This window comes from Crinia signifera, chromosome 4 (assembly GCF_055691185.1).
Source record: "Crinia signifera chromosome 4, ASM5569118v1, whole genome shotgun sequence".
Taxonomy (NCBI): domain Eukaryota; kingdom Metazoa; phylum Chordata; class Amphibia; order Anura; family Myobatrachidae; genus Crinia; species Crinia signifera.
Genome location: NC_139220.1, coordinates 286,050,295 through 286,154,812, shown reverse-complemented (window position 1 = coordinate 286,154,812; position 104,518 = coordinate 286,050,295). Strand labels below are relative to the sequence as shown.

General features: G+C 46.8%; 11 protein-coding genes and 5 pseudogenes across 11 annotated transcripts; 9 read left to right on the top strand and 7 right to left on the bottom strand.

The window, feature by feature from the left end:
• The first annotated feature begins 1,439 nt into the window (after positions 1–1,439).
• On the top strand, positions 1,440–72,668 carry LOC146075549 (DNA polymerase beta-like). Its single transcript, XM_083184889.1, has 11 exons — positions 1,440–1,828; positions 3,142–3,199; positions 3,342–3,408; positions 5,623–5,697; positions 6,813–6,871; positions 8,557–8,606; positions 11,346–11,397; positions 14,143–14,197; positions 15,240–15,312; positions 17,281–17,351; positions 72,539–72,668. The coding sequence occupies exons 1-11, from the start codon at positions 1,768–1,770 to the stop codon at positions 72,599–72,601; spliced, it is 684 nt and encodes a 227-aa protein (XP_083041015.1). The 5' UTR covers positions 1,440–1,767; the 3' UTR covers positions 72,602–72,668.
• On the top strand, positions 18,737–20,464 carry LOC146072641 (histone H1C pseudogene; annotated as a pseudogene).
• LOC146072640 (histone H2B 1.1) lies at positions 23,028–23,482 on the bottom strand. The gene has a single exon (XM_083179846.1). It carries the CDS (start codon positions 23,467–23,469, stop codon positions 23,089–23,091), a length of 381 nt encoding a protein of 126 aa, XP_083035972.1. The 5' UTR covers positions 23,470–23,482; the 3' UTR covers positions 23,028–23,088.
• LOC146072639 (histone H2A type 2-like) lies at positions 23,525–24,221 on the top strand. Its single transcript, XM_083179845.1, is given in 3 exon segments — positions 23,525–24,034; positions 24,036–24,093; positions 24,096–24,221. Coding segments are annotated over 3 exon segments (390 nt in total). The 5' UTR covers positions 23,525–23,828.
• Positions 24,835–25,513, bottom strand: LOC146072638 (histone H3). The gene has a single exon (XM_083179844.1). The coding sequence runs from the start codon at positions 25,421–25,423 to the stop codon at positions 25,013–25,015; it is 411 nt and encodes a 136-aa protein (XP_083035970.1). The 5' UTR covers positions 25,424–25,513; the 3' UTR covers positions 24,835–25,012.
• LOC146072637 (histone H1C pseudogene) lies at positions 29,657–32,065 on the top strand (annotated as a pseudogene).
• LOC146072636 (histone H2B 1.1) lies at positions 34,630–35,088 on the bottom strand. Its single transcript, XM_083179843.1, has one exon. It carries the CDS (start codon positions 35,073–35,075, stop codon positions 34,695–34,697), a length of 381 nt encoding a protein of 126 aa, XP_083035969.1. The 5' UTR covers positions 35,076–35,088; the 3' UTR covers positions 34,630–34,694.
• LOC146072635 (histone H2A type 2-like) lies at positions 35,131–37,740 on the top strand (annotated as a pseudogene).
• LOC146072633 (histone H3) lies at positions 36,441–37,119 on the bottom strand. Its single transcript, XM_083179842.1, has one exon. The coding sequence runs from the start codon at positions 37,027–37,029 to the stop codon at positions 36,619–36,621; it is 411 nt and encodes a 136-aa protein (XP_083035968.1). The 5' UTR covers positions 37,030–37,119; the 3' UTR covers positions 36,441–36,618.
• Positions 40,237–42,645, top strand: LOC146072632 (histone H1C-like). The gene has a single exon (XM_083179841.1). The coding sequence runs from the start codon at positions 41,615–41,617 to the stop codon at positions 42,281–42,283; it is 669 nt and encodes a 222-aa protein (XP_083035967.1). The 5' UTR covers positions 40,237–41,614; the 3' UTR covers positions 42,284–42,645.
• LOC146072631 (histone H2B 1.1) lies at positions 45,206–45,664 on the bottom strand. The gene has a single exon (XM_083179840.1). It carries the CDS (start codon positions 45,649–45,651, stop codon positions 45,271–45,273), a length of 381 nt encoding a protein of 126 aa, XP_083035966.1. The 5' UTR covers positions 45,652–45,664; the 3' UTR covers positions 45,206–45,270.
• On the bottom strand, positions 47,017–47,695 carry LOC146072630 (histone H3). The gene has a single exon (XM_083179839.1). It carries the CDS (start codon positions 47,603–47,605, stop codon positions 47,195–47,197), a length of 411 nt encoding a protein of 136 aa, XP_083035965.1. The 5' UTR covers positions 47,606–47,695; the 3' UTR covers positions 47,017–47,194.
• Positions 53,196–54,973, top strand: LOC146072629 (histone H1C pseudogene; annotated as a pseudogene).
• On the bottom strand, positions 57,533–57,991 carry LOC146072628 (histone H2B 1.1). The gene has a single exon (XM_083179838.1). It carries the CDS (start codon positions 57,976–57,978, stop codon positions 57,598–57,600), a length of 381 nt encoding a protein of 126 aa, XP_083035964.1. The 5' UTR covers positions 57,979–57,991; the 3' UTR covers positions 57,533–57,597.
• Positions 63,131–65,312, top strand: LOC146072627 (histone H1C pseudogene; annotated as a pseudogene).
• Positions 72,660–95,309, top strand: POLB (DNA polymerase beta). Its single transcript, XM_083184888.1, has 14 exons — positions 72,660–72,799; positions 73,783–73,840; positions 73,983–74,049; positions 76,255–76,329; positions 77,445–77,503; positions 79,195–79,244; positions 81,981–82,032; positions 83,820–83,874; positions 84,917–84,989; positions 86,958–87,028; positions 88,327–88,413; positions 89,436–89,497; positions 91,403–91,542; positions 94,000–95,309. Exons 1-14 carry the CDS (start codon positions 72,739–72,741, stop codon positions 94,092–94,094), a joined length of 1,005 nt encoding a protein of 334 aa, XP_083041014.1. The 5' UTR covers positions 72,660–72,738; the 3' UTR covers positions 94,095–95,309.
• Positions 95,310–104,518: the final 9,209 nt, after the last annotated feature.

The following is a 104,518-nucleotide window of genomic DNA, read 5'->3' as shown; positions in this document are numbered from 1 at the left end:
GGTATCACCGGCTTCATCAGGAGCAAGTATGTTTGTGATGGATTCAGAGCATGGTTTTATACCTGATAGCTAATCAACTATGAGATTCACCTGCGTGCATAATCACATACTAAAAGCATTTCTATTATGAGAACCGTGTCTTTCAACAATAAACATAGCAATCATATTTATAATGGAGGCAGTCATATAACCACAACACTATTTTACATGTCAGAAAATGTTTTTTATATTCAGAAAAGGAAAACAGGGAGGGCCTTTTGTTGGGTCATGTGACCCGCAGTAATTAATTCGTTTTTCGGATAGAAGGATTAGTCAAAGTATTTACTTACATATTTTGGGAAGATGCTTCCCTGGTTGTGCCATAGTAGTCCCCGCGGCGCATCGCCACCACGAGCCGATTGCCGGTATCAGCAGAGTTGGCGGCGACCCACACACGGGGCTCCAGGCACAACAAAAGCGTTGCCGAGCAACAGACGCGGTCACGTGATGCATTACGTGACTCGCGTCGCGCTCGGCAACAGGATATGCGTCCTTAGCCGCACTCGTCTGCCGGGGAAGACAACGTCATTACATCACACAACGTGTGATGTTCCACGGCAGGGAGGCGGGGTCCGGACGCAATATTGCGTTGTCATAGCAACGCCCAAGTGTCTGATCTCAAAGATCTGACCAGGGAGCATATTGGACTTAGATAAGGATCCTATTGTGCGGATCTACGTTTAAACAGTATAACGGATGATGATATTGTTATGGGACATCTTTTGTTTATGATAATCATTTCGAATAAAACAGGTAAACAGCAGAAGTTAATAATAAAGTACATAGGAATAGAAGGTTGTTGATAACATATAAAGCATATATAACATAGTATACAGGAGTCATATAATCACTGGATAATCAATCGAAAAGAGGCGGGTCCATATAAAGTATCAAAAATGAAGAAATTTCTTTATAAATAATAATTCATAATAAATAAAGGGTATAATATGCGCATGTGCCGCTCCCCTTTGCAAACGGCTTCGGGTACTTGCATAGTCGCCGAGCCGTTCGCAAGGATCGCCTTAGAGGAGATGCCGGTGTCGGGGTGCACCTGCTTCAGCACCTTGTACACGTAAATGGCGTAACTCTCCTTCCTTGTCTTCCTGCGCTTCTTGCCATCTTTTTTCTGAGTTTTAGTCACGGCCTTCTTGGAGCCTTTCTTGGGGGCCGGCGCAGACTTGGCTGGATCAGGCATTTTGGAGCAAATCGTTTTAGTCAAGGCAATTTACGCATCTTCCTTATTTATAGTCTGCCCATGCTAATGAGGCATCAGCTGTGCGGGTTTTTCTATTGGTTGGCGTGTTACGTGTCTTCTTCTCTGTAGTGCGCATGACGAGTTTATAAAGAAACTCCGCCTTCTATTGATCAATTTGAGCATGTGCACAATTGTAAGTTTAACTTGGCTTTTCCCTACTTGTTGTTACTACTAGATTAGATCTCCTTATAAGCAGCAGCCACCTAATGACCGGCCACACATTAGCGCCCGGTGTATACGGTCTGTCACTGTGTGTTCTCTCCTCTCGAACAGGGCACTCAACAGGGGTCGCTGTTTCAGATCTGTGTGTTGCCTGGTGGTGACGGAAATAGATGACGCTTTTGTCACGTCACCGCGTACATACGCATATTCCGCTATGCGCCGGCACGTTGCGGCCTGTATGGGGAGTTGGAGCCGCGGTCTCGAGTGAGAATCAGTTCCTGGAGAGAAGTGTGAAGTGATCTGGGCGAAACATGAGCAAGAGGAAAGCGCCGCAGGAGAGCCCGAATGAGGGGATAACGGACTTCCTCGTAGGTGAGATAAACGGAAAGGCCCTGGTGTGGTGGGTGTGCTATACACTGTGCCAGGCATTGTGCAGCCACATATGCAGGCCGGCCCATACCACTTGGAAACATGATATTTTGTCTAATTATCTGTCTCGCTACCATCAATGTATATTGTCATTCATAATCTGCTTTACATGATCAATACATATGTATATGTAGATGATTATGATGCATTTAATTTACATTTTCATGTATATCATCGTTGGACATGACACTGACTACACTACATATTCATTATCAGGGGAAATTTGTATAGGTTTGGTACTTATGTATTATCTGGGCTCCTTATGTTAAATGCACCCCATTTTTTCATACCCCCACTATCCAAATACGCATGGAGTTGATTTTATATAGTGTGGCGAGCGCAGCGAGCCACCGTGCCCAAAGCGTGGCGAGCGGACACGGTCCCATAAGAAAAATGGGAGCCCAGATATTACATAAGTACCAGGTTTAGCTGCATCATATTTTTCAGTAAATATAATATTGGGGGGGGGGGGGTAAACTTTTTACACACACACACCTGGTTCAGTCCGGCACTCCGAATTACTATGTTCAGTAGACGTGGGTGCCTCCAGGCACAATTTGTAGTATACAGTGTAGATTCAATAAACTGCGGCACTCCACGTTTTAGCAAAAAAAGTTATATTTAGTGACCAACGTTTCGGGGCATCATACCCCCCCCTTTTTTTTTTTATTATACCTTGAAAAAGGGGACTATGTTGCCCCGAAACGTTGGTCACTAAATATCTTTTTTGGCTAAAACGTGGTGTGCCACAGTTTATTGAATCTAATTATATATATATATATATATATATATATATATATATATATATATATATATATAGGTGTAGGCCTGGCACTCCTCCAGCAGTACAAGTAACCCAGGTGCCTTCAGGAACAGAAGTACAGGATAGTGAAGAGACAACAGCGGCACTCTGGGGATTTTTTGAAAAAATATATTTTCAGCAAAAAAGCTTCCAACGTTTCGGGGTATATGACACCCCTTTGTCAAGGTTATACGTGCACGTATAACCTTGACAAAGGGGTGTCATATACCCCGAAACGTTGGAAGCTTTTTTGCTGAAAATATATTTTTTCAAAAAATCCCCAGAGTGCCGCTGTTGTCTCTTCACTATCCTATATATATATATATATATCTCATCATTTAAAAACTAAACCTATAACTTGCAATCAATTCCCAAATACTTTTTGCATGGATATGGCTGTAATGTAAGGTTGTTTTTAAATTTTGAGTTATGATGTTTGTGATTTTATTTTCAGAGCTCGCCAACTATGAGCGGAACGTGAATAGAGCCATCCATAAGTACAATGCCTACAGGTCAGAACAAGTCCCTCATTGTAGCTCATTTTATGCCAAGAAGCAGCAATTCTTTGTTACACAATAGCAAAATGTCCAGAGGATTTGATCAGAGCTGCGCTAATTTCAGTGCGACTTCTTTCTTTCTTCTCTCCTGAAACAGGAAAGCAGCCTCTGTGATCTCAAAGTACCCCACAAAAATCAAGAGTGGAACAGAAGCCAAGAAACTGGTGAGCACTCCTGACTTATGTTCCCCCATCTGCATTGTATTGGGGCGGTCACATCGGAGGATTGGGGATATACCCTTCCTGGTTGCTTGGATTGAAAATTGGGCATTTTTAACATGCTTAATGTCCCTTATTGCCGTTCATTGCTGGGCACCAGTGCAGTGGTGCCGGCATATTTGGGGATCACACCTGCAGATGATGATGGGGGGGGACTCTTTACATTTAACATGCATCCTGGAAACATATTTAGTTTTCTAAATAGATTATCTGATAGGATATGGCTTTCTAGTTTTATTCTTGGGAATACATCTTTTTGCAAATCTATTAGCCCGCGATATGTGGGGTGCAGTGCCATTCACTACTGTACAGTTAAATCTGCAATAAGTTTAAAGGTAACAGCAACCAGTTTTTGCCTTTTAAACTGATTGGATTTGTAAAATTAGTGACTAGCTCATGTCAGCGGCTCCTTCAAATCACAGGCACAAGCACATCACATTTGGCCCTACGTCTTGGATTACATCCTGTTGTCAACAAAGGAATGTTTTAAAACAAAAGGTTTATTCAAACATGGAAGAGGTTAGGTGATAAAAAGCAGAAATAAACTCTTCTCCAGTCTAGAACAATAAGTCCCGGATCCCTGTGTCTATAAGATTTAAAATCCACGTGAAAGCTAGCTATCCCACATAGATTTGTCCTTATTTGAGTCTAGCCACTAACACTAGACTAGTTTTGTATTAATTTAATATATAAATGTGGGTGGGAAGCGACTGTTTCATCCCTAATACTCAATAATAGTGCAGTGGTTCCCAAACTGTGGGCCTTATTCTGGTTCACTCGCAAATTCCTTCTTAAATGGACAAAACCACATGCACTGCAGGTGGGGCAGATGTAAAATGTGCAGAGAGAATTACATTTGTGTGGGGTTTTACATCTGCCCCACCTGCAGTGCACATGGTTTTGTCCATTTAAGAAGGAATTTGCCTCTGGTGCCTTGGTACCCTTCCAGGGGGTGCCTCAGGTTGGTGGTCCCAGACCAACTCAAACTATGATCAATGTAACAGACAAAACGGTACTTGTTTCCTAGCAGGACGCCCAGATTTCTTACGTACGCAAACGTAGTGAAATCGCATCGCTTGGTACGTTTTTACCATGCGATGTGTGTGATGCGATATTTGATTGTACAAGCACCCATGCCATAAGATGTGATGAGTACTTGCAATGAGATGTAATGGGTGCTTACAATGAGATGTGATGCTATGTGATGTGTGCATAGTATGTGATGCGATGGGTGCTTACAATTGTAAGCATCCGCACCTACACCATTGTTTAGCGTCAACCCCAGTATCCACGCCACCCCAAAGCCTGGCGAACGGTGGCGGAACGCGTTCTCCGACCTTTTAATACCCCCACGATCCACGTCGGCATGGAGTTGTTTTTAGATAGTGTGGCGAGCCACCGAGCCTGAAGCGTGGCGAGCGCAGCAAGCACCGCAAGGGGACACGGAATACATGTAAAGTTATCTGCGTCCCCTCGCGGGCCTCGCTACTCTTCGGGCTCGCCGCACTATCTAAAGTCAACTCTACGCCGACGTGGATAGTGGGGGTATGAAAAGGTCGGAGGACGCGTTCCACCGGCCCTTGCGGGGCTCTCTGCACTCTCCAAACTTCGTTGGTGGAGTGGATACTGGGGTTGACGCTAAACAATGGCGTAGGGGCAGTTGCTTACAATTGTAAGCACCCATCACATACTATGCACACATCACATAGCATCACATCTCATTGTAAGCACTCATCACATCTCATGGCATGTAGAATCAAATATCGCATCGCATTTGGTGCCATGCGATCCTATGCAATATTTCATTGTATAAGCACTCCTGTGCAGTTAACATGGACATCGTATCGCACAGCACTATAGATGCGATGCGATTTTCCTACGCAGAATAGCACACTAAGCTATTTGCTTAGTGGGCGCCCTGCTAGGAAATAAGTACCGACAAAACCAGTGCTTGTGACTGACGGTCATAAAATATGTGGACAAACTGAAGCAAATCCAGTCCCTCACCACATTTTAAACCACAAAAGCCCCATTTGGTGGTAGGATAGTTTTGACCCAGGAGATGTTGGGTAGTTTGTCCATGATGTGGAAATATAGTGCGCAGGGTGAGTACGATACATCGGTCCTTAGTTCTAACAAGCTTTATCTTTCATTCTTCAGGATGGCGTGGGAGCCAAAATAGCAGAGAAGATTGATGAGTTTTTGGCCACTGGAAAATTACGCAAAATTGAAAAGGTAACAAATATGCACCTCTGTATTACCAATCCATATCACGGTGTTTAGGCCATGTGTTCCTCTGATGCCCCTGGTCCGGCATGCTGGCAATTCTGCTGACTACTTAAGAGTCCATGGGGGAAATTTACTAACAAAAAATCCTATAAAATAGACGTATTCGTATCCAAAAATATGCCTATTTTATACGTATTCCGACAACGGCGTATTCATTCATATTCCTAAATACAAATACGGGTGTGCCATGAATACGAATTGACGTATTTTCGGGATAGTAAATCCTGAAAATACGTCAATTCGTATTCATGGCACACCCATATTTTTATTTAGGAATACGAATGTATGCGCCATCGTCAGAATACAAATCACCATTCAAAAGAACATTGAAAGTTGCAGATGACTGCGAGTAGCTAGCTGCCTCCCAGACAAAAAGACAATCCACCCCTGTTACCCCGAATGAATTGCTAAAATATCGCTATTTGCGATCACGTCGCACATCCATACACAATTCACAAACCATTGAATGCCTTTTACTCTCCATTACATCCATTCACAGCCTTGCGTGAGTGCCTGAAATTAATCGATGGTCGCCGAGCATCGAATGATTTTTAAAGCGCTCAGTAGTCCAAGTCACTGTCTGGTGCCCTGCTCTGTGAACAGAGTGGGCAGCCGACATCCAGTGATTTTGAATAAAGCGAGATGCTGGCAGGAGAGAAATCTATTCAGTTACTGTGACATCACATATATTCTATGTTTTCCCAGAAGTCATCTGTCCAGTCCTTTCTTGCCAAATACAAGGTTATATTTTATTAATCGCCAAATAGCAGTTATGACATGACTGATTGCCGACATAAGGGTGCACATTTGTGTCAATTTATTTGTATGGCTTGAAGGAAATACAGGAAATCTTTGATTGCCATTTTAGTCCTCACATAAAACAGATATACAGTCGCCATGTGAATGTTACTATTTTCAAAATAACTTTGATGTGATGCAGACACACACATTACTGATGGTCATCTGTTTGGGATAAGTAAATGACTGCAAAGGCTGCACAGACACAGGATGAGCACAGTCAGAATTTTATTGTGCAGTCACCACATTTCCCCTGTTTACAGATTCGACAAGACGACACAAGCTCTTCTATCAATTTCCTAACGCGGGTCAGTGGAATCGGGTGAGTTACATTCTGCCCTACATTGTCGTAAGAGAGCAGATACGTGGTCTACATAATAACAACTGTGTCTGTTTTCGGATGCCTACATAAGGAGTTCTTCATAATCCAGGGTATACTGTAGATTAAACATACTGTACACTTCAGCTTTTTTTAGGCATAATGTCTGAGGGAGGTATTAGAGCTTGGTGTTGTAGTAAATTGGCTCAAAATAACACTGAGCTTCACCTGTGGCCATCTGTATGGTAGGAGCAGGGTATGCCATTAACCACCTAATCACTGGGGAGGGCATTGTAATTTTTAAGGGCAGCATTTAATACTTGATGTATCACTACAGCAGCTGTAGCAATAATTTTGGCCTTCAAAATAAAGATCTAAAATCCGATATCTGTATCCATATAGGGCAGTGTGTCTTGAGCTGTTCTCAAGTGTGCCCCCAGATCTAGAGATGCACAAACTAGTTTACAGCCAACATCAGTTCAACTCTTATTTAGGTACTTATATGTTAGTTGGGCGCCCACTATAGTTAGTACGCTCATACCCCCACTATCCATGTCTGCATGGAGTTGAATTTATATAGTGTAGCGAGCCACCGAGCCCGAAGCTTGGCGAGCGGATGTGGAAAACTAAGCAAATAGCTTAGTGGGCGCCCAACTAACATATAAGTACCGTTATTTACTGGTCTCTTCAATGCATTTTTTTTTTCCTGTGGGGACCAATGTGTTTTGTCTTGTGGGGATCTTATGGTGTACTCTGGCAATTTTAAAATCCTATTTAGTGTGCCGCAAGGTAAAAGGTTGAAAATCACTGATATCTGTCCTATGTACATTTCTGAATTAGGCCCATAGAACCTTCTAAGGGGAATCTATCCATAACCACATTTAGGGGGTCATTGTAATTAATTTGGATGGGGCTGATTTCGGCACCAATCCGATGTTTGGGGGCCTGCACATGCGCAGGGTCTTTTGTACGTATGTGCAGCTCAGCAACTTGCATAGTCGCCGAGCCTCCGCAAGATTCAGGATGGAAACCGGGTCATTTATTTATTTATTAACAGTTTCTTATATAGCGCACACATATTCCGCAGCGCTTTACAGAGAATATTTGAACATTCACATCAGTCCCTGCCCCAGTGGAGCTTACAATATATATTCCCTACCACATGTACATACACACAGACATTCTAGGGTTAAATTTGTTGGGAACCAAATAACCTACCAGTATATTTTTGGAATGTGGGAGGAAACCGGAGTACCCGGAGGAAACCCACATGCAAATAAAAGTCTGTTCCCACTGCCTTTTATTTGTGAAGCCAAGGGGAATCGGAAGCAGGGGGAAGTTGGTGGGGTGGCAGGGGTGGCAGGACTGGCACTATCGCAGATTCCTGAATCAACCACAATCAGGCCCTTAATGTCATCAGGCCCTTAATGTGGGTATTGGGTAGTGGTATTTAATGGTGTGGTTAGCATTACTGCCCCACAGCACTGAGGTCATAGGTTCAATAGCCACCATGTCCCTAGTTGTGTGGAGTTTGTATATTCTCCCCATGCTGGTGTGGGTTTCCTCCGGGTGCTCTGGCTTCCTCTCACAGTCTAAACATTTACAAGTAGGTTAAAAATTGTTTCTGAAGTGCATGTAATGTGCAGCCCGCAGTGGTCTCTGAATTTACTTTATTCCTTGTTTAATAGGCCAGCAGCTGCTCGGAAACTAGTAGAAGAGGGAATCAAGACCTTGGATGGTAAGTCTCATCACATGCCATGCATGTTAGGCAAAAGAGATATATGAGAACTGTAACTGAGCCCAGGCATTAACCTTGATGCTGCTTGCATCCGCCAAAACACCAAGGGTGGGGGAAGAAATAGGATGTGGAATCTTACTCCTTTCACACCACACAAAAATTACCCAGGTCCAGGAGGTGGCATCAGCTCCAAGTGCTTCTTTCGCGCCACATGATGCTCCGCCCCGTCCCCTTTCTGACGTCAGCGACCCGGCTTATTGCCGCTGTGGGGGCTCACCTTGAATATGCCGGGTGCGACCCGGCATTTGCAATGTGAGAGTTGGGCTTTTGGCCTGGCTAGTGCATGACCTTGGCAATGTTTCTTTCTCATTGTAAACATAGTTATAGTTTTCTTCTATTCCCAAACATCACAATTTCAATTCACAAAAATGTTTCATGTTCAGTAAGTCCTGGGAGGAATCTCATTCGGAGTTTGCCTATCAGGAGGAAGGCAGTCTTCAAGAGAATGCTGGTGATAGACACTTGTTAAGACCTGGGCCCTTATTCTAGTTGAATCAGACTGATGCGTATTTTTGGACGGCCACCGAGTGTTCTTAGCCCCGCCTACTGTACGGATCGCGCACACAGTCCAAATGCGGTAAGATAGCGAGAGGATGTTTCATGCGAACACCTCCCCTATGCTCCGATGGTCGCCGACCATCGAATATTGGACCGAGTGGTCAGGCAGCACCGAGTGCTCCAGACCACACGGACATTTTTCCAAATGAAAGCAGGGATATGAGCGGGCAGCTGAAATCCGGCTATGTCAGTTGTCCGCCCCCCAAACGTGCGTCACGGCCGCATTACCATGCGTACGCTCAGCGTTTTCAAGGGAACACCCTTGAAACGCGGGGCGTACGCATATGGTAATAATGAGCCCAAACAGCCCTTCACGCCCCTCTCCACCCCCTGATCGGATGGTTCTGTATGATAATTTTCTGTACGAAACTCACGACGTGTTCATACGTGTGAGGCGTTCGCAAATATGCGCAGATACGCCTCCGCACATGCGCAAACACCAACAATCGGCCATCCGTCCGCATTCGGAGCCATCCGACTCAACCAGAATAAGGCCTATGGTGCTTTGGGAACAGAAATGCTAATTGCAAAGAGAGCATATTCTTAGACTTCAAAAACAGAGTCAGTTGAGCCACATATTCTGTATGATAACGTAGCCCTTTGATATCTGGGCTGCATAATGTGTAACCACTCCAGTTCCAGTTATGGAATATTTGGTGTAGTTTCACGGCGCCACCGCGCGCACAGTCTGTGTTTGAAACTTGGCAGCTTGTGTTCACTGTGCACGTGCCGCTCTAGCTGTTCTCAGCACAGCGCGTGCCTGCTTTACATATGTAATCTACGTTATCATCGTAGCGCTGGCACTAACAGGTCACTGTGGTACTTGTAGTTCCACAGTGAAATAGACAGTCCTGCACACCGCTGACAATGGGGGCATGTAAACTGGATACCCCGGCACACCGCTAACGTACGGGGCTTCTAAACTAGACACCCCGGCACAAGCGTCTAAGGCTAAAGCGTCTAAATCCAGACTCCCTAGAAACCGCTAAAAAGGGGGCATCTACATAGGGGTGCACTGTGCAAAACACTCTTAAACCTGTTCACAATGGCACTAGTTGACGTAACAGCTGTTGACTTTGTTAATTCCACTATCCACGCCACCCCGAAGCGTGGCGAGCGCAGCGGTATGCGTCTGACCTTTTCATACCCCCACTATCCACGTCGGCGTGGAGTTGATTTTATAAAGTGTGGCGAGTGCAGCGAGCCACCGAGCCCGAAGCGTGGCGAGCGCACGCGTATACCTTTGAAGTAATCCGCAGGGCTCGCCACGCTGCGGGCACTTTATAAAATCAACTCCACGCCGACATGGATAATGGGGGTATGAAAAGGTCGGTCGGACACGTACCACGTCCACGCTTCTGGGTGGCGTGGATAGTGGAATTAACAAGGTCGGCAGCTGTTACGTCGATCCAACTAAATTCAGACGCTTTAGCGTCTAAATTTAGATGCTCCTTCTTAGCGGTTTCCATGGAGTCTGGATTTAGCGTCTAAATTTTAGCGTGTGCCGGGGTGTCTAGTTTAGAAGCCCCGTACGTTAGCGGTGTGCCGGGGTATCCAGTTTACATGCCCCCGTTGTCAGCGGTGTGCAGGACTGTCTATTTCACTGTGGAACTACAAGTACCACAGTGACCTGTCAGTGCCAGCGCTACGCTGATAACGTAGATTACATATGTAAAGCAGGCACGCGCTGCGCTGAGAACAGCTAGAGCGGCACGCGCACAGTTAAACACAGAGGGTGAGATTTAATAGGATGAGAGATTTGGTGAGAAATCTCCAGTTTTTTTTAAAGCGGCAATCATTTACACTGCTAAACCAGTTTGATTTTGAAGTGTAAATGATTGCCACTTTAAAAAAACTGGAGATTTCTCACCAAATCTCTCACTTTATGAATCTCTCATCCTATTAAATCTCAGTCTGGCAAGCTGCCGAGTCTGGCAAGCTGCCAAGTTTCAAACACAGACTGTGCGCACGGTGGCGCCGTGAAACTACACAAGTACCGAATAATTCTTTTTTTTTTTTTCAGTTTCAAAATGTATATTGGTTGATGCATATGTATAAAAGTAGATATTGATATGTACATATAATATCACATAAATGATATTCTCCTTTTTTTCTTTCTAGATCTAAGGAATAATGAGCACAAATTAAATCATCATCAAAAGATTGGGTTAAAGTGAGTATAATATGTAATTGGTATTACAGCATGTGGTATAATATGTAATGGGTGTGTGACATGTGTAATAGGCATTAAAGTGTATATTGTTGGCGCTGTCTCTATTTTTAGGGGGGTATTCAATGTCAGGGTCACGGCAGTCGAGCTTGCTCGACCGTCGTGACCCAGTCCCGTTCTCGGTCAGCTCGACCGAGAACACGCAGGCGGGATTCAATGTCCCGTCTGCCGGGGAGCTAAAAGGGGGCGTGGCCGTGAGTTGCGGCCAGGAAGAGGCGAGCTGCAGCCGGCAGCTCGTCACTTCTCGGCAGAAGGAGCCCGACAGCTAGTGATGTCGAACTCGTTCTGCCGAGATACCCTGCTCAATGCTGTCGGGGAAGACCGCATTGAATAGGGCCCGGCGGGCATCTCCCCGATGGGAGGTGCTCGCCGGAGATTGAATATCCCCCTTAGTTTGTCTGGCTCCTACACTTTCCCCCTGCTTAATAGATTTTTTGGTACTTGTTTCCTAGAACGGCCACAATCGTGAGTGATCGTGGCTCTTAATTAAGGGACACGATCCTCACGATGTGGCCGATTTTTTTACAATTTTTTCACTTTGAATGACAGAAATCGGGTCAATCGGTCGGTCGCGACCAATTAAAATCGGCCGCGATGCGACCGACCGATTGACCCGATTTTTCCATAGACTTCAATGTTAAAAAATCTTTTAACATTGAAATCGGGAGGATCGCGTCGGTCTTGTGCCATTATAATGGCACAAGATGAGATGGACTTGATTAAGTCCATCTCACATAGGGTAAAATGATAAAAAAGGTGAAATGGCCCAATATGACCCATTTCACATTTTTTATGTGCCCGCCATGACCCCACGATAGACGTGAACCCGAAGCGTGGCGAGCGCAGCGAGCCCGCGAGGGGCGGCGGTGCGCGTCCTCCGACCTTTTCATTCCCCTACTATCCACTAGGGCGTGGAGTGAGAATAGAATAGTGTGGCGAGCGCAGCGAGCCACCGAGCCCGAAGCGTGGCGAGCGCACGCGTATACCTGTGAAGTTAGACGCGTCCCCTCGCGGGGCTCGCTGCGCTCGCCACGCTTCGGGCTCGCTGCGCTCGCCACACTATTCTATTCTCGCTCCACGCCCTAGTGGATAGTAGGGGAATGAAAAGGTCGGAGGACGCGCACCGCCGCCCCTCGCGGGCTCGCTGCGCTCGCCACGCTTCGGGTTGACGTCTATCGTGGGGTCTAGCCCACTTAGTAACATTTGGGGGGGGCAATTGAAACAAATCTGGTGAAAAAAAAAAAAAATCGGGTGAAAAATCGGTCGGTCGGATCGGTCGCATCGTATGCGACCAAATCGCATGCGATGCGATCGATCCGATTTTTTATCTTACGACCACAACAATCTAAATCGTTGTGGCCGTGCTAGGAAACAAGTACCGATTTTTTTTTTTTTTAAATTGTCGAGCCCTGCTGTTCTACAATAAATGTTTGTACTTTTTGGAGAATAGGCTGATTTTCCCCACACTAACAAAAGTAAAAATTACCACTAGACTACAGAGATAAACCTTATCCTTATTGAATTGCACATTCTACAGTAGCACACATAGACATGATGGGGGAAATTTACTAAGATGGGAGTTCTGGTTCACATGTTATGTTGCTATGGGCAACCAATCGGAATCTACTTATTTATTTATTTAGCACCTTCTAGAACAGTGGTTCTCAACTCTGTCCTCAAGGACCCCCAACAGTGCGCGTTTTCCAGGTCTCCTCACATAATCACGGGTGAAATAATTAGCTCCACCTGTGGATCTTTTCAAATGTGCCTGAAAAATGGGTGCACCTGCCGGGTGACCTGGAAAACGTGCACTGTTGGGGGTCCTTGAGGACTGAGTTGTGTGGCATAAAACGAATATAAAATAACAGGCTAGTAATGTGGCTATGATCACTTTACCTGTGTCATGTATAGAGAAGACCGGAGAATGTATTTAATAACGAAGAGCTTATATGGTACTTTGGGAACAGCTCACACTGATACACAATAATATTTACAGTACGGGGAGAGTAGCTAGCTCTCCAGTACACAGTATAGAGTGATGCACAGTGCGGGGAGAGTCACTGGCGCTGTAGTGCACAGTGCGGGGAGAGTCACTGGCGCTGTAGTGCACAGTGCGGGGAGAGTCACTGGCGCTGTAGTGCACAGTGCGGGGAGAGTCACTGGCGCTGTAGTGCACAGTGCGGGGAGAGTCACTGGCGCTGTAGTGCACAGTGCGGGGAGAGTCACTGGCGCTGTAGTGCACAGTGCGGGGAGAGTCACTGGCGCTGTAGTGCACAGTGCGGGGAGAGTCACTGGCGCTGTAGTGCACAGTGCGGGGAGAGAAGGATATGCTAAATTATTCAGTATGAAACAGAACTTGACAGCAGTTAAGAGCCTTGTGGCCCATCTAGTCTGCCCCTTTCTTAACCAGATTGTTACCCTTGAATCCTATTTGATCCTTATTTATGTGTAAGGATGTCAGTATGTCTATCCCAAGCATGTTTAAATTGCTCTACTGTCTTAGCTGCTACCACCTCTGATGGAAGGTTATTCCACTTATACACTAGCCTTTTGTGAAGTAATTTTTCCTCCGATTTCCCTGAACTTCCCCCCAGTGTCCGTGCAAGTCCTAATACTTCTCCATTTAAAGCATGGAGAGAGGTGCTGATGAGGTATTCGATTTAAAGTGTATTTACTTATTCAATCTAGATATTTTGAAGATTTTGAGATGCGGATCCCACGGGAGGAGATGTATACCATGCAGGTAAATCTGTGCTATGAATTTGTCCAGAACCCCCGGTCCATTTAGTTGTGTGTATGCGTGTGTTATTCATTGCACCTAAAACATTCCCTGAATGTTCTCTCTAAGGGAGAAATGTATCTAGCCTTTTTCAAAGATAAAGTGGAGAAGTTGCCATTAACAACCAATAGGCTTCTAAATGTCATTTATAGACGGCGTTAGATAACTGATTGCTTGAAGCTGTTTGCTATGGAAACTACTTCACTTTATCTCTCTCAAAAGATCTTTGCATTTCCCCTTGTTCAGTTTTCACTTGGTCTGCATGCTGTCAAAATAGTCAGCTGTAATTCACAAGTCAGGGAGTGGAGGATAGAGGCAGGATGGTGGGAATCGTTTTCTCTTCCACTCTTATGCTGCCCATACACTTGTGAGATATAGCGTACAATCATTCCATTTCTTCCACATCTGTTTGATCAATCAAATGATTGTATGCACATTTTGTGTACCATGCGACGCAATGCTCGGGCACACCAGTCGAATCTTGATTGTATGCACAATTGTATGCCAAAAAAATAATTTTCGATGCAATTTATCAAAAGTCAGCTTCACGGGAAATTGAACCCAATATTGCGTCGAACGCAACCGCACAAGTGTATGGGTAGCATTATTCAAACTGCCTATTGACCGTTCCATCGGGACCCTAGTATGTTATCAAAAGCAGTCAGTGGTGGCTCCAGGGGTAGGGCTGTCGTACAGTTCAAAATTCAAATAGGGGAGAGACACCCACTGCTGGGGAGTCCGTTTGAAGGTTTGTGGCAGTGGGTGTGGCTAATCTATTTTAATTTTGAACTGTGCTGCAGCCCCACCCCTGGAACCGCCATTGGAAGCTGTGTATTTTACAAAACACTTATCCGTGCTCTGATCTCATTCCTACCTGCTCATGGTGCCAGGTATAATCTCTTATATATCCATTGCTCTCCCATTCACAAAAGCATCTATACAAGTTCTTAGTAAATCCTAACGTAGGAACTATCTTACTTGTTTTGTTTATTGCTTTTACCCCCAGGACATTGTACTTGAAAAGGTGAAGTGTCTGGATCCAGATTACATCGCCACAGTATGTGGGAGCTTCAGAAGAGGTATTCTCCTCTGTATTTTGTACCTAGAGTGGGGTTATGGAGGAAAGTGTAAGATTGGATAGAATGCTTGCTCTACTGCAAGCCGTAGTTGATTATAAAGGGCTGGTCATGGTGCAGAAGTCTTTGAGTCCAATTGAAAAGCCTTTTTATCCACCGCAGTAATATAATTGTCTTTGTCCAATTGAGAACTTTATTGCATTGTTCTATGGTGAATAAAACCTTTTTTTTTTTTTTTTTTATTGCACTTTGTCACAGAGCCCAAGACACTTCCTGGAGCATTCTCTGGGTATTTGGGCCATGTGTTTTAGTAAGGGTTATCCTACCTAGTTAGGACAGGAGAAGGTGGACCATAGAATATTACTTCTTGGTATCCATTCATATCTTGAGAAATCAGTTTAAATATATATTTGATATTCTATTTATACAAGTGTTTTTCTTTCGTCCATGGGGGACTCTGAGGAAAATGGATACAGGGGTGCTTAGAAACTTATATATAACCTCTATATTTCCATAGGGTACTGGCTCATCCGTATTTCTGAAGTGCAGCACTCCCTCTTTCCTCCATCCTTCATAATAAGAGCCATTCATCCCCTGTGACTATTGACTAGGGCCTGCAGACCTACTTCTCTGTAGCACCTAATAATCTCCATACTTTACAGAATCCATCACTACACCTAGACATGATGTTACTACATAACCCCCCCCCCCAAAAAAAAAAATGCTGGGATCTAACAAAAATCGTTTTTCCTATAATGAAGGTGCTTCCATGTGTGAGAGATTGCAAGTTCCACTGTAAGAGACTGAATTGCCCAGTTCCCCATAGCCTAGAGCGAGCAGGCATGTCAAACTGTGGCCCTCCAGCTGTGGTGAAACTACACATCCCAGCATCCCTTGACCATAGTTTTAGCATTCCCTAATAGCAAAACTGTGGCAAGGCATGATGGGACTTGTAGTTTCACAACAGCTGGTGGGCCATAGTTTGGACATGCCTGGCCTAGAGCCTATGGGAATGGGGCTGGAGTCAAAAGGTTGAAGAAAAAATTGTTGACATTGCTAATGTTGACATCACAATATCAACAGTCATGTCTACAGGCAATATGTTGGCCTGAAGATGTCAGAATTTTTAGAATACCAATGTTGAGGTTATGCTGAAGTCAAGGCTGCAGGGAAATGTTAGGGTGCAGTCTGCGGCGTTAGGCACTAGAGGGATGGTTAGGTAAAGCCAGGGCTGGGCAACACCGGCCCTCCAGATGTTAATGAACTACACATCCCAGGATGCTTTGCATTAGTTTTGCTATGTGGCCATACTGAAACTGATGCAAGGCATGCTGGGATGTGTAGTTCATCAACATCTGGAGGGCCGGTGTTGCCCAGCCCTTTGTAAAGCGGATAACATCAAAATTCCAGATGATCAGATCTCTGACGCAGAAGGGTCGATGACATGTTCACTGGAACCCAGAAAATGCTGCTGAAGCTACTGCAGCCTCCAGAATAGGACAAGTCACTGCTGGGCCACAAGGACAAAATGTTGACATTCTAACATGTAAACATTTCATCACTGTCTGAGTGATAAATATCAACATTATGACTGTCAACATTTCATACCCAACCAGTGGGAGAGGGTCTGATCATAAGGCTGCGTCTACACATTGCCTTTTTTAACAGGTCCGTTTAAAAGGGACCTGTTTGGCAGGAAGGAGACTACACGTTGCCTTTTAGCAGGATGCAGTTGAAAAGGAGCTGTTTAGCAGGATGCTTACTCAAGGCTTACATACAAAAAGCCTGCTGCATCCTGCTTAACAGGATGTGTGTAGACACAAGAAGTTTCATCCCTCTAAACAGAATCCTGTTCAACTGCATCCAGTCAAAAGGCAATGTGTAGACGCAGCCTATATAAGGCCATAATACGAGCATGTGTTTTATAAAGCCTTACTGCTTTGTCCTCCTTATTCATAATCTTTCTTGCAGGTGCTGAGTCCAGTGGGGATATGGATATTCTTCTAACGCACCCAGACTTCACCTCCGAGTCTACAAAACAGGTCAGGATTAGTAAGATGTCAGCTCTTGTATTCAGGCTAGCAGTCTGGTTTGCATAGACATTCACTTACAATACCTGCGGCTGCTAATTTCCATCATATGCTAAATATTAGTTCATAACACCTCTTATATCTAGCATTTATCATTTATTCTAATGCTGGGTACACACTCGGCAACTCCCGGCTCCGCCAATATTAACTATAACGGCGGCGCTGCTGCTGCTGGAGTCACGGTATAGTGCCGGTCACTCGCCCCCTGCTCTCTACATGCAGCCATTGACTAGATAGCCAAGATTGAGCTGCATGTACAGACAACAGGGGGGTCGTTATCGATGGCTTGGATCTCTCGTGGGGAATTGTACACCATGACATGCTGCGACCCATAGGCTTAAGTATTGTGTTATGATGATAGATCTAAGAGGACACATCTGTTTCACCGCATTCAATGCACTGTATATAGAAGGCCTGTAGCCATGTGCTTTCATAGATCACTAGAACCTTAGTGTAGATAGTGTTGTCGGGCCTGAAATCCACAAGTGGGGCTTAGCAGCAGCGTGCTGATTCGAATAGCCCCAGGAAAGTGGGGATGAGGAGAGACTGAGAATTTCAGGGAGAGAAAGGGGGATAGACAAAGTGGCCATGGGAAAGCTACAGATTGAGAGAGGGTGCCAGGGAGAGACAGGGAGGGTGGAAGAGGAGGAGAGATGTTGTGGGAGATGAGGTCAAGAGGGGGTAGTAGAGGAGAGAGGGGTAGGATAGTAGGAGGGTGAAGGGGAGGGTTTGAAAGGGTTGCGACTACCATCATTTTAACCCTCCTAACCGTCCCCTTGTTACTCTGACCCTGATCCTGTCTACATTTATTCCTAGCACTTCTTCTGTTCCGGACCCATACCTGTCTGTCCCTTTCTTGCCCCTGACTTCCCCTATTATTCCCCCTATTTCTATGCTCTGACTTTTTATTCATAACACTAGTATTCCCATTGCCTTCCTGCTACTTTACCATTCTCTCCTACGGTTCCTTACATCTTTCTAATGGTCCTTCCACCATGGTGGTCTCCACCTTACACTTTTTACTCCTTTTGCTAGAGGTTTGATGCACAGCAGTCTCAAATGGGACAGGGTCACCATAGCCCTCTTGCTGGTACATCTATGTGCTTACATACAGTATTCAGAAATGCCTGGCCGCATGGATCATAGAAAGGACGAACAATATTGGCACCAGCATTCTCCACAATAAGGAGTATGCCGGGGATGATTACCATGTAGCATAGCTCCCAACATGACCCTCTTCAGGAGGGACACAATGCTCTCCTGAACTTCCCTCTTAATGATTGCATTCCCATGTGTTTGAAACACCTTGCTTATTAATTCACCTGTTTAAAGCAGGTGATGGCAATCATACATTAAGAGGAAAGTCCAGCAACAGAGCACGGTGTCCCTCCTGGAAAGGGTCATGTTGGGAGGTATGTTGTAGGTGTCTCTGCCAAATAGTCCTCCTTGACAAGAATGCCAATCCCTTGGTAAGGCAACCTGCCTGTGCTATTCTCCCGGTTATGCAGGAGCCCGCAAATCACTTTCATGTGTTTTATCATACACCCTCTTCTGCCCAGAATATGCCCTAGATTACCGACATTATCTCTGGTGCCAGTAGGAGAGAAAGGTGCCCCGATGGGACCTTGTAGCCTGGCAGAAAAGAAGAGATGTGTTACATGGCTGGCAGATCTAATCCGGTGCGGGTGAGCTACCAGTGGCTATTCCTGCCTCCCTTCGCCGCACCTAAGCCTGCAATGGTCATACAGGGCAAGGGGAGATTTGGGAGTACGGCTGTGGCGCAGAGATCCGGGTCACTGGTCCTCTGCTGCCCTGTAAAATAGTCTTTTTCTGCGCTAGGGAAACACAAGGTGAGGGCAGATCCTTCCTAACTCTCAGATAGGGAAGCATTTACACCGCTGCTCATTCCGCCAATGGGAGCACAGAACGCACCCCTCTCAGCAGCCAATCACATCACAGCCGGCGTGGTATATAAGAAACATTGGTAATGTGTTTAGCGTAATAGTCAGTACTTTGTTAGTGTATTACGGTAAGATGGCAGAAACTGCACCCGTCGCCGCTGCCCCTGCCCCGCCATCAGAGGGCGCAGCCAAGAAGAAAAGGCAGCCAAAGAAAGCTGCGGGAGGAGCCAAGAAAACCGCCAAGTCTTCAGGACCCAGCGTCTCCGAGCTGATCGTGAAAACCGTGACGGCCTCCAAAGAGCGTAGCGGGGTTTCTCTTGCCGCACTGAAGAAAGCTCTGGCTGCCGGAGGTTACGATGTAGAGAGGAACAACACCCGCATCAAGCTGGGTGTGAAAGGTCTAGTGACCAAAGGAACTCTCACCCAGGTGAAAGGCACCGGCGCTTCCGGCTCCTTCAAGCTCAATAAGAAGCAGGCGGAGAGCAAGAAGGTCGCCCAGAAATCGCTGAAGCCCAAGAAACCTGCGGCAAAGAAAGTGGCCAAATCCCCGAAGAAGCCCAAGAAAGCTCCGAGCGCAGCCAAGAGCCCAAAGAAGGTGAAGAAACCCACAAAAGCGGCTGTTGCCAAAAGCCCAAAGAAGCCTAAAGCCGTCAAGCCGAAGAAGGCGGCTAAGAGTCCGGCCAAGAAGGCGGCGAAGCCCAAAGCGGTCAAGAGTCCGGCCAAGAAGGCAGCGAAGCCCAAAGTGGCAAAAAGCCCGGCCAAGAAGGCGGCGAAGCCCAAGAAAGCTGCGGCAAAGAAGTGATGGACGAGACGCCGCTGCCGCCCCACTGCCTTGCTATCTCCCCCAAAGGCTCTTTTCAGAGCCACCCACATTCTCTCTCAGCAGAGCTGTAAGCGCGCGGTGTAGTGTGTTGATGTGTATGTTCCCTTTCGGAAGTAATCAGCAGCTATGGCAGAACTGTCTAACTTGCCACTCACACTAGTCGGTCACTGCACAAGTCTTGGGATATATCTAGGGAGCGGGATTAATGCGCAGTTTTGTGTCAACTGTGCAGTAGCAAAACAGATCGGAAATGTGCTGGTTCCTACCTGCAGCCGCCCACACGTATTGTTTTCTGTGTACACGGACCCGGGGATTGGGATCAGCACGCTATTCCTACCCATGTGCAGCCTGCGAGGTGGCTTAAAAAGTTTCATTTGCTACCGAAATACTTCCCTTAGGAAGGAGTGCAGGCTTTTTTTTTTTTTTTTTTTTTATTATTAAGTATCTAATTTGTGTGGAGATCATTTGCTTTGGCTGCACGCTGATGCATAGAGGGGAGTATGCCCCTTTCAACGAATGTGGAACCGCTGGGATTCAAAAATCCCGGCGATGTAATAAAATTTTGCCCTATTCCTGGGGGGCACTAAACATCCCAGCCGGCTCTGCCACACGTCTCTTGTAAACGCCAGCTAAATCTGTGACAGAGCTGGTGGGGGACAGATGTGTGATTCACCAGTATAGAGCTACGTAAGCTCACAGCAGGAGTCCTTGTTCCATAACTCTGCGGTAAAATGGTACAGATTAGTGAATGGTTTAGAAGATGATGGACCAAGTCAATATCCGCTAGCATTGTGTCTAGTTATATAAGGGGACGAATAGATAATACGGTTACCGGCCAAATAGTCACATTACAGTAAACACAGAAACATTGTAACAGCGCTCTCGTAGAAGATATGGGCGGCCCTGAAAAGGGCCTTTGTGTGGGTGAGCGGTTGTGCTAGATGCGCCTCAGTGTTTAGCCTCCGAATCCGTACAGAGTGCGGCCCTGGCGCTTGAGCGCATAGACCACATCCATAGCGGTCACGGTCTTTCTCTTGGCGTGCTCGGTGTAGGTGACGGCGTCACGGATCACATTCTCCAGAAATACCTTCAGCACACCGCGGGTCTCCTCATAGATGAGGCCAGAAATGCGCTTCACGCCTCCTCTACGGGCTAGACGACGGATAGCAGGCTTGGTGATGCCCTGGATGTTATCCCGAAGAACCTTCCTGTGCCGTTTAGCACCTCCCTTCCCGAGTCCCTTACCACCTTTGCCTCTACCAGACATCTTGCAAAATCTGAGCAACCCGCAACAAGAATGAGCTGCACCTCTTTCAGCAGCCCTTTATTTAGAGGAAGAGCGGACCTGATGGGAGACACACATACACACGCCTTTTAATGGGAGGACATTTATTCAAAAGAGACCAACGAGAGCCAAGCATGTATCGGCGGGGAATAAGAAACCACTGCCATTCAAATTCAAGCATGAAAACACAGTCCCCTCTTGACCCGTCCCTGTTTTTCTTAGCCAATATATAACAGCTTAAAGTATACCTGGCTCCTGGGTTCAGTTATTCTAAAGTCCCCCTCTAAGAATTGCGCCGGCATCGCTTTATCCTTTTTATACATATCAATCTTGAGCTTAAATAATTCGGCTCCGTGTTTTCTATGAACACATCTACTGAGAACAATGCAGTCCTGAGCGCTACTGCTATTACACACACGTGTAGCAAAAAAAAAGAGAAAAAGCTTGAGATATTTAGGGTGCACTCTTGGGATTGTTATGTACGGACCGTTCAATTAGTTTGAGAGAAGGTGGTGTTATTAAAAATGAACCTTTATGTATGCTCTTGTTAAAAGGAGGGGAGATATATATGATTTCTCCTCTCCATAAAAAAAGAAAGTAAAGAATTGCGTTGAAGTAAGAAATGGTGCTTTAAAAAACAAAATGATCGTTAAGTCCTGATTTGTTAGTGCCTTTAATTGTACGTTTATATTAACGTGTCATGTACACCTTGTTGTTTTTCAAATTTATGTTCCCTTAATGAGGATATACTTTATTTTTGTTTAGTTTCCTCTTAATTGGGTGATTCGCTCTGTTTTGTTATCTAGAGAGAGATAGGCATGATTCCCTGTTAATATGTATCTCATTTAACACTTCTCTGTACTTTGTATCATTCTCAGTTCTATTCATGTACTCTTGGTCTTAGATCTTTCTTCCTGGGCTCACTGCCAGTTCTCAACTGTAACTGTTTTGTGACACTTAGTTTTTAGCCTTATTGTGGTGCATAGGCTTTTTGGGAGATATATATAGTCCTTATATATTTTTTTCTTTTTATTTCTCAGACGCTCTTAACCAATGCCCGCGCTATTATACACAGCCTAATATTGATTCAGATCAGTGCTACTTAAATAACCATTGCAGCCCTCGACCGACGCGATGCCCACGATTTCCCCATAGGCTTCAATGTTAAAATATTTTAACATTGAAGCCTATGCGCGCCCGACGCGATGCCCCCGATTTCTCCATGGCTTCAATGTTAAAATATTTAACATTGAAGCCTATGGAGAAATCGGGTACATCGCGCCGGTCGCGTCGTGTGCGTTTTGGTATGCACCCGACGCGACCGACACGATTTTTTTCCGACACGACCACCACGATTTTAGAAATCGTGGTGGCCGTGCTAGGAAACAAGTACCGATTTATTTGACGTGTGTGTGTAGTAGCAGCTCACAAATTAAAGGTTCGCTTCCCCAGGCAGTAATTATCACCCCGCTGTTCATTTTCTAACCTCTACGATATTGGGACGACGGTCTTGTTTTAGACCGTTTGTTTTTAGGTGTTGCTACAGAGTATTAAAGGCAAATCAGTCTGGGACACGGATCAAACAAGAAGAAGAAGCTATCAGTTCCAGCCCGATTAAAGAGGAGTTGGGTGGCTCTTAAAAGAGCCTTTGGGTCTGTGTGGGGGGCGGAGAAGGGGAGATTACTTGGCGCTGGTGTACTTGGTGACGGCCTTTGTGCCCTCGGACACGGCGTGCTTGGCCAGCTCTCCGGGAAGCAGTAGGCGTACTGCGGTCTGGATCTCCCTGGAGGTGATGGTGGAGCGCTTGTTGTAGTGAGCCAGGCGGGAAGCTTCCCCAGCAATGCGCTCAAAGATATCGTTGACGAAGGAATTCATGATGCCCATCGCCTTAGAGGAGATGCCGGTGTCGGGGTGCACCTGCTTCAGCACCTTGTACACGTAAATGGCGTAACTCTCCTTCCTTGTCTTCCTGCGCTTCTTGCCATCTTTTTTCTGAGTTTTAGTCACGGCCTTCTTGGAGCCTTTCTTGGGGGCCGGCGCAGACTTGGCGGGATCAGGCATTCTGGAGGATCAACGTTTCTACTACACACACAAAGCAGACAATCTGTTTCGAACAGCGCCCACATCTGCTCCATTTATAGGGAGCTTATGCAAATGGCGCTTCACCACTGCCGGCAACACTATTGGGTATCAGGGTTGTGTGACGATGAGCAGCGTCGCAACCCCACCCTTCATTTGCTGATTGGTCTGTGCATGAACTTGAGCCGCATTGGTTGCGGTGTACGCAGACCAATCACAGAGCAAGCAGCGGGATTCCTTCTGAGTGTATATATAAGAGGAGGGCGGTGGAACGGGATGATCATCATCTCTGAGGAGTTTTATTCGATATCTAGAGTTAAATCTACGGTTGCGCTACTAGCATGTCTGGAAGAGGGAAACAAGGCGGCAAGACCCGGGCCAAGGCTAAGACTCGCTCATCCCGGGCTGGTCTTCAGTTCCCAGTCGGTCGAGTTCACCGCCTGTTGAGGAAAGGAAACTATGCAGAACGTGTGGGAGCTGGTGCCCCGGTCTATCTGGCCGCTGTGCTGGAATATCTGACGGCTGAGATTCTGGAGCTCGCCGGGAACGCTGCCCGTGATAACAAGAAGACCCGCATCATCCCCCGTCACTTGCAGCTGGCTGTGCGCAACGATGAAGAGCTCAACAAGTTGCTGGGTGGGGTGACCATCGCCCAGGGAGGTGTTCTTCCCAACATCCAGGCCGTGCTGCTGCCCAAGAAGACCGAGAGCCACAAGCCGGCCAAGAGCAAGTAATTGTCAGGCTGCCCACTTCCATCAGAGAACCGATGTCCCTACAACTCAACAAAGGCTCTTTTCAGAGCCACCCACGTTTTCCCAAGAGAGCTGCGGCTACTACCATTGCTTGTATTTATTTACATGTAGAGCTGCAGATTCCGTTGCGCTTTATAAATGTTAACACTGAAAGCACAAACTGGGTAAAACAGACCTACATGGGAGGCAGGAGGGCCCTGCTGCAAGCTTACAATCTATATATATAGCATGTAACGTTATATGGCAGTTTAGCCATGTTCTAATTACTAGGGAACAGGCGCCTACCAGGCATTCTACACCCCACTTTCCATACAATCCCGCACATAAAAGCATCGGCGAAGTCTGCATCTGTATGATGCAAGGGAGGCTACTTTGGTTTTATAAATGGAATGCCGACACCTACATGACGGCTTCGCTCAGAACTAGGGCAATGATCGAGAGGTGCATAGCGCAGCTAATTCTGACTACTAAGCCGCTACGTTTTACCGAAGCTCGGCTGTGTGTGTGCAAGTACTGATCACAAGGCACCATGAAAGTAAGTGTATTTGTATAGATTCACTGCAGTTCGCATGCTTTATAGATGACAGAGCAATGTATGAGAAACACTAACTAGGTTCCGTTGCTGATCGAGACCTGGAACTATGTAGTGAGCATTCAGCAGCATCCTGTTACTCCGACATTCATCTGTCGTTTTAGTCACAGCTAGTTTAGAAACATGTAGTGGCTCTGAAAAGAGCCTTTTGTGTCATTGCGTGGAAAGAAGTGCCGAGTATTTAAGCCCTCTCCCCTCGGATTCTACGGGCCAGCTGGATGTCTTTGGGCATTATGGTCACCCTCTTGGCGTGGATGGCGCACAGATTGGTGTCCTCGAAGAGCCCCACCAGGTAAGCCTCGCTGGCCTCTTGCAGAGCCATGACGGCAGAGCTCTGGAAGCGCAGGTCGGTCTTGAAGTCCTGGGCGATTTCCCGCACCAGGCGCTGGAAGGGCAACTTGCGGATCAGCAGCTCGGTGGATTTCTGGTAGCGACGGATCTCTCGGAGGGCAACAGTCCCCGGACGGTAGCGGTGAGGCTTCTTCACGCCGCCGGTGGCAGGGGCGCTTTTCCTGGCGGCTTTGGTTGCCAACTGTTTGCGGGGAGCTTTCCCCCCAGTAGATTTACGGGCGGTCTGCTTTGTCCTGGCCATAGTGCTGCCGGTTGGTTCTCGCTTTGCAGTGCTGCCAAGTAAAAAGAAAGACGTCGTCTGAAATATACGGATTCCGACAGCCAGTAACAACTCTATTTATGCACAGTGCTTCAATGTGATTTGACGAGTCCAACACGCCCTTCATCCTGATTGGCTCAGGGGAATCCGTTGTAATATTCAAAAAGCCCGCCAAGAGCGTCTGTTCCCTCCTATTATTTATAGAAAAAGTCGTCAACGGCCCTCCAGCGCCTGGGTTAAAGAAAATACATTTTTACGTTTTGTCCTGAATAAATAGATTGTGCGTCAAGAATATAAACTCTTCAAGCTATACTCCCATATTCCAGAAAGATGATGGTCGTAGCACAAACGCTTAGATCAAAACAAGAAAACGATCAATCGATTATTAAAACATTATTGTTAATGCTAAAGCTATTCACTGTATTGTAGCTAAATCATCAGTATAGTCAGAATTCCCGAGTGTGTTGGAAACACTATTTATTGTATCCGTTTATCATTCAATTGTAACAATTCCACTGAAACACTGCTGGATACATTCTGTGCAAAAGTATCAACTTCCATCTGGCTACAACCTAAGGCCTCATGAATCTGGGAAACCACATGAAGAGAAAATAATGGCTATACCTGAGCTACAAAGGGTGCATTATTATTATTATTATTATTAGTATTAGTATTATTAGTATTATTACTTTATTATATTGTGCAACAGGGGATCTACAGCACCCACTTAAAAAGTACATAAATAAGCAACACAGGGAACAGTGACTACCAGTTGAATACACTAAAGCAGGGGTAGAAAACTCCAGTCCTCAAGAGCTACCAACTAGGGTTGGCCATTGACCATCGATGATTAGAAATCATTGATGGTTCATGGCCGATGTCGAATACTTTTGCCATCGATGGGGGAGAACCAGATGGTCCCCCCCAATGCCCGCTCCTCGTGTTTTGATTTGGTCCACAGGCCAATCAATCAAGCACAATGGATGCCCATCGATATGTAAAAATATTGATGGTCATCCATTGCACAGTTATGAACTATCGGTGGCCAGTTGCAGAATAGCCATCAATGGCAATGGCAACGATGGCCATCCCTACTACCAACAGTTCAAGTTTTCCAGCTCACCTCCATACCTCCCAACATGACCCTCTCCAGGAGGGACACATTCTTCTGTTACTGGACTTCCTTCTCAATTTATGATTGCCATCACCTGTGGTGACACACCTTTCTTATCAATTAACCTGTTGAAAGCAGGTAATGGCAATCATACATTAACAGGGAAGTCCAGGAACAGAGCGATGTGTCCCTCCTGGAGAGGGTCATGTTGGGAGGTATGCACCTCGTAGGTATAAAGGTGCACTCATTACTGACTAAGACATTTTAAAAGATACACAGGTGGAGCTAATTACTTCACTTGTGATTCTGTGAGGAGACTTGGAAAACATTAACTGTTGGTAGCTCTCGAGGACTGGAGTTGGCTACCCCTGCACTAGAGGGCAAGTACAGTGTCACACCTCCCAACATGACCTACCTCTACAGGAGGGATGCAATGCTCTGTTTCTGGACTTCCCTCTTAATGCATACTTGCCTACCGGACCTTCTCCATGAGGGAGAAAATGCTCTGCTCCTGGACTTTCCTGGTAATGTTTGATTGCCATCACCTTTGGTGAGCTAGGTAATTGATAGGAAAGGCGTTTCACCACAGGTGATGGCAATCATACATTACCAGGGAAATCGAGGAACAGAGCATTTTCTCCCTCATGGAGAGGGTCAGGTAGGCAAGTATGCATTAAGAGGGAAGGGTACTTCTTTACTTTCACGGCGCCACTAGATAGGACAGATAGGAAGATAGGACAGATAGGACAGATCGGACAGATCGGACAGATCGGACAGATCGGACAGATCGGACAGATCGGACAGATCGGACAGATCGGACAGATCGGACAGATCGGACAGATCGGACAGATCGGACAGATCGGACAGATAGGACAGATAGGACAGATAGGACAGATAGGACAGATAGGATACTAGATAGGATCCGATCTGTATGCGATTTGACATAAGATATCGCATAAGATATAGGATAAGATTTACTATCCATTTCATTACCCCACTATCCACTAGGGCGTGGAGTTGATTTTATATAGCGTGGCGAGCGCAGCGAGCCACCGAGCCCGAAGCGTGGCGAGCGCAGCGAGCCCGCGAGGGGCGGCGGTACGCGTCCTCCGACCTTTTCATGCCCTACTATCCACGTCGGCGTGGAGTTGAGAATAGAATAGTGTGGCGAGCGCAGCGAGCCACCGAGGCCCGAAGCGTGGCGAGGGGACGCGGATACCTTCACAGTTATACGCGTCCCCTCGCGGGGCTCGCTGCGCTCGCCACGCTTCGGGCCTCGGTGGCTCGCTGCGCTCGCCACACTATTCTATTCTCAACTCCACGCCGACGTGGATAGTAGGGCATGAAAAGGTCGGAGGACGCGTACCGCCGCCCCTCGCGGGCTCGCTGCGCTCGCCACGCTTCGGGCTCGGTGGCTCGCTGCGCTCGCCACGCTATATAAAATCAACTCCACGCCCTAGTGGATAGTGGGGTAATGAAATGGATAGTAAATCCTATCCTATATCTTATGCGATATCTTATGTCAAATCGCATACAGATCGTATCCTATCTAGTATCCTATCTATCCTATCTGTCCTATCTGTCCTATCTGACCTATCCTATATCTTATGCGATATCTTATGTCAAATCGCATACAAATCGTATCCTATCTAGTATCCTATCTGTCCTATCTAGAGTGGCGCCGTGAAAGTCAAGAAGTACCGAGGGAAGTCCAGAAACAGAGCATTGCGTCCCTCCTGTAGAGGTAGGTCATGTTGGGAGGTGTGACCCTGTACCCTGTAAGAGAAGGAATGGCACATAAGGGAAGAGGCCTCTGCTTGAGAGAGCTTGCATTCAAACGAGGAGGGCCAGCCAGACTGGGATGACCAAATATAGGGACTGATTAAGACCTGCTCGCTAGGCTGCGAGCGTTTTCGGAGACCAGCGAGCAGGTAGCCACCACAGCGTAGGGATGGCCATCAGTGACGTTGCCATAGATGGCAATAGTGCAACTGGCCATTGATAGTGTTAAAGCAGGGGTAGCCAAATACAGTTCTCAAGAGCTACCAACAGTTAACGTTTTCCATGTCTCTTCACAGAATCACAAAATAAGTATTTAGCTCCAGCTTTGGATCTTTTAGTCAGTAATGAGTGCAACTGTGTACCTGCAAGGCGACATGGAAAATGTGAACTGTTGGTAGCTCTCGAGGACTGGAGTTGGCTACCCCTGTGTTAAAGTAAACTATGCAAGGGAGGACCATTAATTTTTTTTTTTACCTATTCATGGTCATTTTTTTTTTTTTGCCGATTGGCCTGTGGGCAAATCAAAACATGGGATGGGGCTTCGCAGATGTCGGGGGGTAGGAGCCATGCTCCCTGTCCTGGCACATTGGTTTTGATGTGCCATCGATGGAGGAAAACCATTAATGAAGGTTTCTAAAATTGTGTGGGCTGTGGGCAGCAGGGCCTGCGCCACCACTAGGCAGGATTAGGCATTTGCCTAGGGTGCCGGCCACTGGAGGGGGGGTGGTGAGCAGCCAGGAAGCAGCAGCCAGGAAGCAGCAGCAGCAGCAGCGCTCCCTCTGAGGAGAGCAAAAAGAAAGGACCTGGGAGCAGTTGAGTTACACATAGACAGGGGCATAACTTGAAATGGCTCCTATCCTCACCATTGTCACTACAATGTCCCTAAGGGGGCAGAAGAGAGAGAGAGAGAGAGAGAGGGGGGGAATGACAGACACATGGGTCGATTTCATTAAGCATGCTTAGAAAAGCAACAGGAGGGAGCTCCCAGGGCTATTCAAGTCAATGCTGTTGTTATGTCATGGAATGCGGATGTTTAGTCTTAAAACACCAGTACTTGCAGTAAAGTGCCCTGCCACATTGTTGATTGTGCCATGTTAGGGCACAAAACAGAAGTGCCAAGATAGTGTTGTCGGGCCTGAAATCCACAAGTGGGGCTTAGCAGCAGCGTGCTGATTCGAATAGCCCCAGGAAAGTGGGGATGAGGAGAGACTGAGAATTTCAGGGAGAGAAAGGGGGATAGACAAAGTGGCCATGGGAAAGCTACAGATTGAGAGAGGGTGCCAGGGAGAGACAGGGAGGGTGGAAGAGGAGGAGAGATGTTGTGGGAGATGAGGTCAAGAGGGGGTAGTAGAGGAGAGAGGGGTAGGATAGTAGGAGGGTGAAGGGGAGGGTTTGAAAGGGTTGCGACTACCATCATTTTAACCCTCCTAACCGTCCCCTTGTTACTCTGACCCTGATCCTGTCTACATTTATTCCTAGCACTTCTTCTGTTCCGGACCCATACCTGTCTGTCCCTTTCTTGCCCCTGACTTCCCCTATTATTCCCCCTATTTCTATGCTCTGACTTTTTATTCATAACACTAGTATTCCCATTGCCTTCCTGCTACTTTACCATTCTCTCCTACGGTTCCTTACATCTTTCTAATGGTCCTTCCACCATGGTGGTCTCCACCTTACACTTTTTACTCCTTTTGCTAGAGGTTTGATGCACAGCAGTCTCAAATGGGACAGGGTCACCATAGCCCTCTTGCTGGTACATCTATGTGCTTACATACAGTATTCAGAAATGCCTGGCCGCATGGATCATAGAAAGGACGAACAATATTGGCACCAGCATTCTCCACAATAAGGAGTATGCCGGGGATGATTACCATGTAGCTTAGCTCCCAACATGACCCTCTCCAGGAGGGACACAATGCTCTACTGAACTTCCCTCTTAATGATTGCATTCCCATGTGTTTGAAACACCTTGCTTATTAATTCACCTGTTTAAAGCAGGTGATGGCAATCATACATTAAGAGGAAAGTCCAGCAACAGAGCACGGTGTCCCTCCTGGAAAGGGTCATGTTGGGAGGTATGTTGTAGGTGTCTCTGCCAAATAGTCCTCCTTGACAAGAATGCCAATCCCTTGGTAAGGCAACCTGCCTGTGCTATTCTCCCGGTTATGCAGGAGCCCGCAAATCACTTTCATGTGTTTTATCATACACCCTCTTCTGCCCAGAATATGCCCTAGATTACCGACATTATCTCTGGTGCCAGTAGGAGAGAAAGGTGCCCCGATGGGACCTTGTAGCCTGGCAGAAAAGAAGAGATGTGTTACATGGCTGGCAGATCTAATCCGGTGCGGGTGAGCTACCAGTGGCTATTCCTGCCTCCCTTCGCCGCACCTAAGCCTGCAATGGTCATACAGGGCAAGGGGAGATTTGGGAGTACGGCTGTGGCGCAGAGATCCGGGTCACTGGTCCTCTGCTGCCCTGTAAAATAGTCTTTTTCTGCGCTAGGGAAACACAAGGTGAGGGCAGATCCTTCCTAACTCTCAGATAGGGAAGCATTTACACCGCTGCTCATTCCGCCAATGGGAGCACAGAACGCACCCCTCTCAGCAGCCAATCACATCACAGCCGGCGTGGTATATAAGAAACATTGGTAATGTGTTTAGCGTAATAGTCAGTACTTTGTTAGTGTATTACGGTAAGATGGCAGAAACTGCACCCGTCGCCGCTGCCCCTGCCCCGCCATCAGAGGGCGCAGCCAAGAAGAAAAGGCAGCCAAAGAAAGCTGCGGGAGGAGCCAAGAAAACCGCCAAGTCTTCAGGACCCAGCGTCTCCGAGCTGATCGTGAAAACCGTGACGGCCTCCAAAGAGCGTAGCGGGGTTTCTCTTGCCGCACTGAAGAAAGCTCTGGCTGCCGGAGGTTACGATGTAGAGAGGAACAACACCCGCATCAAGCTGGGTGTGAAAGGTCTAGTGACCAAAGGAACTCTCACCCAGGTGAAAGGCACCGGCGCTTCCGGCTCCTTCAAGCTCAATAAGAAGCAGGCGGAGAGCAAGAAGGTCGCCCAGAAATCGCTGAAGCCCAAGAAACCTGCGGCAAAGAAAGTGGCCAAATCCCCGAAGAAGCCCAAGAAAGCTCCGAGCGCAGCCAAGAGCCCAAAGAAGGTGAAGAAACCCACAAAAGCGGCTGTTGCCAAAAGCCCAAAGAAGCCTAAAGCCGTCAAGCCGAAGAAGGCGGCTAAGAGTCCGGCCAAGAAGGCGGCGAAGCCCAAAGCGGTCAAGAGTCCGGCCAAGAAGGCAGCGAAGCCCAAAGTGGCAAAAAGCCCGGCCAAGAAGGCGGCGAAGCCCAAGAAAGCTGCGGCAAAGAAGTGATGGACGAGACGCCGCTGCCGCCCCACTGCCTTGCTATCTCCCCCAAAGGCTCTTTTCAGAGCCACCCACATTCTCTCTCAGCAGAGCTGTAAGCGCGCGGTGTAGTGTGTTGATGTGTATGTTCCCTTTCGGAAGTAATCAGCAGCTATGGCAGAACTGTCTAACTTGCCACTCACACTAGTCGGTCACTGCACAAGTCTTGGGATATATCTAGGGAGCGGGATTAATGCGCAGTTTTGTGTCAACTGTGCAGTAGCAAAACAGATCGGAAATGTGCTGGTTCCTACCTGCAGCCGCCCACACGTATTGTTTTCTGTGTACACGGACCCGGGGATTGGGATCAGCACGCTATTCCTACCCATGTGCAGCCTGCGAGGTGGCTTAAAAAGTTTCATTTGCTACCGAAATACTTCCCTTAGGAAGGAGTGCAGGCTTTTTTTTTTTTTTTTTTTTTTTTATTATTAAGTATCTAATTTGTGTGGAGATCATTTGCTTTGGCTGCACGCTGATGCATAGAGGGGAGTATGCCCCTTTCAACGAATGTGGAACCGCTGGGATTCAAAAATCCCGGCGATGTAATAAAATTTTGCCCTATTCCTGGGGGGCACTAAACATCCCAGCCGGCTCTGCCACACGTCTCTTGTAAACGCCAGCTAAATCTGTGACAGAGCTGGTGGGGGACAGATGTGTGATTCACCAGTATAGAGCTACGTAAGCTCACAGCAGGAGTCCTTGTTCCATAACTCTGCGGTAAAATGGTACAGATTAGTGAATGGTTTAGAAGATGATGGACCAAGTCAATATCCGCTAGCATTGTGTCTAGTTATATAAGGGGACGAATAGATAATACGGTTACCGGCCAAATAGTCACATTACAGTAAACACAGAAACATTGTAACAGCGCTCTCGTAGAAGATATGGGCGGCCCTGAAAAGGGCCTTTGTGTGGGTGAGCGGTTGTGCTAGATGCGCCTCAGTGTTTAGCCTCCGAATCCGTACAGAGTGCGGCCCTGGCGCTTGAGCGCATAGACCACATCCATAGCGGTCACGGTCTTTCTCTTGGCGTGCTCGGTGTAGGTGACGGCGTCACGGATCACATTCTCCAGAAATACCTTCAGCACACCGCGGGTCTCCTCATAGATGAGGCCAGAAATGCGCTTCACGCCTCCTCTACGGGCTAGACGACGGATAGCAGGCTTGGTGATGCCCTGGATGTTATCCCGAAGAACCTTCCTGTGCCGTTTAGCACCTCCCTTCCCGAGTCCCTTACCACCTTTGCCTCTACCAGACATCTTGCAAAATCTGAGCAACCCGCAACAAGAATGAGCTGCACCTCTTTCAGCAGCCCTTTATTTAGAGGAAGAGCGGACCTGATGGGAGACACACATACACACGCCTTTTAATGGGAGGACATTTATTCAAAAGAGACCAACGAGAGCCAAGCATGTATCGGCGGGGAATAAGAAACCACTGCCATTCAAATTCAAGCATGAAAACACAGTCCCCTCTTGACCCGTCCCTGTTTTTCTTAGCCAATATATAACAGCTTAAAGTATACCTGGCTCCTGGGTTCAGTTATTCTAAAGTCCCCCTCTAAGAATTGCGCCGGCATCGCTTTATCCTTTTTATACATATCAATCTTGAGCTTAAATAATTCGGCTCCGTGTTTTCTATGAACACATCTACTGAGAACAATGCAGTCCTGAGCGCTACTGCTATTACACACACGTGTAGCAAAAAAAAAAGAGAAAAAGCTTGAGATATTTAGGGTGCACTCTTGGGATTGTTATGTACGGACCGTTCAATTAGTTTGAGAGAAGGTGGTGTTATTAAAAATGAACCTTTATGTATGCTCTTGTTAAAAGGAGGGGAGATATATATGATTTCTCCTCTCCATAAAAAAAAGAAAGTAAAGAATTGCGTTGAAGTAAGAAATGGTGCTTTAAAAAACAAAATGATCGTTAAGTCCTGATTTGTTAGTGCCTTTAATTGTACGTTTATATTAACGTGTCATGTACACCTTGTTGTTTTTCAAATTTATGTTCCCTTAATGAGGATATACTTTATTTTTGTTTAGTTTCCTCTTAATTGGGTGATTCGCTCTGTTTTGTTATCTAGAGAGAGATAGGCATGATTCCCTGTTAATATGTATCTCATTTAACACTTCTCTGTACTTTGTATCATTCTCAGTTCTATTCATGTACTCTTGGTCTTAGATCTTTCTTCCTGGGCTCACTGCCAGTTCTCAACTGTAACTGTTTTGTGACACTTAGTTTTTAGCCTTATTGTGTTGCATAGGCTTTTTGGGAGATATATATAGTCCTTATATATTTTTTTCTTTTTATTTCTCAGACGCTCTTAACCAATGCCCGCGCTATTATACACAGCCTAATATTGATTCAGATCAGTGCTACTTAAATAACCATTGCAGCCCTCGACCGACGCGATGCCCACGATTTCCCCATAGGCTTCAATGTTAAAATATTTTAACATTGAAGCCTATGCGCGCCCGACGCGATGCCCCCGATTTCTCCATGGCTTCAATGTTAAAATATTTAACATTGAAGCCTATGGAGAAATCGGGTACATCGCGCCGGTCGCGTCGTGTGCGTTTTGGTATGCACCCGACGCGACCGACACGATTTTTTTCCGACACGACCACCACGATTTTAGAAATCGTGGTGGCCGTGCTAGGAAACAAGTACCGATTTATTTGACGTGTGTGTGTAGTAGCAGCTCACAAATTAAAGGTTCGCTTCCCCAGGCAGTAATTATCACCCCGCTGTACATTTTCTAACCTCTACGATATTGGGACGACGGTCTTGTTTTAGACCGTTTGTTTTTAGGTGTTGCTACAGAGTATTAAAGGCAAATCAGTCTGGGACACGGATCAAACAAGAAGAAGAAGCTATCAGTTCCAGCCCGATTAAAGAGGAGTTGGGTGGCTCTTAAAAGAGCCTTTGGGTCTGTGTGGGGGGCGGAGAAGGGGAGATTACTTGGCGCTGGTGTACTTGGTGACGGCCTTTGTGCCCTCGGACACGGCGTGCTTGGCCAGCTCTCCGGGAAGCAGTAGGCGTACTGCGGTCTGGATCTCCCTGGAGGTGATGGTGGAGCGCTTGTTGTAGTGAGCCAGGCGGGAAGCTTCCCCAGCAATGCGCTCAAAGATATCGTTGACGAAGGAATTCATGATGCCCATCGCCTTAGAGGAGATGCCGGTGTCGGGGTGCACCTGCTTCAGCACCTTGTACACGTAAATGGCGTAACTCTCCTTCCTTGTCTTCCTGCGCTTCTTGCCATCTTTTTTCTGAGTTTTAGTCACGGCCTTCTTGGAGCCTTTCTTGGGGGCCGGCGCAGACTTGGCGGGATCAGGCATTCTGGAGGATCAACGTTTCTACTACACACACAAAGCAGACAATCTGTTTCGAACAGCGCCCACATCTGCTCCATTTATAGGGAGCTTATGCAAATGGCGCTTCACCACTGCCGGCAACACTATTGGGTATCAGGGTTGTGTGACGATGAGCAGCGTCGCAACCCCACCCTTCATTTGCTGATTGGTCTGTGCATGAACTTGAGCCGCATTGGTTGCGGTGTACGCAGACCAATCACAGAGCAAGCAGCGGGATTCCTTCTGAGTGTATATATAAGAGGAGGGCGGTGGAACGGGATGATCATCATCTCTGAGGAGTTTTATTCGATATCTAGAGTTAAATCTACGGTTGCGCTACTAGCATGTCTGGAAGAGGGAAACAAGGCGGCAAGACCCGGGCCAAGGCTAAGACTCGCTCATCCCGGGCTGGTCTTCAGTTCCCAGTCGGTCGAGTTCACCGCCTGTTGAGGAAAGGAAACTATGCAGAACGTGTGGGAGCTGGTGCCCCGGTCTATCTGGCCGCTGTGCTGGAATATCTGACGGCTGAGATTCTGGAGCTCGCCGGGAACGCTGCCCGTGATAACAAGAAGACCCGCATCATCCCCCGTCACTTGCAGCTGGCTGTGCGCAACGATGAAGAGCTCAACAAGTTGCTGGGTGGGGTGACCATCGCCCAGGAAGGTGTTCTTCCCAACATCCAGGCCGTGCTGCTGCCCAAGAAGACCGAGAGCCACAAGCCGGCCAAGAGCAAGTAATTGTCAGGCTGCCCACTTCCATCAGAGAACCGATGTCCCTACAACTCAACAAAGGCTCTTTTCAGAGCCACCCACGTCTTCCCAAGAGAGCTGCGGCTACTACCATTGCTTGTATTTATTTACATGTAGAGCTGCAGATTCCGTTGCGCTTTATAAATGTTAACACTGAAAGCACAAACTGGGTAAAACAGACCTACATGGGAGGCAGGAGGGCCCTGCTGCAAGCTTACAATCTATATATATAGCATGTAACGTTATATGGCAGTTTAGCCATGTTCTAATTACTAGGGAACAGGCGCCTACCAGGCATTCTACACCCCACTTTCCATACAATCCCGCACATAAAAGCATCGGCGAAGTCTGCATCTGTATGATGCAAGGGAGGCTACTTTGGTTTTATAAATGGAATGCCGACACCTACATGACGGCTTCGCTCAGAACTAGGGCAATGATCGAGAGGTGCATAGCGCAGCTAATTCTGACTACTAAGCCGCTACGTTTTACCGAAGCTCGGCTGTGTGTGTGCAAGTACTGATCACAAGGCACCATGAAAGTAAGTGTATTTGTATAGATTCACTGCAGTTCGCATGCTTTATAGATGACAGAGCAATGTATGAGAAACACTAACTAGGTTCCGTTGCTGATCGAGACCTGGAACTATGTAGTGAGCATTCAGCAGCATCCTGTTACTCCGACATTCATCTGTCGTTTTAGTCACAGCTAGTTTAGAAACATGTAGTGGCTCTGAAAAGAGCCTTTTGTGTCATTGCGTGGAAAGAAGTGCCGAGTATTTAAGCCCTCTCCCCTCGGATTCTACGGGCCAGCTGGATGTCTTTGGGCATTATGGTCACCCTCTTGGCGTGGATGGCGCACAGATTGGTGTCCTCGAAGAGCCCCACCAGGTAAGCCTCGCTGGCCTCTTGCAGAGCCATGACGGCAGAGCTCTGGAAGCGCAGGTCGGTCTTGAAGTCCTGGGCGATTTCCCGCACCAGGCGCTGGAAGGGCAACTTGCGGATCAGCAGCTCGGTGGATTTCTGGTAGCGACGGATCTCTCGGAGGGCAACAGTCCCCGGACGGTAGCGGTGAGGCTTCTTCACGCCGCCGGTGGCAGGGGCGCTTTTCCTGGCGGCTTTGGTTGCCAACTGTTTGCGGGGAGCTTTCCCCCCAGTAGATTTACGGGCGGTCTGCTTTGTCCTGGCCATAGTGCTGCCGGTTGGTTCTCGCTTTGCAGTGCTGCCAAGTAAAAAGAAAGACGTCGTCTGAAATATACGGATTCCGACAGCCAGTAACAACTCTATTTATGCACAGTGCTTCAATGTGATTTGACGAGTCCAACACGCCCTTCATCCTGATTGGCTCAGGGGAATCCGTTGTAATATTCAAAAAGCCCGCCAAGAGCGTCTGTTCCCTCCTATTATTTATAGAAAAAGTCGTCAACGGCCCTCCAGCGCCTGGGTTAAAGAAAATACATTTTTACGTTTTGTCCTGAATAAATAGATTGTGCGTCAAGAATATAAACTCTTCAAGCTATACTCCCATATTCCAGAAAGATGATGGTCGTAGCACAAACGCTTAGATCAAAACAAGAAAACGATCAATCGATTATTAAAACATTATTGTTAATGCTAAAGCTATTCACTGTATTGTAGCTAAATCATCAGTATAGTCAGAATTCCCGAGTGTGTTGGAAACACTATTTATTGTATCCGTTTATCATTCAATTGTAACAATTCCACTGAAACACTGCTGGATACATTCTGTGCAAAAGTATCAACTTCCATCTGGCTACAACCTAAGGCCTCATGAATCTGGGAAACCACATGAAGAGAAAATAATGGCTATACCTGAGCTACAAAGGGTGCATTATTATTATTATAATTATTATTATTAGTATTATTAGTATTATTACTTTATTATATTGTGCAACAGGGGATCTACAGCACCCACTTAAAAAGTACATAAATAAGCAACACAGGGAACAGTGACTACCAGTTGAATACACTAAAGCAGGGGTAGAAAACTCCAGTCCTCAAGAGCTACCAACTAGGGTTGGCCATTGACCATCGATGATTAGAAATCATTGATGGTTCATGGCCGATGTCGAATACTTTTGCCATCGATGGGGGAGAACCAGATGGTCCCCCCCAATGCCCGCTCCTCGTGTTTTGATTGGTCCACAGGCCAATCAATCAAGCACAATGGATGCCCATCGATATGTAAAAATATTGATGGTCATCCATTGCACAGTTATGAACTATCGGTGGCCAGTTGCAGAATAGCCATCAATGGCAATGGCAACGATGGCCATCCCTACTACCAACAGTTCAAGTTTTTCAGCTCACCTCCATACCTCCCAACATGACCCTCTCCAGGAGGGACACATTCTTCTGTTACTGGACTTCCTTCTCAATTTATGATTGCCATCACCTGTGGTGACACACCTTTCTTATCAATTAACCTGTTGAAAGCAGGTAATGGCAATCATACATTAACAGGGAAGTCCAGGAACAGAGCGATGTGTCCCTCCTGGAGAGGGTCATGTTGGGAGGTATGCACCTCGTAGGTATAAAGGTGCACTCATTACTGACTAAGACATTTTAAAAGATACACAGGTGGAGCTAATTACTTCACTTGTGATTCTGTGAGGAGACTTGGAAAACATTAACTGTTGGTAGCTCTCGAGGACTGGAGTTGGCTACCCCTGCACTAGAGGGCAAGTACAGTGTCACACCTCCCAACATGACCTACCTCTACAGGAGGGATGCAATGCTCTGTTTCTGGACTTCCCTCTTAATGCATACTTGCCTACCGGACCTTCTCCATGAGGGAGAAAATGCTCTGCTCCTGGACTTTCCTGGTAATGTTTGATTGCCATCACCTTTGGTGAGCTAGGTAATTGATAGGAAAGGCGTTTCACCACAGGTGATGGCAATCATACATTACCAGGGAAATCGAGGAACAGAGCATTTTCTCCCTCATGGAGAGGGTCAGGTAGGCAAGTATGCATTAAGAGGGAAGTCCAGAAACAGAGCATTGCGTCCCTCCTGTAGAGGTAGGTCATGTTGGGAGGTGTGACCCTGTACCCTGTAAGAGAAGGAATGGCACATAAGGGAAGAGGCCTCTGCTTGAGAGAGCTTGCATTCAAACGAGGAGGGCCAGCCAGACTGGGATGACCAAATATAGGGACTGATTAAGACCTGCTCGCTAGGCTGCGAGCGTTTTCGGAGACCAGCGAGCAGGTAGCCACCACAGCGTAGGGATGGCCATCAGTGACGTTGCCATAGATGGCAATAGTGCAACTGGCCATTGATAGTGTTAAAGCAGGGGTAGCCAAATACAGTTCTCAAGAGCTACCAACAGTTAACGTTTTCCATGTCTCTTCACAGAATCACAAAATAAGTATTTAGCTCCAGCTTTGGATCTTTTAGTCAGTAATGAGTGCAACTGTGTACCTGCAAGGCGACATGGAAAATGTGAACTGTTGGTAGCTCTCGAGGACTGGAGTTGGCTACCCCTGTGTTAAAGTAAACTATGCAAGGGAGGACCATTAATTTTTTTTTTTACCTATTCATGGTCATTTTTTTTTTTTTGCCGATTGGCCTGTGGGCAAATCAAAACATGGGATGGGGCTTCGCAGATGTCGGGGGGTAGGAGCCATGCTCCCTGTCCTGGCACATTGGTTTTGATGTGCCATCGATGGAGGAAAACCATTAATGAAGGTTTCTAAAATTGTGTGGGCTGTGGGCAGCAGGGCCTGCGCCACCACTAGGCAGGATTAGGCATTTGCCTAGGGTGCCGGCCACTGGAGGGGGGGTGGTGAGCAGCCAGGAAGCAGCAGCCAGGAAGCAGCAGCAGCAGCAGCGCTCCCTCTGAGGAGAGCAAAAAGAAAGGACCTGGGAGCAGTTGAGTTACACATAGACAGGGGCATAACTTGAAATGGCTCCTATCCTCACCATTGTCACTACAATGTCCCTAAGGGGGCAGAAGAGAGAGAGAGAGAGAGAGAGGGGGGGAATGACAGACACATGGGTCGATTTCATTAAGCATGCTTAGAAAAGCAACAGGAGGGAGCTCCCAGGGCTATTCAAGTCAATGCTGTTGTTATGTCATGGAATGCGGATGTTTAGTCTTAAAACACCAGTACTTGCAGTAAAGTGCCCTGCCACATTGTTGATTGTGCCATGTTAGGGCACAAAACAGAAGTGCCAAGATAGTGTTGTCGGGCCTGAAATCCACAAGTGGGGCTTAGCAGCAGCGTGCTGATTCGAATAGCCCCAGGAAAGTGGGGATGAGGAGAGACTGAGAATTTCAGGGAGAGAAAGGGGGATAGACAAAGTGGCCATGGGAAAGCTACAGATTGAGAGAGGGTGCCAGGGAGAGACAGGGAGGGTGGAAGAGGAGGAGAGATGTTGTGGGAGATGAGGTCAAGAGGGGGTAGTAGAGGAGAGAGGGGTAGGATAGTAGGAGGGTGAAGGGGAGGGTTTGAAAGGGTTGCGACTACCATCATTTTAACCCTCCTAACCGTCCCCTTGTTACTCTGACCCTGATCCTGTCTACATTTATTCCTAGCACTTCTTCTGTTCCGGACCCATACCTGTCTGTCCCTTTCTTGCCCCTGACTTCCCCTATTATTCCCCCTATTTCTATGCTCTGACTTTTTATTCATAACACTAGTATTCCCATTGCCTTCCTGCTACTTTACCATTCTCTCCTACGGTTCCTTACATCTTTCTAATGGTCCTTCCACCATGGTGGTCTCCACCTTACACTTTTTACTCCTTTTGCTAGAGGTTTGATGCACAGCAGTCTCAAATGGGACAGGGTCACCATAGCCCTCTTGCTGGTACATCTATGTGCTTACATACAGTATTCAGAAATGCCTGGCCGCATGGATCATAGAAAGGACGAACAATATTGGCACCAGCATTCTCCACAATAAGGAGTATGCCGGGGATGATTACCATGTAGCTTAGCTCCCAACATGACCCTCTCCAGGAGGGACACAATGCTCTACTGAACTTCCCTCTTAATGATTGCATTCCCATGTGTTTGAAACACCTTGCTTATTAATTCACCTGTTTAAAGCAGGTGATGGCAATCATACATTAAGAGGAAAGTCCAGCAACAGAGCACGGTGTCCCTCCTGGAAAGGGTCATGTTGGGAGGTATGTTGTAGGTGTCTCTGCCAAATAGTCCTCCTTGACAAGAATGCCAATCCCTTGGTAAGGCAACCTGCCTGTGCTATTCTCCCGGTTATGCAGGAGCCCGCAAATCACTTTCATGTGTTTTATCATACACCCTCTTCTGCCCAGAATATGCCCTAGATTACCGACATTATCTCTGGTGCCAGTAGGAGAGAAAGGTGCCCCGATGGGACCTTGTAGCCTGGCAGAAAAGAAGAGATGTGTTACATGGCTGGCAGATCTAATCCGGTGCGGGTGAGCTACCAGTGGCTATTCCTGCCTCCCTTCGCCGCACCTAAGCCTGCAATGGTCATACAGGGCAAGGGGAGATTTGGGAGTACGGCTGTGGCGCAGAGATCCGGGTCACTGGTCCTCTGCTGCCCTGTAAAATAGTCTTTTTCTGCGCTAGGGAAACACAAGGTGAGGGCAGATCCTTCCTAACTCTCAGATAGGGAAGCATTTACACCGCTGCTCATTCCGCCAATGGGAGCACAGAACGCACCCCTCTCAGCAGCCAATCACATCACAGCCGGCGTGGTATATAAGAAACATTGGTAATGTGTTTAGCGTAATAGTCAGTACTTTGTTAGTGTATTACGGTAAGATGGCAGAAACTGCACCCGTCGCCGCTGCCCCTGCCCCGCCATCAGAGGGCGCAGCCAAGAAGAAAAGGCAGCCAAAGAAAGCTGCGGGAGGAGCCAAGAAAACCGCCAAGTCTTCAGGACCCAGCGTCTCCGAGCTGATCGTGAAAACCGTGACGGCCTCCAAAGAGCGTAGCGGGGTTTCTCTTGCCGCACTGAAGAAAGCTCTGGCTGCCGGAGGTTACGATGTAGAGAGGAACAACACCCGCATCAAGCTGGGTGTGAAAGGTCTAGTGACCAAAGGAACTCTCACCCAGGTGAAAGGCACCGGCGCTTCCGGCTCCTTCAAGCTCAATAAGAAGCAGGCGGAGAGCAAGAAGGTCGCCCAGAAATCGCTGAAGCCCAAGAAACCTGCGGCAAAGAAAGTGGCCAAATCCCCGAAGAAGCCCAAGAAAGCTCAGAGCGCAGCCAAGAGCCCAAAGAAGGTGAAGAAACCCACAAAAGCGGCTGTTGCCAAAAGCCCAAAGAAGCCTAAAGCCGTCAAGCCGAAGAAGGCGGCTAAGAGTCCGGCCAAGAAGGCGGCGAAGCCCAAAGCGGTCAAGAGTCCGGCCAAGAAGGCAGCGAAGCCCAAAGTGGCAAAAAGCCCGGCCAAGAAGGCGGCGAAGCCCAAGAAAGCTGCGGCAAAGAAGTGATGGACGAGACGCCGCTGCCGCCCCACTGCCTTGCTATCTCCCCCAAAGGCTCTTTTCAGAGCCACCCACATTCTCTCTCAGCAGAGCTGTAAGCGCGCGGTGTAGTGTGTTGATGTGTATGTTCCCTTTCGGAAGTAATCAGCAGCTATGGCAGAACTGTCTAACTTGCCACTCACACTAGTCGGTCACTGCACAAGTCTTGGGATATATCTAGGGAGCGGGATTAATGCGCAGTTTTGTGTCAACTGTGCAGTAGCAAAACAGATCGGAAATGTGCTGGTTCCTACCTGCAGCCGCCCACACGTATTGTTTTCTGTGTACACGGACCCGGGGATTGGGATCAGCACGCTATTCCTACCCATGTGCAGCCTGCGAGGTGGCTTAAAAAGTTTCATTTGCTACCGAAATACTTCCCTTAGGAAGGAGTGCAGGCTTTTTTTTTTTTTTTTTTTTTATTATTAAGTATCTAATTTGTGTGGAGATCATTTGCTTTGGCTGCACGCTGATGCATAGAGGGGAGTATGCCCCTTTCAACGAATGTGGAACCGCTGGGATTCAAAAATCCCGGCGATGTAATAAAATTTTGCCCTATTCCTGGGGGGCACTAAACATCCCAGCCGGCTCTGCCACACGTCTCTTGTAAACGCCAGCTAAATCTGTGACAGAGCTGGTGGGGGACAGATGTGTGATTCACCAGTATAGAGCTACGTAAGCTCACAGCAGGAGTCCTTGTTCCATAACTCTGCGGTAAAATGGTACAGATTAGTGAATGGTTTAGAAGATGATGGACCAAGTCAATATCCGCTAGCATTGTGTCTAGTTATATAAGGGGACGAATAGATAATACGGTTACCGGCCAAATAGTCACATTACAGTAAACACAGAAACATTGTAACAGCGCTCTCGTAGAAGATATGGGCGGCCCTGAAAAGGGCCTTTGTGTGGGTGAGCGGTTGTGCTAGATGCGCCTCAGTGTTTAGCCTCCGAATCCGTACAGAGTGCGGCCCTGGCGCTTGAGCGCATAGACCACATCCATAGCGGTCACGGTCTTTCTCTTGGCGTGCTCGGTGTAGGTGACGGCGTCACGGATCACATTCTCCAGAAATACCTTCAGCACACCGCGGGTCTCCTCATAGATGAGGCCAGAAATGCGCTTCACGCCTCCTCTACGGGCTAGACGACGGATAGCAGGCTTGGTGATGCCCTGGATGTTATCCCGAAGAACCTTCCTGTGCCGTTTAGCACCTCCCTTCCCGAGTCCCTTACCACCTTTGCCTCTACCAGACATCTTGCAAAATCTGAGCAACCCGCAACAAGAATGAGCTGCACCTCTTTCAGCAGCCCTTTATTTAGAGGAAGAGCGGACCTGATGGGAGACACACATACACACGCCTTTTAATGGGAGGACATTTATTCAAAAGAGACCAACGAGAGCCAAGCATGTATCGGCGGGGAATAAGAAACCACTGCCATTCAAATTCAAGCATGAAAACACAGTCCCCTCTTGACCCGTCCCTGTTTTTCTTAGCCAATATATAACAGCTTAAAGTATACCTGGCTCCTGGGTTCAGTTATTCTAAAGTCCCCCTCTAAGAATTGCGCCGGCATCGCTTTATCCTTTTTATACATATCAATCTTGAGCTTAAATAATTCGGCTCCGTGTTTTCTATGAACACATCTACTGAGAACAATGCAGTCCTGAGCGCTACTGCTATTACACACACGTGTAGCAAAAAAAAAAGAGAAAAAGCTTGAGATATTTAGGGTGCACTCTTGGGATTGTTATGTACGGACCGTTCAATTAGTTTGAGAGAAGGTGGTGTTATTAAAAATGAACCTTTATGTATGCTCTTGTTAAAAGGAGGGGAGATATATATGATTTCTCCTCTCCATAAAAAAAGAAAGTAAAGAATTGCGTTGAAGTAAGAAATGGTGCTTTAAAAAACAAAATGATCGTTAAGTCCTGATTTGTTAGTGCCTTTAATTGTACGTTTATATTAACGTGTCATGTACACCTTGTTGTTTTTCAAATTTATGTTCCCTTAATGAGGATATACTTTATTTTTGTTTAGTTTCCTCTTAATTGGGTGATTCGCTCTGTTTTGTTATCTAGAGAGAGATAGGCATGATTCCCTGTTAATATGTATCTCATTTAACACTTCTCTGTACTTTGTATCATTCTCAGTTCTATTCATGTACTCTTGGTCTTAGATCTTTCTTCCTGGGCTCACTGCCAGTTCTCAACTGTAACTGTTTTGTGACACTTAGTTTTTAGCCTTATTGTGGTGCATAGGCTTTTTGGGAGATATATATAGTCCTTATATATTTTTTTCTTTTTATTTCTCAGACGCTCTTAACCAATGCCCGCGCTATTATACACAGCCTAATATTGATTCAGATCAGTGCTACTTAAATAACCATTGCAGCCCTCGACCGACGCGATGCCCACGATTTCCCCATAGGCTTCAATGTTAAAATATTTTAACATTGAAGCCTATGCGCGCCCGACGCGATGCCCCCGATTTCTCCATGGCTTCAATGTTAAAATATTTAACATTGAAGCCTATGGAGAAATCGGGTACATCGCGCCGGTCGCGTCGTGTGCGTTTTGGTATGCACCCGACGCGACCGACACGATTTTTTTCCGACACGACCACCACGATTTTAGAAATCGTGGTGGCCGTGCTAGGAAACAAGTACCGATTTATTTGACGTGTGTGTGTAGTAGCAGCTCACAAATTAAAGGTTCGCTTCCCCAGGCAGTAATTATCACCCCGCTGTACATTTTCTAACCTCTACGATATTGGGACGACGGTCTTGTTTTAGACCGTTTGTTTTTAGGTGTTGCTACAGAGTATTAAAGGCAAATCAGTCTGGGACACGGATCAAACAAGAAGAAGAAGCTATCAGTTCCAGCCCGATTAAAGAGGAGTTGGGTGGCTCTTAAAAGAGCCTTTGGGTCTGTGTGGGGGGCGGAGAAGGGGAGATTACTTGGCGCTGGTGTACTTGGTGACGGCCTTTGTGCCCTCGGACACGGCGTGCTTGGCCAGCTCTCCGGGAAGCAGTAGGCGTACTGCGGTCTGGATCTCCCTGGAGGTGATGGTGGAGCGCTTGTTGTAGTGAGCCAGGCGGGAAGCTTCCCCAGCAATGCGCTCAAAGATATCGTTGACGAAGGAATTCATGATGCCCATCGCCTTAGAGGAGATGCCGGTGTCGGGGTGCACCTGCTTCAGCACCTTGTACACGTAAATGGCGTAACTCTCCTTCCTTGTCTTCCTGCGCTTCTTGCCATCTTTTTTCTGAGTTTTAGTCACGGCCTTCTTGGAGCCTTTCTTGGGGGCCGGCGCAGACTTGGCGGGATCAGGCATTCTGGAGGATCAACGTTTCTACTACACACACAAAGCAGACAATCTGTTTCGAACAGCGCCCACATCTGCTCCATTTATAGGGAGCTTATGCAAATGGCGCTTCACCACTGCCGGCAACACTATTGGGTATCAGGGTTGTGTGACGATGAGCAGCGTCGCAACCCCACCCTTCATTTGCTGATTGGTCTGTGCATGAACTTGAGCCGCATTGGTTGCGGTGTACGCAGACCAATCACAGAGCAAGCAGCGGGATTCCTTCTGAGTGTATATATAAGAGGAGGGCGGTGGAACGGGATGATCATCATCTCTGAGGAGTTTTATTCGATATCTAGAGTTAAATCTACGGTTGCGCTACTAGCATGTCTGGAAGAGGGAAACAAGGCGGCAAGACCCGGGCCAAGGCTAAGACTCGCTCATCCCGGGCTGGTCTTCAGTTCCCAGTCGGTCGAGTTCACCGCCTGTTGAGGAAAGGAAACTATGCAGAACGTGTGGGAGCTGGTGCCCCGGTCTATCTGGCCGCTGTGCTGGAATATCTGACGGCTGAGATTCTGGAGCTCGCCGGGAACGCTGCCCGTGATAACAAGAAGACCCGCATCATCCCCCGTCACTTGCAGCTGGCTGTGCGCAACGATGAAGAGCTCAACAAGTTGCTGGGTGGGGTGACCATCGCCCAGGGAGGTGTTCTTCCCAACATCCAGGCCGTGCTGCTGCCCAAGAAGACCGAGAGCCACAAGCCGGCCAAGAGCAAGTAATTGTCAGGCTGCCCACTTCCATCAGAGAACCGATGTCCCTACAACTCAACAAAGGCTCTTTTCAGAGCCACCCACGTCTTCCCAAGAGAGCTGCGGCTACTACCATTGCTTGTATTTATTTACATGTAGAGCTGCAGATTCCGTTGCGCTTTATAAATGTTAACACTGAAAGCACAAACTGGGTAAAACAGACCTACATGGGAGGCAGGAGGGCCCTGCTGCAAGCTTACAATCTATATATATAGCATGTAACGTTATATGGCAGTTTAGCCATGTTCTAATTACTAGGGAACAGGCGCCTACCAGGCATTCTACACCCCACTTTCCATACAATCCCGCACATAAAAGCATCGGCGAAGTCTGCATCTGTATGATGCAAGGGAGGCTACTTTGGTTTTATAAATGGAATGCCGACACCTACATGACGGCTTCGCTCAGAACTAGGGCAATGATCGAGAGGTGCATAGCGCAGCTAATTCTGACTACTAAGCCGCTACGTTTTACCGAAGCTCGGCTGTGTGTGTGCAAGTACTGATCACAAGGCACCATGAAAGTAAGTGTATTTGTATAGATTCACTGCAGTTCGCATGCTTTATAGATGACAGAGCAATGTATGAGAAACACTAACTAGGTTCCGTTGCTGATCGAGACCTGGAACTATGTAGTGAGCATTCAGCAGCATCCTGTTACTCCGACATTCATCTGTCGTTTTAGTCACAGCTAGTTTAGAAACATGTAGTGGCTCTGAAAAGAGCCTTTTGTGTCATTGCGTGGAAAGAAGTGCCGAGTATTTAAGCCCTCTCCCCTCGGATTCTACGGGCCAGCTGGATGTCTTTGGGCATTATGGTCACCCTCTTGGCGTGGATGGCGCACAGATTGGTGTCCTCGAAGAGCCCCACCAGGTAAGCCTCGCTGGCCTCTTGCAGAGCCATGACGGCAGAGCTCTGGAAGCGCAGGTCGGTCTTGAAGTCCTGGGCGATTTCCCGCACCAGGCGCTGGAAGGGCAACTTGCGGATCAGCAGCTCGGTGGATTTCTGGTAGCGACGGATCTCTCGGAGGGCAACAGTCCCCGGACGGTAGCGGTGAGGCTTCTTCACGCCGCCGGTGGCAGGGGCGCTTTTCCTGGCGGCTTTGGTTGCCAACTGTTTGCGGGGAGCTTTCCCCCCAGTAGATTTACGGGCGGTCTGCTTTGTCCTGGCCATAGTGCTGCCGGTTGGTTCTCGCTTTGCAGTGCTGCCAAGTAAAAAGAAAGACGTCGTCTGAAATATACGGATTCCGACAGCCAGTAACAACTCTATTTATGCACAGTGCTTCAATGTGATTTGACGAGTCCAACACGCCCTTCATCCTGATTGGCTCAGGGGAATCCGTTGTAATATTCAAAAAGCCCGCCAAGAGCGTCTGTTCCCTCCTATTATTTATAGAAAAAGTCGTCAACGGCCCTCCAGCGCCTGGGTTAAAGAAAATACATTTTTACGTTTTGTCCTGAATAAATAGATTGTGCGTCAAGAATATAAACTCTTCAAGCTATACTCCCATATTCCAGAAAGATGATGGTCGTAGCACAAACGCTTAGATCAAAACAAGAAAACGATCAATCGATTATTAAAACATTATTGTTAATGCTAAAGCTATTCACTGTATTGTAGCTAAATCATCAGTATAGTCAGAATTCCCGAGTGTGTTGGAAACACTATTTATTGTATCCGTTTATCATTCAATTGTAACAATTCCACTGAAACACTGCTGGATACATTCTGTGCAAAAGTATCAACTTCCATCTGGCTACAACCTAAGGCCTCATGAATCTGGGAAACCACATGAAGAGAAAATAATGGCTATACCTGAGCTACAAAGGGTGCATTATTATTATTATTATTATTATTATTAGTATTATTAGTATTATTACTTTATTATATTGTGCAACAGGGGATCTACAGCACCCACTTAAAAAGTACATAAATAAGCAACACAGGGAACAGTGACTACCAGTTGAATACACTAAAGCAGGGGTAGAAAACTCCAGTCCTCAAGAGCTACCAACTAGGGTTGGCCATTGACCATCGATGATTAGAAATCATTGATGGTTCATGGCCGATGTCGAATACTTTTGCCATCGATGGGGGAGAACCAGATGGTCCCCCCCAATGCCCGCTCCTCGTGTTTTGATTGGTCCACAGGCCAATCAATCAAGCACAATGGATGCCCATCGATATGTAAAAATATTGATGGTCATCCATTGCACAGTTATGAACTATCGGTGGCCAGTTGCAGAATAGCCATCAATGGCAATGGCAACGATGGCCATCCCTACTACCAGGGGCTGGCTGGCAACTTTTAGCCTAGGGGGCAAGTCCAGAGCACTGGCCCATAATCAGCCAAGTCACCGTCGGAAGGAATGCTTTTGCGCGCCGTAGGCGCGCCGAAAAATTAGGGGCGTGGCCTATCATAAGGGGCGTTGCCTGTACCATGATTGTATTGTGTACCTGCAGATTGCACATTTTAGCGAACCTTGTAATACCCATTACACATAAAGCCACATGCCGTAATGCCAATTACACATTATGCTGAACACCATGATGCCAGTTACACATTACGCCCAACACTGCGATGCTAATTACTCAATACACCGCACACTGTGATGCTAATTACACATTATGCTGCACACCTTGATGCCCATTACACCCCATACTGTGATGGCAATTACCCAATGCTCCCCACACCGTAATGTCCATTACGCCCCATACCATGATGCCCATTACACCGCACAATGTGATGTCCACAGTGCCAGATATGCCCCCACAGTGCAAGATATTCCGCCACAGTACCAAATACACATATGCCCCCACAGTGCCAGACACAAATGCCGCCACAGTGCCAGATATTCTGCCACAGTGCCAAATACGCATATTCCTCCACAGTGCCAGATATGCCCCCAGAGTGCCAGAGACACATATGCCCCCAGAGTGCCAGAGACACATATGCCCCCACAGTGCCAGAGACACATATTCCCCCACAGTGCCAAAGACACATATGCCCCCACAGTGCCAGATATGCCCCCACAGTGCCAGAGACACATATGCCCCCACAGTGCCAGAGACACATATGCCCCCTCAGTGCCAGAGACACATATTCCCCCACAGTGCCAAAGACACATATGCCCCCACAGTGCCAGATATGCCCCCACAGTGCCAGAGACACATATGCCCCCACAGTGCCAGAGACACATATGCCCCCACAGTGCCAAATACACATATGCCCCCACAGTGCCAGACACATATGCCCCCACAGTGCCAGATACACATATGCCCCCACAGTGCCAGATACACATATGCCCCCACAGTGCCAGATACACATATGCCCCCACAGTGCCAGATATGCCCCCACAGTGCCAAATACACATATGCCCCACAGTGCCAGATACACATATGCCCCCACAGTGCCAAATACACATATGCCCCCACAGTGCCAGATACACATATGACCCCACAGTGCCAAATACACATATGCCCCACTGTGCCAGATACACATATGTCCCCACAGTGCCAAATACATATATGCCCCCACAGTGCCAGATATGCCCCCCACAGTGCCAGATACACATATGCCCCCACACAGTGCCAGATATGCCCCCACACAGTGCCAGATATGCCCCCACACAGTGCCAGATATGCCCCCACACAGTGCCAGATATGCCCCCACAGTGACAGAAACACATATGCTGGGGTGAGGGAGGGGGGGGGGAGAGCGCTTACCCACTCGCTAGCTGCGGGCCGTGCTGCGGCTGGATCAGCTTCTCCAGCCCTCCTGCGCTGGCCGCGGCTTCCAGAACACGGCCGCGGCTACAGGAAAATGGCCGCCGGCCTCCTGCACTGAGAACATGTCCTCAGTGCAGGGGGCCGTCGGCCATTTTCCTGTAGCCGCGGCCGTGTTCTGTAAGCCGCGGCCAGTGCAGGAGGGCTGGAGAAGCTGATCCAGCCGCAGCACGGCCCGCAGCCAGTGGGTGGGTAAGCGGCCCGGGGGGCATATGGCACTCTGCCCCCCGGCCCAGCCCGCCCCTGCCTACTACCAACAGTTCAAGTTTTCCAGCTCACCTCCATACCTCCCAACATGACCCTCTCCAGGAGGGACACATTCTTCTGTTACTGGACTTCCTTCTCAATTTATGATTGCCATCACCTGTGGTGACACACCTTTCTTATCAATTAACCTGTTGAAAGCAGGTAATGGCAATCATACATTAACAGGGAAGTCCAGGAACAGAGCGATGTGTCCCTCCTGGAGAGGGTCATGTTGGGAGGTATGCACCTCGTAGGTATAAAGGTGCACTCATTACTGACTAAGACATTTTAAAAGATACACAGGTGGAGCTAATTACTTCACTTGTGATTCTGTGAGGAGACTTGGAAAACATTAACTGTTGGTAGCTCTCGAGGACTGGAGTTGGCTACCCCTGCACTAGAGGGCAAGTACAGTGTCACACCTCCCAACATGACCTACCTCTACAGGAGGGATGCAATGCTCTGTTTCTGGACTTCCCTCTTAATGCATACTTGCCTACCGGACCTTCTCCATGAGGGAGAAAATGCTCTGCTCCTGGACTTTCCTGGTAATGTTTGATTGCCATCACCTTTGGTGAGCTAGGTAATTGATAGGAAAGGCGTTTCACCACAGGTGATGGCAATCATACATTACCAGGGAAATCGAGGAACAGAGCATTTTCTCCCTCATGGAGAGGGTCAGGTAGGCAAGTATGCATTAAGAGGGAAGTCCAGAAACAGAGCATTGCGTCCCTCCTGTAGAGGTAGGTCATGTTGGGAGGTGTGACCCTGTACCCTGTAAGAGAAGGAATGGCACATAAGGGAAGAGGCCTCTGCTTGAGAGAGCTTGCATTCAAACGAGGAGGGCCAGCCAGACTGGGATGACCAAATATAGGGACTGATTAAGACCTGCTCGCTAGGCTGCGAGCGTTTTCGGAGACCAGCGAGCAGGTAGCCACCACAGCGTAGGGATGGCCATCAGTGACGTTGCCATAGATGGCAATAGTGCAACTGGCCATTGATAGTGTTAAAGCAGGGGTAGCCAAATACAGTTCTCAAGAGCTACCAACAGTTAACGTTTTCCATGTCTCTTCACAGAATCACAAAATAAGTATTTAGCTCCAGCTTTGGATCTTTTAGTCAGTAATGAGTGCAACTGTGTACCTGCAAGGCGACATGGAAAATGTGAACTGTTGGTAGCTCTCGAGGACTGGAGTTGGCTACCCCTGTGTTAAAGTAAACTATGCAAGGGAGGACCATTAATTTTTTTTTTTACCTATTCATGGTCATTTTTTTTTTTTTGCCGATTGGCCTGTGGGCAAATCAAAACATGGGATGGGGCTTCGCAGATGTCGGGGGGTAGGAGCCATGCTCCCTGTCCTGGCACATTGGTTTTGATGTGCCATCGATGGAGGAAAACCATTAATGAAGGTTTCTAAAATTGTGTGGGCTGTGGGCAGCAGGGCCTGCGCCACCACTAGGCAGGATTAGGCATTTGCCTAGGGTGCCGGCCACTGGAGGGGGGGTGGTGAGCAGCCAGGAAGCAGCAGCCAGGAAGCAGCAGCAGCAGCAGCGCTCCCTCTGAGGAGAGCAAAAAGAAAGGACCTGGGAGCAGTTGAGTTACACATAGACAGGGGCATAACTTGAAATGGCTCCTATCCTCACCATTGTCACTACAATGTCCCTAAGGGGGCAGAAGAGAGAGAGAGAGAGAGAGAGGGGGGGAATGACAGACACATGGGTCGATTTCATTAAGCATGCTTAGAAAAGCAACAGGAGGGAGCTCCCAGGGCTATTCAAGTCAATGCTGTTGTTATGTCATGGAATGCGGATGTTTAGTCTTAAAACACCAGTACTTGCAGTAAAGTGCCCTGCCACATTGTTGATTGTGCCATGTTAGGGCACAAAACAGAAGTGCCAAGATAGTGTTGTCGGGCCTGAAATCCACAAGTGGGGCTTAGCAGCAGCGTGCTGATTCGAATAGCCCCAGGAAAGTGGGGATGAGGAGAGACTGAGAATTTCAGGGAGAGAAAGGGGGATAGACAAAGTGGCCATGGGAAAGCTACAGATTGAGAGAGGGTGCCAGGGAGAGACAGGGAGGGTGGAAGAGGAGGAGAGATGTTGTGGGAGATGAGGTCAAGAGGGGGTAGTAGAGGAGAGAGGGGTAGGATAGTAGGAGGGTGAAGGGGAGGGTTTGAAAGGGTTGCGACTACCATCATTTTAACCCTCCTAACCGTCCCCTTGTTACTCTGACCCTGATCCTGTCTACATTTATTCCTAGCACTTCTTCTGTTCCGGACCCATACCTGTCTGTCCCTTTCTTGCCCCTGACTTCCCCTATTATTCCCCCTATTTCTATGCTCTGACTTTTTATTCATAACACTAGTATTCCCATTGCCTTCCTGCTACTTTACCATTCTCTCCTACGGTTCCTTACATCTTTCTAATGGTCCTTCCACCATGGTGGTCTCCACCTTACACTTTTTACTCCTTTTGCTAGAGGTTTGATGCACAGCAGTCTCAAATGGGACAGGGTCACCATAGCCCTCTTGCTGGTACATCTATGTGCTTACATACAGTATTCAGAAATGCCTGGCCGCATGGATCATAGAAAGGACGAACAATATTGGCACCAGCATTCTCCACAATAAGGAGTATGCCGGGGATGATTACCATGTAGCATAGCTCCCAACATGACCCTCTCCAGGAGGGACACAATGCTCTACTGAACTTCCCTCTTAATGATTGCATTCCCATGTGTTTGAAACACCTTGCTTATTAATTCACCTGTTTAAAGCAGGTGATGGCAATCATACATTAAGAGGAAAGTCCAGCAACAGAGCACGGTGTCCCTCCTGGAAAGGGTCATGTTGGGAGGTATGTTGTAGGTGTCTCTGCCAAATAGTCCTCCTTGACAAGAATGCCAATCCCTTGGTAAGGCAACCTGCCTGTGCTATTCTCCCGGTTATGCAGGAGCCCGCAAATCACTTTCATGTGTTTTATCATACACCCTCTTCTGCCCAGAATATGCCCTAGATTACCGACATTATCTCTGGTGCCAGTAGGAGAGAAAGGTGCCCCGATGGGACCTTGTAGCCTGGCAGAAAAGAAGAGATGTGTTACATGGCTGGCAGATCTAATCCGGTGCGGGTGAGCTACCAGTGGCTATTCCTGCCTCCCTTCGCCGCACCTAAGCCTGCAATGGTCATACAGGGCAAGGGGAGATTTGGGAGTACGGCTGTGGCGCAGAGATCCGGGTCACTGGTCCTCTGCTGCCCTGTAAAATAGTCTTTTTCTGCGCTAGGGAAACACAAGGTGAGGGCAGATCCTTCCTAACTCTCAGATAGGGAAGCATTTACACCGCTGCTCATTCCGCCAATGGGAGCACAGAACGCACCCCTCTCAGCAGCCAATCACATCACAGCCGGCGTGGTATATAAGAAACATTGGTAATGTGTTTAGCGTAATAGTCAGTACTTTGTTAGTGTATTACGGTAAGATGGCAGAAACTGCACCCGTCGCCGCTGCCCCTGCCCCGCCATCAGAGGGCGCAGCCAAGAAGAAAAGGCAGCCAAAGAAAGCTGCGGGAGGAGCCAAGAAAACCGCCAAGTCTTCAGGACCCAGCGTCTCCGAGCTGATCGTGAAAACCGTGACGGCCTCCAAAGAGCGTAGCGGGGTTTCTCTTGCCGCACTGAAGAAAGCTCTGGCTGCCGGAGGTTACGATGTAGAGAGGAACAACACCCGCATCAAGCTGGGTGTGAAAGGTCTAGTGACCAAAGGAACTCTCACCCAGGTGAAAGGCACCGGCGCTTCCGGCTCCTTCAAGCTCAATAAGAAGCAGGCGGAGAGCAAGAAGGTCGCCCAGAAATCGCTGAAGCCCAAGAAACCTGCGGCAAAGAAAGTGGCCAAATCCCCGAAGAAGCCCAAGAAAGCTCCGAGCGCAGCCAAGAGCCCAAAGAAGGTGAAGAAACCCACAAAAGCGGCTGTTGCCAAAAGCCCAAAGAAGCCTAAAGCCGTCAAGCCGAAGAAGGCGGCTAAGAGTCCGGCCAAGAAGGCGGCGAAGCCCAAAGCGGTCAAGAGTCCGGCCAAGAAGGCAGCGAAGCCCAAAGTGGCAAAAAGCCCGGCCAAGAAGGCGGCGAAGCCCAAGAAAGCTGCGGCAAAGAAGTGATGGACGAGACGCCGCTGCCGCCCCACTGCCTTGCTATCTCCCCCAAAGGCTCTTTTCAGAGCCACCCACATTCTCTCTCAGCAGAGCTGTAAGCGCGCGGTGTAGTGTGTTGATGTGTATGTTCCCTTTCGGAAGTAATCAGCAGCTATGGCAGAACTGTCTAACTTGCCACTCACACTAGTCGGTCACTGCACAAGTCTTGGGATATATCTAGGGAGCGGGATTAATGCGCAGTTTTGTGTCAACTGTGCAGTAGCAAAACAGATCGGAAATGTGCTGGTTCCTACCTGCAGCCGCCCACACGTATTGTTTTCTGTGTACACGGACCCGGGGATTGGGATCAGCACGCTATTCCTACCCATGTGCAGCCTGCGAGGTGGCTTAAAAAGTTTCATTTGCTACCGAAATACTTCCCTTAGGAAGGAGTGCAGGCTTTTTTTTTTTTTTTTTTTTATTATTAAGTATCTAATTTGTGTGGAGATCATTTGCTTTGGCTGCACGCTGATGCATAGAGGGGAGTATGCCCCTTTCAACGAATGTGGAACCGCTGGGATTCAAAAATCCCGGCGATGTAATAAAATTTTGCCCTATTCCTGGGGGGCACTAAACATCCCAGCCGGCTCTGCCACACGTCTCTTGTAAACGCCAGCTAAATCTGTGACAGAGCTGGTGGGGGACAGATGTGTGATTCACCAGTATAGAGCTACGTAAGCTCACAGCAGGAGTCCTTGTTCCATAACTCTGCGGTAAAATGGTACAGATTAGTGAATGGTTTAGAAGATGATGGACCAAGTCAATATCCGCTAGCATTGTGTCTAGTTATATAAGGGGACGAATAGATAATACGGTTACCGGCCAAATAGTCACATTACAGTAAACACAGAAACATTGTAACAGCGCTCTCGTAGAAGATATGGGCGGCCCTGAAAAGGGCCTTTGTGTGGGTGAGCGGTTGTGCTAGATGCGCCTCAGTGTTTAGCCTCCGAATCCGTACAGAGTGCGGCCCTGGCGCTTGAGCGCATAGACCACATCCATAGCGGTCACGGTCTTTCTCTTGGCGTGCTCGGTGTAGGTGACGGCGTCACGGATCACATTCTCCAGAAATACCTTCAGCACACCGCGGGTCTCCTCATAGATGAGGCCAGAAATGCGCTTCACGCCTCCTCTACGGGCTAGACGACGGATAGCAGGCTTGGTGATGCCCTGGATGTTATCCCGAAGAACCTTCCTGTGCCGTTTAGCACCTCCCTTCCCGAGTCCCTTACCACCTTTGCCTCTACCAGACATCTTGCAAAATCTGAGCAACCCGCAACAAGAATGAGCTGCACCTCTTTCAGCAGCCCTTTATTTAGAGGAAGAGCGGACCTGATGGGAGACACACATACACACGCCTTTTAATGGGAGGACATTTATTCAAAAGAGACCAACGAGAGCCAAGCATGTATCGGCGGGGAATAAGAAACCACTGCCATTCAAATTCAAGCATGAAAACACAGTCCCCTCTTGACCCGTCCCTGTTTTTCTTAGCCAATATATAACAGCTTAAAGTATACCTGGCTCCTGGGTTCAGTTATTCTAAAGTCCCCCTCTAAGAATTGCGCCGGCATCGCTTTATCCTTTTTATACATATCAATCTTGAGCTTAAATAATTCGGCTCCGTGTTTTCTATGAACACATCTACTGAGAACAATGCAGTCCTGAGCGCTACTGCTATTACACACACGTGTAGCAAAAAAAAAAGAGAAAAAGCTTGAGATATTTAGGGTGCACTCTTGGGATTGTTATGTACGGACCGTTCAATTAGTTTGAGAGAAGGTGGTGTTATTAAAAATGAACCTTTATGTATGCTCTTGTTAAAAGGAGGGGAGATATATATGATTTCTCCTCTCCATAAAAAAAGAAAGTAAAGAATTGCGTTGAAGTAAGAAATGGTGCTTTAAAAAACAAAATGATCGTTAAGTCCTGATTTGTTAGTGCCTTTAATTGTACGTTTATATTAACGTGTCATGTACACCTTGTTGTTTTTCAAATTTATGTTCCCTTAATGAGGATATACTTTATTTTTGTTTAGTTTCCTCTTAATTGGGTGATTCGCTCTGTTTTGTTATCTAGAGAGAGATAGGCATGATTCCCTGTTAATATGTATCTCATTTAACACTTCTCTGTACTTTGTATCATTCTCAGTTCTATTCATGTACTCTTGGTCTTAGATCTTTCTTCCTGGGCTCACTGCCAGTTCTCAACTGTAACTGTTTTGTGACACTTAGTTTTTAGCCTTATTGTGTTGCATAGGCTTTTTGGGAGATATATATAGTCCTTATATATTTTTTTCTTTTTATTTCTCAGACGCTCTTAACCAATGCCCGCGCTATTATACACAGCCTAATATTGATTCAGATCAGTGCTACTTAAATAACCATTGCAGCCCTCGACCGACGCGATGCCCACGATTTCCCCATAGGCTTCAATGTTAAAATATTTTAACATTGAAGCCTATGCGCGCCCGACGCGATGCCCCCGATTTCTCCATGGCTTCAATGTTAAAATATTTAACATTGAAGCCTATGGAGAAATCGGGTACATCGCGCCGGTCGCGTCGTGTGCGTTTTGGTATGCACCCGACGCGACCGACACGATTTTTTTCCGACACGACCACCACGATTTTAGAAATCGTGGTGGCCGTGCTAGGAAACAAGTACCGATTTATTTGACGTGTGTGTGTAGTAGCAGCTCACAAATTAAAGGTTCGCTTCCCCAGGCAGTAATTATCACCCCGCTGTACATTTTCTAACCTCTACGATATTGGGACGACGGTCTTGTTTTAGACCGTTTGTTTTTAGGTGTTGCTACAGAGTATTAAAGGCAAATCAGTCTGGGACACGGATCAAACAAGAAGAAGAAGCTATCAGTTCCAGCCCGATTAAAGAGGAGTTGGGTGGCTCTTAAAAGAGCCTTTGGGTCTGTGTGGGGGGCGGAGAAGGGGAGATTACTTGGCGCTGGTGTACTTGGTGACGGCCTTTGTGCCCTCGGACACGGCGTGCTTGGCCAGCTCTCCGGGAAGCAGTAGGCGTACTGCGGTCTGGATCTCCCTGGAGGTGATGGTGGAGCGCTTGTTGTAGTGAGCCAGGCGGGAAGCTTCCCCAGCAATGCGCTCAAAGATATCGTTGACGAAGGAATTCATGATGCCCATCGCCTTAGAGGAGATGCCGGTGTCGGGGTGCACCTGCTTCAGCACCTTGTACACGTAAATGGCGTAACTCTCCTTCCTTGTCTTCCTGCGCTTCTTGCCATCTTTTTTCTGAGTTTTAGTCACGGCCTTCTTGGAGCCTTTCTTGGGGGCCGGCGCAGACTTGGCGGGATCAGGCATTCTGGAGGATCAACGTTTCTACTACACACACAAAGCAGACAATCTGTTTCGAACAGCGCCCACATCTGCTCCATTTATAGGGAGCTTATGCAAATGGCGCTTCACCACTGCCGGCAACACTATTGGGTATCAGGGTTGTGTGACGATGAGCAGCGTCGCAACCCCACCCTTCATTTGCTGATTGGTCTGTGCATGAACTTGAGCCGCATTGGTTGCGGTGTACGCAGACCAATCACAGAGCAAGCAGCGGGATTCCTTCTGAGTGTATATATAAGAGGAGGGCGGTGGAACGGGATGATCATCATCTCTGAGGAGTTTTATTCGATATCTAGAGTTAAATCTACGGTTGCGCTACTAGCATGTCTGGAAGAGGGAAACAAGGCGGCAAGACCCGGGCCAAAGCTAAGACTCGCTCATCCCGGGCTGGTCTTCAGTTCCCAGTCGGTCGAGTTCACCGCCTGTTGAGGAAAGGAAACTATGCAGAACGTGTGGGAGCTGGTGCCCCGGTCTATCTGGCCGCTGTGCTGGAATATCTGACGGCTGAGATTCTGGAGCTCGCCGGGAACGCTGCCCGTGATAACAAGAAGACCCGCATCATCCCCCGTCACTTGCAGCTGGCTGTGCGCAACGATGAAGAGCTCAACAAGTTGCTGGGTGGGGTGACCATCGCCCAGGGAGGTGTTCTTCCCAACATCCAGGCCGTGCTGCTGCCCAAGAAGACCGAGAGCCACAAGCCGGCCAAGAGCAAGTAATTGTCAGGCTGCCCACTTCCATCAGAGAACCGATGTCCCTACAACTCAACAAAGGCTCTTTTCAGAGCCACCCACGTCTTCCCAAGAGAGCTGCGGCTACTACCATTGCTTGTATTTATTTACATGTAGAGCTGCAGATTCCGTTGCGCTTTATAAATGTTAACACTGAAAGCACAAACTGGGTAAAACAGACCTACATGGGAGGCAGGAGGGCCCTGCTGCAAGCTTACAATCTATATATATAGCATGTAACGTTATATGGCAGTTTAGCCATGTTCTAATTACTAGGGAACAGGCGCCTACCAGGCATTCTACACCCCACTTTCCATACAATCCCGCACATAAAAGCATCGGCGAAGTCTGCATCTGTATGATGCAAGGGAGGCTACTTTGGTTTTATAAATGGAATGCCGACACCTACATGACGGCTTCGCTCAGAACTAGGGCAATGATCGAGAGGTGCATAGCGCAGCTAATTCTGACTACTAAGCCGCTACGTTTTACCGAAGCTCGGCTGTGTGTGTGCAAGTACTGATCACAAGGCACCATGAAAGTAAGTGTATTTGTATAGATTCACTGCAGTTCGCATGCTTTATAGATGACAGAGCAATGTATGAGAAACACTAACTAGGTTCCGTTGCTGATCGAGACCTGGAACTATGTAGTGAGCATTCAGCAGCATCCTGTTACTCCGACATTCATCTGTCGTTTTAGTCACAGCTAGTTTAGAAACATGTAGTGGCTCTGAAAAGAGCCTTTTGTGTCATTGCGTGGAAAGAAGTGCCGAGTATTTAAGCCCTCTCCCCTCGGATTCTACGGGCCAGCTGGATGTCTTTGGGCATTATGGTCACCCTCTTGGCGTGGATGGCGCACAGATTGGTGTCCTCGAAGAGCCCCACCAGGTAAGCCTCGCTGGCCTCTTGCAGAGCCATGACGGCAGAGCTCTAGAAGCGCAGGTCGGTCTTGAAGTCCTGGGCGATTTCCCGCACCAGGCGCTGGAAGGGCAACTTGCGGATCAGCAGCTCGGTGGATTTCTGGTAGCGACGGATCTCTCGGAGGGCAACAGTCCCCGGACGGTAGCGGTGAGGCTTCTTCACGCCGCCGGTGGCAGGGGCGCTTTTCCTGGCGGCTTTGGTTGCCAACTGTTTGCGGGGAGCTTTCCCCCCAGTAGATTTACGGGCGGTCTGCTTTGTCCTGGCCATAGTGCTGCCGGTTGGTTCTCGCTTTGCAGTGCTGCCAAGTAAAAAGAAAGACGTCGTCTGAAATATACGGATTCCGACAGCCAGTAACAACTCTATTTATGCACAGTGCTTCAATGTGATTTGACGAGTCCAACACGCCCTTCATCCTGATTGGCTCAGGGGAATCCGTTGTAATATTCAAAAAGCCCGCCAAGAGCGTCTGTTCCCTCCTATTATTTATAGAAAAAGTCGTCAACGGCCCTCCAGCGCCTGGGTTAAAGAAAATACATTTTTACGTTTTGTCCTGAATAAATAGATTGTGCGTCAAGAATATAAACTCTTCAAGCTATACTCCCATATTCCAGAAAGATGATGGTCGTAGCACAAACGCTTAGATCAAAACAAGAAAACGATCAATCGATTATTAAAACATTATTGTTAATGCTAAAGCTATTCACTGTATTGTAGCTAAATCATCAGTATAGTCAGAATTCCCGAGTGTGTTGGAAACACTATTTATTGTATCCGTTTATCATTCAATTGTAACAATTCCACTGAAACACTGCTGGATACATTCTGTGCAAAAGTATCAACTTCCATCTGGCTACAACCTAAGGCCTCATGAATCTGGGAAACCACATGAAGAGAAAATAATGGCTATACCTGAGCTACAAAGGGTGCATTATTATTATTATTATTATTATTATTAGTATTATTACTTTATTATATTGTGCAACAGGGGATCTACAGCACCCACTTAAAAAGTACATAAATAAGCAACACAGGGAACAGTGACTACCAGTTGAATACACTAAAGCAGGGGTAGAAAACTCCAGTCCTCAAGAGCTACCAACTAGGGTTGGCCATTGACCATCGATGATTAGAAATCATTGATGGTTCATGGCCGATGTCGAATACTTTTGCCATCGATGGGGGAGAACCAGATGGTCCCCCCCAATGCCCGCTCCTCGTGTTTTGATTGGTCCACAGGCCAATCAATCAAGCACAATGGATGCCCATCGATATGTAAAAATATTGATGGTCATCCATTGCACAGTTATGAACTATCGGTGGCCAGTTGCAGAATAGCCATCAATGGCAATGGCAACAATGGCCATCCCTACTACCAACAGTTCAAGTTTTCCAGCTCACCTCCATACCTCCCAACATGACCCTCTCCAGGAGGGACACATTCTTCTGTTACTGGACTTCCTTCTCAATTTATGATTGCCATCACCTGTGGTGACACACCTTTCTTATCAATTAACCTGTTGAAAGCAGGTAATGGCAATCATACATTAACAGGGAAGTCCAGGAACAGAGCGATGTGTCCCTCCTGGAGAGGGTCATGTTGGGAGGTATGCACCTCGTAGGTATAAAGGTGCACTCATTACTGACTAAGACATTTTAAAAGATACACAGGTGGAGCTAATTACTTCACTTGTGATTCTGTGAGGAGACTTGGAAAACATTAACTGTTGGTAGCTCTCGAGGACTGGAGTTGGCTACCCCTGCACTAGAGGGCAAGTACAGTGTCACACCTCCCAACATGACCTACCTCTACAGGAGGGATGCAATGCTCTGTTTCTGGACTTCCCTCTTAATGCATACTTGCCTACCGGACCTTCTCCATGAGGGAGAAAATGCTCTGCTCCTGGACTTTCCTGGTAATGTTTGATTGCCATCACCTTTGGTGAGCTAGGTAATTGATAGGAAAGGCGTTTCACCACAGGTGATGGCAATCATACATTACCAGGGAAATCGAGGAACAGAGCATTTTCTCCCTCATGGAGAGGGTCAGGTAGGCAAGTATGCATTAAGAGGGAAGTCCAGAAACAGAGCATTGCGTCCCTCCTGTAGAGGTAGGTCATGTTGGGAGGTGTGACCCTGTACCCTGTAAGAGAAGGAATGGCACATAAGGGAAGAGGCCTCTGCTTGAGAGAGCTTGCATTCAAACGAGGAGGGCCAGCCAGACTGGGATGACCAAATATAGGGACTGATTAAGACCTGCTCGCTAGGCTGCGAGCGTTTTCGGAGACCAGCGAGCAGGTAGCCACCACAGCGTAGGGATGGCCATCAGTGACGTTGCCATAGATGGCAATAGTGCAACTGGCCATTGATAGTGTTAAAGCAGGGGTAGCCAAATACAGTTCTCAAGAGCTACCAACAGTTAACGTTTTCCATGTCTCTTCACAGAATCACAAAATAAGTATTTAGCTCCAGCTTTGGATCTTTTAGTCAGTAATGAGTGCAACTGTGTACCTGCAAGGCGACATGGAAAATGTGAACTGTTGGTAGCTCTCGAGGACTGGAGTTGGCTACCCCTGTGTTAAAGTAAACTATGCAAGGGAGGACCATTAATTTTTTTTTTTACCTATTCATGGTCATTTTTTTTTTTTTGCCGATTGGCCTGTGGGCAAATCAAAACATGGGATGGGGCTTCGCAGATGTCGGGGGGTAGGAGCCATGCTCCCTGTCCTGGCACATTGGTTTTGATGTGCCATCGATGGAGGAAAACCATTAATGAAGGTTTCTAAAATTGTGTGGGCTGTGGGCAGCAGGGCCTGCGCCACCACTAGGCAGGATTAGGCATTTGCCTAGGGTGCCGGCCACTGGAGGGGGGGTGGTGAGCAGCCAGGAAGCAGCAGCCAGGAAGCAGCAGCAGCAGCAGCGCTCCCTCTGAGGAGAGCAAAAAGAAAGGACCTGGGAGCAGTTGAGTTACACATAGACAGGGGCATAACTTGAAATGGCTCCTATCCTCACCATTGTCACTACAATGTCCCTAAGGGGGCAGAAGAGAGAGAGAGAGAGAGAGAGGGGGGGAATGACAGACACATGGGTCGATTTCATTAAGCATGCTTAGAAAAGCAACAGGAGGGAGCTCCCAGGGCTATTCAAGTCAATGCTGTTGTTATGTCATGGAATGCGGATGTTTAGTCTTAAAACACCAGTACTTGCAGTAAAGTGCCCTGCCACATTGTTGATTGTGCCATGTTAGGGCACAAAACAGAAGTGCCAAGATAGTGTTGTCGGGCCTGAAATCCACAAGTGGGGCTTAGCAGCAGCGTGCTGATTCGAATAGCCCCAGGAAAGTGGGGATGAGGAGAGACTGAGAATTTCAGGGAGAGAAAGGGGGATAGACAAAGTGGCCATGGGAAAGCTACAGATTGAGAGAGGGTGCCAGGGAGAGACAGGGAGGGTGGAAGAGGAGGAGAGATGTTGTGGGAGATGAGGTCAAGAGGGGGTAGTAGAGGAGAGAGGGGTAGGATAGTAGGAGGGTGAAGGGGAGGGTTTGAAAGGGTTGCGACTACCATCATTTTAACCCTCCTAACCGTCCCCTTGTTACTCTGACCCTGATCCTGTCTACATTTATTCCTAGCACTTCTTCTGTTCCGGACCCATACCTGTCTGTCCCTTTCTTGCCCCTGACTTCCCCTATTATTCCCCCTATTTCTATGCTCTGACTTTTTATTCATAACACTAGTATTCCCATTGCCTTCCTGCTACTTTACCATTCTCTCCTACGGTTCCTTACATCTTTCTAATGGTCCTTCCACCATGGTGGTCTCCACCTTACACTTTTTACTCCTTTTGCTAGAGGTTTGATGCACAGCAGTCTCAAATGGGACAGGGTCACCATAGCCCTCTTGCTGGTACATCTATGTGCTTACATACAGTATTCAGAAATGCCTGGCCGCATGGATCATAGAAAGGACGAACAATATTGGCACCAGCATTCTCCACAATAAGGAGTATGCCGGGGATGATTACCATGTAGCTTAGCTCCCAACATGACCCTCTCCAGGAGGGACACAATGCTCTACTGAACTTCCCTCTTAATGATTGCATTCCCATGTGTTTGAAACACCTTGCTTATTAATTCACCTGTTTAAAGCAGGTGATGGCAATCATACATTAAGAGGAAAGTCCAGCAACAGAGCACGGTGTCCCTCCTGGAAAGGGTCATGTTGGGAGGTATGTTGTAGGTGTCTCTGCCAAATAGTCCTCCTTGACAAGAATGCCAATCCCTTGGTAAGGCAACCTGCCTGTGCTATTCTCCCGGTTATGCAGGAGCCCGCAAATCACTTTCATGTGTTTTATCATACACCCTCTTCTGCCCAGAATATGCCCTAGATTACCGACATTATCTCTGGTGCCAGTAAGAGAGAAAGGTGCCCCGATGGGACCTTGTAGCCTGGCAGAAAAGAAGAGATGTGTTACATGGCTGGCAGATCTAATCCGGTGCGGGTGAGCTACCAGTGGCTATTCCTGCCTCCCTTCGCCGCACCTAAGCCTGCAATGGTCATACAGGGCAAGGGGAGATTTGGGAGTACGGCTGTGGCGCAGAGATCCGGGTCACTGGTCCTCTGCTGCCCTGTAAAATAGTCTTTTTCTGCGCTAGGGAAACACAAGGTGAGGGCAGATCCTTCCTAACTCTCAGATAGGGAAGCATTTACACCGCTGCTCATTCCGCCAATGGGAGCACAGAACGCACCCCTCTCAGCAGCCAATCACATCACAGCCGGCGTGGTATATAAGAAACATTGGTAATGTGTTTAGCGTAATAGTCAGTACTTTGTTAGTGTATTACGGTAAGATGGCAGAAACTGCACCCGTCGCCGCTGCCCCTGCCCCGCCATCAGAGGGCGCAGCCAAGAAGAAAAGGCAGCCAAAGAAAGCTGCGGGAGGAGCCAAGAAAACCGCCAAGTCTTCAGGACCCAGCGTCTCCGAGCTGATCGTGAAAACCGTGACGGCCTCCAAAGAGCGTAGCGGGGTTTCTCTTGCCGCACTGAAGAAAGCTCTGGCTGCCGGAGGTTACGATGTAGAGAGGAACAACACCCGCATCAAGCTGGGTGTGAAAGGTCTAGTGACCAAAGGAACTCTCACCCAGGTGAAAGGCACCGGCGCTTCCGGCTCCTTCAAGCTCAATAAGAAGCAGGCGGAGAGCAAGAAGGTCGCCCAGAAATCGCTGAAGCCCAAGAAACCTGCGGCAAAGAAAGTGGCCAAATCCCCGAAGAAGCCCAAGAAAGCTCCGAGCGCAGCCAAGAGCCCAAAGAAGGTGAAGAAACCCACAAAAGCGGCTGTTGCCAAAAGCCCAAAGAAGCCTAAAGCCGTCAAGCCGAAGAAGGCGGCTAAGAGTCCGGCCAAGAAGGCGGCGAAGCCCAAAGCGGTCAAGAGTCCGGCCAAGAAGGCAGCGAAGCCCAAAGTGGCAAAAAGCCCGGCCAAGAAGGCGGCGAAGCCCAAGAAAGCTGCGGCAAAGAAGTGATGGACGAGACGCCGCTGCCGCCCCACTGCCTTGCTATCTCCCCCAAAGGCTCTTTTCAGAGCCACCCACATTCTCTCTCAGCAGAGCTGTAAGCGCGCGGTGTAGTGTGTTGATGTGTATGTTCCCTTTCGGAAGTAATCAGCAGCTATGGCAGAACTGTCTAACTTGCCACTCACACTAGTCGGTCACTGCACAAGTCTTGGGATATATCTAGGGAGCGGGATTAATGCGCAGTTTTGTGTCAACTGTGCAGTAGCAAAACAGATCGGAAATGTGCTGGTTCCTACCTGCAGCCGCCCACACGTATTGTTTTCTGTGTACACGGACCCGGGGATTGGGATCAGCACGCTATTCCTACCCATGTGCAGCCTGCGAGGTGGCTTAAAAAGTTTCATTTGCTACCGAAATACTTCCCTTAGGAAGGAGTGCAGGCTTTTTTTTTTTTTATTAAGTATCTAATTTGTGTGGAGATCATTTGCTTTGGCTGCACGCTGATGCATAGAGGGGAGTATGCCCCTTTCAACGAATGTGGAACCGCTGGGATTCAAAAATCCCGGCGATGTAATAAAATTTTGCCCTATTCCTGGGGGGCACTAAACATCCCAGCCGGCTCTGCCACACGTCTCTTGTAAACGCCAGCTAAATCTGTGACAGAGCTGGTGGGGGACAGATGTGTGATTCACCAGTATAGAGCTACGTAAGCTCACAGCAGGAGTCCTTGTTCCATAACTCTGCGGTAAAATGGTACAGATTAGTGAATGGTTTAGAAGATGATGGACCAAGTCAATATCCGCTAGCATTGTGTCTAGTTATATAAGGGGACGAATAGATAATACGGTTACCGGCCAAATAGTCACATTACAGTAAACACAGAAACATTGTAACAGCGCTCTCGTAGAAGATATGGGCGGCCCTGAAAAGGGCCTTTGTGTGGGTAAGCGGTTGTGCTAGATGCGCCTCAGTGTTTAGCCTCCGAATCCGTACAGAGTGCGGCCCTGGCGCTTGAGCGCATAGACCACATCCATAGCGGTCACGGTCTTTCTCTTGGCGTGCTCGGTGTAGGTGACGGCGTCACGGATCACATTCTCCAGAAATACCTTCAGCACACCGCGGGTCTCCTCATAGATGAGGCCAGAAATGCGCTTCACGCCTCCTCTACGGGCTAGACGACGGATAGCAGGCTTGGTGATGCCCTGGATGTTATCCCGAAGAACCTTCCTGTGCCGTTTAGCACCTCCCTTCCCGAGTCCCTTACCACCTTTGCCTCTACCAGACATCTTGCAAAATCTGAGCAACCCGCAACAAGAATGAGCTGCACCTCTTTCAGCAGCCCTTTATTTAGAGGAAGAGCGGACCTGATGGGAGACACACATACACACGCCTTTTAATGGGAGGACATTTATTCAAAAGAGACCAACGAGAGCCAAGCATGTATCGGCGGGGAATAAGAAACCACTGCCATTCAAATTCAAGCATGAAAACACAGTCCCCTCTTGACCCGTCCCTGTTTTTCTTAGCCAATATATAACAGCTTAAAGTATACCTGGCTCCTGGGTTCAGTTATTCTAAAGTCCCCCTCTAAGAATTGCGCCGGCATCGCTTTATCCTTTTTATACATATCAATCTTGAGCTTAAATAATTCGGCTCCGTGTTTTCTATGAACACATCTACTGAGAACAATGCAGTCCTGAGCGCTACTGCTATTACACACACGTGTAGCAAAAAAAAAAGAGAAAAAGCTTGAGATATTTAGGGTGCACTCTTGGGATTGTTATGTACGGACCGTTCAATTAGTTTGAGAGAAGGTGGTGTTATTAAAAATGAACCTTTATGTATGCTCTTGTTAAAAGGAGGGGAGATATATATGATTTCTCCTCTCCATAAAAAAAGAAAGTAAAGAATTGCGTTGAAGTAAGAAATGGTGCTTTAAAAAACAAAATGATCGTTAAGTCCTGATTTGTTAGTGCCTTTAATTGTACGTTTATATTAACGTGTCATGTACACCTTGTTGTTTTTCAAATTTATGTTCCCTTAATGAGGATATACTTTATTTTTGTTTAGTTTCCTCTTAATTGGGTGATTCGCTCTGTTTTGTTATCTAGAGAGAGATAGGCATGATTCCCTGTTAATATGTATCTCATTTAACACTTCTCTGTACTTTGTATCATTCTCAGTTCTATTCATGTACTCTTGGTCTTAAGCAGCCCATACACGCTGCTGTGAGGGCGTGCTTTCCGTGCTGTACTAGCACAGATCACATTGCATGTGCATCCGTTGTGCATGCAATGCAATGCAATTTGATGAAACCTAAGTACAAAAAGTATGTGCAAGCACATACTTTTTGTACTTAAGCTGCCCATACACGCTGCTTTGTGGGCGTGCTGTACTAGCACAGATCACATTGCATTGCATTGCATGTTCATCCGTTGTGCATGCAATTTGATGCAATTTGATGAAAACTAAGTACAAAAAGTATGTGGCGGAGAAGGGCGATATCACTTGGCGCTGGTGTACTTGGTGACGGCCTTTGTGCCCTTGGACACAGGGCCGGCGCTAACCGCTCAGCAAAGGATGCGGTGCAGGGAGGCGCCGGGCAGTAGAGGCGCCTTCCCTATGCACCCTGCTTGCTACTGTGTGTGTGCTGCCAGCTATTGCGCCTGTATTACATACTGTCCACACTGCCTGATAGGCAGCAGCGACGCCGACAGTGAAACCCCTCAGTCAGGGCCGGCCCCACCACTAGGCAGGACTAGGCATTTGCCTAGGGCGCGGGCCACTGGAGGGCGGTACTGAGCCGCCAAGGTACCATAGAGAGGTACCAGAAAGCAGGGAGCGGGGAACAGGTAAGACTGTCATCCTCCCTCTCCCCTCCCCGACCCCCATCCCACCCGTTAATCAATGCTGCCCGCTCCCTGCTTGGGGGATTTCAGCGCGGCAGTATCGCCTGCACCTCCCCCCCCGTGCCGCATCACAGTGTTATCGCACCCTCCCCCCGTGCCGCATCACAGTATTATAGCAACCCCCCCACCCCCGTGCCGCATCGCGGGCGGCGGGCAGTGAGGGGGGGCTTTGCCTGAGGGCGGGCGGGGGAGCTTTGCCTGGGGCGGGCGGAGGGCTTGCTCCGGCCCTGCCCTCAGTCCAGCAGCTGATCTCCTGTCCCTCCCTCCCAGCAGCACAGTCGCAAGGTGTTTCTGGATTGTGTGCAGTGTGTGACTGTGTGCAGATGAGGGTCTCCATTCAGTCAGTGTCAGTGACCGCGCAGGCTGGCAGTTGCAACCCCTCAGCTACAGTATGTACATTCTGTTCCTTCCTATATGTGAAGGCAAGACAGTCGTCTCTTCTCCTCCTGCACTCCGGTTATTAAGCCCTCCCCCTTCTACATGCTGATGCACGGGGAGCTGCTGCTAGACCATCACAACACCAAAAGTTTAACCTCTCATACCCTGGATTTCTACAGTGAGGTGTAAGTGTGTGTGTTTTTTTTTGGAACCAGAGCTATGTGTGTGTACACATATATATATATGTGTGTGTATATATGTGTATATGTATATATATATATATATATATATATATGTATATATAATATATATATATATATATATATATATATATCATATATATATATATCATATATATATATCTCATATACATACAGCATTGTCTCTGCCCGGGTAACAAAGGAGTGGCTTCGTAAGAAGCATTTCAAGGTCCTGGAGTGGCCGAGCCAGTCTCCAGATCTCAACCCCATAGAAAATCTTTGGAGGGAGTTGAAAGTCCGTGTTGCCCAGCGACAGCCCCAAAACATCACTGCTCTAGAGGAGATCTGCATGGAGGAATGGGCCAAAATACCAGCAACAGTTTGTGAAAACCTTGTGAAGACTTACAGAAAACGTTTGACCTCTGTCATTGCCAACAAAGGGTATATAACAAAGTACTGAGATGAACTTTTGTTATTGACCAAATACTTATTTTCCTTAATTTATAATTTGCAAATAAATTCTTTAAAAATCAGACAATGTCATTTTCTGGATTTTTTTTCCTCATTTTGTCTCTCATAGTTGAGGTATACCTATGATGAAAATTACAGGCCTCTCTCATCTTTTTAAGTGGGAGAACTTGCACAATTGGTGGCTGACTAAATACTTTTTTGCCCAACTGTATATATAGTCACTGTAGCTAGCAAGCAGCGGCACTCGACAGGGTTTGCAAAAAGTGTCAAAAGATGGTTTTATTGTCACCAACGTTTCGGGGCTCCAAACTGCCCTTTTGTCAAGGTGTGGGCTAGTTTTTGGGGAGGATCTAGTGCTCAGGATGGGTGCCGTAGAGGGTCCCGACAGTTGGGATCCCGACAGACATTCACCCGACGTTGGGATCCCGACAGACATTCACCCGACGTTGGGATCCCGACTGTCAAAAAACAGACAGCCGGGTTCCCGACGGGCGTCGGCTATTTTCTCTTGTGGGGGTCCACGACCCCCATAGAGGGAGAATAGAATAGGTGGCTCACGTAGCGAGCCACCATGCCCGCAGCATGGCGAGTGCAGCAAGCCCGCAAGGGGCTTCGTTGCACTCGCCATGCTGTCTGGGTCCAGCCAGTCAGGATCCCGACGTCGGGATAATGACTGTTGGGATCAGTGGCGTAACTATAAATTATGCTCCCCCAAGCCAAAATATTTTTAGGCGCCCCCCCATAATGCCCCATACACATTACCTCTCTGTGGCTACCCATGTCCCTTGAAAAAGACTGGCCGGGCCGGAAGCTTCCTGTGGGGCCGGGCCGGAAGCTTCCCGCCCCACAGCCCCCCTATATTACATTATACACAGCCCTCCCCATATTACATTATACACCGTCCCCCCATATTACATTATACACAGCCCTCCCCATATCACATTATACACCGTCCCCCCATATCACATTATACACAGCCCCCCATATTACATTATACACAGCCCACCCCATATTACATTATACACAGGCCACCCCATATTACATTATACACAGGCCACCCCATATTACATTATACACAGGCCACCCCATATTACATTATACACAGGCCACCCCATATTACATTATACACAGGCCACCCTATATTACATTATACACAGGCCACCCCGTATTACATTATACACAGGCCACCCCGTATTACATTATACACAGCCCACCCCATATTACATTATACACAGCCCACCTCATATTACATTATACACAGCCCCCCCCATATTACATTATACACAGCCCCCCCCCCATATTGCATTATACACAGCCCACCCCATATTACATTATACACAGCCCACCCCATATTACATTATACACAGCCCACCCCATATTACATTATACACAGCCCACCCCATATTACATTATACACAGCCCACCCCATATTACATTATACACAGCCCACCCCATATTACATTATACACAGCCCACCCCATATTACATTATACACAGCCCCCACCATATTACATTATACACAGGCCACCCTATATTACATTATACACAGCCCCCCATATTGCATTATACACAGCCCACCCTATATTACATTATACACAGCCCCCCCTATATTACATTATACACAGCCCCCCCTCCCATATTACATTATACACAGCCCCCCCTCCCATATTACATTATACACAGCCCCCCCTCCCATATTACATTATACACAGCCCATTCCACATGATAAACAGCCCCCACACACACTAAAGTACAGATTCCCATCATATTACAGACCCCACTCCCCCAGTTCACACACAGCACCACAGTAATAAGAGTACCACATTACAGTAGATAAAACACGGCCCCCTTACTCCCCCACTATACAACACTCACCTGGCTGCCCAATCCTTGGAGGTGCAGGGAGCTAGCAGTGTGGTGAGTGTTTGGGACCAGCATCAGGGCAGCAGCAGCAGCAGGTTACAGGAGCACTGTGCAGGGAGCCCAGCAGTATGGTAGGTGGGGCCAGCATCAGGGCAGCCGGAGAGCAGGGCTGAGCAGGGAGCAGGGCTGAGCAGGAGCAGGGAGAGCAGGGCTGAGGCCTGCTGCACGGAGCCCATCAGTGTGGTGGGCGGGGCCAGCATCAGGAAGCCCTGACTGAGTGACGGCTCTACTGCTCCTCAAGCTGCAGTGCACGGACTTCCTCTCACAGCGCGGTGGCCGGCTGTGTATAATTATCATGAGCAGGCCCCCTCCGGACTGAGGACTGCTCGGCTTCTCTGTCTGGCCTCTCCGTGCGGGGAGCAGGCGCCCACGCAGCCCCCGCTCCCCCAAGCAGTGGCGGGGGCTGCCTTACACAAGCTACGCCACTGGTTGGGATCCCGACTGTCGGACCCTTATAACACACCCCTCAGGATTGTAGATGGATGTGGATCATGTGCATATACCGTAAGTAGTGGCACTCAGAGACTTGTACAGTTCAAATGTTTTTTATCCAATTGTGCAAGAATCCCAACTTTTCCGGGTCTATAAAACCCCTTTGTCAAGGTGCAAAAACACATTTTATAACACACACACACACACAATACTGTGCACTATATACCACGAAACATTGGAATTCTTGCACCTTATCTTTGGATAAAAAATATTTGAACTTTACAATATAAACCCTGGCAATGCACATGTAACCCCTGGCAATGAGTATGTAATACCAGGCAGCAACCACGCAACTCTTTGCACTGTGCATGTAACTCCTATCAATGATCATGTAGATAGGTGGCACTTATGGGGGCATAATATGTAATAGGCATTACAGTTGTGGCATAATGTGTAATAGGCATTACAGGCCCTCATTCTGATTCAGGGTATAATATGCGCATGTGCCGCTCCTCTTTGCAAACGGCTTCGGGTACTTGCATAGGATCGCCTTAGAGGAGATGCCGGTGTCGGGGTGCACCTGCTTCAGCACCTTGTACACGTAAATGGCGTAACTCTCCTTCCTTGTCTTCCTGCGCTTCTTGCCATCTTTTTTCTGAGTTTTAGTCACGGCCTTCTTGGAGCCTTTCTTGGGGGCCGGCGCAGACTTGGCTGGATCAGGCATTTTGGAGCAAATCGTTTTAGTCAAGGCAATTTACGCATCTTCCTTATTTATAGTCTGCCCATGCTAATGAGGCATCAGCTGTGCGGGTTTTTCTATTGGTTGGCGTGTTACGTGTCTTCTTCTCTGTAGTGCGCATGACGAGTTTATAAAGAAACTCCGCCTTCTATTGATCAATTTGAGCATGTGCACAATTGTAAGTTTAACTTGGCTTTTCCCTACTTGTTGTTACTACTAGATTAGCTCTCCTTATAAGCAGCAGCCACCTAATGACCGGCCACACATTAGCGCCCGGTGTATACGGTCTGTCACTGTGTGTTCTCTCCTCTCGAACAGGGCACTCAACAGGGGTCGCTGTTTCAGATCTGTGTGTTGCCTGGTGGTGACGGAAATAGATGACGCTTTTGTCACGTCACCGCGTACATACGCATATTCCGCTATGCGCCGGCACGTTGCGGCCTGTATGGGGAGTTGGAGCCGCGGTCTCGAGTGAGAATCAGTTCCTGGAGAGAAGTGTGAAGTGATCTGGGCGAAACATGAGCAAGAGGAAAGCGCCGCAGGAGAGCCCGAATGAGGGGATAACGGACTTCCTCGTAGGTGAGATAAACGGAAAGGCCCTGGTGTGGTGGGTGTGCTATACACTGTGCCAGGCATTGTGCAGCCACATATGCAGGCCGGCCCATACCACTTGGAAACATGATATTTTGTCTAATTATCTGTCTCGCTACCATCAATGTATATTGTCATTCATAATCTGCTTTACATGATCAATACATATGTATATGTAGATGATTATGATGCATTTAATTTACATTTTCATGTATATCATCGTTGGACATGACACTGACTACACTACATATTCATTATCAGGGGAAATTTGTATAGGTTTGGTACTTATGTATTATCTGGGCTCCTTATGTTAAATGCACCCCATTTTTTCATACCCCCACTATCCAAATACGCATGGAGTTGATTTTATATAGTGTGGCGAGCGCAGCGAGCCACCGTGCCCAAAGCGTGGCGAGCGGACACGGTCCCATAAGAAAAATGGGAGCCCAGATATTACATAAGTACCAGGTTTAGCTGCATCATATTTTTCAGTAAATATAATATTGGGGGGGGGGGGGGGGGGGGGGGAACTTTTTACACACACACACCTGGTTCAGTCCGGCACTCCGAATTACTATGTTCAGTGGACGTGGGTGCCTCCAGGCACAATTTGTAGTATACAGTGTAGATTCAATAAACTGCGGCACTCCACGTTTTAGCAAAAAAAGTTATATTTAGTGACCAACGTTTCGGGGCATCATAGTCCCCCCTTTTTTTTTTTATTATACCTTGAAAAAGGGGACTATGTTGCCCCGAAACGTTGGTCACTAAATATCTTTTTTGGCTAAAACGTGGTGTGCCACAGTTTATTGAATCTAATAAAATATATATATATATATATATATATCTCATCATTTAAAAACTAAACCTATAACTTGCAATCAATTCCCAAATACTTTTTGCATGGATATGGCTGTAATGTAAGGTTGTTTTTAAATTTTGAGTTATGATGTTTGTGATTTTATTTTCAGAGCTCGCCAACTATGAGCGGAACGTGAATAGAGCCATCCATAAGTACAATGCCTACAGGTCAGAACAAGTCCCTCATTGTAGCTCATTTTATGCCAAGAAGCAGCAATTCTTTGTTACACAATAGCAAAATGTCCAGAGGATTTGATCAGAGCTGCGCTAATTTCAGTGCGACTTCTTTCTTTCTTCTCTCCTGAAACAGGAAAGCAGCCTCTGTGATCTCAAAGTACCCCACAAAAATCAAGAGTGGAACAGAAGCCAAGAAACTGGTGAGCACTCCTGACTTATGTTCCCCCATCTGCATTGTATTGGGGCGGTCACATCGGAGGATTGGGGATATACCCTTCCTGGTTGCTTGGATTGAAAATTGGGCATTTTTAACATGCTTAATGTCCCTTATTGCCGTTCATTGCTGGGCACCAGTGCAGTGGTGCCGGCATATTTGGGGATCACACCTGCAGATGATGATGGGGGGGGACTCTTTACATTTAACATGCATCCTGGAAACATATTTAGTTTTCTAAATAGATTATCTGATAGGATATGGCTTTCTAGTTTTATTCTTGGGAATACATCTTTTTGCAAATCTATTAGCCCGCGATATGTGGGGTGCAGTGCCATTCACTACTGTACAGTTAAATCTGCAATAAGTTTAAAGGTAACAGCAACCAGTTTTTGCCTTTTAAACTGATTGGATTTGTAAAATTAGTGACTAGCTCATGTCAGCGGCTCCTTCAAATCACAGGCACAAGCACATCACATTTGGCCCTACGTCTTGGATTACATCCTGTTGTCAACAAAGGAATGTTTTAAAACAAAAGGTTTATTCAAACATGGAAGAAGTTAGGTGATAAAAAGCAGAAATAAACTCTTCTCCAGTCTAGAACAATAAGTCCCGGATCCCTGTGTCTATAAGATTTAAAATCCACGTGAAAGCTAGCTATCCCACATAGATTTGTCCTTATTTGAGTCTAGCCACTAACACTAGACTAGTTTTGTATTAATTTAATATATAAATGTGGGTGGGAAGCGACTGTTTCATCCCTAATACTCAATAATAGTGCAGTGGTTCCCAAACTGTGGGCCTTATTCTGGTTCACTCGCAAATTCCTTCTTAAATGGACAAAACCACATGCACTGCAGGTGGGGCAGATGTAAAATGTGCAGAGAGAATTACATTTGTGTGGGGTTTTACATCTGCCCCACCTGCAGTGCACATGGTTTTGTCCATTTAAGAAGGAATTTGCCTCTGGTGCCTTGGTACCCTTCCAGGGGGTGCCTCAGGTTGGTGGTCCCAGACCAACTCAAACTATGATCAATGTAACAGACAAAACGGTACTTGTTTCCTAGCAGGACGCCCAGATTTCTTACGTACGCAAACGTAGTGAAATCGCATCGCTTGGTACGTTTTTACCATGCGATGTGTGTGATGCGATATTTGATTGTACAAGCACCCATGCCATAAGATGTGATGAGTACTTGCAATGAGATGTAATGGGTGCTTACAATGAGATGTGATGCTATGTGATGTGTGCATAGTATGTGATGCGATGGGTGCTTACAATTGTAAGCATCCGCACCTACACCATTGTTTAGCGTCAACCCCAGTATCCACGCCACCCCAAAGCCTGGCGAGCGGTGGCGGAACGCGTTCTCCGACCTTTTAATACCCCCACGATCCACGTCGGCATGGAGTTGTTTTTAGATAGTGTGGCGAGCCACCGAGCCTGAAGCGTGGCAAGCACCGCAAGGGGACACGGAATACATGTAAAGTTATCTGCGTCCCCTCGCGGGCCTCGCTACTCTTCGGGCTCGCCGCACTATCTAAAGTCAACTCTACGCCGACGTGGATAGTGGGGGTATGAAAAGGTCGGAGGACGCGTTCCACCGGCCCTTGCGGGGCTCTCTGCACTCTCCAAACTTCGTTGGTGGAGTGGATACTGGGGTTGACGCTAAACAATGGCGTAGGTGCAGTTGCTTACAATTGTAAGCACCCATCACATACTATGCACACATCACATAGCATCACATCTCATTGTAAGCACTCATCACATCTCATGGCATGTAGAATCAAATATCGCATCGCATTTGGTGCCATGCGATCCTATGCAATATTTCATTGTATAAGCACTCCTGTGCAGTTAACATGGACATCGTATCGCACAGCACTATAGATGCGATGCGATTTTCCTACGCAGAATAGCACACTAAGCTATTTGCTTAGTGGGCGCCCTGCTAGGAAATAAGTACCGACAAAACCAGTGCTTGTGACTGACGGTCATAAAATATGTGGACAAACTGAAGCAAATCCAGTCCCTCACCACATTTTAAACCACAAAAGCCCCATTTGGTGGTAGGATAGTTTTGACCCAGGAGATGTTGGGTAGTTTGTCCATGATGTGGAAATATAGTGCGCAGGGTGAGTACGATACATCGGTCCTTAGTTCTAACAAGCTTTATCTTTCATTCTTCAGGATGGTGTGGGAGCCAAAATAGCAGAGAAGATTGATGAGTTTTTGGCCACTGGAAAATTACGCAAAATTGAAAAGGTAACAAATATGCACCTCTGTATTACCAATCCATATCACGGTGTTTAGGCCATGTGTTCCTCTGATGCCCCTGGTCCGGCATGCTGGCAATTCTGCTGACTACTTAAGAGTCCATGGGGGAAATTTACTAACAAAAAATCCTATAAAATAGACGTATTCGTATCCAAAAATATGCCTATTTTATACGTATTCCGACAACGGCGTATTCATTCATATTCCTAAATACAAATACGGGTGTGCCATGAATACGAATTGACGTATTTTCGGGATAGTAAATCCTGAAAATACGTCAATTCGTATTCATGGCACACCCATATTTTTATTTAGGAATACGAATGTATGCGCCATCGTCAGAATACAAATCACCATTCAAAAGAACATTGAAAGTTGCAGATGACTGCGAGTAGCTAGCTGCCTCCCAGACAAAAAGACAATCCACCCCTGTTACCCCGAATGAATTGCTAAAATATCGCTATTTGCGATCACGTCGCACATCCATACACAATTCACAAACCATTGAATGCCTTTTACTCTCCATTACATCCATTCACAGCCTTGCGTGAGTGCCTGAAATTAATCGATGGTCGCCGAGCATCGAATGATTTTTAAAGCGCTCAGTAGTCCAAGTCACTGTCTGGTGCCCTGCTCTGTGAACAGAGTGGGCAGCCGACATCCAGTGATTTTGAATAAAGCGAGATGCTGGCAGGAGAGAAATCTATTCAGTTACTGTGACATCACATATATTCTATGTTTTCCCAGAAGTCATCTGTCCAGTCCTTTCTTGCCAAATACAAGGTTATATTTTATTAATCGCCAAATAGCAGTTATGACATGACTGATTGCCGACATAAGGGTGCACATTTGTGTCAATTTATTTGTATGGCTTGAAGGAAATACAGGAAATCTTTGATTGCCATTTTAGTCCTCACATAAAACAGATATACAGTCGCCATGTGAATGTTACTATTTTCAAAATAACTTTGATGTGATGCAGACACACACATTACTGATGGTCATCTGTTTGGGATAAGTAAATTACTGCAAAGGCTGCACAGACACAGGATGAGCACAGTCAGAATTTTATTGTGCAGTCACCACATTTCCCCTGTTTACAGATTCGACAAGACGACACAAGCTCTTCTATCAATTTCCTAACGCGGGTCAGTGGAATCGGGTGAGTTACATTCTGCCCTACATTGTCGTAAGAGAGCAGATACGTGGTCTACATAATAACAACTGTGTCTGTTTTCGGATGCCTACATAAGGAGTTCTTCATAATCCAGGGTATACTGTAGATTAAACATACTGTACACTTCAGCTTTTTTTAGGCATAATGTCTGAGGGAGGTATTAGAGCTTGGTGTTGTAGTAAATTGGCTCAAAATAACACTGAGCTTCACCTGTGGCCATCTGTATGGTAGGAGCAGGGTATGCCATTAACCACCTAATCACTGGGGAGGGCATTGTAATTTTTAAGGGCAGCATTTAATACTTGATGTATCACTACAGCAGCTGTAGCAATAATTTTGGCCTTCAAAATAAAGATCTAAAATCCGATATCTGTATCAATATAGGGCAGTGTGTCTTGAGCTGTTCTCAAGTGTGCCCCCAGATCTAGAGATGCACAAACTAGTTTACAGCCAACATCAGTTCAACTCTTATTTAGGTACTTATATGTTAGTTGGGCGCCCACTATAGTTAGTACGCTCATACCCCCACTATCCATGTCTGCATGGAGTTGAATTTATATAGTGTAGCGAGCCACCGAGCCCGAAGCTTGGCGAGCGGATGTGGAAAACTAAGCAAATAGCTTAGTGGGCGCCCAACTAACATATAAGTACCGTTATTTACTGGTCTCTTCAATGCATTTTTTTTTTCCTGTGGGGACCAATGTGTTTTGTCTTGTGGGGATCTTATGGTGTACTCTGGCAATTTTAAAATCCTATTTAGTGTGCCGCAAGGTAAAAGGTTGAAAATCACTGATATCTGTCCTATGTACATTTCTGAATTAGGCCCATAGAACCTTCTAAGGGGAATCTATCCATAACCACATTTAGGGGGTCATTGTAATTAATTTGGATGGGGCTGATTTCGGCACCAATCCGATGTTTGGGGGCCTGCACATGCGCAGGGTCTTTTGTACGTATGTGCAGCTCAGCAACTTGCATAGTCGCCGAGCCTCCGCAAGATTCAGGATGGAAACCGGGTCATTTATTTATTTATTTATTAACAGTTTCTTATATAGCGCACACATATTCCGCAGCGCTTTACAGAGAATATTTGAACATTCACATCAGTCCCTGCCCCAGTGGAGCTTACAATATATATTCCCTACCACATGTACATACACACAGACATTCTAGGGTTAAATTTGTTGGGAACCAAATAACCTACCAGTATATTTTTGGAATGTGGGAGAAAACCGGAGTACCCGGAGGAAACCCACATGCAAATAAAAGTCTGTTCCCACTGCCTTTTATTTGTGAAGCCAAGGGGAATCGGAAGCAGGGGGAAGTTGGTGGATTTTCGGTGGGGTGGCAGGACTGGCACTATCGCAGATTCCTGAATCAACCACAATCAGGCCCTTAATGTCATCAGGCCCTTAATGTGGGTATTGGGTAATGGTATTTAATGGTGTGGTTAGCATTACTGCCCCACAGCACTGAGGTCATAGGTTCAATAGCCACCATGTCCCTAGTTGTGTGGAGTTTGTATATTCTCCCCATGCTGGTGTGGGTTTCCTCCGGGTGCTCTGGCTTCCTCTCACAGTCTAAACATTTACAAGTAGGTTAAAAATTGTTTCTGAAGTGCATGTAATGTGCAGCCCGCAGTGGTCTCTGAATTTACTTTATTCCTTGTTTAATAGGCCAGCAGCTGCTCGGAAACTAGTAGAAGAGGGAATCAAGACCTTGGATGGTAAGTCTCATCACATGCCATGCATGTTAGGCAAAAGAGATATATGAGAACTGTAACTGAGCCCAGGCATTAACCTTGATGCTGCTTGCATCCGCCAAAACACCAAGGGTGGGGGAAGAAATAGGATGTGGAATCTTACTCCTTTCACACCACACAAAAATTACCCAGGTCCAGGAGGTGGCATCAGCTCCAAGTGCTTCTTTCGCGCCACATGATGCTCCGCCCCGTCCCCTTTCTGATGTCAGCGACCCGGCTTATTGCCGCTGTGGGGGCTCACCTTGAATATGCCGGGTGCGACCCGGCATTTGCAATGTGAGAGTTGGGCTTTTGGCCTGGCTAGTGCATGACCTTGGCAATGTTTCTTTCTCATTGTAAACATAGTTATAGTTTTCTTCTATTCCCAAACATCACAATTTCAATTCACAAAAATGTTTCCTGTTCAGTAAGTCCTGGGAGGAATCTCATTCGGAGTTTGCCTATAAGGAGGAAGGCAGTCTTCAAGAGAATGCTGCTGATAGACACTTGCTAAGACATGGGCCCTTATTCTAGTTGAATCAGACTGATGCGTATTTTTGGACGGCCACCGAGTGTTCTTAGCCCCGCCTACTGTACGGATCGCGCACACAGTCCAAATGCGGTAAGATAGCGAGAGGATGTTTCATGCGAACACCTCCCCTATCCTCCGATGGTCGCCGACCATCGAATATTGGACCGAGTGGTCAGGCAGCACCGAGTGCTCCAGACCACACGGACATTTTTCCAAATGAAAGCAGGGATATGAGCGGGCAGCTGAAATCCGGCTATGTCAGTTGTCCGCCCCCCAAACGTGCGTCACGGCCGCATTACCATGCGTACGCTCAGCGTTTTCAAGGGAACACCCTTGAAACGCGGGGCGTACGCATATGGTAATAATGAGCCCAAACAGCCCTTCACGCCCCTCTCCACCCCCTGATCGGATGGTTCTGTATGATAATTTTCTGTACGAAACTCACGACGTGTTCATACGTGTGAGGCGTTCGCAAATATGCGCAGATACGCCTCCGCACATGCGCAAACACCAACAATCGGCCATCTGTCCGCATTCGGAGCCATCCGACTCAACCAGAATAAGGCCTATGGTGCTTTGGGAACAGAAATGCTAATTGTTTTTGAAGTCTAAGAATATGCTCTCTTTGCAGAGTCAGTTGAGCCACATATTCTGTATGATAACGTAGCCCTTTGATATCTGGGCTGCATAATGTGTAACCACTCCAGTTCCAGTTATGGAATATTTGGTGTAGTTTCACGGCGCCACCGCGCGCACAGTCTGTGTTTGAAACTTGGCAGCTTGTGTTCACTGTGCACGTGCCGCTCTAGCTGTTCTCAGCACAGCGCGTGCCTGCTTTACATATGTAATCTACGTTATCATCGTAGCGCTGGCACTAACAGGTCACTGTGGTACTTGTAGTTCCACAGTGAAATAGACAGTCCTGCACACCGCTGACAATGGGGGCATGTAAACTGGATACCCCGGCACACCGCTAACGTACGGGGCTTCTAAACTAGACACCCCGGCACAAGCGTCTAAGGCTAAAGCGTCTAAATCCAGACTCCCTAGAAACCGCTAAAAAGGGGGCATCTACATAGGGGTGCACTGTGCAAAACACTCTTAAACCTGTTCACAATGGCACTAGTTGACGTAACAGCTGTTGACTTTGTTAATTCCACTATCCACGCCACCCCGAAGGGTGGCGAGCGCAGCGGTATGCATCTGACCTTTTCATACCCCCACTATCCACGTCGGCGTGGAGTTGATTTTATAAAGTGTGGCGAGTGCAGCAAACCACCGAGCCCGAAGCGTGGCGAGCGCACGCGTATACCTTTGAAGTAATCCGCAGGGCTCGCCACGCTGCGGGCACTTTATAAAATCAACTCCACGCCGACGTGGATAATGGGGGTATGAAAAGGTCGGTCGGACACGTACCACGTCCACGCTTCTGGGTGGCGTGGATAGTGGAATTAACAAGGTCGGCAGCTGTTACGTCGATCCAACTAAATTCAGACGCTTTAGCGTCTAAATTTAGATGCTCCTTCTTAGCGGTTTCCATGGAGTCTGGATTTAGCGTCTAAATTTTAGCGTGTGCCGGGGTGTCTAGTTTAGAAGCCCCGTACGTTAGCGGTGTGCCGGGGTATCCAGTTTACATGCCCCCGTTGTCAGCGGTGTGCAGGACTGTCTATTTCACTGTGGAACTACAAGTACCACAGTGACCTGTCAGTGCCAGCGCTACGCTGATAACGTAGATTACATATGTAAAGCAGGCACGCGCTGCGCTGAGAACAGCTAGAGCGGCACGCGCACAGTTAAACACAGAGGGTGAGATTTAATAGGATTTGGTGAGAAATCTCCAGTTTTTTTTAAAGCGGCAATCATTTACACTGCTAAACCAGTTTGATTTTGAAGTGTAAATGATTGCCACTTTAAAAAAACTGGAGATTTCTCACCAAATCTCTCACTTTCTGAATCTCTCATCCTATTAAATCTCACTCAGTCTGGCAAGCTGCCGAGTCTGGCAAGCTGCCAAGTTTCAAACACAGACTGTGCGCACGGTGGCGCCGTGAAACTACACAAGTACCGAATAATTCTTTTTTTTTTTTTCAGTTTCAAAATGTATATTGGTTGATGCATATGTATAAAAGTAGATATTGATATGTACATATAATATCACATAAATGATATTCTCCTTTTTTTCTTTCTAGATCTAAGGAATAATGAGCACAAATTAAATCATCATCAAAAGATTGGGTTAAAGTGAGTATAATATGTAATTGGTATTACAGCATGTGGTATAATATGTAATGGGTGTGTGACATGTGTAATAGGCATTAAAGTGTATATTGTTGGCGCTGTCTCTATTTTTAGGGGGGTATTCAATGTCAGGGTCACGGCAGTCGAGCTTGCTCGACCGTCGTGACCCAGTCCCGTTCTCGGTCAGCTCGACAGAGAACACGCAGGCGGGATTCAATGTCCCGTCTGCCGGGGAGCGAAAAGGGGGCGTGGCCGTGAGTTGCGGCCAGGAAGAGGCGAGCTGCAGCCGGCAGCTCGTCACTTCTCGGCAGAAGGAGCCCGACAGCTAGTGATGTCGAACTCGTTCTGCCGAGATACCCTGCTCAATGCTGTCGGGGAAGACCGCATTGAATAGGGCCCGGCGGGCATCTCCCCGATGGGAGGTGCTCGCCGGAGATTGAATATCCCCCTTAGTTTGTCTGGCTCCTACACTTTCCCCCTGCTTAATAGATTTTTTTTTTAAATTGTCGAGCCCTGCTGTTCTACAATAAATGTTTGTACTTTTTGGAGAATAGGCTGATTTTCCCCACACTAACAAAAGTAAAAATTACCACTAGACTACAGAGATAAACCTTATCCTTATTGAATTGCACATTCTACAGTAGCACACATAGACATGATGGGGGAAATTTACTAAGATGGGAGTTCTGGTTCACATGTTATGTTGCTATGGGCAACCAATCGGAATCTACTTATTTATTTAGCACCTTCTAGAACAGTGGTTCTCAACTCTGTCCTCAAGGACCCCCAACAGTGCGCGTTTTCCAGGTCTCCTCACATAATCACGGGTGAAATAATTAGCTCCACCTGTGGATCTTTTCAAATGTGCCTGAAAAATGGGTGCACCTGCCGGGTGACCTGGAAAACGTGCACTGTTGGGGGTCCTTGAGGACTGAGTTGTGTGGCATAAAACGAATATAAAATAACAGGCTAGTAATGTGGCTATGATCACTTTACCTGTGTCATGTATAGAGAAGACCGGAGAATGTATTTAATAACGAAGAGCTTATATGGTACTTTGGGAACAGCTCACACTGACTGACACAATAATATTTACAGTACGGGGAGAGTAGCTAGCTCTCCAGTACACAGTATAGAGTGATGCACAGTGCGGGGAGAGTCACTGGCGCTGTAGTGCACAGTGCGGGGAGAGTCACTGGCGCTGTAGTGCACAGTGCGGGGAGAGTCACTGGCGCTGTAGTGCACAGTGCGGGGAGAGTCACTGGCGCTGTAGTGCACAGTGCGGGGAGAGTCACTGGCGCTGTAGTGCACAGTGGGGGGAGAGTCACTGGCGCTGTAGTGCACAGTGCGGGGAGAGTCACTGGCGCTGTAGTGCACAGTGCGGGGAGAGTCACTGGCGCTGTAGTGCACAGTGCGGGGAGAGAAGGATGTGCTAAATTATTCAGTATGAAACAGAACTTGACAGCAGTTAAGAGCCTTGTGGCCCATCTAGTCTGCCCCTTTCTTAACCAGATTGTTACCCTTGAATCCTATTTGATCCTTATTTATGTGTAAGGATGTCAGTATGTCTATCCCAAGCATGTTTAAATTGCTCTACTGTCTTAGCTGCTACCACCTCTGATGGAAGGTTATTCCACTTATACACTAGCCTTTTGTGAAGTAATTTTTCCTCCGATTTCCCTGAACTTCCCCCCAGTGTCCGTGCAAGTCCTAATACTTCTCCATTTAAAGCATGGAGAGAGGTGCTGATGAGGTATTTGATTTAAAGTGTATTTACTTATTCAATCTAGATATTTTGAAGATTTTGAGATGCGGATCCCACGGGAGGAGATGTATACCATGCAGGTAAATCTGTGCTATGAATTTGTCCAGAACCCCCGGTCCATTTAGTTGTGTGTATGCGTGTGTTATTCATTGCACCTAAAACATTCCCTGAATGTTCTCTCTAAGGGAGAAATGTATCTAGCCTTTTTCAAAGATAAAGTGGAGAAGTTGCCATTAACAACCAATAGGCTTCTAAATGTCATTTATAGACGGCGTTAGATAACTGATTGCTTGAAGCTGTTTGCTATGGAAACTACTTCACTTTATCTTTCTCAAAAGATCTTTGCATTTCCCCTTGTTCAGTTTTCACTTGGTCTGTATGCTGTCAAAATAGTCAGCTGTAATTCACAAGTCAGGGAGTGGAGGATAGAGGCAGGATGGTGGGAATCGTTTTCTCTTCCACTCTTATGCTGCCCATACACTTGTGAGATATAGCGTACAATCATTCCATTTCTTCCACATCTGTTTGATCAATCAAATGATTGTATGCACATTTTGTGTACCATGCGACGCAATGCTCGGGCACACCAGTCGAATCTTGATTGTATGCACAATTGTATGCCAAAAAAATAATTTTCGATGCAATTTATCAAAAGTCAGCTTCACGGGAAATTGAACCCAATATTGCGTCGAACGCAACCGCACAAGTGTATGGGTAGCATTATTCAAACTGCCTATTGACCGTTCCATCGGGACCCTAGTATGTTATCAAAAGCAGTCAGTGGTGGCTCCAGGGGTAGGGCTGTCGTACAGTTCAAAATTCAAATAGGGGAGAGACACCCACTGCTGGGGAGTCCGTTTGAAGGTTTGTGGCAGTGGGTGTGGCTAATCTATTTTAATTTTGAACTGTGCTGCAGCCCCACCCCTGGAACCGCCATTGGAAGCTGTGTATTTTACAAAACACTTATCCGTGCTCTGATCTCATTCCTACCTGCTCATGGTGCCAGGTATAATCTCTTATATATCCATTGCTCTCCCATTCACAAAAGCATCTATACAAGTTCTTAGTAAATCCTAACGTAGGAACTATCTTACTTGTTTTGTTTATTGCTTTTACCCCCAGGACATTGTACTTGAAAAGGTGAAGTGTCTGGATCCAGATTACATCGCCACAGTATGTGGGAGCTTCAGAAGAGGTATTCTCCTCTGTATTTTGTACCTAGAGTGGGGTTATGGAGGAAAGTGTAAGATTGGATAGAATGCTTGCTCTACTGCAAGCCGTAGTTGATTATAAAGGGCTGGTCATGGTGCAGAAGTCTTTGAGTCCAATTGAAAAGCCTTTTTATCCACCGCAGTAATATAATTGTCTTTGTCCAATTGAGAACTTTATTGCATTGTTCTATGGTGAATAAAACCTTTTTTTTTTTTTTTTTTATTGCACTTTGTCACAGAGCCCAAGACACTTCCTGGAGCATTCTCTGGGTATTTGGGCCATGTGTTTTAGTAAGGGTTATCCTACCTAGTTAGGACAGGAGAAGGTGGACCATAGAATATTACTTCTTGGTATCCATTCATATCTTGAGAAATCAGTTTAAATATATATTTGATATTCTATTTATACAAGTGTTTTTCTTTCGTCCATGGGGGACTCTGAGGAAAATGGATACAGGGGTGCTTAGAAACTTATATATAACCTCTATATTTCCATAGGGTACTGGCTCATCCGTATTTCTGAAGTGCAGCACTCCCTCTTTCCTCCATCCTTCATAATAAGAGCCATTCATCCCCTGTGACTATTGACTAGGGCCTGCAGACCTACTTCTCTGTAGCACCTAATAATCTCCATACTTTACAGAATCCATCACTACACCTAGACATGATGTTACTACATAACCCCCCCCCCCAAAAAAAAAAATGCTGGGATCTAACAAAAATCGTTTTTCCTATAATGAAGGTGCTTCCATGTGTGAGAGATTGCAAGTTCCACTGTAAGAGACTGAATTGCCCAGTTCCCCATAGCCTAGAGCGAGCAGGCATGTCAAACTGTGGCCCTCCAGCTGTGGTGAAACTACACATCCCAGCATCCCTTGACCATAGTTTTAGCATTCCCTAATAGCAAAACTGTGGCAAGGCATGATGGGACTTGTAGTTTCACAACAGCTGGTGGGCCATAGTTTGGACATGCCTGGCCTAGAGCCTATGGGAATGGGGCTGGAGTCAAAAGGTTGAAGAAAAAATTGTTGACATTGCTAATGTTGACATCACAATATCAACAGTCATGTCTACAGGCAATATGTTGGCCTGAAGATGTCAGAATTTTTAGAATACCAATGTTGAGGTTATGCTGAAGTCAAGGCTGCAGGGAAATGTTAGGGTGCAGTCTGCGGCGTTAGGCACTAGAGGGATGGTTAGGTAAAGCCAGGGCTGGGCAACACCGGCCCTCCAGATGTTAATGAACTACACATCCCAGGATGCTTTGCATTAGTTTTGCTATGTGGCCATACTGAAACTGATGCAAGGCATGCTGGGATGTGTAGTTCATCAACATCTGGAGGGCCGGTGTTGCCCAGCCCTTTGTAAAGCGGATAACATCAAAATTCCAGATGATCAGATCTCTGACGCAGAAGGGTCGATGACATGTTCACTGGAACCCAGAAAATGCTGCTGAAGCTACTGCAGCCTCCAGAATAGGACAAGTCACTGCTGGGCCACAAGGACAAAATGTTGACATTCTAACATGTAAACATTTCATCACTGTCTGAGTGATAAATATCAACATTATGACTGTCAACATTTCATACCCAACCAGTGGGAGAGGGTCTGATCATAAGGCTGCGTCTACACATTGCCTTTTTTAACAGGTCCGTTTAAAAGGGACCTGTTTGGCAGGAAGGAGACTACACGTTGCCTTTTAGCAGGATGCAGTTGAAAAGGAGCTGTTTAGCAGGATGCTTACTCAAGGCTTACATACAAAAAGCCTGCTGCATCCTGCTTAACAGGATGTGTGTAGACACAAGAAGTTTCATCCCTCTAAACAGAATCCTGTTCAACTGCATCCAGTCAAAAGGCAATGTGTAGACGCAGCCTATATAAGGCCATAATACGAGCATGTGTTTTATAAAGCCTTACTGCTTTGTCCTCCTTATTCATAATCTTTCTTGCAGGTGCTGAGTCCAGTGGGGATATGGATATTCTTCTAACGCACCCAGACTTCACCTCCGAGTCTACAAAACAGGTCAGGATTAGTAAGATGTCAGCTCTTGTATTCAGGCTAGCAGTCTGGTTTGCATAGACATTCACTTACAATACCTGCGGCTGCTAATTTCCATCATATGCTAAATATTAGTTCATAACACCTCTTATATCTAGCATTTATCATTTATTCTAATGCTGGGTACACACTCGGCAACTCCCGGCTCCGCCAATATTAACTATAACGGCGGCGCTGCTGCTGCTGGAGTCACGGTATAGTGCCGGTCACTCGCCCCCTGCTCTCTACATGCAGCCATTGACTAGATAGCCAAGATTGAGCTGCATGTACAGACAACAGGGGGGTCGTTATCGATGGCTTGGATCTCTCGTGGGGAATTGTACACCATGACATGCTGCGACCCATAGGCTTAAGTATTGTGTTATGATGATAGATCTAAGAGGACACATCTGTTTCACCGCATTCAATGCACTGTATATAGAAGGCCTGTAGCCATGTGCTTTCATAGATCACTAGAACCTTTAATAATTATGTGCAATAGTTAGAGCCTGTATAAAGGAGGGCAACTAAAGTGGTGCATGGCCTACATCACATAACCTACCCGGAAAGACTAAAAGATCTTGATATGTATAGTTTAGAGCAGAGAAGGGAAAGGGGGAACATGATAGAAACGTTCAAATATATCAAGGGTTTTAACAAGGTACAGGTGGGAGACATTCTTCACAGGAAGAGGAGCAGCAGAACACGAGGACATGCACTGACTCCAGAGCAGTGGTTCCCAACCTTGGTCCTCAAGTACCCCCAACAGTGCATGTTTTCTAGGTCACCCTGCAGGTGCACTCATTATTCAGACACATTTAAAAAGATCCATAGGTGGAGCTAATTATGTAACTTGTGATTCTGTGTGGAGACCTGGAAAACATGCACTGTTGGGGGTACTTGAGGACCAGGGTTAGGAACCACTGCTTTAGAGGGAGGAAGATTCAGGGGGAGTTTGAGGAAGAATTACTTCACAGAAAGGGTAGTAGATAAGTGGAATAGCCTCCCATCAGAGGTGGTAGAGGCAAATACAGTAGTACAATGTAAACCTTTTTGGGATAGGAATATTGATATCCTTACAAAGCCATAAGGATCAAATATTGTTTGAGGTAACATTTTTAAAAAAAGGGGCAGACTAGATGGGCCAAGTGGTTCTTATCTGCCGTCAAATTCTATGTTTCTGAAGCAGGTGATGTAATATGTGCTTTTTTTTTTTTTTTAAATACAGCTTCTGAATTTATCGTTTTTATTTGTATTTTTGTACTTTTTTTTTTTTTCTCCAGCCACACCTTTTGCATCAGGTCGTCCAGTGTCTGCAGGATTGCAACTTCATAACAGACACATTGGTGAAAGGAGACACCAAGTTCATGGTAAGAAGTGACAGTGTAGAGCGTATTCATAGAGAGTGAGAACTGTAATACTTTGGGAGGAATTCAAATGGGCGCAAGGTTTGTATTGGTTTCTATGGACACGGCTTCTCTTCTTCTTCACCCTTTTACTCTTTAAAATGTTTGATACTTCACCAAGAGGGGATACGGATACAGTCGCTAGGTCGACACAATGAAAATTGACCACTAAAGGTCGACACATGAAATAGGTCAACATGGCTAGAGTTGGAAGGTTCTCTCAAGCATTAGGTCGACAATGGGAAGGTTGACAATCAAAAGGTCAAACCCGCTCCAAGAGAATCTTTTTAGAAAAAAAAACTGATCACATTCCTGCATCAAAGTTAATTGATGATTGGACGCTAAATAAAGAATCTGAGTAGCAGCTTAAAAAGCAAAATAGTCTTCAGTCCCTGCTGGGCATCTGTTATTTATCTACAGTGTATCCAAGACTGCCCATTGTGCCTGATTCAGACCCCATCGCACAGCCGCAAATTTGTACGGCCAGCAATCAATTAAGCCTTTGCCCCGCTCCGGTGAAATCCCGCCTTACGAATGAATGTGCTCTCACTGTGTGAATGGAAGTGTACAGCTGCACATCCCTTCGCACCCAAGCAAAATCTAGTCGGAAGCCACTCACAATAGAATGGTTCTGATACTGGGGCCAGTCATCACAGCCGCCATGTAGCTCAGCACATCTGGCCTGCTACTGATGTCTCACACTCTCCCCTAACAGGCTTTGTCGCACCGGCGTTGTTTTCTGCACACCCTGCAATTTTTCTTGGCACTCCCATGAAACAGTCGGTTTCCACTCCCTGTCAATCAATGTGCATACGGCCAGCTAACAGAAACATTTGCTGGGCTTGATTGCAGCCAGTCATTGCGCACGCACATTGTGGCCCATATGCATGCGCAGTACATACAGAATTGCTTGCTGCGCAAATCCGGCTGAATCAGGCCCATTGTCTGCACATAATCACCTTCACTTTGCTTTGTCCTTTCCACAGGGCGTGGGCCAGCTACCTCCTGAAGGAGACAAACAGTTCCCCTTCCGCAGAATTGATATCAGGTAATGTGTCAAGTATAAGAAAAAATGTTATGAAGAATATTTACATAATCACCCCCCAGCGAATACCTTGACCTATGGATGGCCATCGACCATCGATGATTCAAAATCATTAATGGTTCATGGCCGATGTCCAATACTTTAGCCATCGATGGGGGAGAACCAGATAGTTTCCCTCCATCGCTGGTACAGCAAAACAATGTTTTGCTTTTTTTTTCCCCAAAGTGCTGGGACACAGAGCATAGCCACACCTCCGTGTTTTGATTGGCCCACAGGCCAATCAATCAAACACAACGGATGACCATTGATGTAAAAATATCGAAGGTCAGCCATTGCATAGTTTAGCACTATCGATGGTCAGTTGCAGAATTACCATCGATGGCAATGATAACGATGGCCATCCCTACCTTGACCCATCTTGCCAAAATCCACATTGTGGCGCATGCTGCAGCCTGCACCCATCTCTAAAGGGCCCCTTACACTTGTGAGATTTTGTGAGATTTCATCCAATTTGAGTCAATTTATCTGACAAGATCTGATGTGCCGTCTGACAAAATCTTATGTGCCTGATGTGTAGGACACAATCCACAATCCTGTGCCATTGGGTATAACCAAGAGATTGGAAGAGATTGAACCTCCTGCACATAGGATAAATCTGTCAATCAGGTTCAATTTGTTGAGACAATTAGTTGACAAGTGTAAGGGGGCCTTAAGTGTCAGCCTTCTGAGGCCCACCTCCAATGCCAAGGCCTTTCTGCTCTGCATAAATGCACATTCCCAGCGCTACCCTCATGTGACCCACACATCTGAAAAACATTTCCACATAACTATCCCTACTGCCTTTGATATTTACCACTGGCCAAGTTTGACCTATGCAATTTACTGTATCCCTCTCTCTAGATAACAGTATGTAGGCCAGGCCTGGCCAATGTGTGGCTCTCCAGCTGTTGTGAAATTGCTCTTCCCAGCATGCCTTGCCACAGTTGTAGTACTCCCTAACAACAAAACTGTGGCAAGGCATGCTGGGACTTGTCATTCACAACAGCTGGAGAGCTACAGGTTGGCCAGGCCTGATGTAGGCAACATTCACAAAATATGTATGGGCTGTATGTAACATGATGATTATTTTTGATTTGTTAGTAAAATATAGGTAAATCACTGGTGGGTTTTTTCCTTCTAATTGTTCCCATATTTGCTTCTATGCATACACTGAAATGACCCTTAGTTATATAGAGTATATGGATGCAGAGTATGGGGCTGATTTGGCACACAAATGCAGACACTGCGTGGATGGATATGAATGTGGGTATTTGCCTGTATGTGGAGGTCCACACATATATGCAAATACACAATCTCTATCCGCGCACTTGTGGGATTTGCAGTTATCCTTATTGGTCCATACAAGGGATTCTACTGGTATCCGACAGATCTCTGTGTACTCTCAGCTTTGGTATAAGCCACAACGCCACCTATGTGCCCCTGACCATGCAAACGCCATTTCCACCTACTCGGCTGGAAGTACAAGCAAGTGTGGGATAAATACGACTTCTGATAGCTTATAGTTGCTGAAGGTGGTGTATGTCCTGCTCAGGTGCATATGAAGAACTAGCAATCTGTATCCGGATTTAGGTCAATAGGTCTACCACTATTGGTCGATAGGTCAAATGGTCAACACAGCGTATGGTCGACATGACTTTCACAACCTCCTTTCAGCAAACAATTGTATGGCATAGATCAGGCATGATCATGCCTTGCCACAGTCTTGCTATTTGGGAATGGTAAAACCATTGCAAGGCATGCTGGGATGTGTAGCTTCTCAACAGCTGGAATGTCACAGTTTGGACATGCCTGGCATAGAGTAATGGGTTCAGCTTCTCAGTGTTCACACAATGCGTTTTGTCACATCAGGCTGATCCCCAAAGACCAGTATTATTGCGGAGTTCTCTATTTCACTGGTAGTGATATTTTCAACAAGAACATGCGCACCCATGCTCTGGAGAAAGGCTTCACCCTGAATGAGTACACATTGCGCCCACTGGGAGTCACAGGTCAGTGTGTTTGTGTCTCATATTTGTATTAAGCAATAAATGCATATATCACAGCCTGAATTGTTTGTGACTGATTTATTAGAACGGTTATTCCTGATGTCCTTTGTTATTATTTAGTCCGATTGATGCTCTGATTTCTGTTTCCCATATAGGTAACCTGATTAGTAATCTGTTCCTTGCTGATTTTATACACCGTCCATTGATGTCTTATTAGTGATAAAATTAGTCGCACTTACAACACCGTTTATATCCAATCCGTAGCCACATAGACCACCCACCAATGTGGGAATGTACATGTGATATTCTTGCCTCTTAGTTGCTTGGCATGAATGACGGCAGCAATTACTTGAGAATAATTTGCTAAAGTCCAGTTGAACCACAGAATAACCTGGGTCAGTGTAACCAAATATAGTCCCAGGAGCATTGGGTGTATATACAGGTGAAACTCAAAAAATTATAATAATGTGTAAAAGTTTGTTAATGTCAGTAATTCAACTTAAAAGGTGAAACTAATCTATTATATAGACTCATTGCATGCAAAGTGAGATATATCAAGCCTTTATTTGTTATAATTTAGATGATTATGGCTTACAGTTTATGAAAAACCCCAAATCGATAATCTCAGCAAATTAGAATATTACATGAAATCAATGGGGGGGGGGGAAGGTAAATACAGAAATGTCAGCCCTCTGAATAGTATAATCATGCATGTACTCAGTACTTGGTTTGGGCTCCTTTTGCCTGAATTACTACAGGCATGTCCAAACTATGTCCCTCCAGCTGTTGTGAAACTACATGTCCCATCATGCCTTGCCACAGGTGTGCTATTAGGGAATGCTAAAACTATGGCAAGGCATGCTGGGATGTGTAGTTTCACAACAGATGGAGGGCCACAGTTTGGACATGCCTTAATTACTACCACAATTCAGCATAGAATGGATGCTATCAGCCTGTGGCACTGCTGAGGTGTTATGGGAGACCAGGACGCTTCAATAGCGGCCTCCAGGTCTTCTGCATAGTTCAGACTTGCGTCTCTCATCTTTCTCTTGTCACGTCAGGTGAGTTTGTTGGGTAATCCCACGGTCATTGAACCAGGCTTTGGTACTTTTTGCATTGTGGGCAGGTGCCAAGTACTGTTGTCCTGGTAATCTTCTGCACGGACTCTGGACTTCATAAAAGCACAGTGGACCAACACCAGCAGATGACATGGCTGCCCAAATCAACACAGACTGTAGAAACTTCACACTGGACTTCAGGCATCTTGCATTGTGTGCCTCTCCATTCTTCCTCCAGACTATGAGACTTTGGTCTCCAAATGAGATGCAAAATTAGCTTTAATCAGGAAAGATGCTTCTGACTGTGTCAGTTGTACAGGAGCAGCTTGAGAAGAGGAATGCGACATTTGAAGCCCATATCCAGGATCCATCCATCTGTGTGTGTGGTGGCTCTTGATGCACTAACTCCAGCCTCAGTCCACTCCTTATGAAGCTCCCCCACACTCTTTAATGTCCTTTTCCTGACCATCCTCTCCTGGCTGCGGTCATCCCTGCTGCTTGTGCACCTTTTTCTTCCACACTTTCTCTTCCACTCCTTGTGTGAGGCTTTCCCTCCATGTGGAGCGTGTCAATTATGGTTTTCTGTATAACTGTCCGGTCAGCAGCCTTCCCCATGATTCTACTGAACCAGCCTGAGAGACCCTTTGCAGATGTTTTGGATTAATTAGCTGATGGAGTGTGACACATCGAGCCTACATTATTGAACCTTTTCACAAAATTCTAATTTTCTGAGATTTTGGATTTGGTTTTCATAAGCTGTAAGCGGTAAACTGTAATCATCAAAATAATAACAAATAAAGGCTTGACATATCTCACTTAAAGGATTATGCAATCCAGGATCACTGCTGTCGATCCCCGCTCTGGCCCTGATCGATCGCAGAACGACAGGCGGGATTCAACATCCCACTTGGCACAAAGGGGGCGTGGCCGTGGAAAACGGACATGAATTGGCGATCTGTGGCCGGGATCTTGACAATCCACGGCCGTTATTACTGAAATGAGTGAACTTTTGCACAAGATTCAAACTTTTTTTCAGGTTTCACCTGTATAGAAATCCTTACGTGTGACTCCTCTAAAAAGCGATTAACAGCTTCCTCAGACAGTGTAGATAGGTCCCTTCTAGGCAGTTTCACATTCTTGTATTAAAGCTTTGCTATCTCTTTGCTAGAATTATATTATACCAGGCATGTCCAAACTGTGGCCCTCCAGCTGTTCTGAAACTACACATCTCAACATGCCTTGCCATAGTTTTAGCACTCCTGAATAGCAAAACTGTGGCAAGGCATGATGGGACTTGTAGTTTCACAACAGCTGGAGGGCCATAGTTTGGACATGCCTGTATTATACAGTTTCTAGATCTTGGTTGTCTGTAGAAATGTAAATAACCTTCTGTTCTTCACAGGAATTGCAGGAGAACCACTTCCAATAGACAGCGAGAAAGACATCTTTGATTACATCCAGTGGAAATACCGTGAGCCGAAGGAACGGAGCGAGTGAGCACCAGCCTCTGGTCACTTTTCATTGTCACTAAAGTATTATTTCCATCTTCTGCTCATCACCGATGCAAAGTTCATCTATAGATTATTACCATGAAAGGTGCTCTCCTAAAATGTGAAAATACCCATCACATCCAATATCCCAACTGATGGATCCTTAAAAGGAGGTTACAAAGCTGTTACATAGCAATTGTTAACTTTTTTTGTTTTTTTTCCTCCATACAATTTAATACTGTTGAAAGATGAATGCATATATAGTGTAAACTGTAAACGGTTCAGGTCCATGTATAATAGGCGTCCTAGATTTGTAATGTAACCTCTCAATCCATGAAGATTGTGCATGATTTTTGCCCCATCTATGGTAAACTGCTGTAGATGCCAAGTCTGCCCAGTGGGGAAGAGGGAACATAACACAGGGTTGTCCTATACCAGGGGTAGCCAACTCGGTCCTCGAGAGCTACCAACAGTGCACGTTTTCTATGTCTCCTCACAGAATTACAAGTGAAGTAATTAGCTCCACCTGTGGATCTTTTAAAATGTGTCAGTGAGTAAAGAGTACAGCTGTGCACCTGTGAGGTGAGCTGGAAGACGTGCACTGATGGTAGTTCTCGAGGACTATACTATACAACACACACACTGCTGCTGCAGTCATTTCATTACAATTCAAAATGTAGAATTGCATGCAAAATTATTTTCATTTATTTTTAAACTGGACAGGTGTTAATGTGTGGGGTTTTGTGTTTTTTAAATGGTAGGCTATTTTATTTCCTTTGAATTTTTACTTTAATTTTTATTTATAAAATTAGAGTAATACTGTGCTAAAACCTCTCCAGTTAGTTGGTATATGTGCTTAGGCAGCTGGTGCTAAAATGTTATATAGCCTAAACCTGCACAAAACTGCTCATAGCCCCATAGGGCTGCAAGGACTTTTGAGCAGATTTGGGCTGAAATCGGGCTGCGCGGGGCATGAGATATGGTGCTGTGGCAATAGCGCCTCACGCCCTTCACATTTACTTGGATTGACCCCTTAGAGGGCTCTCCCAGCTGTAGTTTTTGCTTTTTTTTTTAACCAAGAAGTTTAATTTTACCTAAATTATGGGAGGTTTTGTTTGTGTTTTATATTAGCAGGAGTGTAGTGTTTGTAATTTGTGACTGAATGCATGGTATATGGAAGGCCCTGTTCTGAAGTAACAAAATAAACATGCTGAAAATAAAACTAGTATAATTCTTAATGCTTTGAAATACTATTGGGTGAAGATTGATCAGATTAACGTCAGCCAGTGTGTACCCAATGTGTGCTGTGCCTGGTGTCACAACTGGGCAGACAATTACGTGAACGCGTTGTGTTGTGCGGTCAGTCACTGGTAGACTCTGCAGCAAGTGGCCCGGCCGGCTGCAGACCACCCATACGCACAGCGTGATTTGACTACATAATATTCTCTCCCATCAACTATGCTACAGAGCTGATGCTGTCTGACAGTCGCTCAGAGGTACACACCTGCCTACATGCCTATTATAGACTCTACTGTATTAGCATTAGAGACTGTCGGCATGCTTCAAAGATCAATGACTCTTCAACCTTCAGTGCGCAGTTGTTTTCTTCTCAGACTGTCGCTAGATCAGCACATTGTTCAGACGTGTACCCAGGGGTATGGATCATTGTGTAGACAGCAGGATGGTAGACATGGGTAAGGTCGACATGGGGAAAGTAGACAAGTCAAAAAGTCGACATGGGGTTTTTCACAATTTTTTTTTTGTAGTTAACGTGGACACTGAAACGTAGCACCACGTCTCCTTGCATGGCTCGCTGCGTTCTGCACACTTTTATATTCTCCCACCATGCCCTAGTGCAGGGCTGGGCAACATCAGCCCTCCAGATGTTGATGAACTACACATCCCAGGATGCTTTGCATTAGTTTTGCTATGTGGCCATGCTGAAACGGATTAAAGGCATGCTGGGATGTGTAGTTCATCAACATCTGGAGGGCCGGTGTTGCCCTGCCCTAGTGGATGGTAGGGCATGAAATACTGCCTGTCGGCACATGTGGGTTCAGAAAAAATGTGAAAAATCTCATATCGACCTTCCCCATGGCGACCTAATGCTTGTGCCAACCTTAATGCATGTCGACCATCATGCTGTCGATCTAGTTACACGGTTTAATTCATGCAAAACAATTACATCATTAATACTCCTCCACTGCAAGGACCACAGAACCAGAAAATCATGCGTGCTGAATGTAGGTCTTTCTGGGGATGTTGTTACACAGCCACAGTGGTTAGTGTTGCCTGGCAATAGTGACAGCATCTCCATAGCAACATAGATGCTGCTTGGAGAGGAAAGTTGAGCTGCCGGCAGGAAGAAGCTCACCTCAAGCCTTTGGGATTAAATAGATGTTGGCAGTTGAGACAATGGGCAGTATTCAATAAGGCTGATTCGCCATGTTTTATGGCGATTTTGTGCTATTTTCATGCTGTAAGGCGATTATTTTTTTTTTTTACTAAAACGGTGAATCACCCTATTCAATGACCAGATTGCGAATACATTTCAAGGTTTTTATCGCCATGATTCACAGAGTAGCAATCGCTATCTTTTTGTGGTGAAGTGGAATGTGAACTTTTAAAATAAAGTGTTTTGTTTTTTACATTTGGTGTAAAAAAATCAGGAATTTTTATTCTGAGGGGGGGCATGCTATTTTTATTCATGTGCTGTAAGCACATGAATTATATATTTAATTTTAAAAATATATATATATTTCTTCTACGATCCCCATGGCAGCCAAGACCTTGGGATTTCATCCCTCTCCCTCTAGTTAGACAGGCTGTTTTTTCCTTAGGACCTCCCTCTGGTAGTATAAATCCCAGCTCCTCCCCATCCACCTTGTCTTTTTTTCCTGTCTCCTTTTGTTTAGTTAGAGAGGCAGAGCAGGTTTGTTTTTTTCTAGGGAGCTTACCTTGAGGTAGGGGCACTCTGGGGGACAGAGCGGCATGGGAGCGTGGACCTGCGGTCTCCTGCCCATGTGAAAGCTGCCTGGAAGCGTGGCCAGCGTTGGGTCCTGTCCAGGGCGGCGGATAACTCGGAGCTCCGGCAGGGGTAAGTCTCCTAAAGCATTTCACAAGCCGGCTACAGCGGCTGGCAGCGTGTCCGCGGCTTCCGGATGCGTGGTCGCGGACTACAGTACCCAGAAGTCAGAGCGTTACAGACGCGACTTCCGGGTATGGCTTAAAGGAACGCTCCGTGTGAACTACGTTACCCACAAGGCTGTGCGCGTGACGCACTTCCGGTGCGGGCGCAGCGGGAAAAGAGCTCAGTATACAGGCTATTTAAACCCTGTGAGCTCTAGCGGCAGTATGCAGTTGGCTGCTGGTGAGAGAGGTTGCTGCATCTGGTGCTCTATACTGCTGGATAAGGTAATGCTGACTGCTGCTGCAGTTAGCGCTTGGAGTATTGTCTAGAGGACTTGCTTTAATTCAGTATGTCTGTTATAGGACTGCGTGTTATTCTGCTAAAAATGGATGCGCCTTCCCCCCCAAGGACAGATAGTGCCCCTGTGAGGTAAGCTCCGGTATTACAGGCTAGGTAGGAAGATTTATTTTTTATTATGATAGTGACAGGCTTTTTACTGTTTTGTAGTGTGCCTGCCAATCCTGTGGTCCCCAAGAAGAAAATTGCAAAGAAGAAAAATATTGATAAAAGCTGTATGGTCTGCGATAAAGTATTCTCCGGACCTCAGACAAAATCAGTGTGCGATAAATGTGATATTCAGCAAGTTGCTACTCCTGAGCAACCAAAAATCCTAATGGATTTAATGGAATGGATGAAAAGTTCTTTTGTTTCCAAAGAGGAATATTTGGGGACACAGAGTAAAAGATCTAGGGATCAGGCCGGGTTCGATGATAATGATGATGACGATGATGAGGCTGCGTCAGGAGGAATTCCGGATGCAGACTATGTGTCCTCTGAGGAATCCGGGGAGATTAAGGAGGAGGCTAGGAGCTTCAGCTTTGAGAAAGTAGAGAGTGTTTTGAAAGCTATATACAAAACCATGAACTATAAAGAACCTGTTAGTACAGAAACAGGAGAGAACATTCTGTTTGAAGATAGGTCCAAAAAGAACCAACATTTTCCAATTCATAAAGTAATGAAGGATTTAATTACAAAGGAGTGGTCTAACTTGGACAAGAGGCAGGGGAGACTGTCTAGGATAGACAGAATGTATCCGGTTAAAGATGATGTATTCTTGAGTTGGTGTTCCCTACCCAAGGTGGACGCGGCAGTGGCAGAGCTTACTTCTAGAACCACTCTTCCGCTTGAAGATGGGGCGTCATTTAAGGAGCCCATGGATAGGAGAATGGAGGGAGCCTTCAAGAAGCTCCATTTCTCGTCTGCAGTGTCCCTTAAGGCAGGAGTTTCGGCTGCATCAGTCTCTAGGGCGCTGAGATTGTGGGGAACTGAATTACATTCAGATATAGAGGAGAGAATCTCCAAGCAATATTTGTTGAAGAAATTAGAAACCATGCAGAAGGCAACTGAATTTCTCTGTGAGGCCTCACTAGACATCGTATCTTTTGCAGCTCGGTCTATGGCGGCAGGCGTAACGGCGAGGAGAGCGCTCTGGCTGAGGTCGTGGGCCGCTGATGCTAATTCAAAGAACAGATTAGTAGCTCTTCCGTTTGAAGGCTCCCACCTGTTCGGAACAAAGTTGGATGCGTTAATCCATAGGTTGACAGGAGGGAAATCGCTGAGACTCCCTCAGGATAAGAGGAACAAGTTTCCATATCCAACCTCGTCTAGACAACAGTACAGAGAGGCTAAGGCCTACAGGCCGGGAAGACCATATGGACAGAGGGGCTCCTTTCCATTGTCGAGACAGTCCTTTCGGCAGTCTGCTAGAAGAGGAGGTCGGCAATGACAGCCACAGAATACCAGAGGTGGGAGCTCGGCTACTGACTTTTGCCAACCTCTGGAAAGATCTAATACAAGACAAATGGGTGATGGACATTGTAGAAAAGGGATATGCGATAGAGTTTCTAAGACAACCCACAAGAGATGTTTTTTGGGAATCCAGAAGACCCAAAACACCGTTGGAAAGGAGGGAGCTAAGAAAGCTGTTAAAACAACTGAAAGAGATAAAAGCGGTAGAACCAGTTCCAGTCCGACAGGAAAAGAAAGGGTTTTATTCGAATATATTCTTGGTGAAGAAGAGCACGGGAAGCTTTCGAATTATCTTAGATCTGAAAAGATTGAACGGCTTTATAGACGTGAGAAGATTCAGGATGGAGACCCTGAAGACAATTCTGGCGGGGATAGAAGAGGGCGACTTTATGGTCTCGCTAGATCTAAAAGACGCATATTACCATGTGCCAGTCAAGATCCAGGACAGAAGGTTTCTGAGATTTTTCGTGATGAAGGAACATCTACAATTCACATGCCTGCCTTTTGGCTTAGCCACGTCCCCCCGAGTCTTTACAAAGGTTCTAGTCACAATAATTGCCGTCCTAAGGAGAAGAAAGATTCGTATTTGGCCCTATCTGGACGACTTGTTGATAGCGGCGTCCTCAAAGAAGAAAGTAATGGAAGACTTGGAGCAGGTGATAGAGATGCTTCAAGATCTAGGATGGATAATAAACTTTCAAAAAAGCCAATTAACACCAACAAGGTCGATTCAGTTTCTAGGGGTTCTGATAGACTCAGAAAGATTCGAGACTCGCCTGTCAAAAGAAAGATGTCAGAAGATCAGAAATTTGGCAGAGGAGGTTATGGGCAGGGAATCCTCACAGCTGAGGCTATGTCTGCAACTTCTGGGCATGATGATGTCTACCATCGGCACAATCCCATGGGCCCATTGGAGGTTAAGAAGGTTTCAGTGGGCACTTCTTCCCTTCATAAAGAAAAAATGGCCACTCACAAAGATCGTCAGAGTGGAGAAAGCAGTAAGAGACTCCCTGTTATGGTGGACAGATCGAGAGATGGAGAACAGGGCAGTTTCTCTAAGTCTTCCTCGCTTCTCAGTGTTAACTACGGACGCAAGTGCCTCAGGCTGGGGGGCCCATATGGAAGATCGAAATATCCAAGGGTCATGGTCAGAAGAAGAGAGCAGAAAGTCTTCCAACTGGAGGGAGGCGGAAGCGGTCTGGAGAGCCTTAATAGGACTAGAGCACAGAGTCAGAAAAAAGCATATCAGAATTTTTTCAGACAATATGACAGTAGTCTCGCATGTCAATCATCAGGGCGGCACCAGGAGTCGAGCTCTGATGTCGGTTATGTCGAAGATCCTGAGGTGGACAGAGGAGAATGTTCTTTCCATCACGGCGATCCATGTGCCAGGCAAAGAGAACGTGTTGGCAGACTTCTTGAGCAGGAGCAAAATCCTCCCTGGCGAATGGGAGCTGAATGGGGAAGTGTTCCAAGAGATAGTCAAGTCTTTCGGGGTCCCAGATATAGACCTGATGGCTACGAATGTCAACAGAAAGGTGAGGAAATACTTCTCAAGGTACTTTCTACCCCAAACATCAGCGGTAGATGCCTTTTCGATTCCTTGGAAATGTCATCTAGGATACATCTTTCCTCCATTCCCATTGATCCACAGAGTGCTAAAAAAGATCGTGCAGGAGAGAGCGACGGTCATCATAGTACTTCCTTTTTGGCCAAGAAGATCTTGGTTCTCGACGGTCCTGAAACTAGCAATACAGGAACCACTGACGCTCCCGGTCATTCCAAACCTTTTATCTCAGGGGCCTGTAAGTCATCCAAATCCAGAGATGTTATCTCTAAAGGCTTGGAAATTGAGAGGAAGCTGCTGAGAAGAGAAGGTCTTTCAGAACAAGTTACCTCCTTGTTACTGAAAGCTAGGAAAGAAGTGTCGTCGCTGGCATACTACAGGGTGTGGCAAGCGTTTATTCACTGGAAGGGCTCAGAAGAAAGAGTTGAGCGAGCCTCCAATCCTGAAGTGCTTCAGTTTCTATTTAAGGGCTATGCAGCTGGCTTGGCCTTGTCGACATTAAAAGTGCAAATCTCTGCTTTAAGTATCTTACTTGACAGAAAGTTGGCAGAAGAAAGTCTCATAAAGAGGTTCTGCAATGCGGTTAAAAGAATTAGACCCTCAGTAAGGTCGTTGGTTGCCCCATGGGACCTAAACTTGGTCTTGAATGCTCTTATGAGAGATCCATTTGAGCCGTTGACAGAGACTCCCTTGAAACTTCTCACCTGGAAGATAATATTTCTAGTCGCGATCACTTCCGCTAGAAGGGTCAGTGAACTTCAGGCGCTATATATTGAGAAGCCTTATTTAAGAATTTTTGCTGATCGGGTAGTCTTGAGGACACACCCCGATTTTTTGCCGAAGATAATCAGTTCGTTCCATCTTAACCAAGAGATCACACTCCCAGCCTTTCATCCTGAGCCAAAGGATAGGAAGGAGGAGGAATGGCACACATTGGACTTGGTGAGAGGAATCACCATTTACCTAGACCGTCTTAAGGATATAAGAAAGTCGAAAAGTTTATTCGTTATCCCAGAAGGGGTGAGAAAGGGTCTGTCACCCTCGAAACAAACAATGGCGAGGTGGATCAGAGAACTGATCATATTCATCTATCAGCGGGAAGACAAGGAAGTTCCCGGTATTATAAAGGCACACTCCACCAGGGCCATGGCGACCTCGTGGGCAAGGAAGGCTCAAGCCTCGGTTAAGGATATCTGCGGTGCAGCAACTTGGTTGTCCCTTCATACTTTTGCAAAGCATTATGCTCTTAATGTATCAAAATCTTGTTTTGGGGATCAAGTGCTCCAAAGTGTTCTTGAGGATTAAAATTATTTTTTGGCATTGATTTAGTTTCCCTCCCTTTGTTCTTGCTTTGGTATTATCCCAAGGTCTTGGCTGCCATGGGGATCGTAAAGAAAACTGCGGATTATACTTACCGATAATTCCTTTTCTTCCTAGAGATCCCATGGCAGCCATTAGTTTTCCCCCCCTTGTGGTGTTTTTTCCAGGACTGAGTAAAGGAGACACTAAAAAGACAAGGTGGATGGGGAGGAGCTGGGATTTATACTACCAGAGGGAGGTCCTAAGGAAAAAACAGCCTGTCTAACTAGAGGGAGAGGGATGAAATCCCAAGGTCTTGGCTGCCATGGGATCTCTAGGAAGAAAAGGAATTATCGGTAAGTATAATCCGCAGTGTATATATATGTATATATGTATATGTATATGTATATATATATATATATATATATATATATATATATATATATATATTCACACAGAGCAGCCAGCAGGGGGCCAGAGCCGCTCATTAGATATTCATATATTCACTGCACCCGATCATTACATATGCATGATCGGGTACAGTGAATACCCGGTCCCCTGCTGGCTCTCCCGGGGGGCAGCCTGTGCTGCCTGGCTCCCGGGGAGCCCACCTCCCCCCCACAAACGTTCTGGGACAGGCAGGGAGACTTCCATCTCCCTGCCTGCCGCCGTCCTCAGGCTCCCTGCGGCATCGCCGCAGGAGTTAAAATTCGCCGGTCAGGGGCAGTGAGCCCCTGACTCGTTGAATTACTGGAGCCGGCGAGGCTCCAGAACGTGGCGGGCAGTAGCGAATGTGCAGCGAATCCTTAACAGGATTCGCTGCACATCGTCAAAATTCTCAATGAATACTGCCCAATATGTGTAGGGTGACTGACATGAGGGAGATTCCTCCTTTAATGTCTGCCAGCCAAGTAGTGGGCTAAAGGGGTGTACACATGCTGCAATGGACTTGCTATCGAATCCCACGGTAAGGAATATGCATTCGATTTGGCCTATATAGTACAGATCTGTACTATATAGTCTTGCCTGCAGTCTATATTTCTATCCCGTGCATCGGTATTGACTCCAAAGCATTCGATTTCCTTTTGATTCAATTTTGCTATATATATATATATATATATATATATATATATATATATATATATATATAAAATTGAATAGAAAATTAGACCAAATTGTAATTACTATGAACTGACTTGGGACAGTAGTAAAAAAATATAGTGCCTGATATACGAGGACTGGCAGCAGGGTGCAAGCACTGAAGCTGGTGTGCACAGTATATGCAGTGGCAGGACAGCTGGGTAATTGAAGGGGAAAGGTACTGTGGCACAAAAGAACTATGGTTTCCGTATGGCATAATGTTGTTGTGTGCACGTCAGTGTATTTCCACATTTGTGGTGCTGAGAGTATTAAACATTATACTTGCTGACATCTCCAACTATAATATTATTAACCATTTTATTTATATGAGCACTTACAAAGACTTCAGCTGAAATAGCTCTGCACTGCCACCCACTTATGGAGGAGATATAAATTTTGAATGTAGTGGTAACTTCTTCAAGCAATAGTTAATAGGGTAACAAGATCCTGGAAATCTGTGCTGCCTTTTTTGGTTGTTCTTTCATCCACCTTTCAGTAATCACATATATACAATGTCCACACATTATAGGTGCCCTACCCCTGCCACACAACTGCTATATACATAAAATACATACACAAGGTTCAGTGACATCAACACCGGAGGCGTGGCCCTGCGCCGATCAAGGTCCTCCCTCCAGCTCACCCCCATACGCTGCAACCGCTACAGCAATTACATTGATAACACCCCTTACTCCCACCCACATCACTCCCAACCTGCCCTATAAGCAGCACGTCCCATTCACACTGCTGCTGCTGCCACCCTCCTGCTTCCTCAATGGAGAGCAAAGGCTCATGGGAACTGTAGTCCCCTGGGCATCCTGCTGCAGGAGCTCAGGTTTAACTAGGACTACATATCCCAGCCAGCCGCGCAGCGTGTCACTGACAGCGTGGACTCAGTGGTGCTGGGTCCGGAAGCCACCTAAACCCACCCGCCTCCCCCTCCACGCTGGTTGCTGCTGCTGTGTGGAAGTCTGGACCCCTCACCCTCCCACCACTCTCCCCCACAAGCCCGCAGTGACCCACAAGCCTGCAGCCCCAGGGGGTGGGGGTTGGGGATTTTACATTTGCAGCTACATTCCCCCTGGCAATAAATATATTCCCCCTCCCCTATAAACATGCACAAAACCCGCCAGTCTCCCACTCCGCTGCCACCCCCCGCACCCAACTTCGACACCCCTGCACCCGCAACTTCCCCACCCACATGCGCCACAACCGCACCTACAACTCCACTGCACATAGCATAACCGCACCCAACCCTCCCACAGCACCAGCAAACACACTCTCCCACATGTGGCAACCCCTCACCTGCCACTCCCCCACTCAGGGTACTAATGCACCCATGCCACCCCAATACCCAGTACTCCTGCACCCACCCACACCACCCCTGCTCCCACACCCACAACAGAAAATCCTCTATGTAATAGTAACCATATCTCACACAATAAAGGCGTGCACAGAGTAAAAGGGCGAAGCCCCTTACAATGGT

Coding starts and splice junctions, on each gene's coding strand:
- LOC146075549 (XM_083184889.1), top strand. CDS start 1,768: ATGAGCAAGAGGAAAGCGCCGCAGGAGAGCCCGAATGAGGGGATAACG. Junction 1,829..3,141: donor GATAACGGACTTCCTCGTAG/GTGAGATAAACG, acceptor TTTTATTTTCAG/AGCTCGCCAACTATGAGCGG. Junction 17,352..72,538: donor CCTCCGAGTCTACAAAACAG/GTCAGGATTAGT, acceptor CCTCTCGAACAG/GGCACTCAACAGGGGTCGCT.
- LOC146072640 (XM_083179846.1), bottom strand. CDS start 23,469: ATGCCTGATCCCGCCAAGTCTGCGCCGGCCCCCAAGAAAGGCTCCAAG.
- LOC146072638 (XM_083179844.1), bottom strand. CDS start 25,423: ATGGCCAGGACAAAGCAGACCGCCCGTAAATCTACTGGGGGGAAAGCT.
- LOC146072636 (XM_083179843.1), bottom strand. CDS start 35,075: ATGCCTGATCCCGCCAAGTCTGCGCCGGCCCCCAAGAAAGGCTCCAAG.
- LOC146072633 (XM_083179842.1), bottom strand. CDS start 37,029: ATGGCCAGGACAAAGCAGACCGCCCGTAAATCTACTGGGGGGAAAGCT.
- LOC146072632 (XM_083179841.1), top strand. CDS start 41,615: ATGGCAGAAACTGCACCCGTCGCCGCTGCCCCTGCCCCGCCATCAGAG.
- LOC146072631 (XM_083179840.1), bottom strand. CDS start 45,651: ATGCCTGATCCCGCCAAGTCTGCGCCGGCCCCCAAGAAAGGCTCCAAG.
- LOC146072630 (XM_083179839.1), bottom strand. CDS start 47,605: ATGGCCAGGACAAAGCAGACCGCCCGTAAATCTACTGGGGGGAAAGCT.
- LOC146072628 (XM_083179838.1), bottom strand. CDS start 57,978: ATGCCTGATCCCGCCAAGTCTGCGCCGGCCCCCAAGAAAGGCTCCAAG.
- POLB (XM_083184888.1), top strand. CDS start 72,739: ATGAGCAAGAGGAAAGCGCCGCAGGAGAGCCCGAATGAGGGGATAACG. Junction 73,841..73,982: donor CATAAGTACAATGCCTACAG/GTCAGAACAAGT, acceptor CTCCTGAAACAG/GAAAGCAGCCTCTGTGATCT. Junction 89,498..91,402: donor TTCCGCAGAATTGATATCAG/GTAATGTGTCAA, acceptor TTGTCACATCAG/GCTGATCCCCAAAGACCAGT.